Genomic DNA, 116,346 nt, shown 5'->3' with positions numbered 1-116,346 from the left:
ATGAATTGAAATAGTCCTGAATGGTGTAACGACTTCACCTTAGATACTACAATAACACATCTGCTTGTGTTGGGATGTTTGTCTCATGCTTGCAATGAAGTGCATAAACAGATCTGACTTTCTTGCTGATGGCATGACAAACATTGTGGTATGTATAGTAAAAGCAAGTCTGGTGACCCTTAAGTAGGGAGTACATATCCTGTCCCTCATGTGGGTTGACCATTTGTTGTTGAGGGTTGTACTGTGAACTAGATGAAGGAGCCTTTTTTTCTAGGATTTAACATAAAACCTGATCCAGCTTTTTGGGGACTAGAAACCTGCTCTTTTGAAACTGGGTATTGTGTATGTTCCAGTGTAAAACAGCACAAGAAGCCGGGGGTCTGGCTGTGGCCTTTCTAAGAACTGAACTTGTCACATCATGAACTTTTTCAGTCCCTGTCTTTTTTTTTTTTTTTTTTTTTTACTTTATTTAGTATTTTAAGTTAACTACTTTGGCTTTCTTTGCGCAGGGACTTCTATGGATGTAGATTGTACATGCAATTTCCCTTTCTTCCTGTCATGTACTAAGCAAATGTGTTTTATTAAAAAAAAAAAAAAAAAATCCTGGGCTGCTTAGATTCCTCCAGCTCTGGCAATGCTGTAAAGCTGAAACACTGACTGGATGCATTGCTTGTGTTCATCAGCGCCCATCCACTGTAACAAAGTGAACCAGAGGACAGGCAATTCCAAGTTCAGTGAGCCGTACCGCATGATGTTCTAGGACCACTGCCTCTATCGAGCAGCTGGCATTATTTGACAGTACAGATACTTCCTTTGGGGTGTATTGCCTGTAACTTGAGGTTTCAGGGACTGTTTGTGTATGTGTGCTGTGTGAGAACGTGATCCAATATATTTCAGAAACTCTCGTAGCTCAGTGCTGAGTAGCGACTCATCAGTGTGCAGGAGCTGCCAGTTAGCTCAGATGTGGCTCAGAGTCCAACATCCATGGACTTAGGGACTGAGATGGAGCTGATTCTGGGCAGTACTGGAGACGTGACTGCTGTGCTTGAAATAGCTGGCTTGTCCTGCAGTAGTATGTGCTGCTGCATTTCTTCAATAGCTTTTTGGCAATGCAAGAGTAATTTGTTTGTTTTGGGTTTTTTTGCATTATTACCTTGCTATACCAATGCTTTCAAGGAATTGTCTACAGACTTTTCTGTTCAGTCTGCATACATCGCATGTTGTAGAAAAAACAGTGGGACTAAGTTGGATATGATCTTGTGTCCTTAGTGTGCTCAGTAAAGCAAACTGTAACCTGTCCCTTGCCACTGAAGGCCATGGCTTTCCTCACTTTTGGTAGGTGCAGCTGCTGACAGCAATGCCTGGCTGTGTTTTCTGACAGTCTTAAGTCATGTTCATCCTATTCACAGCAGCAAAACGGCTCTAGAGCTGTTCTTGTTCCCAGTTCTGATGTATGGTAGACGATCAGAAGCCTAAAGTAAGGACAATGGGAAGTGCTTTGCCCAGTTTGAGACAGACTTCCTTGTGCATTGAGCAGCTTTTGTTGGGGAGAGCATGGCAGAAGACCTGGGCCTGTGGGAGGTGCAGAAGAAAACTGTTCAAAGCAGTTAAAGCTTACTTGTATGTCACCTTGCTCTAAAGAACCAGGATAATGAATGTGCTCAGCACTTCCACTCCAGATGGAGGAGCCCTTGGGCTTAGGCTCCAGGCATGCCTGCTTGCCCAGGCAGAGCTTGGAAGCCAGCTCCTGCAGAAATAAAAGCCCCATGGTATATATTGGAGTAGAAAGAAGGCTGTCCTCTTTAAATAACCTTGGAGCTGTTTTGCTCTCATCCCTTCAGTGTTAGGGATGCCTACCTCTGTCTCCTACCGATAGCTAGAAAAGAGTTTCATCCCCCCCTCAGTTATTGTTTCCTTCCATTCCTTGGCTCCTTTACGTAGACTTAGAGCAAGTCCGTGATCAGAGTTGGAAATCGTAGTTGTTTTGGGGTTTGGCAGAAGCTGTTTCCTACAGGGAATGCACAGGGACAAGAAATGCATTGAGGGTACCTGATGGAAGGTTAAAAGCAGGAAAAAACCTGCTGTCCAGCTTTCTGGATGTGTGGAGATCAACCTCGGCGTGAGTAACAGCGATCAGAGGCGTTGGGAGGGATTCCTGCAGCCATTGCCTCACTGCCCCTGCTCTGCCCTCACCTGGAAGTGTGTATGACTAGATCTATGCTAACACTACCTGTACTGTTGTAATGTGTTGCAATTTGATCACCATTAAATAATTCCCTTAAACTCACTGTGGCTTGATTGCTTTTTTTTTTTTTTGGCTTTACCTGTGCCTTTTACCCCCCCTTTTTTTTTTTGGCTCATTTTTTCTTGTGGCTACTCTCTCCATTCTCCCTGATGATCCAGTTCTACACTGCCCTCTGCTCAGCTGCCTCCAGTCACCTTTTTTTTTTTTTTTTAACACCCTGCAAAGCCTGGTTTGCTCTCTGAACATGGGCAGTGCTTTGTGGGCCAGGTTGAGTAGCCTTGGTGGTCTTCTGCCTACTTCTTGATGTAGAAATGCATATGCTCTCACCAAGCCCAGCGCTGTCCTCTTCCTTGGTGGAAGCTGTGGTTTAGTAGCGAGCTTGTTGGTGCTTTGATTTCATAGCAAGCTCCTGCTAACACCCGTGTCCTTGATTCAGTGGGCTCGCTGTTGGTTCTGTAAAGCTGGGATCAGCTCTGGTGCGAGAGCACAAGGCATGTGTGGCATCCAAGGAAACCAGAGCTGCCTTGACTGTTCAGGGGTTCCCACAGCTTGTGACTTAGCCTTGTGGCTTGCTTTTCCTCCAATTTGGTATCCACAGGTTTTGTTTTATTGTTGTGTTTCTGCCTCTCAGCGTGTTCCTGTTCCCCCCTTTCCTTGCCTGTGTGAGGATACTTAGTTTTTATTATCATATAGTTAGGTCAAAGCATCTCAAGAGTGAGTGGGGATCGGATGGATGTATTTAAAAATCTTGCCCTTTCACGAACAAATGTATTTATAATGAATACTCTTTTTATGGATAAATCTTTCATCGAGTTACTTGGTGAGAGATTTGTTGGCAAGTTTATCTCGGCGAGTTGCTCAGCTGTATACACTTCTTCCTTGCCCCCATCTATGGGGAAGAGTTGTTCAGCTCCCATGGATGGACACTCTTGCTGGGCTGGAGCTTCTTGTAGATAGTAGCTGGGTCCACTGAGCCTGCAGAGCAGATTCAGGGTGGAATTGCAAAGGATTGCATTGAGAGACCAAGTCATAGGGTGTAGCCGCAGCTTGGTATTTTGAATAAGCTGGGAACTCAACATTGGTTTGGTTGCTGGAAATTAGTTAGTGTTAGTTCTCAGGCTCTGCACTGCCTTCCTACATAAGAGAAATGATGTTTATGGGCACTGGAAGTCCAGCTAGACCCTATTCTTTCTCCAACAGTGACCAAAATAAAAGGCCTATATGAGAAGACAGGAACAGGATGGGTAGCTGTGATGCTTGATCTGCACTTGGATGTGTGGTTTCTGCAACCTCTCTGGTTAGCTTGAATAGACTTCTGTGCCTGTGCCCTCTCTGTCCTTATGTTTGTGTAATCTCTTCTTGTTTATCTGTATTTGATCTTGTCAGTGTGAAGTAGTTTAGTAGTACTGGTGGTGATTGTAGGGTTTGGGGGAAGCAGGGCTTCTTGTAGATGGGCAGCCAGGAATGGTCAGATAGAGGGAATGTGGATGACTTGGAATGGCATCACCTGTTAGAGCTGCTATTAAAACAGAATTGCTGTTAAACTTCTACCCTAGAAAACTCTTTTGTGCATGATGCTCGTGACAGAAAAGTATTTTTTCTTAACTGAAGGTAAACACAGAGGGAGCAGCTTCCAAAGCCTGATGGAGGGCAGTCTGTGCCATGGTGCCCCTGCCCTGATCTGAGAGCCTGCTTTGCTTCACTACCTTTTTGGTCTTTACAAGAGTGAATTTACAGTCTGCAAAGACTGAAAATTTTGTAGGGCTTTTTTCTTGCTGCTCTTTGACATCTTTTTTTCAGAAGGCAACCTAGTTTTGTTGTTTTTTTTTTTTTGTGTGTGTTTGGGGGGGGTTTGTTTGTTTGCTTTAAATATTGAGTTATGTGACATCCTTCATAAGTTGGTGCTGATAAGAGGGCCCAACAGACCAAGGCGATCTGTGGACTTGCGTACTCTCAGGCTGTTGTTACAAGGTCAGCATGTAAAGCATCATGCCAGAGTTGTTGGAGAATACCTACCCCTGAAAGCATAGTTTTGGAAGGGAGCATGAAGCAGAGTAACCAGGACTGCATTACAGAGACCAAAGTCTTAAACTTGGACCAGCTCATGGAATGAGGGAAGATGGGAGGGTGTGAAGCTGCGGTGCCAGCAGTCTGGCTACAGGCGTAGTCTTCTGTGTCGTGCTGCAGGGCTTTGCCCGTTGTCTCAATGCTGGCTGCTGAGGAGTGTAAACTCTTCTTCCAAGTGTGTTTTGCAAGTTCCTCTGATTCAAGATGGTGGGTGTCCTGAAGCCATGAACACCACATTTCTAATTTCCCTCTGATTTGTGTCCAGCTGAAACAGCGTGGTCCTGCTCTCACCCAGCCCCAGCTGCTGGAGGTGGCTCAGGAGATAACTCCAGCTACGGCAGGCAGCGTCTCGCTCCCTGCTCTCAGCGGTGGAGGAGGCATCTGGGCTGATGAGGCTGGGAGAAAGGAAGAAGCCAGCCTTGGGCCACCACAGCTGGTGGCACGGTGGGAAAAAGTGCCAATGATAGTATTCTAGGGTGGGGGGAGCATTAATTTCTTGGTCTGATGGAGCAAAGGGGAACTTGGAGGCATCGTTGCAGAGGTTTGTGACGCCCTTTCCCTTAAACAAAACTGGTGGTTTGTGTCTAAATCCTCTCCCTGCTCACCTACTGAGACTCCCCCAGTAATTGTGGTTCTTGGGAGACTTGATTTCCCTGCTTTGTGTCTGCTCTTGAGCGAGCTTTTAGCAAGTTTATTAAAACTCTCATACAGCTTGGGAGCATGGGGGGTTTTTTTTCCTCTTAATTGTGACTTAGAGCTTTGTGAGTCGCTGCAGCAACACTGTCAGTGGCTGTTTGTGGGGTCTGTATATTGCCAGTTCAACGTGGGATTCAGTAATTCTGCATTTCTGCAGGGCGTCATGCATGTCCCTCACTCCATGCTTGGGAGCAGCCCCAGGAAATTCAGCAGTCCTGTTGTGAGTCATGTTGAGCAAATGTGTAACTCAATGTTGCCAGAGCTTCAAGAAAAACATCATTGTACCTTACGGCTGTTGCTTGGCTTCCTTATGTTGGCCTGCCTCCTGCTCAGCTGGAGGAAAGGTGCTCTGAAATGTCCGATCCACTCTCCTCCTGTTAATTCTGTGCATGGGTTCCTTGATTTGCCACCACCCCCACCCCCCGCCCTTTTTTATCCCCCTTGGCTGACACCTTGCAGGATAACAGCTCAGATTTTTGGGAAAACAAATGGAATTGAGCAGAGCAGTTGGTGAAGATGCATGAGCGGGGTGATGCAGGACAGTGTTGTGACAGCCCGCTCCTGATGTACTTGGACTGTTTGCTGTAACTAAGCAGGCGCAAGTGGCAACTCGGCTGCAGAGATAAAGGTTGTGTGCATAGCCCAGATGTGGCACCTCGGCCCCTGGTGAGCTGTCAGCAGCATGTGCTGCATGTTGATCTTGCTGAGTTAGTGACTGGGATTGACCCTGGTGGATTTATCGCTTGTATAAAGTTCCACATAAGTTTTTTTTCTTGTGGTAACCCTAAATACCAGCATAAAGTACTCAAGTGTTTCAACTTGCAATCCCTTCTTGCAAAATGCTGATGAAAAAGCTGTAGGAACTTCTCCAAATCCACACTAGATGCCTCACGGGAGGATAGGCTTTTGCCAAGCGGATTTTGTTGGGTTCATTGTGGGGTAACTGTTCAAATGCTGCGGTCTGAGATGATGTACAACAGGTAAGCATAGATGCTCTGTATTTAAATGCTAAAATCTTTCCTCAAGTCAAATCTTGCCTCAGTCAAGTAACTTGACTTGCAAATGACGTGTTGGGCTCTGTAAGGCACCCGCCAGGAAAACCATACTCCTTGTCCAGAGGCTTATTTGTAAGACTTCCCCCCGGTCCATGCCTCCTCCAGAGAAGAGATGGTCTTGGCTGGGTGTCTGGGAGTTGACGCGACCCCAGATCAGCCCCGTCGAGGAGCAGATGGGGCAGACCTGGGAGCACCTCCCGCCGGCAGCACCTCGAGCCCCCTGCTAAGGGCACGTGCCTCGGGGAGGTGTCGGCAAGGGCCCTGGGTGCAAAGCTAAAGGGGCTTCGCTGCAGGACTTGAACCTCTCCTGCTTTGACCGGTTCCTTTCACGCAGTAGCGATGTGCTCCTGCCCCACCAAGGTGACGTGCACTGCCTTACCACGAACTGCCTGAAATTTGTAATCCTTCAGGCTGCTCGGCCCCATTTCTGCTTTTTATTGCTGTCTCTTTTCTCTTTTTGTCCTAGCAAACTTGACTTTCTGCTGGGCTGTTTGTCCCAGCCCTTCCCCAAGCCCTTGGCTGCGTTAGCAGCGTCTGAGCATAGACGTCCTCTTGGCCAAGCCCTTGGCTGGGAAACAGCAACACTCTGGGCTGGCTGAGTGGCAAATAGAAACCCGAGGCCGTCGCTCTGGTTGTAGCTGACGGAGCCCCTCTGGGTGCAAGGTGTGCGGGGGGAAGGTGTGGGAGCGGTAGCGGCAGGCATGGGAAGGTTCCGCTTTGCTTTTGCCGTGCGTTTGAAGACCAGCTCTGAGCTGGGCACTGAGCGTGAAGTTCCCACCTCTGCCTGGACACTGCTCCTGAGTCCTTGCTAGGAAAGCAAGCGTGCCAAATACCTGCTTCGACTGCGCTGCGGGGATGCTCGTGGGAGTCTGGAAAAGCGGCGCAGCCCCCAGGCAATCCAGCCTGCCAATGGGGGAGCCTGACCCTTGCCTCCCCACCACGGCTCGGTAAGGCTTGAGCTGATGCTGCGGAGGGTCCCTTGGCTTTGCTTGTGGAAAGACAGCCACCAAGAGCCATGGGACCATTTTCCCTGGATAGGTTGGTATAGGATCAGGGTGGTGGGGAGCTGGAAGCCTCTCGGGTCTGTCCAGCCGCTGAGGGAGAATCTGCTTGTACAACTGCTGTAATAACTGCTCCGTGTTTCTAGGTTTGGGTTGTTTTTTTTTTTTCCTAGCTCTGCCTTTCAGCCTATGCCTATGACTCTTGTTGCAATTTTGTTTGCTGGGAGAGGGGCTAGAGCTGGCGATGAGACCAGGAGTCCTCGAACCTCTTGGTGTAAATAGGGGATCTGCTGAATTCATGCCCCTGTCTTGGAGCCCAAGCCCCATCTGCCCCTGAAGCAAAATGGCCCAGACTGAGCCTTCACGCAAGGGAAGAAATCCAACCCAGAAACTCCTTCCAAAGAAAAACCATCCTTCCTGCCCCTAGGCTGCTTGTCTATGGGTACCGCTGGAAGCTCAAGGACTTTTCCAGGAAGGACTGAGAACGGGCCCATCTCCCCCCACAGCATGCAAGGGCTGGGGGGCTGAGATGGAGCTGGTGCTGCCTTTGCTGAGCTGCTTGACGGGCTGGTGTTGGGCTTGCACAAGCCCCTGCCCCATGCTGGCCCCGGAGCTCACAGCCCCCTCAGCCCCTGGCCAGGCAGCAGTGTCACATCCTTGCTGCCTGTGGCTTTGCCCAAGAGAAGGGGGGGGTGCGGGGGCACCTATTCCCAAGCAGCTGCCTGCAGCGGGGAGGCCGGCAATGCTGCTCTGAGCAGGGACACGCACGCCGGGCAGCTGTCACACCTTGGCCAAGGGCCCCAGGGAGGGGTGAGTGCCAGGGGGTCCCGAGACAAAAGGTCCCCCCGCAGCTGCACTGGTGGGGAAGCAAGGATGGGGGAAGGGGCAGGCTGGGGTGATGTGGGGGGAAGCTTGACCCCCGCAGGGAAGGGGCATTTATCACTTGGGTGTCATTTGTTGGGCCAGATTTAGGCTTTCCAGCTGTGACTGAAGCTGGATGCAAGGGCAGTCCCAAGCGTGCGGGTGCTGGGAGCAGGGGGGAGGTGAGGGCAGGGGGCTGGGGGACCGGCCACCCCACTGGTGAGCCCACTGCATCACTCGGTGTGGGTGAAAAAAATATGGCTGAAAATCGGAAATATCCCCCCCCCCCCAGCAGCGCCAAAAAAAAGAAAATGCCACCCCCCCCCCCCCCCCCAAACTTGGCGGGGGGGGGGGTGTCCCTCTCCCCCTCCTCCGGCCGGCCGCGGGGCAGGGCTGGGGCCCCCCGCGTCCCTCCCGGCCGGCGGGGAGCGGGCTGTCCCGGGCGGGGAGCGGAGCACCGATCCGCCGCGCTGCCAGGGGATGGCAGCAAAGGCCCAGGGAAGGCAGCGCTGCCGGCTGCCCGCTGCCCCGCCGCGGGGTGCCCCGTCCCCTCCCCGCCCCGTTCCCCCCTGCAGCCCCGGGCTGGCAGCGGGGCAGGGCACAGAAATCCCTTTTATTTGGGAAACGGGTATTATTAGGAGTTTTATTATTATTATTTATTATTATAAAAAGCATGCTTCCCGGCCCCCCGATGAGCAGATGCGCTCTGCGATGCTCCAGTGCCCCAAATCCTCCCTCAAGTCTCTTCTGGAGATGCAGAGGGCTCGTCCTGCTGCTGTGACTGCTCAGCAGCTCCGGGGAAACCCCGAGTGATACAGGGGAGGCCGTGGGGTGCCCCTCGCGCAGGGGACATGGGACATCACCATCACCATCCTTTCTTGCAAAGCCAAGAGCAGGATGGGGGATGCTGGACCTGCCCAGCACCCCCTGTCTGGCAGGAGCAGCCCCAGCCCCGCCACCCACCTCCTTCCAGCAGCCATCCCGACAGCCCGCTGCCGAGGAGTGGCATGGACGGACCCATGCCAGCCACCGGCTATGGCCGCTGCTGGCAGGAGGCACCTTGGGGCTCCGCAGCGCCAGGCTGGGGTGCAGCCGGGGGTGGTGCGTCCTCCCGGGACCCTCGCACCTCTGCCAAGGACCTGCCGGCTCCCGACACGTGGGGTGGCCTGGTCCAGGCTGCCCCGATGCCCCACGGCCGGGCTCCAGCTCAGGGTGCCCCCCGTGGCGCCAGCTCCCCCCTCCCCGGCCTGGCTTGCTCCATGTCCTGCCATCTTGCGCCTGTGAATAATTCACTGCCTCTGTCCCCGTTGTTTCCTTGCAGGTATTTATAGCCTGTGATCACGTCTCCTTGGAGGCAGCTTGCTTCACGGCGGTGTAAATTTAGCTCCCGCCGTCTCTCACATGTCATGCCCTCCAGTCCTTGCGGGAGCCCTTCTGTGCAGCTCCTCGCTGGCGGGTGCCGGAGCCCCCACGTCCCCCCTCTGCTGCTGTGGCCCCATCGCTACCCCCCCATGGCTGACTCCTGCCCACCCTGGACCGTGGGCAGCGGTCCTGGGCTGCAGCGGGGAGATGCTGTGCCGTGCCGTGCCGTGCCGTGCCGTGTGTCCTCCTCTTGGCTGCCTGGCCCCGGACGCCAGGGCAGCTCAGCTCGCCTCCGGCAGCTGCACGGGGCCGCCGAGCCGTTCAGCTGCTGCAGCACGGGGGATGCTTTGAAATTCCTGGGCTGCCATCTGTGCTATGCAAATCCCCCAGTCTGACTGCTGCGTGTGGACCCGCTTCCGGACCCAGCGACGGGAGCTGTTATTATCTCGCTCCTCCTCCCTTCCAGCACCCAGCGGCAGATTCGGAGCAGCAGAAACGTCACCCTTCCCTCCGGGAAGAAGCCCAACATCCTTTGACAAAAGGCCTTTGCTTTGCCCGAGCTGGCCCACAGAGTCAGGAGGGAATGGGTCGGCTGCGGCGGCTCGGGGGGATGGTTGTGCCACTCGGTCACCGGCCACCTCGAGGCCCCAGGGTGCTGGGTCTGGCTGCTCTATCACGGTACCCGGGGAGCATCTGTCTTCCCCAAGCAGGAGATACGAAGCCAGGGCTGGGGTGGGGGGCAGCAGGCTCAGCGCCTGGGGATGGAGGCGGGCGCGTGGCTGCGTGGCTCGGCTGTGCTGCCCGCAGGTGGGCTCTGAGGATGGGGACCGGTGGGGACCGAGGCGTGCTCAGCCACTGGAGCAGCCAACGCAGCCGGTGGGGCAGGGTCCCCGGGCTGAGCGGTGCAGCGGGGTCCCTGACACCGGGAACCGGGCAGGAGGCAAGTGCAGCCCCAGGAGCAGAGCGGGTGTCCCGGGTGCGGGGTGAGCACCGACTGGGGGGGTGACACTCAGGGCTGAGTCGTTCCCATAGGACTCCCCGCTCCCCCACCCCAGGGACCCTGTCCTCAGCCTGGGGTCTGCATGAACCACACGCAGACACAAAAAAAGCAGAACCGAGCGCGATCCCCCGCACTCCTTTCGCCACTGTGGAGCTGGTGTGCAAACACCTCGGTGAGCTGCCCCGGCTTTTCCCCAAGCTCACCCTGAGGAGTGTCGGGAGGACATAGGCCATACCCAAGGGTGCCGAAATGGCAGCGGGGGGCCACCTTCCCCAGCATGGCCCCCTGCTGCGTGCTCTTTAAATGCTGAGCCAGTGGGAAGGCGGCAGTTCCCTCACCCGGGGTCGGAGCGGCAGCAGCTCCCTGGGGTGGCGAGGGAAGCGGGGGGCAGGTTTGCCAGCGCTGAGCGTGGAAGGTAATTAATGAGCATCCTGCGCTGCTCCCCGCTGCGCCTCCATCCCCCCGGGTATCCCTCGGCCGGCAGCGCGGGTACCGCCTGCTCCTGCTGGCGTTGAGGGCTGGGGGACCTGGCGGCACGGGGCCTTGTTAATATTTTAGGAGTTCTTTTGTCCGCAGGGGATGGGGAGGCTCGCTCGCAATCGCCTTTCATCTCCGTGAGGCCTCAGCGCGGGCTCCAGCCTCTTATCTGCCGCCTCCTCGCCGCTTCACTACAGCCAGCTTGTTATGGGGCTTGGTTTGCTCCTTTTTTTTTTTTTTTTGGGGGCAGGGCTGGAAAAAAAGCCTGGCTGCTCCTGGCCAAAGGGCATCCGCCAGCCGAGCCGGCGGCAGCTGCCGGAGCATCCCTGCATGCCTCCTGCCTGCCTGCTGCTGCCCCTCAGCCGCCTGCTTCTGGGCTGGAGGCACCACCCAGGCAGGGCTCTGCCAAGGGGCTGGGGCTGGATGCGGCCCCCATGGCCCCAGGGAGGGCTCGGAGGCAGCTGCTGAGCCTGGGCACGCGTGGGTCCCCGTGATGGCAGGGAGAGGGGGTTTGGGGGGTGTGTGTGCACTGCCTGTCAGGTCCCTGGCCACGGGTGAAGCTGGGGTGGGATGCGTGGGGGGCCGGCTGTGCCCCAGGGCTGTGCTGATGGGTGCATTGAAACCCTGTCCCCCGTGGGGATGCCCAGTGCGGCCGTGAAACACCAGCCCTGGCACTTCCCGGCCGGCTGGGATGGGGCAGAGACAAGGGGTAGAGCCGGGTTGGTGCAAGGAGGAAGAGGGTGATGAAGGAGCAAGTGGCTGGAGGAGGAAAGGGGGGCTGAGCTGCATTTCTGCTCCCCCTGAGCTGGAGAGTGCAAGCAAAGCTGGGAGAGCGGTGGGCGCCCTGGGAACAGGTCCGGCTCAGCCCCGGGGCTTTTTCCAGCCATGCCCCACAGACGGTCCTCTCTTGGTCCTCTCTTGGTCCTCTCCTTGGTCCTCTCCTTGGTCCTCTTGCCAGCTTGGCTGATGCCTGGCTGTCCCCAACTCCCACACTCGTGGCATTGGCCCCTCTTGGCTTCCCCAGCCAGCGTTGCTCATGGTGCCTGCCCTTTCCTCGGTGCTGGTCCCAGATCACTGAGCAGTGTGGGCTGCTTGAGGTCCCTGGTTGGGGTCCCTGGGCACTGTCCAAGTGACACCCCCACCCCAATCCCCACCATGGGCTCTGCCGAGGACAGTGTTGCATTTCTCTTGCTGAGTCAGCCCATTGTCCATCCCTTGTGTCACAGAGGAACAATGCAGAAGGACTCACCTTGCCCTGGAAGAAACCCAACCCACGTGCCTGGCCATTTCCAAGTGTGGGGAACAGCCCTGGCAAGGACAAGATGTGGCTGCCCACATGTCTGTCCCAACCAGAGCCGGACACGTCTGTCCGTCCCTTTGCCCAAGCAAGAGCTTGGGTCCCAGGAGGAGATCTGGCTGAAGGCCTTCAGGGGACTTTGCTGGCTGTGTCCTGCCAGGGCTGACAGCTTCTTCCAGGGGAAGGTCCTTCACCATCACCCAGTGATGTACGCCGGGGTTCAAAGCTCCTCCATCCCACACCCACACCAGCTGCAGGCACGCTGCGGGGGACCGCTGCCGTCCCCCGGGTAGGAAGGCATCCCTCCCGGTGCTGGCACCGCTGCCTGGTCACCCCAGCTGGCAGGCCAGACTCGGGGACCACAGGGACGGCTGGCGCCTGCGCTCAGGAAGGCAGTGAGCTCACAGGTTTAATTTTCTCAAGGCTTCGTTCGGCTCTGACATGTGATCCTCGTTACAGGAAGGACGCGGCAAACACGTCGTCCCCTGAGGCTTCCTGGCTCGACCTTGTGGGAAGAGGTAAGAGCACATGATGGCTTTTCCTCCCCGCTGGTGTTGCTTCCCACAGCAATTTAATACCTCCCTGATAACGCAGGCCAAGATTCAGGCACCATTAAAAAAAAATAAAGAAGCGTCTGCTGACAAAAGTACACGTCCTCCGTTGAAGTCCCCCCGTGTGGGTGTGCACGGCTGGCCCCACGCCGCGGCTGGCCGGTGCTGCCCATCGCTAGCGCCAGGCCTGTCCTTGTCCCCTGGCAGGGAGCGTGTTCCCCCAGCCAGGGATGTGACGCCCTCCCGGAGAGGCGAGCGGGAACGTGGGGGCTCCCAGCGCAGGGGCTGTCACCCTTGGGCTCTGTGCCCAGCGGAGGCGGAATGGCCACCGGGCCCATCTAGGACAAGGTGGGAGCTGTGGCAGCTCTAGCCCACCCCATGGCGAAGCTGCCATCGCTCCCCCCAGCATCCCAGCCATCCCCGTGCGATCCCACCCAGCCGTCCCCCCAGGGCACATGCATGGGGTCTTTCCCCAACCCTGCGGCAGCTGCAGGGGAAGGGCTGGGATGCTCCTGTTGGCTTTGCACAGCACCGAGCGCAGCCGCTGACCTTGTCGGTGGACCAGCACAGGCAGCAGGGATGGGGCTCACCTTTGGATGAAGCAGGACTGGGGATGGGCTCGTCTGCCCAGGCATGGCCCTCCAGGCTCGGGTCTCCGGGCTGGTCTGGCCGTGCATGTCTCTCCAGGTCCAGGTCTTTGTGACTCCGTGGGCTCAGTCCCCCAGGCTCTGCTTGCTGAGCTCGGTTCTCCAGACTGGATTTCCCAGGCTCCTTTCCTTGGGCTCAGTTCCCCGTGCTGACCTCTGTGAGCTCTCCAGGCTCGGTTCCTTGGGCCTGGCATGCTGGACATGGCTCTCCAAACTTGGGTCCAAGGGTATGGCTCTCCAGGCTCGGCGAGGTCTCCAGTCACGGCTTGCTGGCGGTGGTTCTCCAGGCTTGGTTCTCCAGGTATCACCTGCTGGAGGTGTCTCCCCAGGCTTGGTGTCTCTGTGGTGGTTCCCCAGCAGGCTCTCAGGGCTGGGCTCCCTGGCCAGCCCGGTGCCAGCAGAGGGCCTCCCTTACCCAACAGAGCACTGCGCTGCCACGAAATTATAAAACACATTATCTATTTGGCAAAAGTTTATGCAAGGACCAGGAAATGGGCTGGAGTTCATTCTCCTCCAGAAGACCGGAGACAACGTGTCGTGTCCCCCCCCCGCTTCTTTTTTTAATGCCAGCACTCGAGATGCATTAAAGCCACGGGAGTGTTCATCATTAAAATGGCAATTGCGAAGCGAGGCAATAAATTTAACATCATAAAAGGCACTGGGAGGGTCCCGCTCATCTGTTGCTCTTCAAAGAAAAGTGTTAGTTGCTTCTGAAAAAAAAAATTGGGAAGAAACAGGTGAGACGGAAAGGGGTGGCAGCCCTCCCCGGCTGCTGGGAAGCTGCAGGGGAGCCGGCGGTGGGGCTTTGGCCGGGGAGACGTGACCTTTTGGGCTGCCCACCTTGGGCTGGGGGCTGCTGGGGAAGGGAGAATTCGGGCTGTGACTTTTTGCAGGTGACGGAGAAGCGCGGCTGTACTGCCCGGCAGCTCTCCCCACCGGGGTTTTCCTCTGCGGGTCTGTGTGTTGCGGGGGGGGGGATGAGCAGAGGAGAGAGGCTGTGTTGTGAACATCTCCCCTTCTGCTGGGTGGGGTGGCTCTGTCCTCTGCCCCAGCCAGCCGGCAGCAAGAGGGGATGTGAAAAACCGAGCAGGCAGGGTGAAAATCAGGCAGGGACCCTTGCTCTTCCCTTAACTGCTGCGGCGCCTGTGGGTCCCCCCGGCTGGCGGGAGCTGCCCTGGGCTGGGACCACCCGGCTCCCACCGCCAGCACCCGCCGCGCCGGCCCTTGCCGATAGTCATCTCCAAACGCCAGGCTCCGGCAGCCGGCGTCTGCCAGCAGAATTAGCCATCGTATTGGAACCGTTTGCTAAATAATTCAGGAGATTTCTTTTTTTTTTTTTTTGCAAGAAAGCTGTTTTCTTTTCTTTTTTTTCCTTAAGGTCGTAGTATTTTCCAAGCTGGGTTTCAAGCAGGGGGGGAATGGACACGCTCAGGCAATACCGCCATGTGTTTACAGCTCAGCTCCCGGCGTTATTTAGGGATTGTAAAACCACAGCAGCTCGCTCGCTCCCCCTCTCTCGCCGCAGCCAATTTTTTTCCTCCATGCGGCTCTCATTGCAGCGGCAAAGGTCAACCCTGCTCCTTTGAAAGCAGCACACCCCCCCCCCCCTCCGTTATCAGATTTAGGAATCCTAGGGGGAGGCTGAAGCTGAAATGCAGGCAAAGCCAGCTGGCCGTGGCCCGGCGAGCAGGGGGTGCCGGGCGCTGGCCAGGGGGGGACAGTCTGGCTGGAGGGTGGGAAGGAAGGATGGAGGTGGCTGCTGTGGGAGGCGGAGGGTGGTGGGATGAGCCCCCGCGCCCGGGCAGCACGGGGGGCAGCAGGGCTGGGAGGGCCGACAGCAGCGAGCGCGTGAATAATGGGGGCGAAGATAATATAGCTGATTAGAGGAGGCTATTGCGAGGAGAAGCTGAGCCGGTCTCGAGGGGGGGGGTGGTTGGACTGCGAGGATAAAAATCTCCGCCAAGGCGAAGTGAGCGTGGCTCTGGGTTGGGGCGCGGGGTGGATGGGTGAGCCCCACAGCAGAGGGCTGGGGGTTGTGGCAGAGGGGGGAGCCCTACAGAAGAGGGTTGGGGGTCACAGTGATGGGATGAGCCTCGTGGAAGAGGTTTGGGGTGGGGGGTCACAGTGATGGGATGAGCACCATGGCAGAGGGATGGGGGTCACAGTGGGGGGATAGGGCCCATGGCAGGGAGCTGGGAGCGGGCGGACCCCTGGGGTGCCCTGGGGTCTGGTGCGGGGGTGGGAGCTCTGCCTGCGGCTGGGCAGCGGAGGGGCACAGCCAGCCCTCTGCCCCCCCGAGCTGGGCAGCCCAGGGGCACCTCAGCGAGGCTGGGCACGGGGATGGCTCCCCATGGGGGCACGGCCATCGATGGGGTGACCGGGGGACGGCGGAGCAGTGGCTCTGGCGGGTCCCTGGGGAGAGGGAGCGAAGCAGGAGGGAGCAGAGGAAGGGATGAGGGCAGAGCCCAGGCGTGGGGCAGGACCCAGGCGTGGGGCAGAGCGTGGGCATGGGGCAGGAGGTCCTGGTAGTGCTTCAGGCAGCCGGCAGCCCTGGTGCCGGTCGCTCCCCGGAGCCGTTCCCCGCTGGCCTTGCCCTAGCCCAGGCACCGCTCACGCCTTCAAACTTTGCCAGCGGATGGTTTTTAATTAAAACCAGAAGACGTTGCTCTGCGCCCCGGCCCTTTAGGGATGACCACTGCTCACATCCTCCGCCTTTGGTCTTCCTGGCTGCACAGCTTGACGTGGGGAGATGAAAGTCCCCCCCCTGCCAAAAAAGCACCAGAAAAAAGGCGGTCGTAAAATCACGCCGCCAAGACGTCCGCAGCCCAGGGTCCGGTGAGGTGCTGGCTACCGTGAGCCGTGGCCAGAGCTGAGCGACAGCCTGGGGAGTGGGGCCGTTGCCTTCAGCCCTTCTAAAAATAACAGCTCAGAGCGCGGCGAGCGCCGGGCGCCTAACTGGAACCAGCTTTCCAAACTCCCAGCTGGAAGCGGCTTTCGAAGCCTACACCAGCCTTTCTGGGAAAGAGCAATTAAAAATAGCGAAGGACTGAAAACGCCGTCCCTGCTGCCCATCCTGCCCCTGCCTGGGGAGGACACGGGGAGCCGGGTTTGGAGGGCAGGTGTTTCCCCTTGCTCGGCTTGGAAAGACCAGTGGGGCCTGGAGCACTGGAGACTGGGCTGGAGGAATGTCATGGCGGGGATTCAGCCTCCCTGATCCCAGGAGACTAGGGGCAGCGGGGCCAGGGTACCCCCAGGGAGAGCTGCTGGGGCTATTTCAGCATTTTCCCCAGCCAGTTGTCAGCATGCTTGAGCTGGAGCTGGCATGCAGCTGGGGCCGCATCCAGGCTGGAGCCCAGAAGGGCAAAGGCCAGGCTGTCCCTGGGGGGGGGGGTCGGATAGAGCAATATCCTGCAGCCCCCCTTCAGCCGGCTGGGGTGGGAGGATGGCTCTGGGGCCGGGCGAGGGGCTCTGAGCAACCCACACGGGCTCCAGCCCACCCTCTTTGGGGCTCAGCCCCACCACTCCTGCTGGTGCCCACGGCTGGGATGGGTGCTGGAGATGGCCCCATGCAGGTCTAGCCGGTGGCACCTGCCCGATGCCCTGTGCCAAGCTCGTCACCTCTTTAGTGGATCCTCCATTGCACCGGCGTGGACCCTGCAAGCCCAAGCGCTGCTGCCCGTTGTCCCCCCTCCCGCTGCACGCCCAGCTCCACGCTCGCTCGCCTTTTCCGCCACCAGCCTCGCAGCTCAGTCCCTCCCCGGCTGGGGCTGGCTTGGCCCCTTGGCTGGGCACCCTCCCGGGGGTGCAGGGCTGCTCCGCGCACCCGCGCTGTCACGCTTTCCCCAAGCTGTGGGTCGCCTGCCACGGTCTGCCTGTGTTTCCTTCCACCTCCCTAATGAGAGCAAACGGGGCCAGGGCAGAGCCCCCGAAACTCCTCCAGCAGCGGCTCCCCTGGCGTTCGTTTCCTCTCCGCTGCGTTCGTCTCGTTACGTCCTAATTCCCTAACGAAGGGCCATGAGAGAGGAAGTCTTGCGGAAGCCCGTCCTGGCAGCAGTCTTCCTGCCACCAACCCGCGCATCGGCTCCAGCAGAACATGATTTCCTCGGGATCGGACAAGACCTAGTTTGTGTATTTGGACTGGCATAAACCACACAGCTCTCCTTCCCCTCTTGATTGAACAGGGCCCCACTCATTCTTCTTCCCATTTTGCATTTATCAAAGTCGCAAACGAGGATGTCCCACGGCCTCCTTTAAAATACTGGCAAAATGCTAATTTTTTCCCACGCCATCAGCATGCAGTGGATTTCGAGGTGCCTCTGGGCATCCCACGCGCTCCCTGTGTGCCGGCAGCCACCACCCGAGTGGCTGCTGCTGGTACCTGTGTCCAGAGGAAGTCTTCCTGGTGCCTGTGGGGATGGTGGTGTTTTGGCATCATCCTGGGATAGCAACTGTCCTGTCCCAGCGGGGTTTCTGAGCACAAATGTGAATATCCACCATCACCAGTTCCCCTTAGCAATGCGTTAATGCCCCCATCACCTCTTCTTTATCGCTGCTAGGGAGTAAACCCTCACTCTTTTCCTTTTTTCCATGGTCCAGGTTGCTCCTGCATCCCGTGGCTTCCCTCACCACCTTCTTCTAGCTCCTGCAGACTCCTTTTCCTCCCTCATCGCCTGATAACGGCCTTCAGATCCATGAGAATATGGGGCGATGATCCATGCGTGGAGCCGTGCGAGCCCCTCGGGGCTGGGGCAGGGGGACGGAGGAGGGACAGATGAACGGACACCACCGAGGTTGTGCAGTTGGCGAGGAGCAGATCTGCCACTGCTTGGCGTGGTGCTCAGCCTGGCTGCCTGCTAGCCATCCCTGCCAGCTTGATCAATGGATGTGCTGCCACTTCTCAGTAATAAAATCCTTCCTCCACATACATATATGCACAATCAGGGGCTTTTATTGGGTTTTTTGTTTTCTTTTAGAGCCAGCCGTGTCCACTCAGCGACACCGGAGACACCGAGCAGACAGAGCAGCGTAGGCAGGTCTTCTCTGCTGCTGCCGCAGGACTGTGGTGTCCCGGTGGAGATGGATGCACACGTGAGCGGGTGCAATTGGGTTGCGTGTGAGTAACGAGTTTAACAGTCTAGAAGCCTCCTTCGGGGATGTGGAGGAAAAAGCAAGGCCTTGCAAAGTGGCAAGCACCGGGGTGTCTACGGGCTGGGAGGCAACCCCATGATGCTCCTGGCTTGCTGCTTGGCTGGCTGGGGTAGCCCAGCAAAGCTCAGGAGAACACGGGGATCTGCCCCTGCACCCTTCCCTGAGGAATTTTTGCTCCTGCAAAGAGCCAAGGGAAAGCCCAGGGCAGGGGGGCTCAGCTCAGCATCAGCTGAGCTGGATGCTCCAGAGAGGATGCCCCGGGGGGATGCGCGATGCCCCGGGTGGGGGGGATGCCCACAGTAGTGATGGTCCTGCAGGTTCACAGGTGGCTCACTGGGAAGAGAGGCAGCTCACGGGGGGCTCCACCAAAAAGGGAGATGAGGCTTCTCCCACCTCTCCGGTGCTCGCTGCCTTCCCGAGCATGGCTCGGCCCCGCCAGGTGAAGCCAGGAAGGCGTCAGGCAGCCACACAGGCTGTGCAGGCAGGAGCACAGCAGGGGCGGTGGGAGTAGCATGGTGGGGGGCCCAGCTGGTGCGTGGGCCCACAGAGTCTGCACAGAGGAAGGAGAAACAGGAAAACGGCTTCTTTAAATCCCTGGGCTCTGGGCGCCGTGGGAAGGCAGGAGTGGGGCAAGGCAGGGAGGGCAGAGCCCGAGGGGAGCTTCTGGCCCAGGAGGGGATGGAAAGGCAGCGTCCAGGCAGGGAGCTGGGCAGGAGGAAGGCAGAGCCCTCGGGGCTGGACCAAGCTCCGGTGACCGAGCTCCACCGGTGACCACGGGCATTGCCAATGCAGCCACCGGGCTAGGAGCAGGACTCTCCCAGTAGCCCACAAACCCCACTGGAGCTTGGTCCCCAGGAGCCACCAACACATAGACTAAGCCCCTGCATCCCTCCACAGCCCAGGGTGGGGTCCTGGGGGCGAGGTGCAGGCAGGAGCCCTTTCTTCTGGAGCCACCGTCCTGCCCTGCCCAGGGAGGTGCTGGAACCTGCCCAAGGGAACAGGATCCCACTCCAGCATTTTCAGACCTTCTGGGCTTGGATCCTGGCTCCCGACGGACCTTCTGGCTTGGGGGGGCAGAGCTCCACCTCTGCAGGGCTGCAGCGGGAGATCTCTTCCAGACCATTGGGTACGTGCTGGGATGATATGTGTATGTCCCATGGAGGGGGGCACATTGCTGATCTCGATCTGCTCTTCTATACATCCACATACATCCACCTGTCCATCCCTCCCTCCTGTTCAGCACCAGCTGTTTCCCTGATTGAAAGCGATGGCCAATGACAGACTCCTCCATTGGCCCATGAGTGCTGATACCCATTCCCGAGGGGACGGGAGCACCTCTGAGGAAGCACAGCCTGCTTGCTGGTAACCAAAAGAATCTCAGCTCTGCCTAAGGAGCGTCTCTCTGGCTGCTTTGGAAGCAAAGCCAGAAGCCCAGGGAAGCTTGGGTGCTCCTCACCATGGGATGGTGGTCAACAGCTGGAGCTGGCCCTGCAGCGGTCCAGGGGCTTGCATTTTGCGTTAAGACATCCAGCACTGAGAAGACATCCAGCATGCCTGGGACATGGAGAGAGTCCCTGTACAAGATGACCGCTTGGTAATACCTTTGTCTTCAGAGTTGCCAGCTCGGCTCCTTGAGTGTGTCACCACATCTGCCTTGCGTCAAGGGGTTCTCTTTCCTTCCACCACAAGGAGCAGGACCCTGCCACCTCCCACCTGTGTGGCTTTCTGCCCACGGAGGAGCCGGTCCCCCAGGGCAGCTACCCCCAAGAGCCGCTGAAATGCCATGAGCGGGGTCACGACATGGGCAACCATTTCTCAGGACGGCAACTCCTGGGGGCAGCAGCCAATGGTGGGTGGACTGAGACCGAACCGTGAGCTGGGCTTGACCAAAAGGGATCGTTTCAATGAGGTGCAGGGAAAAATGAGCCGGGGCGGGAATCCTCCAACCACAGGAGACAGCGGGAGAGGGCTGCGGAGGAACGGCAAGGGAGGAGGTGGCACCCTGAGAGAAGGAGCCCATGTTGGTGGGAGGTTAGAGGGGGGAAGCTGCCACAAGGTGTGTTTAATTCCCTGGATGGCTTCAGCAAAGGACATCCTAGCAGCACGGCGCAGTTTCTCCCAGCTGTGCTTGTCTGCAATACAGCCATCCCTGCTTCCCCAAAATACTTGGGAGGGCTGGAGTAGGCCAACTCCACCACCCTCATCGATGCTGCAGGGAGCCTATTTTAAGCCTTGCTAACGTAGGAGGATTAAATTTGGCTGGCTGAGACACGTCCTGCTCCCAGCTGTCCCCCAGCCTCCCCTGAGGTTGGCAGCTCTGCTGCAGGCACAGCTCATGATGCAGGAGGCTGCCCTGGACCTCCAGGGTCGGCTGCCCTGCACAAGGGGAACCCAAAACTGGGGCATCTTCTCAGCCGCAGAGGCCCCCGGCTCGGGTTGACGGCAAAAATTCTTCCAGGCGTTGGCGTCAACGACTTGACCTGCGGGAACCTGGTGGGAAGCACTGTGGGATGAACCCCAGCGATACCGATGGGTTTGAAGTGAGCTGAGGTCTCCAGCCCCATGGTCCCCTCTACAGTGCCCTTACTGGGGGGAGCTGAGTAATGGGGGAGTCCATGCCTTACCCCTCCATCCCGGCGAGGGCAGAAAGCCAGCCCTGGGGCTGCCTGCCCCTGCCCTGCCTGCCAAGGGTGCAGGTGCCCGGGGACCCCTGCCAACTCAGTGATCCACCTCCGCAGGCATCGGGCTCCCCGCGGGCTGTGCGGTCCTCTCGCTTGCCCTCACTCCTCTGGACCCCCGCATATGCTACATGTTCCTGGTCAAGTGTGTTGTTTTATTAATTTATAGAGCGCTTGTTGCTGGAGGCCTTGCAGAAGAGCCTCATGGAAAATTGCATTTTGCCTGCGCAGATTTATCTGCCCGAAGCCTGCAGTGTGTATATTTAAGCGAGCATCACACCCAGCTATCGCTGGCTGCATTACCAAACGCCGTCTGGAGGTTGGGCAGCGAGGGACAAATGTTCGGCCGGAGGAAATGAGGCAAGCGGTGGAGGGGAGAGCGCTGATTTACACCCGGCGGGGCAGACCACCATCTCCTCCCGAGCACTGCACCGGCCTCCGTCGCTGATTCCTGCTGCCACAGGGAACATCACTCGATGGCTCTTCCTCCGTTTGCTCATTTGGAAGACAGGGGGTAATAATACCCATCACCTATTTGCGAGGCTGTTGTGAATTTTCATGAGCTACCATCTGAACGGGGCTTTGAGCAGGAAAACTGCTGTATCAGCTCTAGGCAATGATAAACAATACTCAGCATTTACATATTCAAAGCACTTTGATTAACTCTTGGGGTTTAAGGACTTGAGTCGATTCCCACCCGACCGTAATGGCAGCTGGACGGGGTTAGTGGCGGCACTGGGTGCGAGCTGGGGGGAGAGCTGGGGCTTCACCATGCCGGGCAGGGCCAGGGGAACCCCCCTGCCAAAGTCCTGCAAAGCCCCTCCTGCCTTAAATCCCTGCCTGATAAAGGAGAAATAAATAAGGCTCATCCCTGCCTGTGGGAAGGGGCAAGATCCCGTGATGTGAAGCGGGGGAACATGGAGTATCATCGGTTCTGCTGCAACAGCTGTAACCAGGTGTTAAATAGCTGTGAAATTCTAACCTGATTCATACAGGAGTTGCCAAATAAAGGGATTTTTCTCTTCCTTTTTTAAAAAAAAAAATTAGGGGAAGATGGGCCTATGCCCCCCCTAATGCAAAGCGCTGTAGATACGGTGTGACTTCCTCCCCAGCTTGCCTGTTAATGCCACGGGGGCAAAAAGTGAAGGAGACCCAACCCAGGAATGTGATTTATCATTTTATTCAGCAGATTTTTTTCTTTCTTCCCAAGTGTGTTCAGTCCCTTGATTTCAAATGCCGCCTCCCCCGGCCCCCCGCCCCACCCCATCCAGCGGATGATCAGTCTCCCCCAGGGTGCCTGCTGCAAGAGGATCCTTCAGCATTATTATTAAAATCACTGTAAAACAAGAGCAAAACCTGGTGAAACTTTGGTCCTGCCATCACCCAGTGACTTCAGATCAGGCAGTGGCCAGGGGCTGCCTGCGCAGGGGAGGAGGTGTCCGTGGGGAACTGCCATCTCCCTGGCTAAAAGCCTTCCTAAGCACTGCCGAGCCACCCCGTCAGCTCCTTCTGCCATTAATTAAAGGCACTCTCGGAAAAAGTAGCTCTCCCTGCTCCAGCGCTGGGGGACAACCGTCATCCTGCACCGCACGATTTCAGTGCATCCCCCCACCCCGAGGCAGACAGGGAGATGCTGCTACGATGTCCGACGCTGTCGTTTTACACCGCCGCCGTGTTCGTGGCCTTGCAAATCCGGCACTGGCTGGGAAAGATAAAGGGCAGAGACACAGCCATCCCTCCCGGGCGGTTGCAAGCGGTGAGCTGGGCTGCGCTGGCCGTGGCGCATGTGCACTGTGAGCCAGCCTCTTTGGTTTCCTATATTAAAAAAGGTTTCCCTGCTGCCAGGAAGGAAACTTTGGGCAACGTCCCCTGTGCAGCAGCCTGAAAGCAGCAGCCGGAGCGAAGCCCTCGCCAGCTCTGGGGACGGCAGATGCTCAGAGCTGGCAGGGTTGGGGCGAGCGTGGGGGTCTGCATGGGCACAACTGCTCCGGTCCTTGTCCCAGCGCTGGTGGCCGGTCGTGGAGCTATTTGTACCTGGCGGTGGAGACACCTGCGAGGAGCTGCGAGGCCCAGGGTTATGGAAGGAGACCAGCGGGAGGGCCAGATCCTGCTGCCGCATCTGAAACGGCTCTGTGAATTGGGGGAGGGAGAGACCCCCAAGCCAAATATCCCAACCGGTGCCTTCTGCCGGAGGGAGGACCTGGGAGGACATGGGGGTGGCCCAGGCTGGGTTTGGGGTACGGGGCTGATCCCATCTGTCCGCGTCCCACTGGGACACAAGGACACAGTGACGGGGCAGCATCGCCCCAGCAAAACCCGCTGCCGGCTCCCGTAGTCCCGGGGGCCCGTGTGCCCCCTCCCTCCCCTCCCAGCCCCCCCCCGCCGCCCAGGCGGGTCCTCCCGGGCCTGGCAGGACATCCCCGGGGCTGGGCTCTTGCCGTTCCTCCCCCGCCCGGTCCCGGGGGCCGCGCATCCCCGCGGGCGGCGGGGCGGCTTCCCGCTGACCGCCCCCCCCCCCGCGCCCTTCGGGCGGTCCCTTCCGCGGGGGCGCCGGGGGAAGGATGCGGGCGGGCGCGCCCCGGGGAGCCCCCGGCGGGCTGCGGGGCGATGCCGAGCGGGGACACCGGGGGGGACGGGAGGGGGGACGGAGGGGGGACGGGACGACGACACCGGGGGGGGGGGGGGGGGGGGGGGAACCGGGGTGCCGCGCCGCGGTGCCGCCCGCGCCGCGATCGATCCGCATCGACCGTCCCCGCCGCGCTGCTCCACTTTCCAGCCAATGTCAGGCGGCGGCGGCGGCGGCGGCCCGGGGAGCCCCGCCGGTGGCACCGCACACCCCGCCTGGCGCGCCGCCCGCGCCGCGCTGCCCCGAAGAACCGGCCTGGACCGCGCCGCGCCGCGGAGCCGCACCGCCGGGCCGGCAGCGGAGGAGCGGGCGGCCGACGGCCGGGCACCCAAGCGGGCACCGGGCTGGGCACGGCGCCGGGCGCTCAGGCGGGCACCCAAGAGGGCACCGGGCTGGGCCTGGCACCGGGTAGCCGACTGGGTACCAGACTGGGCAAACAACCGGGCACCGGAGCAGGCGCGGAACCAGGCACAGAACCGGGTGTCGGACCAGGCACTGCTGCAGTGGGCACTGAAGCGGGTACGGAACCAGGCAAAGAAGTGGGCACCGGGCTGGGCAGCGCTGTACCGGGCGCTGCTGCACCGCATACTGCACCGGGCACCAAATCGGGCATCAAACCAGGCAAAGAACCAGGCGCTGCAGCAGGCGGCGCTGGGCCGCGCACCGAACCGGGCGCCGAACCTGGCACTGCTGAAGCAGGCACTGAACAGGGCATCGGGCTGGGCAGCATCCTGCCAGGCACCCAGCCAGGCACCCCATCAGGCAGAACCATGCTGGCACTGAACCAGGCAGCACCGGACCAGACACTTAACCAGGCACAAAACCTAACCGGGCACCGTGCTGGGCAGCACCGTGGCAGCACCAAACCGGGTACTGCCCCACCAGGCACCAAACCGGGCACTGAACCCAGGCACAGTGCCAGGCGGCAGCACACCAGCACCAAACTGGGCAGTGCCGTGCTGAGCACCACACTGGGTATTGCCACACCGGGCACTGCACCGGGCACCATGGCACCGGGTACCATGGCACCGGGTACCACACTGGGCATTACTGCGGTAGGCACTGCACCAGGCTGCGCTGCACCAAGTGTAACCACACCGGGCATAACCACCGCGTCGCACTGGGTGCTGCACCGCAGCGGGCATCACAGTGGGCACTGCTGCACCAGGCACCACACTGCTGCCGTACACTGCACCACCATCCCGCAGCATCACCCTACACCAACACCCTACACCACTACTCCCACGCTGCACTCCCCTCCTCCAGTCCCACCCCAGCACCCCACCCCGTCACCCACTGTGACACTGTGCCAGGTGCCTACCCTGCTGCCCTTCACACTTGCTCCCTGTGCCAGCAGACCCCTGGGAAGGTGCACGTGTGCCCCCAAGGACACCAACACCGCAGCTCTGTCCCCTTAGCACCCGTGAGGGACTGCTCCTGCACCTGCCCAGCGCTGCCACCCCAAGAGCCTGTCCTAAGGGTGCAAGTGCCACCCACTGCCCATGGTTAACTGGGTGCAGCAGCAACAGGTCTGCCGTCCCTGGGCTGCCAGGACGGGCTCAGCAGTACCCCACCACCCTTAATTCCTTTGGGATTTTGGGAAGGGGACCGACCCGCGGAGCCGGAGGCTTTGCCTGGCTTTATCCCAGCGGTCCCCCCCAAGTGCCCGTGGCGCCGGTAGGGTGCCGTGGCTGTCGTGCAGCTGCAGGAGGATTGCCGGCTTGCGTTATTTCCGCGATAGCGCCGAAATATGTCCAAACACTGCCTCCATTATCTCCTCCTCGGTTCTCGGCGCAAGCGGGAGAGCGACCCGAGCATGTTTTGAAACGCAGCCTTTGCGCTAGGTACACAAACCGGCGACTTTAGCTTACCACGGAAACGCTCGCCGCTGACTTAATAGAGCAGCTTTTGATTGTGTGGGTAACGCTTTCGAAACCCTCCTGCTGCTCGCCTCAACCGCTTTACAACCGGCAACGCAAACAGTTGAAAAACAAGGCTGGCCAGAGCCTGATTTGAAATAAGCTCCTAATAAAAGTCCCACTGGAGGAGCTGTGCTTCAACTGTATGTTAAGATGAGAGCACCGGTGATGCGTTTTTCGAGGCATCCTTTGTGACAAAGCCGGGGAAGGAGGACTTTTGAGTATCTAATGCTGCCGCACTGAGAACTTCAGAGGATGGTTTTAAGGAGCAGTGAGTAGCTGGAGGGACAGGGAGAAGTGTTGGGAGCAGCAGGAAAGGTGGGAATCTGGGGGCTCCCAGGATGGGTTCAGAGCCGTGGAGCACCTGCCCCCACCGATGGACCTCAACCCTGGGCTGGCATCACCCATCTCCTGCTGGGATGCCCCATGCCGCTCCCCGAGGCCAGCAGTGCCCCTCCAGTCCTGGGGGCAGGCTGGAGAGGCTGGCTTAGGTTGATGGCCCGTGAGGGACCATGCCAACACTGTGGCAGCGCAGGGGGAACCCTATAGATCATATAGTCTATTGGGTAAGTGCTGTGCGCACCCAGTCTTCTCAGCGAGAAGGCAATGGGTGACAGCCAAAGCAGACAGCGAGGAGGGCTGGCGGGTCCCAAGGGTGGGTCGGAGCACCCCAGATGTGCCATCATCACACGTGGCTGCGGCCAGGGGAGGTGAAGCCGGGACCTTGGGGTAGCTTTGGCAGGTGACTCAGTTTCCCTACACCGAGGCCGGCGGGGGGGCCCGGCAGCCCCCGCCCGCTCACCGGGAGGCCGGTGGCAGTGGTGGCAGTGGTGGTGGCCGTTGGGCTGGCAGGCGGGCGGTTGCAGAGGCTTCCTGTTTCTGCAGGATCCGGCTGGCATTGTGCCGCACAGCGAGGGGGGCAGAGCCTCTTCTTGCACCTGCCCAGAGCATCTGCTAGGGAGAAAATCTCCATGGCAACTCTGCCGGTTCCTCCATCCCTGTTCCACAGGGGACAGGGGACTCTGCCTCTGCCTCTCCCCACGCAGCCGGGATGTCCCTACAGTGGGGACAGGCCACTGGTGCCCTTGGAGATCGGCTTCTGGGAAAGGAAGGCTTTGCTGCGGGGAAGACCCTTGCCATGGAAACCTGCTGATCCCTCCCTGTGGGGGCTCCAGGTCTCAGACCACCAGCGATGGGAGGTGAGCTCTGGGATTCACCAAATTTAGGGGGTGGTTCCCCACTTTGCTCCCAGTTTCAGGGAGGGCAGACGATTTCCCATCTTCCCTGACACATCCCATCAGGACATGCCAAACCTCCCTGTGTCTCAGCTGGAGTTGAGACCTTTGCCCTTTCCAAAGTGTGTGTGTATGGAATTTTGGGGAAGCAACATGAGGTCCAACGGGGCCAGGGCTCCTGAGCCTGGAGCTAGCAGTGAGCCCGGCTACAGGGTGCAAAGTCCACACCGCTTGTTTGGGCATCCTGCCCTGGGACTCCTGATGGGGGGGGTGCTGCCCGTCATGCAGAGCCCTGGCATCTCCCCCTCACCTCATACAGGTGCAGGGGAAGAAATGGGAGATGCTCTCTTGGGCGTGGAGGTCCTTTCGTGCCTGGTGTCCCTTTGGAAGCTGAGCAGTATGAGCAACCTCAGGCAGCTCCCATGAACCCTGAGCACCCATCGTCTCGCTCTGCCCTTGCTACAGGGGCTCTCTGAGAAACCGTGTGTCCAGGCTCCATGAGCTGTGGGCGCTGGAAGGGGCCACGGAGGAGGTGGGAGGAGATGGTTTTCAGCCGAGGCTGGAGAGGAAAGGGAAGGAAATGAAACTGGAAGCAGCATTCATGAGGGCTACAGAGGCTGTCCTCACATCATCTGGCCCTGCCATTTATAAAGGCACAGATCCACCAGGGGAAATACTGGGTTTTTTTGAAGGCCTGGAGCGACTCAGTGCCTTGCAAACCCTCTCCTGGATTCCTGGGTGACTGAGATGCTGGGGAATAACCCCAACGAACCAAAGGCCACCAGTCCCACCAGACCCCCTGGGCACCTGCCACCCCTGCAGTCCCAGCCTGGCTGGTGGTGGTGCCTTTTCTCCTAATTCCTGGGACAGCCGAGCCCCAGGGGATACCCTCTCCATTCCTTGCCTCCTTGCTGAGCCCGTTTCCCAAATCAGCTGCTGGAAACCCCCAGTCTGTGCATTTTTAAAAGGGGAAAGCAAATTGCAGTGCCAAGCAATTGAATGAGGGAAGCCCAACCCTCACTCTGGATGAGGGTAGGACCATTTCTCAAATGCGGACAGATTGCCCCACTACAGCGGGATGTCCGAAGGTTTCATTTCTGCAGCAAGGATGCTGCCAGTCCTCATGAAGACAGGCAGCTTCTGCCCCAGAGGGTTTGCAAAGGGAGGATAAGGAGTGGGACAACTAAAGGAAGTTAGTTTTATAAAGGTGGGAAACTGAGGCACGGGATGATTTAGGGACTCAGTCAAGCCATGTGTGACATGGTGGTAACTGGTGTCGAATGCAGATGGCCCGAATCCCAGGCTCTTTTCTGAATTGCTGCTGAATTTTCCCAGAGGCAAAAAATAGCAATTTTTGATTGCCTCTGAAGCACCCGTTGAGGATGCTGAGCCCTCAGGAAGGGGGAGCAATTAGTGGAAAGGCTCCCAGGACATCAACGTGAGCATGAGGAGATGGTCTAGCTGGGGGGGGGGGAGCAGGGGACAGAGATGATGTCCTCCTCAGGACCATATCAGAGAGGGGTATTTGGGATCATCTGTGAACTGGAGCGAGTGTCAGCAGCCAGATCTCCGTGGAGCATCTGCTAGGGCACACAGTGGTCCCCTTCCAGGAGGTCATTCATGCCTGGAGAGCTCAGGGCAGCTTGTACAACCTGCTGGTGCCACCTGTAGATAGGGTCCTCACTGGGACAGTCTCTGTGCCCATCCCCAGACTGGCCCAGGAGCGTGCTGTGGCCAAAGCAGCACCGAAGCACCACTCCTGGGATGAGGACCCAGATGTTCTTGGACCCATAAATCTGACCCCACAGCCAGGGCATTGCTTGAAGGAACCTGGTTTCCACCTCCAGGCAGCATTTGTCCCTTCCTGGGGGCCGTGCTGGTGGGCTCGAGCCAGGTGCTAAGGACCGGGTGCCCCTTATCCTGGCTGCTTGTGGGACACGTGCGTTCTCAGCCCAGCGTTGCCCCCGTCCCAGCTTACGTGCCAGGTGGTGGAAGAGTTTGGCCTTTGCTGCGGGCAGAGTGAAGCACTTGTTGAGAACCGCCCATGTGTGAAGATAAAATGAAGGGAATGTCACGTCCGGGCGCTGCCGTCTCCAGGAGCGGCTGAGGGGGCCGGGACGCGTTGGAGGTCAGCGCCGCTGGTGCCCGAGCAGCACGAGGAGCTGTGATGGGCCGAGCCTACCGGCTTCACCCCTCTCAGACATCACCTGTGCGGTTCGTGCAGAGCAGGAGGACACCAGGAGCTCCCCAGGGGCGTCTGAGCCCCAAACCCTCCCGTTTGCCCCACTGTGGGCTGTGTCCCTCCCGTCCCGCTGTGCCTGGACTCCAGGGGAGGTCCCCAGCTGACTGCGGAGGGTCTCATCCTGACCGGGCGCTGGGCTTTTCAAGCGGGTCTGAAGTGGAGAGGAAGTGCTCTTGAAAGCAAAAGGTGCCATGAGCTAGCCCACGGTCGGGTGGCACCGGCACCCGCCGGCTGGCTGGTGTACCCGCTCTGAGCTGTGCCGGTGCTCCTGGCCGGGAGGAGCTCGGATGCTTGGGACCTAGGCAAGGGCTGGACAAAATGTGCTCATCACCCCGATTCGGACCAGAATCTGCTATTTTAATCGCTGTGACCTAATGTTCTGTAGGTGCCTTTGAAAATAGCTGGAGGGCAGTTGCAGGGGCTGGGTTTCAGCAGGGCTCCCGAACCGGAGCCGTGACGGAGCAGCACCACAGTCCAGCAAACAGGGCAGTTTGACAGAGAAACCCCGAGGAACTGAAACTGCTGAATGTGGAGCGAGGGAAAACGTTTGATCCAGATAATGCCAGAGCACCGGGTCGCTGCAGAACGTGAGAACAGGAAAAGATGGCAGAGTCCAAGGGAACGATGCTGAAGTCATCTGCGTTAAAAATGGCACCAAAATCAGCCTTTTCCTGTGAAATAATTTGGCTGGAATGAAATTGTTTTTCCTGATGGCAGCCAGCTCCTTTAGGGGTTAACTGCAGCCCTGTCTAGAGAACTGTAAAAGGTGTTTCCGAAATATTTCCACTGCCCCGTTGTTTTTATGGCCAGGAAAGGCAGGGCAGGCCTGCCTGGGCAGGAGGGGGCTGCCGGCTGGCCATGCAGATGGAAACCAGGTTCAGGAGAGCAAGTGGGAATTTCAGGCTGGGCATCGGGAAAGTCACCCAGCAGTGGGGGTGGATACAGGAACAGACCTTGCCCCATCGATGCACCCCAGATGCCATAAGGGTGACAAATGGTCCTCCCTGGCTTGGGGAACAGTGTGAGGCTGCTCAGACGGAGGTGTTGGGGTCAGCTCTGGCCAGTCGCTTTCAAGTAGGGTTGTGGAGGGTCTGGAGAGCCTGTGGATGGGGTTGGGTTTTATTGGCGATTGTGGAGTCACATTCAGCCAGCCTAATTCTCCTGCCCTTGCCTGGTGTTGATGGCTGAGACCTTCATGAGTCTCACACAAGGGAGAGGATGGAGACATACCACACCCTGCTGACGGTGGATGTCAAGGTCGAAGTGGGTAGAGACACAGAGGTTTGCAGATCTGAAGGCCACAGGAGATGCTGTGATCCTGCCCGGATGCTCTCCTCCATGTGCCCTCGGCTATTTGACTTCATCAGTGTGCCCTTGGTCAGGCTTGGACACATGCGGGAGGCAAAGTCCTGAGGGATACAGAGGGTGCTGGCCATTGGCGTGCTGGACACCCCAGAACTCACCCCAAAAAGCACGTTGCAGAGAGCGTGGCAAGCAGGCGAGCTTTGCTCTGGCCCATGCCGAGCATCCAGGAGGTTCCCTCCTGCCTGATCCCTCCTTTCAGCCACCTCCAGCACTGATGCTTGTGCTGCGCTTGCTCCCTCCCGCTCTCCTGCGCAAGCCTTGGCTGCCCCTCTTCCCCGTGCTTTCAGGCCAGAGAGGTTTCCAAGTGCTTTATGCTTAAGCTCAGGCCCAGAAATTTGTGTCCAGGCTGCGGCAAAGCAGCAGCAGCCAAGTCTGATTTGGGCAAAAAGTATATTGAATTCCCTGACCTGTGCAGTACAGGACGTGAAATGGGAAGGCGGCCGAGGAGTCGCCTCTCCAAAGCACCTCTGTGTTTGCAAGGGTGTCCCCAGGGACCCCAGCTGGGACGGTGGCTGGGTGGGGGGGGCGTGCGTGGGCTCCGGGCTGCACTGAGGGGCATCCCGGGGTTAAGGATAAATGAAGGAAAGACGTGACGTTTTGTGATGGGAGTTCTGCAGATGTGTGGCTCGTGGCCGGGGGCCGGCTTGCAACCGTGTGCGCGGGTGGCTGGCAGGAGCAGGCACTCAGTGGCCAGGCTCACCCGGCCAAGTTGAGGGGAATTTTTATTTTCGCTCTGAGCCTTTTCTCGCTCTCAGAAGTAATGAAATGCAGGAGCCAGCATTAATGCACCATTAAGACTGCAAATTTCAGCACGCAGCCATCAGGAAATGCAAATACTCGGGTCTACCATCAGCTCTACCTCTGCTGTGACAGCGGAGGAGAGGGCTGGCACGTGGCTGACCTTTGCTACCGTGATGAAATCCCCGGTGATGCTCAGCTTCTGGCTCTTGCCTCCCTCCCCTAACTCTTTGTCTTCCCCCACCTACGTCTGGGATCCCCCCTCTGCCAGCCCTCGGGGGCACAGGGCAGAAGCGGGTGGCACAAGGCGGTGGTTGAGCTCATCTGTGCTCATCCGTGGAGGGTCTCCCTTGCTTCGGGACCCTGTACCCATACCTGTGGCTTGGGATACTCCCGGGGGCCTGGGGTTCCCAGGGGAGTGGGATGGGGGGAGGCAAGCTGTGCTATGGGTGCTTCAGCTGTGCAGGGATGTGTCCATCCTCAGGCCACCAAGGGTGACAGCCTGAGGAAGAAAAAGAGAAGGGCTGTCAGCGGAGGAGGCTGCAGGAGCCGTTTCTGCAGCCAGTGAGCACCGCCTGTTCTACCTCGCGATTGTACTGTGCTTCGCTGGCAGGGACCTGCTTTTCCATAAATTTGGGTGGAAGGGAGAGTTTGGCAGAGCCCTGGGCTGCAGGGAAGGATTTATGGCTGCTCTGTGTTCTCCTTGCAGGGCTGGGACTCCTGCATAAATGCCCCGCGGGAGGAGGAGGTGGAGGAGGGAGCCCATGCTGGCATCCATCTGGGGAACGGGGTCCCAGCCAGCACCAGATCAGGGGAGTAAGGGGGCTGGAGGAGCCAGGATGAGGAGGGACATCCTTGGTCCACCTGCGGGTCTGCAGCAACCGTGGGGCTGGGAGCTCCAGGGCAGTGTTGGGACCCCCATGCTGGGCTGGAGGTGGGTAATGCTGCCCAGCATGGGCACAGCTTGACACCAAGTCTCCCAGCGACGGGGAATTGGTGGGAAGACATCTCGTCCACCTCTGGGAAGCCGTTGAAATCTCCCACGTGGCCTGGCCATGTGCCGTGGGCCCCCGAAATACCTGGAGCACCTCATCCCCTGGAGCACCTCGGGCAAGGCCACTGGCCGCTGCAGGTCCCAGTGGCGAGCACTGTCCTCCTCGAGCAGGCAGCAGCAGGCTTCTAGGTGCATGTTTGCTGACAACCGATGGGTTTCCACCACCGGTCCATTGCCTCCTGCCCGGCTGGCAGCCCAGCGGGTCGTCCCAGGAGCTCCCCCCGGCTCGGGTGGTGCATGCCAGCGCATCCCTCCTGGAACACGTTGAGCCCAGGAAGCATCTGGGGCCGGGTCACGTGGGCGAAAACAATCTCCGACAGCTCCAGCTCGCTCTGGGCTATTAGAGGGGACGAGTTGTGCCGCCCCAGACTGCTGGGAAAGGATGTTTTCCCTCTTTCCATCCAGAGTTTAAGTTTTCCAGGCAGCCTTGGGATGCCAGGAACAGTGCTGGAGCTTTCCCGGTGGAGCCTCGTGGCTCTTTATTCTTCCCGTCTCTCTTGCCCACTCTCTTTAACTTGAAACAAGAGTCGCCCGAGGAGGGAGACGCATCTCAAATGTCCCTCCTCTCTCCTTTGCGGCAAGCGCAAAATAGGTATCGGCCATGTTATATTTCCAGATGGAAACGTGAGGCCTGAGGATGGATAAAGAGTTTTCCAAGGCTTTGGAGCAAGGTGTGGACAGCGCTGAGAATAGCATCGCGAAATCTTAACTGCCAAGCCCTTAGCCTAACCAGAAGGTTATTCTTCTTCCCTTATGCTCATACATATCCATTAGGATGAGACCATATGTGTGAGATGTAGATGAATTTCTTTCCTCTTGACAAGTCCAGTTGGTCTTCCTAGGTAAGGAGATGGTGGTCTGTTCCCATCCAACTCTAGGCTGGCTCTTTGCCGTGATTTCTTGGGTTGTGTTTGCCCCGGAAGAAATGGAGCTACAAGTTGGAGCTTCAGGCCTAGCTCTTCTCTGCCTACTGGGGCTTTCAATACCAGACATTCCTGGGGGGCTGCAGAAGTCCCCCCTGAGCATGGGGTGTGGGTGAGTGCAGGGAAGCCTTCAGCGGAGGAGAGCAGCAAGGTGGGATGGGGTGGTGGGGAGGAGCAGCTGGCTGGGAGCACTGGGAGCCCATCTGGCCCGTTCCCAGTAAGGACCAGTGTTCCCAGCCGGGTCACAGAGGGCTTCCTGGTGAAGAGGCGGCTTCTCTGACAGCAGGAGAGTGGGTGAGAGCTGGTTCCTGCTTTTCAGGTGGCTACACAGGGTGTCTCCCAGAAGACCTTGATGGGACCCTTGCACATCTCAGCTCGGCCAGGAATTTGGTGCTGTCCTTGTAGTTGAACTCTGATGTTGAAGGGTCCCTTGAAGATGAAGCGAGGAGAGATATCTTGGAGGTTTCTTAGGTGGTTAAGGGTGTGATGTGAGACATGCAGTTATTGCTAAGCCCCTAAGCTTCCTTTCTGGAGGAAGAGTCATCTGGACATAATGGGTCCTTTTGACATCTTCCAATCCATTACAGGCTGCAGATCAGTGCAGAGGTGGCATCAGCCTGGATGATGGATGGTGTTTAGGTGATCAAGGGGGGACAGTTTCCTATACCCATAGAGTCAGATCTGTCAGCTTCTTTCAATAGCATTGATCACACATTGCTGCTGATGTCTTTTACGGGCAGTAAATGGGAGCAGAGAGGAGTGTGGTGGGTTTGGGCATTGCTCCAGCATGTAAGAGTCAGCGGGTGTTTGCTCCTCAGGTCTAAGATGGTGGAGCTGGGCAAAGGAGCCCAGCCCAAGCAGAGAAGGTGGCGTTTGAGAGTCCTTTCTGCAAGAAAGGCAGTGCACGGCTCACGTCCACGGCCCTTCTGTCAACGGTGTCTCGGTCAAGGCTCAGCTGCAGCAGCATTGCTGGGAAGAGGGGATGTGAAACGGGGAGGAATGTGTCCAGGCAGGATCTCACAGCGGAGGGACCCACTGCATGCCTTTCCTCAGAGGCCTCATGACTGTGGGCAGTGACAGAGCATCCTTTGTCTGGCAGACCATCTCAGCCTTTCTTGCTTCCAGACAAGGTGCAGACTGGGCGTTCAGCGGGGTGACCCAACCTGCCTCTGCAGGGATGTGATGGACGATGGGGATTTTCACGGAAAGCCTCATAACCCTTAGGGTTAAACTGTGCTCTGAGGTTACCATGCTTCTGGGGCTCCCGAGAGATTAACTTCTTCAGAGCACCCCCCCCCAGGTTGGTGTCCTCGCTGGCAAGTGGCTCTGCTCCCAGGGCTCCTGGTGGGCCAGCTCCTCCAAACTGGGCCCTGCCGTGGTGCAAAGGGTTCCCTGTAAAATGGGTTTGGTCCCCTGCATAGGCAATCCAGAGATCATCTCCTTCTCCTGTGCCCACGGACATAGCTGGCTGCTGGCCCATGTACACCAACGTGTCTGGAGGGATGCTGCCGTGAACCGGGTCTTACGCTACAAGCTCCAGGCCATTGCTTCTCTGTGGTCTTCAATAAAGCACTAACGTGCTCAGATGAGACTCGCCATCATCCTCAGGAACCCAGATTCCTGCTGCCTGCTGAGGCTGCCTGCTGGGAAGGTGTATGGGTAATACCAGGGGTGCAGGCAGCATGGAGGCTGGTGTGCTGGGCAGGTGATGTCCTGGCTGCCATGCCAGTGAGGAGGAGGCCAGCACAGTTTCGATGGTTGCTTCTCCACGGCTCCTGAGTCAAGCATGCCCAAATTAGCTCTTGCCATAAGTAACTTCTGATATTTCCCAGGGAAATCATTTAACTTGCACGTCTTTTTTTAAAATAGCGGTTGCCCTGACCCATCTATGTTTGGTTGTTTGGGTGGACAGCTGCTGCAGACAGAAGCGGTTTGGAAAGCCCCATCTGGCCCCGCAGTCCTGGCAGTGGGGGCTTGTGAGGAGGGACCACGTCAAGCAGGTGTCCTCTCATCCCAGGGACCGGGTCTGAAGGATCCTGTCCCACTACGGGACTGATGCTGGATCCGAGATGGTGACACAGGGCTGGGCAGGAGATGAAACATGGGAGGACACAAGCGGAGCGGGAATAATTTCCCCCGAGTCTGGCTTGCTCTGCATTTCAGCTCCCACCTGAAGGGCAATCACCCCGGTCTGAGAACGGGAGTTTTCATGCTGCTAGTGTCTTTCCCAGACCTGGCTGCTGAGCAGCAGTTTGGGGTGAGCCAAAAATCTGCAGGCGCTAGGAAAGGTCCCTTGTTAATGTGACCCAGGACCAGTGTCCCCTGCCTGGCCGTGCATCATGGCACTTGCCTGTCCCTCTCTCGTTGGCAGGACTCGAGCACCGCTTCCGTAACCCCCCAGCAGCAGACGTAGGCAGCAGGAGCCACCAGGAAGGGATCCGAGCTGCACCGACGTGCCCCAGCCCCGCGGCTGCCTGCCCTGCCTGCGCAGGCAGATGGCTTTTGCAGGGCGCTCCGGATGTTGGAGCGAGGCTATTTTGGACCACGTGGGCGTCTGAATTCCAGGCGAATCCCCGGCTCAAAAAAAAAAAAAAAACCAAAAAAAACCCAATGCCTGCCAGGGTCCCCGGAGGTGGAAATGCTGCAGCTCGAGTGTCCTCGTGGCTCTCCTGCCGCCTGGCACGTAGGCGTGCCTGCAGCTACGCCTGCTCGCCCGGCAGCCCACACGGTCCTCGGCCCCGTGGCAGAGACCCGCCGCGCCTGCTCGCCCTTTTCCCGGCAAAGCCTGCGTGTGCGGGGCGCCCGGATGGCCGTGGTGTCCCTTGGCACCATGTGAGCAGCTCCTCGGCCCCCAGAAAAGGCCGATTTGGGTGGGCATCTTGCCTCGCCTCCTTGCCGCGGGCTGGGGGATGCTCGCCAGCCCCCACGGCTCTCCGTGCCTTGCTCCCCCCCTCGCTCTGCCGCGCCGGGGTGGGAGAGGGCAGAGGGAAAACGGCTTCCTGCCCTTCTCCCAACCGCCGGCGCGGCGTCTGTTTGCTTTGAGGCCCGGGTCCCTCCTGCCAGGACATTCCCGGGCAGCGGCTGCTGCCGTTTGCAGAGGAGCTCGGGGGACAGCCCGGACCGCGGCCCCCCCAGCTGCGAAGGCCAGCGCCACATGCCTGCCCTGCACCCGCGTCCCCCTCCCTGAGCGCCCCGGGGACCCAGGCTGGGCTCCCACGAGGGACGCGAACCAGCCAGCGACCCCGTGGGCAGCGGGGGCTCGTGTGTCCCCCCCGCCCAGCCCTTTCCAGGAAAGGGTGGCCGGACTCTGCGCCGCTGAGCGGCTGCGGCACGTCCCCGGGAAGCGGGGCCAGTGTGAGCCGCTGCGGCCAGCGCCCGCCATGTGGGAGACAGCTGGGGTTAAAAATTAACGCAGACAGAGCCTCAATTAATGGGCGGCAGGGGCTGGTGGAGGGTTATGTGCGGCTCGGGGCACCCCCTTCTTGGGACTCAAAGCTTTTGCAGCTGTGAAGGTGGGAACTCCCGTGGTCCCCCCAGCCAGGGGACGAGGAGGTGTTGTGTCCCCTGGGCTTGGCTGGGCACAGGCAGAGCCCTACGCCCCCGGGGCAGCCGGCTGAGCATGATGGTGGGTCGCTGTGACTCCAAGTGCCCTGGGCATGCTCTCAGAGGTTGGCGCCCAAAAAAATGCCAGCTGCTCAAGCTCCAATTTCTGACACCATCAGGGCCCAGGGAGCAAACTGGTTTTTAAAAAAAATAAGGGGTTTGTGCCAGCCTGACCCTAGCTTGCTGAGGCGGGGGGTCTCCCAGCACAGTATCTGGAGGAGGTTGTCCAGCTTCCCAGTGCTAGGTCCCACCAGGTTTCCCCACCCAAGTAGCTGGAGAAATCCAGCCCCCTCCCTGAAATCAGGGAAGTCACCAAGGTCTGGGGCTCCCGGCACAGTGTCTGGCCGGATTTGGGTCCCCTGCACCAGAAGACGCCCTGTACCCGGTGCGGAGGAGGTGGCAAGCAACTGCCAGCTCTGTAACCCACTTGGATGGCAGCGGACAGGCTGGGGGGAGTGTTCAGGTTGGGGTTGGGTATTTTGGAGCGTGTTTGTGCTCCGGAGGCTGTTGGGACGCGTCTCCCGCTCACGCAGCCTTGGCAGCCCTCCAGCTGCTATCCCATAGTGCCCTGCTGCCACCCGGGGGGGCCATGAACCTGCGTGACCCCCCCCACCGCTGCAGGGTCAGGCTGCCCAGCATCACCTCCACGTCCTGTGTCCCCTGCCCAAGTTATTCCCGGCCCTGTGCTTCTGCCTGGAGCTGGGCAGGGGTCCGGGTTCGCTCCCTGGCTGCGGAGGAGGCAGCACAGACTCCGCTGCAGGATCCTTGTGCCCGACATGGCGGGGAAGATTTTGGCACCAGTTCTGGCAGGCAGAGACCTGAGGCAGCGCTGCTGTCTGCAGGTGGGCCTTCCACCCTGTCCCCTTGCTATCCGTCCCTGTCCCCTGTGCCTTCCATCCCTGTCCCCTGTGGCCTCCATCCCCCATCTACCTTGCGCTGTATCCTGCCCCCCTTGCCTTCCACCCCTGACCCAGCCACACTCCATCCCCCTATTCCCCTCACCCTCCATTCCTGTCCCCCTTGCCTTCCATCCCCATCCCTGTCATCCTCCATTCCTGTCCCCCTCGCCCTTCATCCCCGGCCCTGTCATCCTCCAACCCTGTCCCCCTCACCCTCCATCCTTGTCCCCCTCACCCTCCATCCCCGTCCCCCTCATCTTGCATCCCCTGCCCTGTCATCCTCCATCCCTGTCCCATTTGCCCTCCATCCTCATCCTTGTCATCCTCCATCCCCAGCCCCCTCACTCTCCATCCCTCTCATCCTCCATCCCTGTCCCCTTTGCTCTCCCTCCCCATCCCCTTGTCCCCCACAGCCCCCAGCATGCCAAGGGATAAGGGTCCAGTAGCAGGACAGAGGATCACAGGCTGCATCCCCAGGAGGACGCCCTTGTCCCCGTGCCATGGGGATGTGCCAGTTTGGGGGCACTGGGGGACCACGTCCTCCCCAGGGCTGGAGCACTGGGTGTCGGGCAGTGGGAACCAACTCGCGGACGCTGGGGAGCCTGGAGATTTGCTGGGCAGCGCTGGGCTGGAGCCCCAGCTTTGCTGCTGCCACTGTGAGCGAGTCCCTGCTTGGCTCCGTGCCTCAGTTTCCCCTCTCTTAGAGAGACTTCAGCCCTCAGTAAAGGCAATTTTCATTCACATGAGTTTTCCACGTATGCTGAGCACTGAAATCCTGCTGCGGCCAGGAGAGGACATTTGGTGGGTGGCAAACTCCAGGTGCAGTCGCTGGAGGCCCTGCCTTCGCAAGGGGGACGGCAGTGCCCTGCAGCTCATGGTGGCATCAGGAGCGTTGGGGCACATTTGGGTCCTTAAAAATAGCAAAAAAAAGGGCAAATGAAACTCCCTGGGTGAAGCCCACCCAGGTGAGGAGATGTCGTAAGCTGGGCGGCGTTGCCGGCATCACTGCGGCCGGGCTGTGGCGGCTGGGTTGCGGTGCTGGTGGGATGCTGTCCCCTCTCCCGCGTCACTGGTGCCACCCGCATCCCACGCACCTGGCACAAGGCTCTTCCGCCGCCTCTTTTTTTGGGGGCGAGAGGCTGAATGGCACAGGCAGGCAGGCGAGGAGCGTGCCGGAGAGGGCGAGGAGAGGAGCTGAGGGTGACGAGCCAGGGCCGGTGGTGATGCCAGCCTGGGACCGGGCACAAGGGGTGCCCAGGAGGATGGGGCAGTGCCCCCCCCCCCCTCACTGCCAGCCGGGAGGGAGATTTTTGGGAAGCCAGAGCATCGTTACAGCGCCCGCGTTTGAAAATCCCAGTCGCTAAATATGCGAAAGGCGCATAATTAACGAGACGTGGATCAAATACAAACAGCGCATCCGCGCTGCTCGCCCCCCCCCCCGCCCCATCTTACATTTTTTGTTTCATTTCGAGGCAGGAGCGGGGTGGGAAGCGATTTCGCATTCCTGCGAAAAAAAAAAAAATCAACGGCAACACAAACCCAGTTTCATTTTTGTCAGGGTTTCTGCTTTTGGGAGGTTTTGGGTATTTTGCTGGCAACCAAAAAGGCTGCAGGATTTGGGGGTGGTGGGGTTTTTTTTTGGGCTGTTTGTCCCTGGAAAGCTGCTTTCAGCTGAGGAGTGGGGATTTAATGAATTTTTTAACCTTCCAATTTTTCAGTGCCCACCCCTCAAAGGGGAAAAAAGAAATCTCAAAATCTCCCCCCCAAGGAGCCAAAAAAAATCCTGCCAAAAAGTTGAGCAGAAAACTTCTGTGCCAGGTGTTCCCCCTGCCCCCCCGCTGGGGCCAAACCTCGGGGGGGTGGGGGGGATTTGTCCCCTCCCTCCGGGTGACTTATCGGTACCATCGATTATTTGCTGTTTATTCAGGGGGATTTCAACCGATGTTGCACCTTGGGGACCGGCGAGGTCCCTCCCGGTGGCGGCGGCAGGCTCGGGGCTCAGGGGCTCCCTCGCTGGGGTTCCCCACCCCCGGACCAATGTGATGATCCCTGTGGATCCAGGTGTGGTGGTGGAATGGGGGGGGGGTCTGCCCCCCAGGGGTTCCCCCCTCTGTACCTCGGGCACCCGGGGGTGACCCTGGGTCCTGTGCCCCGCTGCCAGCTGCACCCCACGGCGGGGATAGAGGGATGGGGCACCCCACAGGGGACACAGAGGGATGGGTTGCATGTGGGGGGACACCCCACAGGGGACACAGAGGGATGGGTTGCATGTGGGGGGACACCCCACAGGGGACACAGAGGGATGGGGCACATGCTGGGGGGCACTCCCTGGGGGGGGAGGGACGGGGCACCCCGCGGAAGGGACAGAGGGATAGGGAACACTCTGGGGTCACCCCACCGAGGGACCCCCAAAGGGATGGGAGCCACCGGCCAAGATGAAGCCTCATGGGGCGGGTGGGGGCTGGAGGAGCATCATGGGGTGACACCCACGGGAGCACATGGATGGTGGGGCGCAGGGTGACACCCCTGGGGCTGGACAGGTGACTGGCCACGTGGCGAGTGGGGCGGGGGGGGCATGGGGTTGCACACGGGGGTGTCACGCTGTGGGGCAGAGGGGGGCGGGGGGAGGCACAGCAGGCTGACACCCCACAGGGGGGATGGGGAGGGACAGTGGGGTGACACCCCGTCGGGGATGGGTGTGGACTGGGGGGACACAGCAGGGTGACACGCGTGGCGTTGGGTGGGACATGGCGGAGTGGGCACAGCAGGGTGAAACCCATGGGGACGGGTGGGACACGGGGTGCACAGTGGGGTGAAACCCGTGGGGGACAGGTGGGGCACGGGGTGTACAAAGGGGGGTGACACCCGTGGGGGCGGATGGGACGCGGCGAGCACACTGCAGTGACACCCCTGGGGGTGGACGGGATATGGGGTGGCACAGTGGGACGGCATCCTATGAGGGTGGGTGGGACATAGGGTGCACAGCGGGGTGACACCCGTGGGGGCGGATGGGACACGGGGCGGGGGGGGAGGCACACTGCGATGATACTCGTGGGGGTGGCTGGGACACGGAAGGGGACACCACACCACAGCGACACCCGTGGGGGGTGGACGGCCCATGGGGGGCACGGCAGGGTGACACCCGTGGGGGGCGGATGGGACTCGGGGGGCACAGCCCGGTAACCCCCGTGGGGGCGGACGGCCCATGGCGGGGCACGGCAGGGTGACACCCGTGGGGGCGACGGAGACACGGGGCGGGGGCCGGGGGGGGGGGTAGCGGTGTACACCGCCATGGGGGTCGGGCGAGCCGGGGGGGTGGTGGGGGGGTGGTGGGGGGGCGTGCGGCGGGCGGCGCGCGCGTGGGGCGGCGGGGGGCGCGCGCGGCGCGGCGCGGCTCGGCGCGGCACGGCGCGGCACGGCGCGGCTGGGCGCGCGGGGCGGTCCGGTCCGGTCCGGGTTTTGCCGGCAGCCGCGGGCAGCGGCGGCGGCGGCAGCGCCGTGCAGCGCGATTCGGGGGCTGTGCACTCCCAGAGCGAGCGGCGATGTGGAGGTGGGTGTGCGGCGGCGGCGAGGCACCGTGCCCGCCTCGGCTCCCCTCTCGCCGGGCCCCCCCCCCCCCCCGTTCCCCGGCGCCGGGCAGGTGCTGAACCCCCCCCCCCCCAACCCCCGCCCCGCTCCCTTTCTTTCCCTCCCCCCCCCCCCCAGCTCCCCGGGCAGCCCCCGCCGCTCCCGGCAGCGCTGCCCGCAGCGGCGGCGGCTCCCGGACCGCCGGTAGGTGCCGGCCCCCCCCCCGGGGCCGCTCCGGCGGGCGGCGGCGGAGTTGGGGTGGGGGGGTTGGTGGGGGGTGGTGGAGAAAGGGGAGGGGGGGAGAGAAGAAAAAGTTTGGCGGGGGGCGACTGCGGCTCGCCCCGCTCCGCCCGGCGCCGTTACCGGGCTGCCCGCGGCGGCGGCGGCGGGGCGCGGAGCTGGCCGCCTGCCCGCCTGCCCGCGCCGGGGCCCGGCCGGTGCTGCCTGCGCGGCGCCCGAGCGGCCCCGCCGCTTCCCGGGGGGGTGCGGCGGGGTAACGAGCAAAGTTTTTCTCGGTGCGGCTGAACCCCCCCCCCCCGTCCCCCCCCTCGTCCCCTTTCCCCGGTACCCCGCACCCCGGCGGGGGATGCGCTGGGAGCCGGGAGGGGGGGGGGGATGGGGGCGAGCCTCCCCCGCCCCGGGCCGCCGCGGCATCGCCCGGTGGTTTCCCGGGTGACAATGGTGGCGGCGGGGCCGGGGGGCGGCGGGGGCGGCCGCTCCGGCAGCGCCGCGGCGCCGGGGGGAGGCGGCGCGCCCCGGGCAGCGGGCAGCGCGCGGGGCCGGCCACTGCCACCCGCGGCGGATCTCGCGTGGGGGGGTGAGGGGGTGGGGGTGGGGGGCAGCTTCCCCCCCCCGCCCCCTGCCCCCCGCCGCCTGTGCTTTGCAGCGGCCCCTCCGCGCCGGGGTTCCCCGCCTGGGTTGCTGTCGCCTCCCCCGGGGGTGCGCCGGGCTTCAGCGGCAGTTTGGCTCCTCCACCGGTGACCGGCAGCGGGGTGGCCGTGGGAGCGGCGCCGCTCGCCATCGCCCAGCCATGTGCAACAACTAACCCAACTTTATTATCCTTCCCCCTCTCCCCTCCAAGTAATTCTCCCCCCCTCCGCCCCCGCTTCGCCGTCAGATGGGATTCCCAAACCTCCCGCTCCCCCCTACCTCTGGCGGGGAGGGCACCCAATGCACCCCGACACCCAAAGAGCCAGCGTCCACCGTGTAATATCCCCTGTATGCGCCCGGCGTGGGTGCTGCCAGCCCCAAAGCCGTCGTGGGGTTTTGTGAATTGTGCCTGAACCCTGGGATTATGGCACCAAACTCTGCTGAATCGCAGCCCCACGGGCCCCGTGGTGTTGGTTTTTTTCCCCCTCTTATTTTATTTTTATTATTACTATTTTTTTTTTTTTTTCACTGCATCCCGCAACCGGCAACGTCCTATTTGCGGGCCCGTGTTTGCTTTGGGTCGGTTTATTCTTTGCTGGGATGATTGATTGGGGAGAGAAGGAGGAGGGGGGGGTGGGTGGGATAGGGATGGGGGGGGGGGCAAAGCGCCGCCGCCCGCCCCGCTCCACGTCCCACGCATAAACAAAGCTGCGCACACATCCTGCGATAACGGATCACATGTGTGCGCCGTGCCGTCGCCCCTGACCCCGGCCTGGCAACCTTTACCCCCCGCCACCCACTGCCTGCAAACGACCCCGGGAAGGGGGGGGGGGGTATGATGGGGGGGGAAGCTGACGTGCTGTGGGGATGGGGGGTTAGAGGTAGGATTTGGGGAAGCGGGGGGATGCACAAGCCCGGCTACCTGGGGCGCGGGGCCGGAGCCGGCGGAAGTTTTGTTTCTCTGGAAACGGGCCCTTGCTGTGTCAGCAGCCCCTTTGTGCCGCTTTGTCCGTCCCCCCCCGCCCCCCCCCCCCGAGTCCTCTTGCCTGGCGGCGGGGCCGCACCTGGGGCTGCAGAGGGATGGACCCCCCCCACCGCTCCCTGGTCCCTCGCTGCTCCCAGGGGAGTTGCATTGCATCCCCCTCCCCGGGAGGGCAGCGAGGTTGAGACGAGGGGTTGGATGGGAAGTTGGGGGGGTCAGGTGGTGACCCCCCCCCAAAGGTACCGCTCAGCGGGAGCGCTTGTAGGCATGGAAACCCTTCTCCGTCCGTCCGTCTGTCTCTTCTTAAAATTTCTATCCGGAAAAGCTTTGCAGAACCATCTTCTCTAGCAGCACCTCCCCGTTCCCAGCATCCGAACCCAGCAGGGACGCCAGCTCTCGCCTTCCCGGCGATGCCGGCGGCTCTTGCCACCGCAACGAATTCAAATCGGTCGCGGCGTCACGTGGGCCGAGCCTCGAACCCGAAAAGTGTCACCGCGCGTGGTGGCTCCGGCTCCCGGCGGATACCCGCCGGAGGCCCGGCAAACCCAGGATGCCGGTGCCGGTGTCGCCCTGACGATGCCACCCGGCAAGCTGGCAGATGTCACGCCCTGACCTCAGGGCCGGCGTCGGGGGGTGTGCGTGCGTGTGGGGGACACGATGACGGGACGATGGGGACGGGGACGCGCTGGCGTGTGACAACAAAAGCAGAGTAACAAAGGACCCGCCGGTGGTGCTCAGAAGTTCGTCCCGGCCCCCCGCTGCGGCCGTCCGGCGCCGTCCGGGGATTTGGTGGCCTCGTGGGCAGGGAGGGCGTTTGGCCTGTTTGCTGGCCGGGGGGGGGTGCAGGCAGGGGTTTGGGGGGGTGTTTGTGCTGGGTGCCACACGTACCTCTGCCCCCGCCCCTCCTCGGTGGGAAGAAGGCAGGAGGCGGCCGACTCGTCCTTGACATGGATTTTGTGGTGGAGATGCGGGCAGCCGGCGCCACGCTGCCAGGCGCCTGCCTGCACCTCCTGCCCGCGGCGTGAGGTGGGCGGGCAGGGGAGAGGAGCTCTGGGTGCCGTGGCCTGGAATTCAGCCTCTTCCTCCTCTTCCTCCTCCTCGGCAAAGGCGGGCGGTGGGGGAGATGCCGTGGGGGCACCGAGGGGCGCGTTTTGGGGATCCCCCACCCGGGGGGTCCCTCACCCACCGGCAGCCCCCCGGTGTCACCGGGGCCATTCCAGGCTGGGGATGGGCAGGTGTCGGCGGTGCAGGTGCTGCTTGCCTGGGACCTGGGGATGCTGTGGGATTTGGGGGTGGCATCCTCTCCCCAAAATTGTCCCCTCTGCCAAATGTCCTGCATGGGGGGCCGGGAGGAGGGCTGGCTCCTGGGCGCTTGGCCCTTGTAACCAGCATCCCGCCGGCACCTCCCGCTGTGGCCGTTCAAGGCTCCGCCAAGGCTGGATCCGGCCCCGGCTGGTCCCGGACCCTCCACCTCCATTCCCCCCCCAGCACGGACATTCCCCGGGGTGGCGGGAGCGGGTGCTGCTGCTGCTCCCTGCCTTTCCTCGCCCTGCTGGCACGTTTGTTTTCCCAAACCCCGACCGTAGGAACAACCTCTTGATTAAGTGTATTAATAGTTAAACTTTCAGCTCATAGCTTAAACTCACCAGACCACGAAAAGCTCCCTCCTTTACTCATGCTCTGTTGCTCAACTAAAATATTGCACTCAAAAGGGTTGGGGTTTTTTTCTTTTCCCCTCCTTTTCCCCTGACTCGACTTTGACTCCTGGGAGCGTGGGGGGTCTTGGAGGGCCCCCCTGCCCCAGGGGGGACACCCAGTTGTCCCCACTGCCCAGGGCAGGGAGGTTGGGGGGGCTTGTCTGGCCGGGTGTCCCCCCCAGTGAATAGGGGCTCTTGAAGCTCAGCCAGTCTGGGGAGGAGGATGGGAACCACCATTCTGGGAAGAGGGTGGCCCCCCACCCTGTTGGGGACGTGGGGATGGGCTGCAGTGGGTGGAGAAGGGATGGAGACGCTGGCAGTAGCTGGTGTGTGGGATTGGCTCTTTTCCTGCCAGGCAGGCGATGGGGCAGGAGGAAGGATGGGAGATTCAACCGTGCCAAATGCAAGGTCCTGCACCTGGGTGGGGGCAACCCCCAGTCCAAGCACAGCCTGGGGGTGGATGGGATGGGAGCAGCCCTGCGGAGGACTGGGGGATACTGGTGGGTGACAGATGGGAGGGGAGCCGGCAATGTGCACTCACAGCCCAGAAAGGCAACGGTATCCTGGGCTGCATCACAGGCAGCGTGGCCAGCAGGGCAAGGGAGGGGATTGTCCCCCTCTGCTCCGCTCTCCTGAGACTCCCCTGGGGCACTGCCTCCAGCTCTGGGGTCCCCAGCACAAGACAGACACGGATCTGTGAGAGCGGGGCCAGAGGAGGCCACCGAAATGGTCCGAGGGCTGGAACAGCTCTGCGACGGGGAGAGGCTGAGAGAGTTGGGGTTGTTCAGCCTGGAGAAGAGAAGGTTCTGGGGAGACCTTCTTACAGCCTTTCAATACCTAAAGGGGGCTTCTAAGAAAGATGGAGAGAGACTTTTTACCAGGGCCTGCCGTGACAGGACAAGGGGCAACAGTTCTGAACTGCAAGAGGGCAGGGTTAGACTGGACAAAAGGACGAAATGTTTTACGATGAGGGTGGTGAGACACTGGGACAGGTTGCCCAGAGGAGTTGTGGATGCCCCATCCCTGGCAGTGTTCAAGGCCAGGTTGGACGGGGCTTTGAGCAACCTGGTCTGGTGGAAAGTGTCCCTGCTCATGGCAGGGGGGTTGGAACTAGATGGTCTTTGGAGGTCCCTTCTGGCCCAGACCCTTCTGTGATTCAGTGAAGGGGGGCAGTGGCATGGGAGGGGCAGAAGGGAAAAGGTGCTGGAGCAAAAGGGTGGCTGGAGGAGGAACCACCTCCAGGAGGAACTGGCTGGGAAGTCCCAGGCCCAGGCCAGCGGGGAGGAAACATATGGGTTTCCTCCTGCTCAGCAGTGGCTCTGCCATGGGGAGCAGTGCAGGATCAGGCCTGCAGCAGACTTTGCCTTCACCAGAGGGACATGTCCTGGTGGGGAGGCTGTGACTCCCCATCCTGGGGAACCCACTGGGTGAGCATCAGGGCATGAGGGCGAGGAGCAGCCTGCGTCCCTATCCTTGCCCTGTGTCCCTTGGGACGCCCGCGGTGCTAGAGCCCTAGGAGAGCTCCAGGGAGAGCCAGGCAGCTGGATGGTGTGACCCCAGTGAGTGGCTGAGGGTGACCGGTGGGTCCCATCGCCTTTGGGAGAGTCCAAGGGGCACGTTTTACCCTGGCCGCTGGCCCTCGGGCGCCTGAAGACCAGAGTCAAAAGAAGCTTTTGGAGCCATCAACAGCTCAGTGCTGATGGTGCAAACATGCCAAGGAGCAGGGCCTTGCCCTGCCCAATAGTCTCTCCTTTCGGGGTGCTATGGGGCTGGGGGGGTGCATCGATAACATCTTTGGAGTGGTTTCATCCTGGCTCGTCTTTTCCCATGGCTTGCAAGCAGGTGGAGGGTATTGACGGTCTGAGATGACAGCCCTTGCCGCACATGGGTGGCAGCCTGTTAATATGTGAATAAAAGGAGTTTTAAGGTCAGAAGGTTTTCTAGAGGCTGCCTTGGTGTCTCGGGTTTCCACCCATCCATCGTTATGGCATGGAAAAGGGACTTGAATAACGGCCCTGCGGTGTCCACCTTGTGAAGGCTTGGCTCCCAGGCTGTGGTCTTGCCTTGCGATTTGTGGGTCTGGCTTTGTGTCCTCATCCTTGAACAGTGTTGCTTGTACCAAAGTGTCTTCCATCGCCTGAACTTGGACATCCTTTGTGCTGGGAGGATGAGGACCCGTCACCTCCAGAGAATGCTGCTTATGGTGTGGTGGCCCAGGCGTGGGAAGGTATGTGTTGCTCTCAACCCTGGAACTGGTGGGAAAGAAAGAAATGCCATTTTCTGATTTTCCCAGCAGGATGTGCTTTTCCATTTCCACTCTCCCAGCTCAGAGAGGTGGGAGCTGGAAAAGGGCTTATGTCACTGGCTCTGCCCCATGTCAACACTGCAATACACTTCTTCAGCGGTGGCACGGTGTGGGTGATGGATGGGATCTGCGCCATGGTGTGAGATGTAGCCTGTCATTTCTGGGTCGCTTCTGAGATGGGCTTCATCCCAAGGGTCGCATTGCCACCTTTGTGGCACCAGGCACTTGGTGGTGGCAGGGCTGGGGAACAGTGCTGTGGGCTGCCTTGTGGGCTGCCAGGTGCTTCTAGGTGAGTCCAGTGGGTTCTGGGTGGCTGCTGCCACCCATGAGACCCCAGTTGACTCTGGCACACATGTGCTTAGCACTTGCTGAGTTTCTTGGGGATGGCCCAGGCTTGAGCAAGGGTTGGGTTTGTGCTCTGGTATGATGAGATTGGGCATGTTCACCTCTGGCATCCTCTGGTGCTGCTGTCTCTGATCATCTCTTGGTTTGCTGGTGGTCGCCCGCTGTTGGAGGCAGCCCTGGTTTCGCCTGTGGCTGTGCCTTGATGGATGTTTCATTTTTGCCTTTGCAAACCTGCCTTGAGTTCATGCCTGTGCTTCAGCTCTTCATAGGGATGTCTGGACAATATCCATCTCCCATGGTCTTCCTTATGAGAGTCTTTGGCTGTGCCCAAATGAGCAATGCAGCTCTGTCTGCTTGGACACCAGGTGGCCTCTTGGCGTCCCCAGGGGTCCTGGGGTCATCAGTTCTCACTTCTTTTTGCTGGGACCTGCCCTTGTGTCTTTTGTGCCTCTCTCTCTCCCTCAGAGACTGGCTGAGAAAAGCAGTTTGGGGTCCAGATCCGAGTCCTGAGTCTCCCACTTGAACATCCTGAAGGCTGAGGGGTTCTTATTTGAACATCCCGACCCTGAAGGGTCCCAAGTGTTTGCAGATCCAGGTGCTCTCAGCTCTGCTGCCTCCATGCCCCGTAGGCTCTTCTCCTCTGTGCCTGCTTGCTGCTCAGAGTCAGGTTCCTGCTCTCCAGCCTCTCCTGCACCTGGAGCGTGGCCAGGGAGGACCATTTGTGCCCAAGGAGCATTCATGTCTTGGGGGTGGCTCAAGACCCTTTGACGCTGGTGCAAAGCCTGATGGAGGGAGGTCTACACCCGTGGGAGGTGCAGACCAGTGCTCTGCCCTCCGCTTTGGAGGAGTCTGTCTTTGGGTTTGGGTCCAGGTCAAGGGAGGGCAAACGAACTGTGCCCGCTGAGGTTACTTGGAGGCTGTGTGGGGTCTTGCCTCCTTTTACAGACTCATAGAATGGTTTGCGTTGGAAGGGACCTTCAAAGATCATTTAGTCCAACGTCCCCCAGAAGATCTAGGGGCATCTTTCACTAGATCAGGTTGCTCAAAGCCGCATCCAGCCTGACCTTAAACACTTTCAGGGATGGGACATCCACAACTTCTCTGGGCAACCTGTTCCAGTGTCTCACCACCCTCATCGTAAAGCATTTCTTCCTTATGTCCAACCTAACCCTGCCCTCCTTCAGTTTAAAACCCTTGCCTCTTGTCCTGTCACGACAGGTCCTGGTAAAAAGTCTCTCTCTGACTTCCTGTAAGCCCCTTTACATGTTGAAAGGTCTTTCAGCAGATCCAGGTCTCGACTGGGCCATGGGGAGGTGAGGGGTGGGAGTGGCCGGTGGCCGGGACATGGCAGCAGGCTTGTGGACAGCCCGGGCGGCTGAACCCGGGGCTGCGAGTGCCGGGCTGGGTTGTCCTTCTCCACCTTCCCCTCCTGCATCCGTGCTGTGTCTGGCTGGGATCACAGCAGGGAGGTAGATCCCAGGCACCCGCTGCTCCCGGGGTCCCTGTGGCCGCTCTCAGTCCCTGCGCCCCTCTGCCAGCCGGGGACTTTTCCCCCAGTTCCCGCAGCCTGTGGGAGCAAGCGGCCGAGGATCACTGGCTCGGGGAGCGCTCCTCTTGCCCTCTGCTTTACCTTCTGCATCTTGCTAATCTGATGACCGGAGGTATGCGAAGCATTTCAAATATGGCCTCGTTAGCTGGCTCCGGACAGAGCACGCAAGAGGCGTTTCTTCACACTCCTATTCCAGCCGGCTGTTGCCGTTCCCTCCTCCCACGGGCATCCTGCTGCAGTTTGCCCCACGCCGGCTGGGATTGGCATGGCCAGTTGAGCCCATCCTGCCTGGCCACGGGATGGGTATGTCCCTCTGCAGGTTGGCTCTTGGCTGCGCCGGCGGTTGTGGGCAGGCGTCAGGGCCCGCGGTGATTTGGGAGCATCATTGCGGGCTTGGGCGAGGGGCGAGTGCGTGCTGATGCTGGGGAGTGGGACGTCCCGTCTGCCTGCAGCCCTGGTGGGTGCCTAAGCCTCCTGCAGCGTGCCCAGCCCGCTGGAAAGACCCGGAGGAGCAGCCCAGGGCACGCGTGGCAGGTGGCCTCTGGGAGGTCCCAGGGAGTCCCCTGGGAGCAGGGGGCTCTCTGAAGGGCACTGGGGTGGGGGATGTGGGATGGTGGGTGCTGGCCCTGGTGGGAAGCTCCCAGCGTGGGGAGCAGAGCTGGGGGGGGCATGGTGCGGCTCTGGGCACAGGGGAGGGAGGACCTTGCGATCCCCTGGGAATTGGTGCTCCCCAAGGGGACTGCAGCCCATCTCTGGCCAGCTCTCCAGGGTGGTCCTCGCAGTGCTGTGCCTGTGAGGATGCTGTGACACTCACTGCGGGGTCCTGTGCCTCTGCCTGACCCACCCCCCTGGGATGGCGAGCGGAGTGTCCTGTCTGTCTGTCCATCCGTGCCTCTCCATCGCCTCTGTGCCCCGGTGCACATCACCGAATCGGCACACTGGGCTGCCCGCTGGAAGGGGCCCCACGCTGCCGTGCTTCCGCCTGGCCCGGGCCACCTGCCCGCAGTGCCAGCACTGGTGGGGACCCTCTGCTTTGGATGTCCCCCGCGTCCCCTGCCTTGCTGCGGTGGCAGCGGGAGCCTGGCAGCGTCTCCCTGCTCCGCTGAAGGAGCTATTTAAAGCTGGTGTTGGGGGGAGAAAAAAATAAATGTAGAAGATGAAGATGATGAGGGCGGCTCTGGCCACCCTTGGGGACAGCTGGCCCAGCGTTGGCGTCCCTGGGGAGGGGATGCCATGGCCCGGCACGGCCCCGGCAGGGCTGGGAGCCGGACGCCAGGCGTTTGCGCTTTAATGCATCAGGACAGCTTGCAAATTCCAGCCTGGCGCGGCAAGGTGCCGGCCGCGGTCGAGCGTGCGCTGTCTCGCGGCCGAGAGGGCCGCGCTGCCATAACCGGTTAGCTCGCCGGCTGCCGGCGGGGCACGAGGGCCCGCGGGGGGCTGGGGGCCGAGGCAGGGCTGCAGGCAGCCCCTGCCATGTCGGGGGGGGGCTCTGTGCAGCCCCCCGCTGCAGCAGAGGTGGGGGGCAGCCCCAGTACAGTGGTGGCCCAGCAGGAGGTTGGCCTGAGAAGGGCAGATCTGTAGGGACCCTTGTCCCCCCCGTCTGCGGGGACCCCTGTCCCACCACCTGCAGAGACCCCTGTCCCCTCTGTCCCCTCCTGTCTGCAAGGACCCCTGTCCCACCCTTCTGCAGGGACCTCTGTCCCACCATCTTCAAGGACCCCTGTCCCCTCCTTCTGCAGGGAACCCTCTCCCCCTTGTCCCCTCCTCGTCTGCAAAGCCCCCGTCCCCCTTCTACAGAGCCTCCTGCTCCCTCATCTATCGGGAACCCTGTCCCCCCTTCTGGAGTGACCCCTGTCCCCTTGGTCTGCAGAGACTCCTGTCCGCCCATCTACAGGGGCCCCGTCCCCCCTGTTTGCAGAGCCTCCCACGTGCAAAGCCCCCTGTCCCCCTGCCCCCCCTTCTGCAGAGCCCTGTGTCCCCCCCATCCACAGGAACCCTTGTCCCCCTGTCTGCAGACCCCCTGTACCCCCCATCAGCAGAACCCCGGTGTGATTCCCAAGCATGCCCCCCCTCCCCAGCACCAATGGTGACCTGAAGGTGGTTCAAGAGCAGCCTGTGCCATCTGAATCCCCCCGAAGAGGGGGTGACCCGTCATCTCTACACATGGGGAAACTGAGGCAGGGAACGGCAGCGCTGCTGCCCGCGCCCCCAGCACCGCCGTGGTTCGGGGCCCCACGTGTCCGGCAGGCTGGGGGCCAGCGGTGGGGGATGCTCCCGGGGGTCCCTGTGCACCTTGGCTGTGGGGGGCATGCAAACCAGCGGCGGATGGTTTTCCACCGAATCCTTTCAAAGGGGCAGTTTCTCATCCTTTCCCTAAATACTTCCTAAACGTTTGAGCCCGTGAGTCGAGCAAAAACCTGCAGGCTTTGCCTCCTTCGCCCGGAGCGCCCGCATCTCCCTGCCGCCACGTTGCCTCCCTTCTCCCCATCCTCACATTTGGGCTCCTTAAATAAAAAAGCCTTTAAAAACACACGTTGGGAAAAAACGGTGTCACCTTGAGCGCTAAACCCGCGGTGCCCGGGGGCCTCGGCGCACGCTCGCCGGGCTCTGGGTGCTCCCCAGCCCCGCTCCTGCTGGGAGCAGCCGGTGGTCGCTGCATCTCGGGCCGGCGGAGGATGGGGCTTTTTCCTTTGTGAAGGCGTTGGGGGATTAGCAAGAGGATTAGTAAATATGACCCCAGGTAAAGATTAAGACCCAAAAAAAAAAAGGAAAAAAGGTGTTGTTTTTTTTCCCCCATGCTGATGCACCGTGAAGATTAAACCGGAATGAATTCATGCTGCGGCCGGCAGTTTGTTTAGGGGTGGGGGGGGTGGCAGGGAGGGATGGGGGGACGGGGCAGCGATGGGGGCTGTGTCTGCGGGTCTGGAGATGCCAGAGCTGGGGGATGGGAATGGGGGACCTGGGGGGCCAGCGGCAGGTCCCCAGGGGTCCCCGGGAGCCAGGCTGCCTGTGGCTGGTGCTGGCTGCAGGCAGCCACAACTGGCAGCGGGTGATGGGGAGGGGATTTTTGGTGGGGGGGACATACTGATAACTGGTGCCAGCCTAATCCTGGAAAGAACTGGCACTGGGCTGCGGGGTGCCGGCTTCAGCAGCTCATCCCAAAGGCCGATAGCTCGGCAGGTGGGGCTGGGAAACACCCCTGGCAGTGGGGAATAAGTCCCTGCCCTGCCCGCGGCTGCCCCCGTTAGAGGTGGGGCGTGCTCTCGTCCCACCCAAGCTCCCTGGACCGCATCCCGAAACCATCCCGCCGCGCGGCCTCCTCTGGGGATAACTGGGGACCTGGTACCATGTATTCAGGCAACAGAGCTCCTCGCCTTTGGCTGGGCCCCCCTCCCTTGGTGGCTCTGCAATCTCAGCCTCGCAGCGCTCCCCTGGGAAGCACCGGGAAGGGGGGATGAGGGGGTCCCCTCCAGGCTGGGGGGGTCCCCGCTGTGCTGGGGGCACGTCCCCTCCAGAGGCGGTGCTCCCGCGTCCCTTTGGCGATGAAGCAGGGGAGATGCTGAGACCGGGGGCAAAGGAAACTGGGGAGTGCGGCCTTTCTGAAGGACCACATGACCAGTCTGTGTACTGGGAGGAAACTGGGGTGGCCTTCTCTGGGGAGGATGGGCAGCAGTGACCCCAGGGCAGCCGTGTCCTAGTCCCTTCTCTTCCCTGTCCGCCCAGGGCTGGGCTGGCCCGGGGGTAATTCCTCTCCTGGGAGCCCGGACCTCTTCCCTGGGTCCGTGGGTGCTCCGGGGGGGTAAAGCGGAGCCGGCTCTGCTTTGGGCACCTCCCAGTGGGGTTGACCCCTCTGTTGGGGCTGAGTCTTTTTGGGGGGTCTGAGCACTGGCTTGGTGGTCAAACACTGTTTTGGGGGGCTGAGCATCGGCTTGGGGGTCAACCGTCGTTTTAGGGGGCTAAGGACCAGCTTGGGCGTTGAGCACCGTTTTGGGGTGCTGAGAACTGGCTTGGTGGTCAAGCATCATTCTGGAGGGCTAAGCACTGGCTGGGGGGTCAAGTACTGGTTTGGGGGGTTAAGCGCTGGTTTGGGTGGCTGAGCACCATTTCAAGGGGCTGAGCACTGGCTCGAGGGTCATGCACCGTTTTGGGGGGCTGAGCACCAGCACGGGGATTGAGCACTGTTGTGGGAGACTGAGCACTTGCTCAGGGGTCAAGCACTGTTTTGGTGGCCTGAGCACCACTTTGGAGTCTAAGCGCTGGCTTGGGGATCGAGCACCATTTTGGGGAGCTGAGCAGCAGCTCAGTCGTTGAGCACTGGTTCAGGGGGCTGAGCACCAGCTTGGGGGAGTCAAGCACTGTTTTGGGGGGCTGAGCACCATCTTGGGGGTCAAGCACCAGTCCAGGGGGCTGAGCACCCACTCAGGGGTTCAGCACTGGCTTGGGGATTGAGCACCATTTTGGGAAGTTAAGCACCAGTTTGGGCATCGAGCACCCATTTGGGGGGCTAAGCACCATTTCAGGGGGCTGAGCATTTGCTCGGGGGTTCAGCGATGGTTTCAGGGGGCTAAGCACTGGTTCTGGGGTTGAGCCCTGGTTTGAGGGGCTGAGCACCAGCTCGGGGGTCAAGCGTCGGCTTGAGGGGCTAAGCACCGGCCTGGCAGCTGTGTAGGCAGATACCGTGCTAGGGTGGTGTGGGCAGGTCCAGCCACCGCTCGCTCGGGTGTTTCATAGCCTGTGGGGTTGGATCCAGCAGCGCTGAAGACCAACAGGCAGCTGGGGGCTGGATCCTTCCTGAGAGTGCTGGGGGGGTGGCATCCCGCTGAGGATGTGCTCCTGCCTCGCACCCCGTGCTGCATGTCTGGGGGCTGGTGGTGCTGGGGGGGGGGGAGGTTCTTCCTGCTCCCTCTTTGACCCTGTCCTCCTCTGTGTGCACTCATACTGGAGTGGCCACGGGATGAGGAGTAGCAGGAAAAGCTGGCTCTGAGTCCCTTTGCTGGCACCAAGTGCGTGGGCGCATCCCAGCCCTTCCCTGCCTCAGTTTCCCTCCTCCAGCTGAGCTCTTCCAGGTGTCTCCCCCGCTGCCTCCTGCCCACGGCGGTCTGGCTGCTCTCCCAGTGGGCTGCCATAGGGCATCCCTGCCCAGACAGGCAGGGCAGGCAGGCATGGGAAGGAACGCCTCATCCCCACACCCTGTGGCAGGGCAGCTGGTACCCTGGCCGTCATTGGGGTACCAACAGTATCCCTCTGAGTATTCTTCTGGGAGCTCCGGTGCGGTGGGGTGTGTTGGCAAGCTGTCGCCCAGCCAACTCCATGCCAGAGCCCGAGCTTGCTCTCCCAGCAGTTCCAGCAGCCATCGCCAGCCAGGAACCGGATCCACCAGAACCTTCTCCTGGAGCAGAGGTGGCCCTCGAGCTGGTACCCATGCCCGTGCCATGGTGCTGGTGTGTGGGGGTGTGTGTGCGTGGGTGCAGGGACCACCGTCCCCCTCCAGCTGAGCTGCTGCCATCGGAGAGGGGAGAACCATGCGGTCCCCTGCCCTGGGGGTCTGCAGGTCTGGGACAGCATGAGGAGGTGATGAAGAGGAGCCTGAGGTGTCTCTCAGGCCCTGGGCAAGGAAGGGCGCAAACCTACTTTTTGTGCCTCGCAGGTCGCTTTGGACCCTGCCGGTCCTGGGCATCCTGGGGACCCATTTGTCACCCTGCCTGCACCTGGGATGGCACCAGTTGCATCTTCTCATCCACCCCAGGGGAGGCCAGGGGACAAGGGCAGGGCTTCCTCCTGGTGCCAGGGCCGTGCCATGTCCCAGGGCTTGTCCCTTGTGCCGACCCTGCCGCAGCATCTGCTCTGGTAGTGCCGTCGGGCTCCTCGCGGCATTTCCTTTCTTTCCGTGGGATGCAGCCCTCCTCCTGCTCCGGAATGTCCCCTCTCCTCCCCAGGGGTGGGGGACAGATGCAGACCAGGAGGAGGATGCCTGCGGCTCCATGCCCAGCATCTGCATCCCCAGCACTCCCCGCTGTGCAGCTGGGCTCTCTCTGCGTCCCCCAACAGAGCCATGCATGTCCCCGCGGGCTTCCCAGGATGTGATGGCACTGGGAGCTGGGTGGGATGTGATGACCGTAGAAGGTCCCCTTGTAGGAGAGGGAGGAGTGAGGCTACTGGGGACACCAGTCTTGCCGAGTCCCGTCCTGGAGGTCAAAATCCTGCTCTTCCCCCACCCCGGCTGGCTTTGCGCTGGGACGCTGCTGCCAGCTGCATCCCCAGCTGCCCCCCAAAGCTCTCCTGGGGGGTGACCATGGGGCGAGGGGCCAGGGGTCTCCCTGCGCCCATCCCAAACTTGCCGAGGGACCCCATCCCAGAGCTGGAGTCGGTGCCCTGGAGCAGGGAGCAGCTCCTGGGTCCCTTGGGAGCGGGCGTGCGCCACCCAGCCCCACTGCCCCTGAGCACCCGGCATCGTTTATTTAACAGGTGGAAATAAAAGCAAATAAGGAGAAGCTTGGAAGTACGGGGTTAGAGAAGAGCTCAGGGCTGCCCGTGGAGTTTGAAGGTGCAGGTGGGTGCTGGGGGAGCAGAGGCTGTCGCCAGAGCACAGGGAGGCACTGTGCAATGCGGCCAGCTTTTTTGCTGGATGCAGCAAAACCTCTTTTCTCCCTGTCCCCCTCTGTGCATGCTCATACTGGGGTGGCCATGGGATGGGGACTAGCATGAAAAACCGAATCTGGGTCCCTTAGCATGGGCGCATCCCAGCCCATCCCTGCCTCAGTTTCCCTCCAGCAGTGCAGCTCTTCCAGGTTCTCCCTGCTGCCTCCAGCCCGCGGGGGTTTGCTTGTCCGGCTGCTCTCCCGCCGGGCTGCTGTGGGGCATCCCTGCCCAGACAGGCAGGGCAGGCAGGGACGGGAGGGGATGCGGTGCCCCACGGCAGGACGGCTGGTACCCTGCGCCATGCCGGGATCCCGAGAGCATCCCTCTGAGTATTCCCTTATGAGTCTGGCCGTAGGTGTGCCTGGGGGGCCAGGTGCTCCAAAAGACACAACCCCCCTGTGCCCTCAGGGCTGAGACTGCCCCAAACTCATCTCATGGGTGAAAATAGCTGCAGGGCAAGGAGGATGCTTGGCCACATCCCTGCCCAGCTCTCCTTCAGCTGCATCCCGGCTACTGGAGCTGTCTTGCTCTGGAGGGACCCTCCGGCGGGGGCCCCTGGACGGGCTTTGTGCCGGGGTTGGGCGGGGGGGGGGCTGCGACGTGTAGGAAATCACGTGGTTTGGGGACCTGGGGCTTTACGGGAAGCGAGGGTCAAGGCGAGAGGCGGAGGGACCCACGCTGGGCAGCTCCCATCCTGCCTGGGGGCAGCTTGGCTGGTGTTAAGCTCAGGATTGGGCCCCCAAACCAGCTGCCCCGCAGCGGCTTCCCGGCAGGCATGGGGCGAAGGGCAGCGGGGGGGGGATGATGAGCCGCCATCCCTCCCCAGAGCAGATGGTCCCTCGGCAGCAAGCTGCCCCTTCCGCATCGATTACCCGGGCTGGCCGTTTAACGATTGCTTTCTGGGGTTAATTAAACTCTCCTCGCCAAGGGCTGCTGTGTGGCAGGGCCCTACCTGCCTGCAGCCCTGACAGACCCCCCCAAAACGGGGGGGGACAAGCCTGTAGCTGGAGCTGGGGTTTGCTTCCAAGCCAAACCTCGCCCTTAATATCCATCCCGGAGCGCAGCGGGCGTGCCGGGAGGATCGCTGCTGCCGGCTGCTCTTCTCTCTAGGGCATCTGGAGCAAGGTCAGCTGCCGAGCCTGGCCGTATCCCACTCCCCGGGCAGCCTGGGGTGCTGGAGGAGAGGCTGCTCGGCATCTTCCCCCCTGAACACTAGTTTTTTGGAAGCGGTTCCTGCTACCTTGCTCCCGTAGGGTTTGGGCTGCGACCGACCGCATCTCTATTTGCAATGATTTTGGAGAAAGGCGTCAAATATTTGGCAGCCAGACGGTCACTGTGGAGCAGCGTGGTTTGCAGAGCGGGTCGCCAGCCCTGCAATTGTTGGGAGTTGCTGCTTCTTGCATATCTAAATGTGCCCTTTCAGCGGGCGCTCTCGGTCGAAACTGCCATCTTTTGCCTCATTGTCAACCTCGGCGAGGTTACGCATCGTTTGCTGACTCACAGCCTCCTGCTCTAATTACTCGGCTCGACTCCCTCCCTGGAGCCGCCCGGCAGATCGCTTCCCGTGGCCGGCTGTGCTGCTTGCCGGGGGGGGGGGGCTGGAGCCGGGGCACCCCATGCAAACCCGCTCCCTGCACCCATCCCTGCCCACGGGCGTCGCTCCGAGTCTCCGAGGGCAGCTGAAAGCTGCTCGCCTGGTCGCCTGCTCCAGCATCCCACCGCTCGCACCCCCCCGGGATGGTTTTGGGATGCGGCTGGGGGGCTGTACGGCGGGCGCTGGTAGGGTGAGCGCATGGCGTTGCCCGACCCATCGTCCAGGCGCCATCCCGGGGTCTTCGGGGCTGGCTGCCTCACCGGGCGTCCCCCCGGCATCCCCCCGCCGAGGGACGCTGGCTGCCGCGTGCACCCTCCGGCCTTCCCACGAGCATCCCGGGCGCGCGGCCCCCCCCCGGGGCGAGCGGGAGCCTGGCCTCCCCCCTCGGCGGCAGCGCCGGCTGGGACGAGCTGCGCACTAAACCCGTTAGCTGAGCCTCTTTGATCCCCGTCTGATATGATCAGCCGGCCGGTAAGCTCTCAGCCGGGCCCAGCGTGATTTCCAGCGTCGCAGCGATTCGAACAGACGCCGCAATTACCGCCGGGGTCGGGCTGGTCCCGCTCCTGGTCCTGCTCCTCCGCGCTGGCTGGGGCTCCTGTCCGCCCAGGAACAAAGCTTCAAAAGAAAGCACCAGCTCTGCCCTTAAGTATTATTATTACTTTTTGTTTTTTTAAATATCGCCCCCGTCCTGGGCTTGCTTTGCCATCACAGTGTCGTGCCGGTAGGAAGAGCCTGCTCTCTGCTCCGGCATCTCGCTTCTTGGAGGCTTGCACCCTCCAAGGAGAGGGCACCCAAACCCACCCATCCCAGCAAGCCAGATGGGTGCAGGGACTCAAGTTGGCTTCCATTAATTTAATTTTTATCTCCCTCTGTGTTCGGGTGGTAATATTGGGGCGGAAACAACATCCCTGCAAATCCATCTTGCTAACGGAGGTGAAACCAAGCCGGGTAATCTGGTGGTAACAACAGCGCTCCAAGCCGGGTAATGCAGTCGCGCTCGCCTTGGAAGAGGAGATATTTTATTTATTTATATATCAAGAAAAAAACCCATATATGTGTTTGCACAGGCTTCTGTCTGTCACAGAATGGTACAACCACGCATCTTATCTCGTAAAGCCATATTTTGGCCCTTTTTTTTCCCCCAAGAAAGTGAATTTTAAGCACCGGGAGACAGTGATGGTTTCTTTGGAGCTGTTACGATCTGCCATGTACAATAAATCCGTCTTAGTTTGTGGATTATTGGCCCAATAGACCGTAACAGCTCTGTCAGCCCCTCCTGGCATGCTGTGTCCGGTGAGCTCAGCCTCCTGTGGGTTTTCCTTTATTTTTTTTTATTTTTTAGCAGAAATTTCCTAAGGATTTTTCCATGCCGTGTGCGTGTACAGTAGCTGATATGGAAATCACGGGAGCTCAGTTACGTGCCCAGGTTTTTTGTTTGATTTTTTTTTTTCTTTTTGTTTATATATTTCCCCTCTTAAGATACGCAAAGGCACAAACCTAGATGCTGGAGTCCAAGCACCCAAAATATGTTGAAGCAGGAAGGCAGAACTGTCGCTTCTGGAGCGCGGCAGGCTGGCGAGGGGCTGCCTCGGCAGCGCAGGTCGGGCTTGTCGGGGATGGGGTTTTGCTGCTTTCCAGCAGGATTTTCCCCGGATGGCCCCGCTCCTGCCAGCCGTCGCTCTGGTCCCCTGTGCTTGATCCAAACCTGGAAAAACAGGATTTCCTGGGGATGGCGTGGGATGGTGTGCTGGCCCCTCCGTCCTCACTGGGCAGGGTGCTGGGTGGCACGTGCTCCTGTCACACCCCAGCCTGAATTTGAGGGGGGTCTGAGCCCCTCGGAGAGAGGGGAACCTGTAGCTGGTCCTGCCCCAATGCCAGCCACCCCCTGGTCCCGCCGCGTGGGCTCAGCACGGCCCCGGGTAACGCAGTGGGGTGAGATGTGGGGTGAAATGTGAGCTGCAAGGCATGGGGTGAGGTGCGGGGTGAGCTGTGGGGTGCCGGCGCGGCGTGGAGGTGCAGGCACGGGGTGCGGGCACACGGGGTGCTGGTGCAGGGTGCTGGGTGCAGGCGTAGGTACCGGCACGGGGCTGTGGGTGCCCGCGCAGGCAGGAGCAGGCGTGCTGGCCTGCCCTCTGCCACCGGCTTGCTGCACCCCAGTCTTTACTGGGGACGTTCCTCTCTTCCCTGGCACCTGTTGTCTCTGCTCTCCCCTGGGGATGCCAGGCACGGGCTGGGGGGGGATTAGAGCTGCTGTAGTGCCAGAGCAGCTCGGGGAGGGGGGGGGGGACACGACACACGCAGCCGCCTTTGTCCTCAAGGCCAAGCAGGGAACGCCTGCCTGGAGGAGGGTGCGTGGGATTTGGGACAGGGCAGGAGCGGGCTGAGCGCTTGGTGCCGTCAGCGATAGCCCGTCCGGGATGGGGCTGGTGGGTGGCCCCCGGCGTGCCAGGGACGGCCGGTGTCGGTGGTGCTGCGGGGGGCTGCTGGCCGGCGATGCCTTTAAGTGCCCCCAGCCCCTGCGCTGGAGGAGCCGCTCTCGTCCCAGCAGCTCCGTAAGCCCATTAAGAGCTCAGGGAGCCTTACGCCTTGGGGGTCTGCAGGAGGGACTTGCACTAGTTCAGCTTAAACCCCTTGAGCCGAAGCGGGGCCGCCTGCTGCGGGGACATGAGGACGTCCACGGCCACCCTCCGGAGATGCCCATCCTGGATGTTCCGCGGGTGCTGGCTGCTTCCCTCGGCCGCGAGGGACGGTGAAGGCTGCAGCCCTGGGAGCACCCTGCTGTAGGGTTTTGGCTTTGATGCATCATTACAATGCATCGTTGGGGTAAAGAATTACCTCTTTCTCTGCAAAATCCTTAAGGAGGATGTTCCTCCTCCCAGTACTGAGGTTCAGCCTCACATCATGTAGCAGGAAGGTGCGAGGAGACCACGTGGATCCATCCGGGCTATGCAAGGATGGAGTAGCCACAGTGGTCGAGGTGAACCTGGTCAGGAAGTGCTGGGGAATTTCTTCTGCTTTTAACCTGGACGTGCCCCATGTCAAAAGCTACCAAAGGAGGAAAAAAAGACCCTAAGAATGGGTCTTTGTGAAGGCCTTGAGATGGTAATGCCCCTTCCTCTGTTTTGTGAGCACAGCGTTCCCTCACCCTGCCTTCTGTCACGCCTTGGATTTGCCCACCACCCGCCAGAAGACCAAGGAAGGCATCGTGGACAGTCCTTAAAATGCCAGTGGCTCATCCTAGCTGCAGGGACGAGTTTCTTTCTGCCCGATCCTCCGCCTGCAAGACTGATCCTGTTTGCTGGGGGATGGAGGCTGCTGGGGCTCCCTTCCCAGCTTGCCCCCACAGCCCCTGCTTGTCCCCCAGGCTCCCGTGGGCTCTGCCACCATGGAGCAAGTCACCAGGGGCAAGGTGTGTGAGTCTGTGGCATGGTGGTGCCAATGTGGGGAGGAGGGGGAGATGGAACAGACTGGAGAAAGCAGCAGATGGAGGAGGATGTTCATTGTGGAAGCTGAGCGCAGGTGGTGGGGATGTCAACCCTTTGGGTTGGTGCTCCGTGGTGCTGGAGGCCCCGTTCCTCCCATCTGGGGGCTTGCCGGTGCGGCGGCAGGAGGACCCGTCCGGAGATGGGGACGTGGCTGTTGGATTTTGGGAGGGAGTGGGATCAAACACTTCTGCACAGATGAAGGAAGATGGTTCTCTTGCAGAGGGGTCACCAATTGAGCACCAGGTCCCTGGGAAGAGGCTGGGGGCTCTGAACCCACCCTGTGCTGGCTGGGGAACAGGTGGACCACCACAGGGCAGGTGTTGGCTGTGACAACTACATCCAGCTTGTTCCCTGCCATTCCAGCTTGCCACCGTGTTCCTCAGTTTTTGGGGAAGTGAGAAGAGGCAGAAGCATTGATATCTAAATCTAGTTTTAGTTGTAGACCCTCAGAGCTTGGGACCAAGAAGGACCAGTAAGTCCAGAAGGATGTTTACACCCTGTCATCAAGTCTCTTCAAAGCACATCTCCAGTGCGGTAAGCTCACCACATCGAGACCTTTCCAGCTCCCACCATGTGGCGTTTCCTTCATGCTCAAGACTCGGTCTTGCGGCTCTTCCCCATCTTCTTCCATGTTGTGACATTTTGTGAGACAAATTATTCCATGGCGGCTCTCCTTGAGGCCACACGCAGAGTGAACCCCTCTGTTTCTTACTGTGTGTCCTGCGGCTCTTTCATCTGAGGGTCCCCTCATCCTGACTCGTGTCATGGCTGGTAGTGGTGGTGGCCCCTTACTCCGCCCCAGGGCCTCAGCTCTGCTTTCCAACTGTCTTGTGGCTGGTTCTTTGGGATCTCCAGCTTCACACGTCTCACTTGTGCTTTTTTGATAAGTCATGGTGCTGGTTGTTAAATTACCATAGAATCAGTGAATGGTTTGGGTTGGAAGGGACCTTCAAAGATCATCATCCAGTCCAACCCCCCCTGCCATGCGCAGGAACACCTTCCACTAGACCAGGTTGCTCAAAGCCCCGTCCAACCTGGCCTTGAACACTGCCAGGGATGGGGCATCCACAGCTTCTCTGGGCAACCTGTGCCAGTGCCTCAGCACCCTCATTGTAAAACATTTCTTTCTTATGTCCAACCTAACCCTGCCCACTTGCAGTTTAAAACCATTGCCCCTTGTCCTGTCATGACAGGCCCTGGTAAAACGTCTGTCCCCATCTTTCTTAAAGCCCCCTTCATATGTGGTAAGGTCTTGTGGCTGTGTGCGAGACATCCAGTGAAAATCTTAAGTGTTTTGTAGCGGTCCAGTTGCTTTCTGCAGCCAAACTGGTATCCAATCAGAGACAGAACCTGGGCCTGGTTGGTACAACCCCTCCCCACCGTGCCACCGCATCCCTGAGGTGGGACTTCTTGTCCCAACAGTTTGTTGGGAACTGTTTTCCTAATCACTCTTCCCATCAGCTTGCCCAGGACTGCTGTTCTTCCGTCCTTCCACAGGGAAAGCAGACACCCTTTGTCTCGGGCTGATTCTTGAAGAAGCATCAAGAACCAAGAGAGCTGTTAGACATCTCCTCCGAAGGAGGGCTTGGTGTGGGGTAGGTGCATCGCCTGTGCTCCTCTGGCCTCAGACACATTTCCCATCCGAGAGCATGGCATGTGTTTGGTGCAGGTCTCCCTCCTGGCTGTGGTCCTGCTTGAAGGTAGAACTTCTCACCTATGACATCACAGTTGGTTGCCGTCGAAGCCCCGGCGGCCAGGACAGGGCTGTTCTCACTCGCCTTGGGGTGCCCCAGTGCCAGGGCTCGCTGATCACCAGGATGTGGTGCAAACCCTCCCTGCGGCTCCGCTCTCCCAGAGGACAAGGAGCTGGTTGCTCCCTGGGCTCCGTCAGGTACAAAAGGGAGGAGCATCATCTCCTTCTTTCGTTATCCTGAGATGCTCCAGCAGGCCCATTGCGTCGGGCGCTGCACCAGCATGGTTTTCTTGACTGCCCTTGCCCTTGAGCGCGCGGATGGCTTGGGACATCTGGGTCTAGTGCTACAACTACGTGTCGTGGAGAAGCCAAAGGGGAGGAGGGTGGTGAGGGTCGCAGGAGACCTGAGGACTGGTGGAACCAGTGTCTGTGGTGTTCCCCAGGGTGAACCAAAATGACAGAGCACCTGCAGAGCATCTCAGGTCCTGGAGGTGTCGGCAGCAAGTGTCCCTGTCCGCTGGTACCCACTGGCCTTGTGGTTGCAGCCTTCCCTCTGCCCAGGTCTCCAGCACCGTCGTCTTGCTCAACGTCTTCCAGCCTGGCATGCAGGGCCCGGCAGGTCATGCTGAGCTCACCTGTGCTGCCTTGAGCTGTCCTGGGCTCTTTGGTTTCCATCCTCACCACCTCCAGCAGGATTTGGCTTGGCACTGGGGTCACCCGTGACCTCCCAGTTGTGCCGGCTAGCGGGAGGCTCCCAGGGTGCATGGCAGCGAGCTTGGGTGAGTGCTTGTGTCCGAGCTAGAGCACGCCAGGGTTTGCTCTGTATTATTCTGGATTGAAAAGGAAAAAAAGTGATTGCTCTTTCCCAGTTCCTGCATTTCCTGAGAGCAGCCTAGCTCCTAGCTTATCTTCAGACAGCCTCGGGGGTATTCCCTTGGAGTTTGGGAGTTTAATCAGGCATTGCTGGGGCATGTGAACTCTGTGTCGAGTCGCCTTTCCCATGGAGTGGAGCGCCTCTTGCAGATATTTGGGTTGGCGTGCCTGGGCTGGGGGCTGGGCTGACTGGGAACGCGCTGCTCCTTTTCCTGGGGATGCGACTGGGAATGGCCAGGGGGTGACGACCTGCCTGGCCGGGGGCGGTTTGCGGGCAGGATGCTAGCAGCAGCTGCGGGCAGGGTGGCTTCCCGAGGGCACCCCCCGCAGCGGGGCTGGCTGTGCTTGGATGTGCTGGTTTGGCAGCGGTGGGACGGAGCTTTTGTCCCCTCCAGCCCTGCCTCTGCCACCTGCCTCTTTTTTTCCCCAACCCGTGGATTTTCCTTGTAGCATCCCGGGCGGGGTCCGCTGGTCCCCACGGGCCGTCCTGACCCAGTGCCCTCCTCCTGGCTCTGGGGTGGCTCTGGCCCCTCTGGCCCTGACCCAACTCCGCTGCTTGTTTTATTTTGGGTGATTTTGAATTCGGCAGAGAATCGGGACCTGGGTGGAAATGCCCGATGCCGGGCTCTGCTTCGCCAGTGAAATTGAGGGCTTTTGTTGCTGGCTCTTTAGCAGGCAGTATTTCTTTTTTTGGGGGCTGGATATATTCCTGGCAAGTAAAATGACGGATGCTCTGTTTCGTTTCCAGTGGCAGCGTTTCAGATTCCTTGCTCCAGGGCAGGAGCCGAGCAAACTCCGATTCCGGAGCAGCTCTGGTACCTTGGCAGCTTAAAGGCCACGGGGTTTGCTTGAATGACAAGTGGCGCCGAGCGTGGGGAAAGCTCGGGAGAGGCGGTTTCGTGCGGTGTGCCCTCGATCTCTTGCAGGAGCGAAAGCCCGCTGAGCAGGGAGGCAGCTTTTTATTGTCTTTGCGCTTCACAGGCAGACTGGGCGGTGGTGGAAAGGCGACACACAGAAGGATGGCAAGTCCTGCCTTGCCGGTGAGCGGGGATGCTCCCCAAGTCTCTGCTGGATAGATGGGGAGAACTGCAAAGACTTGGGGCATGGTGTCTTCACCCTAAAAGCTCTTGGGTGCCTCTTACCCCGGCTGTGCCCGCACCTCCAGTTGTACCCAGCCTGGAGGGACGGGTGCAGATCCCAGCGGCTGGCTGAACTGCATCCCGCAGCGTTGGCAAGCCCGAGCCATCGGGCGGAATGGGACCGGCTGGCAGGGCTTGCCTGCTGCCTGGGATGCTGCAGTGCTGGGGATGAAGTGTGAGGGATGGGAGTCCTCAGCCCAGGGTGGATCAGGGCAGGTCGGAGACCTGCCTTCATGAGCCTCCCCAGCCTTTTTTGGTCCATCTGGATGGACCTGAGGCACATGCGGATCTGCAGGCAGGGCTTGGGGTGGTGCTGGCAGTGGGCAGGGTTTGCCCATCCCTGCCAGAGGTCACCTGCACTTTCTTTTGCCGCTGGAGATGACCCTGACTGCTGCCTGCGCAGGAGGGTGCTGGTAGCTGGGAAGCAAGACCTGCCCCCCAAAACCTCTCAAGCCTCTCTGGTCCACTGGGCTTACTGGGAGCAATTCCCCTGGGGTACCAGGGGAGGCTGTGATGCCTGGGCTGGCCAGCCCCATTGCTGTGGTGAGTTCTGGCTGTGCTCAGCAAGGCTGTGGGGCTGGGAGGAGACTGACCCAGACTCCACAAGGGCTGTGGGGTGCCCCACTGCCCCCTCCCAAAGCTGAGCTGGTCTTCCTCCCCACCAAACCCTGGCCAAGCAGCTCTCCTCCCCTTTCTCTTCTTCCTCCTATTTCCCTCCTGCCAGCGAGGCCAAGCAAAACGTGGTGCTGACCAAAAATAACAACCGCCAGCAGATCCAGACAATGGATAAACCCCCGGCGAGGGCGAGGGCGACCCGAATCCTCCCAGAGGAAGACGGGATTATTCGCCGTCCTCTTAGACATCTGTCAATAGCTGCCGTTTGCGGACCCCGGTGGCTTTCCAACGGTGCCGCCGCCTTCCTGGTGGTAAAAGCGGTTCCTCCAAAGCGGTCGCCTTCACGAGCGGGCTCTTGCGGAGGAGTTGGGGGGCTCGCACGCCTTAATCCCACCGGTGCAGAAGCAGAGGGGACCGAGCCCTCCGGGGTGTTTTTGGTGTGAGCGACGGAGATGCTTTTCAGATGCCAATGTCTTCTTCAGCCCTCAGAGGGGTGACTGGCCAGGCTGGGTGCTCGCTGCGCCCTTGCTTGCACGGCTTCTGCCTTGCTTCCCTGCGCTTGCTTGGTCCATGGGGCGCAGGCACCATGACGTTAGCCTTACCCTGCCACCTTTGAGGTGGGGGTCTCATCACTAAGGACCATGAGGTCCCCACCACCCATTAATGACCAAACTTAAATGCACAGAGCTGGCCCTGGGGCTCTTGAGCGTGTGCTCCCACTGCTGGCGTGCTTCTTGTTTGCCGATGGTGACAGTGACACAGGTGCTGGCACGGGTACACCGGCCCTTCCGACCGCCAGCTCTCCTGGGATCTGGAGCAGCCCCTTGGTTTGTGCTCTGCTACCGTGGAGCTGCCTGTAGGATGCAGAGGGATGGGGCTTTGAAAGAGCCGGGAGGACAAGGGGACATCTCCGGGCTGGGGCTGCTCTTGGAGGTGGCACTGATGGATTTGGGGCTCTTTGCCATCAAATATTCCCATGTGGCTGTGCCTACAACTTTTTTCTTATTTTTAATTAACTTCTCGGAGCTCTGTGCCTGCTGATCAGTCTCTTCATGACCTGGTTATCGGTTAGACCCCAAGTAATTTACGCTGTAATCGCCCCATCTGTTAGCAGGAGTGATTCACACGTCTTAGCTTGTCCTCGGTGGGCTGTGTGCGGGTCTCCCCAGGGCGAAGCCTTGCCTGGGCCCCCGCAGCCTTTTGCGGTGGCTCTCGGGGCTCTTGCCGGGATGCCTGTCAATGCTGGCGTCTGCCGCCGGGCAGCGCCTGCCCCGTGTCCGCCTGGTCCCTATGCCCTTGGGTCAATCAACCTGGTCTCCTGAACGTCGCAGCCCTGAAATCACCTTGGGGACCTCCCTTGGTGGAGGGGACATCAAGGACTAGCTGGCCCAAATTGCTGGGATCCCTCCAGGAGTGTCAGGGGGGGCTTTGCAGGGAGGTTCTGCTGGGCTGGGAGTGATGCCGCATCTCCAGGGGGGCAGCGTTAGGCAAGGCGATGCCAAGCCGGGGGGAGTGGGCGAGCGGCAGAGAGCCGTGCCACGGCGCGTGAATGTCAGATGCTGCTTGGCTGCGAGCTGGGCTCGTGCGAGCGCAGATCTGTTCAATCCCATTTGGAGGGGGGGGGAAGAGCGGGGGGGGCCCTTCCCGAGGCTCAATCTGGTAGGTTTTAGTTACAGTCGTTTTAGGATTTGGGCAGTGAATTGGCGCAGCTTTGGCACAGAACGGGGGGGATGGATGAGCACCGGGGAGGTGAGGCTGCCAAGCCTCCATCGTCCTCCCCGAAAGAGGGAAGGGGGGGGCCACGCAGGTGGGTGCAGCCCCCCAGGGCTGAGCAGCACGGCCGTCACCCGGCTCTCTGGGCAGCAGCTGGGTGAGGGGAGGAGGGGAGGAGGTGCCTGCCGTTGTCCGCAGGGCACCCGCAGCCCTGCAATGCTCGGGTGGACGTTTCAAATCACGTTATCTCCATAACCGCCCGGCTCCGGCCGCTCCGAGTGGCAGCGGAGATAAGTGGATTTCCAGGGAGCGCCTGGTCGTCTGACATTTAAGACTCCTTAATCCGTAACCACCACCCCGCAGAGGCAGGACGCAGCCACGTTTCCCAGCCGGGCAGCGTGGGGCGGCCCTGGGTGCAGGTCGGTCCCCGTGGCGGTGGCTCCGGCTGTGCCGGCACCGCAGCTCACCGGGGCAGCAGAGTGTGCATGGGGCCGGCTGCGGGGTGAGGTTCAAGGATGTGCATGGAGGTGGTGGTGTCTGGGGACATCCTTGTCCTCTGCACGGTGGTGACCTCCTTGGAAGCCCAGGGCACATTGGTGATAGGCTCTGCCTTGCTTGGGTGCATTTGCCCAAGCCGGCCGTCCCTGCGTGGCTGTGCTGTACCGGCACAGTGTGCCAGCAGGTTGGGAAGCCCGCAGCAGCCATGTGGTTACATGGGGAAACCCACCACCAGTGGGGAAAAAAATACGCCTTTGCGGGAGCCCTGGCGTAGGGAGCCCACCTGGGGAGGTGGCATCACCTCTTGCGTGCTCAGCCGGGCATCTGCAGGATGGCGGCATGGGCTCACTGCACCATCCCTGGAGGATGTGCCTGGCAGTGAACATCTCTGGCCCTTGCTGGCCACGCTGTGTGTGCATCCAGAGCTGCTCCTGGGAGGCACCACCAGAGCAGAGTGGCTGCCTGCGAGGAGGAGACGGGTGAAAGCCACTCTGTGTGCCATGATGATTCGCCATCTGCTTCCAGGGCTAACTCCAGATGCTGGATTTAATCTTCCATAGCCTTTTTAATTCAGGAGTTGGCTTCTTAACGTCCCTCACTGCCACCTCGGCAGCAGAGATGAGCAGAGCGGCTGCCACAACTGGCCCTTCAAAGGATGTTCTGGAGCACGGGAGATGAACTATCTCCATGTGAGTTGCCCATCTGGCGACCTGTCATACCTCTGGCTTGTTAACCTGCAAACGCCCAGGGTGAGGCTTAGCATTTACAACACTGCCCAAACCTCCCCCAGGCCTAGGCGTCCTCTCTTGATGTCTGGAGAAAATGTAGTGGGTGATGGTAACTTCCATGGTGCATGCAGGAGTCGATCTTCTGGCTGGACCAGTTCTTGGGGGGGATGAATGCGAAGAGCAGAGCTTGGGGGTGTTGGGTTGACAGAGGTGATGGCTTGCAAACAACACAGGTGAAGGACATCCTTGTCTTTGCCTCAGGGTGTCCGTGCCTGGTTATCAGGCATCATGTTGTCCCTGAATGGGTGTCCTGCAGGGATATTCAGCCTTGGGAGATTGCGGCTTGATTTCTCTCTTGGTTCACCTTGTTTCCCCACATGGCTTTGGCAGAAGCAGCAGCCCAGAGGTGATGGTGCCATGGGTCTCTGCCCTGCCAGCAGTCCCCGTGGCCGGCTCTCGCCTGGCTGAGTCCCTGGCAGCTCAAGACTTGATGGTGCCTCCTTATGTGGTCGGAGGGGTCCAGTAGCTCTTTGGTCTGGTGCTTGCTGCCTGACTTCTGGTCGGTGAGGCTGTGATGAGACATCACCGGCAGCTTTCAGTTGACCTGTGTCACCCGGTGGAGGGAGCAGCAGGTTTGACTGTGCTGTGGAAATCCAGTACCTGGGAGCTGAGTCAGGTGTTGTGGTGCTGGGCTTGGAGCTGCTTTGAACCTTGTTCTGGTGGTACTTGTTCTCCTGAGCCTTTGACCTGGGTTGCAGCTGGACCCTCTGACCCATGATGGTGCTACAGGATGGTGGTCCTGTTCTACCTGCTGACTTTTCTCATCTGAGGGTATGAGGCACCAGGATGCCTCAAGGGTATCTTGGCACTCCCCATGCATCGCTCCCACCACCATGGCCCCGCAATCCTGGCCATCCTGAGGTCCTGTCCATGGCTGTTGGCCAGGATGGTTGAGAAGCACGGAGCCCACCTCTGGCCCCTCTCTGGAGCTGCGAGGGGTACCTCAAGCTGGGAAGTTACCTCCAGCTGCAGCATCCCTTGACCTACACCCTTCCTGGGATGCCTTGGAGAGGGGCAAGTGCTGGTGGTGGGTGCCCCCCTTAGGCGTGCTGGTGGCGGGGCTGAGTCTGTCCATCCGTCTGTCCATTTGTCCATCCATCACCAGGGCTTTACTAGGGAGGTGGGGGCCGTGCTGGGCGGGCAGCCGCATGGCAAGGGGGAGGAAGCAGGGACAAAAACCTGGCGGAGGGGACAATTACCGCCTTTCTCGAGACTGAAAAGACGCCGGGGTCCCTTCCGTCCTCGTCCTCCGTCTGCTCCAGGCGGACAAAGCCGCCGCCCCTGGTGCCCACCCAGCGCCCAGGGATTAGAAAAAAGCCGAATTTTTATTTTCTCCCTTTGTCTCCAGAGCCCGGGAGCAGCTCGGCTTCGGCTTTGCTGCTTTCTTCTCCCTTTACGGCCCTGTCTGTGCACGGCTGACCAACCGGCAGCTTTTCCGGGAGGAGGTTGATTTATTTAAAATTAAAGGAAAGCAGAAGTTCTTTCTTGAAGATGAGACTTTTTACGTCGGCAGGAGCTGATGGCTTTCCAGCGATGCAGTGAAATAACACAGGGGAGCGGGCTGGAAATCGCAGCTTGTCATTTTTTTTACGAGAAGCGAAGCTCCTCTCCTGCTCCCCTCTGACAGTAAATGGTGCCCGCAATCAGGGACACTCTTAGCCCATCAGCTGGCGAGGGTTCCTCCGGGTGCTGGACCAGCAGAGATCCTTTTACAACCTTTATTTTTTTTGGAGCTGTTAGGACTGTTGCAGCGTGATCCCTGAGGTTGGCCTGCGTGCCGGGAGGGAGGTGCTCTGCAGGGAGCCGCGGGGCAGAGTGAAGAGGGGATGTGGGGTGGTGCTGGGCTGAGCTCCGGGGGGAAGCCCTGGGGAGAGGAGAACTCATTTTCTCCTCCCCTGGACCATGGGAAAGCGCTGCTGCCTCACCCCAGCCAAGTGTCCCAGGCTGGCGGGGTTTTTTGGGGTGACCCATGGAAACGGGTCTTGGTGGGAGCAGGAAGGGCAAAGCAGGTGACATCCGAGTGATAGCCTCACCTGGGTGCTGTAGCTCACCGGTCGCTTGAGTCCCTGGGGCACCCGGCTTTCAGCCCCTGTGGGCTCAGCCTGTACCTGGCAGGGAGATTGTGGGGGGGGGGGAGCCCACAGGGTCCTGCAAAGGGCTGGGAAGCCCCTGGGTGTGGGTTGGGGCCTCCCGACCTTGGTGGTGTCCCCTTGAACCCTGGCATCCCTCCAGGCTGCTAAGCTGCCTGGTGCAAAAACCCGGGCGAGGGAGCCCATCACGTGCCCCTTAATGCCGTGGCTGGGACTAAGCACCTTCTGACAGGGACCCAGATGACGCTGCCCGGTGCTTTCCCCAGGGGATGGGGGCCAGAAAAGGGGCAGAAATGGGACGGGGGGGGGGGGGCCTTGTGGTCTTTACTTGGATCAATCATAAAGAAGGGATTAAGATCATTAATTCCTCCCCCCGCTGCAATTAGCAACCCAGCGGGCAGAGGCTGGCGAGGAGCAGCTGAGATGTCTGCTGCGCTGGGTGGTCCCCCAGTGCCGGGTTGGGGGGGGGGACACCCCCTTCGTGCGAATTAGCCAGGCACCCCACAGCGAGGAGGTCCTGGGGTCCCTGGAGGGGAGACGGTGTGGGGACGGACCCATCCCAGCTGGCACGGCAGCGGTGCCCGGTGCCTGCCGCTGCGCAGGAGCACGGGCCCCGGGGGGCTGGAGGGCAGCGCCGAGCGGTTGCAGATGGCAGGAGCCGGCGGAGGCAGAGTGGCGGCTGGGACAATGGCGGGATTGTGCGATGGCGTCGCTCGGCACGGCTCGGCGCAACTCGGCACGGCTCGGCGCAGCACCCCGCGCCAGCAGCTGGGCACCGCTGGGGCTGAGAGGGGACACGGTGGCGTACCCCTTGTCCCCACGGGTGACAGGGGAGCCGCGTTGGGTGGGCCGGGCTGGCATCATCCTGCATTGCCACCCACCGCAGCGGTGGGTGTTTGGGGTGGGGGGGGGGGGGCGTGCTCCAGGCTCTGCAGCCATCAGCCCCCGTCAGAGGAGGCTGTGACTGGCGGGGGCTCGGTGCTGCTGGCACCCAGCTGACGGGGCAGGGTGGGACCAGTGGGCAGCTGCCTGCTAGAGCCAGCTGGGGAAGGCTGGCCAGTACGGCTGGCTGCGGAGGAAGATGTGAACCAATGAAGACGGCAACCACGGCACGCCTCCAGCCGGCGTCCTCCCCGCTTTGGCACGCGGACCCCGCTGTCCTGTGCCGTGGCGCTGCGGGGCGGACCCCTCGATGCGGCGGCGAGCCGCACGTGGGCACAGCCCGGGTTCTTTGCCGGAGTGATGTGAGGCGTGCTGCCGGTCGTGGCTGGAGACCCCCCCCGGTTAATGCCGCAGCAGCATCGCGGCTCGGCGGTTACGACGCCGCAAGGCGAGCGGGCAGGCTGGTAAATCCCGGGCTGATCCGGCCCGGTGCTTGGCTCCCTGCTCGGCTGCTGAGCGGGGCTGCCGCGCCGTGGGGCGGAAGAGGCGCAGGGCCGCAGGAAAGGCAGCCGCGGGCGGGCGCAAGATAACGCCGCCGGGCGGCTTTATCTCACATCCTCCCGTCCGGTGCTTTTCCTGCTGCGCTCCCCGCTCCGGCCCCAGCACCCGTTGCTTTTGGTGTTAAGGTGTGACCCCTCCCAATGCCTCCAGGGATGGGTCCCCCACCTCCCTGGCAGCCGGGGACGGGTGCCCCAGCTGCCTGGCAGCGGCTCACCTACCCTCCCAGCATCCCGGCGCCCATTTCGGGTCCACCCCAGCCTCGCCGCCGCCCAGCATCCCCTTGCCCGCCATGGTGCGCGATGCTCGGGGAAGGGCAGTCTGTCCTGCCGCCGCAGCCCTCCCTCCCCACGTGGCCTGGCGAGCTCCAGGCTGGAACCCAAGCCCTGCATCGATCCGCGCTGCATCTTAAATCCCGCAGCAGCTGAAGCAAGCGGTTTTTAGCGTGTGGGCGGGGGGGGGGGGGGGTTCTCCGCAGGCGAGCCGGCTCTGGCACCAGGGTGAGACGGGCTGTCTTCCTCTGCCAGTGCCGTGGTGGTTGGGGCGGGGACCTCGCCCCCCGTCAGCGTTTTAATGGCGACGCTCGCAGCTCGGCTGCCGAGCCGTGCCCGTGGGGAAGGGTCCTGGGCCGTAGCGGGGCTCTTGGGGTTGCGTCGCGGCCAGGCTGTGACAAAGGGGACATGAAGGGTGACGGATGAGCGAAGGTGCGGGGGGGTGCAGGGATGCCCCTCGCTCTGCTGCATCACCCCGGGCAGGAGCAAGGGTCCCAGCAGAGCTCTCTGCACGTGGCCGCGTCCCTGCCCGGACTCCGGAGAGGAGCCTGCCAGGATAGCCAGGATGGAGGGACGGGGTAGGCGAGGGGCCTCCTCCCAGCGCTGCCCTCCCCCAACTGCTGCCGGGGTGGGGACGTGGGTTCCTGCTCCGCTAAGCCCTGCAGCTTTTCTCCTCTAAAGCCTGATTACTCCGGCGGTGCCTGTGCGTGCGTGCGTGCGTGCTCGGGAGGGGAGGAGGAGGAATTTCACAACAAGTGTTTGCAGCCACGCTGGGCCCAGCTGCCCCAGAGCCGCCCCAGGGACAGCGGCATCACCCTCGCTCCAGGGAACAGCACCGAGTCGGGGCTCCGGCCGTCGCCGCCGAGCCCCTGCCTGCGCTGGAGCAGCCGGGTGCCTGCAGTGGGCGTGCGGGCAGGGCATGGCGGGGCATGGCAGGAGGTCAGCAGTGGGGCTCAGAGGTGGACGCTGTGGCTCCTCACGGGGCTTGGAGGTGGACGCTGCGGCTTCCTATGGGGCTTGAGAGGTGGACGCTGTGGCTGCCCGTGGGGTTTGGAGGTGGATGCCGTGGCTCCCCGTGGGGTTTGGAGGTGGATGCCGTGGCTGCCTGTGGGGTTTGGAGGTGGATGCCGTGGCTGCCCGTGGGGTTTGGAGGTGGATGCCGTGGCTGCCCGTGGGGTTTGGAGGTGGATGCCGTGGCTGCCCGTGAGGTTTGGAGGTGGATGCCGTGGCTGCCCGTGGGGTTTGGAGGTGGATGCCGTGGCTGCCCGTGGGGTTTGGAGGTGGATGCCGTGGCTGCCCGTGGGGTTTGGAGGTGGATGCCGTGGCTACCCGTGGGGTTTGGAGGTGGATGCCGTGGCTGCCCGTGGGGTTTGGAGGTGGATGCCGTGGCTGCCCGTGAGGTTTGGAGGTGGATGCCGTGGCTCCCCGTGGGGTTTGGAGGTGGATGCCGTGGCTGCCCGTGGGGTTTGGAGGTGGATGCCGTGGCTGCCCGTGAGGTTTGGAGGTGGATGCCGTGGCTGCCCGTGAGGTTTGGAGGTGGATGCCGTGGCTCCCCGTGGGGTTTGGAAGTGGATGCCGTGGCTCCCCACGGGGTTTGGAGATGGATGCCGTGGCTGCCCGTGGGGTTTGGAGGTAAACACTGCAGGGGCTCGGAGGTGGACACTGCAGCTCTTGGTGGGCTTTGGTGGTGGACAGCACGGCTCCCCGCGGGGCTTGGAGGTGGATGCTGTAGCTCTCCAGCACTGGTGTGTGATGCTGGCCTGGGGACGAGGGTCCGGGAGGAGAAGGAGCGCAGGGGGAGCAGCCTAGCCTGAGCTGGGCGAGCAGCGGCATCTGGAAGGGCACAGGAGCCGGGGCGCAGCCCTGCACCCTGCTGCCTCCATGGCACCCAGCCGGGGAAACCCGGGGCGCTGCAGGGTGGGGACTGGGTGCCCCTCACACGAGCTCTGGCTGCTGGCTCGGGGGCGTCCCCTGGGTGCCCGCGGTCCCATCCGGCGCGGGGGCTGCACGCCGCTGGAGCGGAGCAGGAGATGAGCCCCGTGACTTCCCTGGGCCTGCAGTCGCTGGGGGAGGAAAGCCGGGCACAGAGAGCCTTTAAGCATCGGAGTGCCATTGCTACCAGGCCAGGACTTCCCTGTGACCCCCCATTTCTGTCTGGATGGCGACCCTTTTAAAGAGCAGCGGAACGGATCTCCACCGAGGTCCGTTCCCTGGAGTTTCTTTGTTTGTGGCGCGGAGACTTTCATGGCAGGGGGAGGAAGAGCTGCTTTGAAAAGCCCGTTGGCTCTTGCCAGCGCTAACTCTCTTTTCTTTTCTACTTCCAGAGCCGCATGTTGTGTACCAGAGCCGCAGAGTATGTCTTTGCACTGAGACTGGACTGAAGTCCTCTGCAGCCGGCGCTGGAGGAGACACCCCGTTGATGAGCGTTCCCATCTGAGCTTTCCCCGGTGGCTGGCGGGCTGGTGCTACCAGAAGGGCTTTGGGGGTCTTTCGCTTTGGCGTTGGGGGTGGGTTTTGGGGTTTTTTTGTTTTGTTTTTTTTTTTTTTTTTTATTTTGGGTTTGGTTTTGTTGTTGTGCTCTGGGCACCATGTCAAATTCGGGCTCCCATCAAGACACTGGGAACAAGCCAGAGACGGAAAAAAATAACCAAGATGACTCTCAACCCCCCATCAGCTCCGAGAGGAGGAACAAAAGTGGAATAATAAGTGAACCTTTGAACAAAAGTCTTAAGAAGTCCCGTCCACTCTCCCACTATTCCACCTTTGGTAGCAGCAGCTCGGTAAGCGAACATTCAGAGAAAGGCAACCCCTTAGCTAATGGCAACGAAGCGACTGTGGATAAAAGTCATTCTACCTCAAAGCACAAAAACATCTCTAGTATGCTGAGCAAATTAGACCGGGTGTCGGAGATCTCCTCAGAAGGACAGACCGCCCTACAACAGTTTGCTCAGTCGACAGAAATGCTCAAAAGAGTGGTACAGGAGCATCTTCCTCTAGCAAGCGACCACGGGACTGGTATCTCTGACATGGAGGCAGTCTCAGCTGCAGAGACAATGAACGGCCCCTCTGATTTTCCTTACCTGGGGGCTTTTCCCATCAACCCAGGCCTTTTCATTATGACCCCTGCCGGCGTGTTTCTGGCAGAGAGCGCGCTCCATATGGCTGGCTTGGCAGAGTATCCCATGCAGAATGAGTTGGCATCTGCCATCAATTCGGGGAAAAAGAAACGGAAAAGATGCGGCATGTGCCCGCCCTGCCGAAGACGGATAAACTGCGAGCAGTGCAGCAGTTGTAGGAATCGCAAAACTGGCCACCAGATTTGCAAATTCCGAAAATGTGAAGAACTCAAAAAGAAGCCTTCTGCAGCACTGGAGGTAACCGGCCCCTCTCAGGCACCCTAACCCCTCCTCGGGCTGCGCTCCTGGGTTCGGATCTTGCCCTAGATAATAAAACACCTGGTACTTCTTACTTTTTTATTTTTCCCTTTTCCATTAACAGTTCTCACTGTGAGATGTGTGCTCTGCCCAGTGCCCCCAGTCCCCGCCCTCCCTTATGTACTGGGGTTGATTGGCTTGGGGAGGAGGGCTGGGGTCTCTCCCTGGGGTCCCCGGGTGCGCTGGGTTTCGCTCTCCCTTTTGCAGGCATGGGCAGCAGTGGGTCTCTGCTTGAGTTTCAGTACCAGCATCCCTTGTCCTGGGTGGGCTGCAGCTCCCCGAGCCAGGGAGCGGCTTCTAACCGGGCAATTGGGTCAGAGGATGGGGAGACAGGAGGCGGCTTTTTGGGGCAGAGCTTGGGGGTAATGGGTGATGGTGAAACCCATGGCTGTGGTGCAGCTGGAGCCCAGCCCCTTACCTCACTCTTTGCTCTGAGCAGGAGCAAGGCGGTCCTTGGTTTTGGGTGGTAAACAGCTGCAGCGTGCGCTGGGCGGCATCTCTTCTGCTGTGGCCGTGCTGGGTCTCTCTGGCCCAGCATCTGTCTGCGGCGGTCAGGATGAGACCGTAAGGCACCAGCCAAATTTCCCGGTGACAGCTGAGCTGCAGTTCCCACAGGCGGTGCGCCTGCTTCGGCACCCGACTGAGCCGGGAGCACCCCTGCTCCTGCCACACCGGCCGAGCGCTGGGATGCCTGGATCCCCCTGGTGTGAGGTTTTCAGGTGGCACTCAGGGTGTCGCTGCCCACCCCGGTCCACCCATGGATGTTGCCCTTGGCCTTGGAGAAGAGCCGCTGCAAGCTGCCGTTGGGTTGGGGTGCTACCTTGCCAAATCCACCGGGGCGGTGCGATATTCGCCTGGGGAGCGCAGGAAAAGTCCGGTGACTCGGGTCATCGTGTGGGTCTGAAATTCGGACGGGGCTGTGGGCAGCTGCTGGTGGCATGGTGTGGCGTGGCGTGGCGTGGCGTGGCGTGGCATGGGTGAGGACTGGGTGCTGGCAGCGCTGGGATGCGGTGCAGGTGTGGTGCGTGGGCACGGCGCTCTGGCAGAGCCTGCCTCTTGCTGCACACCCGTGGGTGCTCTGGACCAAGACCTGTATGCTGGGTCTCCCATATGTTGTGCTTAAGCTGGGTTTGATTTTTCTGGGAGCTGATCCCACCATCAGCTGTGACAGCGTGCTTCCTGCCGGAGAGTGCATCCCCAGAGCTAGCAAAGGCTAAAAAGTCACCCGGACATCAGCTGGATCGTGCATCCTGGCATGAGGGCGTTGCCCATCCTCTGGTCATCCCAAAGAGATGACCCGCTGTTTTCTTAGCCATGTTCTACATTTTTCAATTAGCATCAGCTCTGAATGAATAGTGAAGGGGAAAAAAAAAAATCTATTTGGGCGGTGGGGATGAGGAGAGGGGGACTGTGTCTTTCAAAAACCGCTGTATTGCTAAATTATATTCTTGTTCTAATTTGCTGAGTCAGTGATCTGGAAAAAGGGAGAAAGGGAAAAAAAAAAAGTTCATCTCTTCCAAAGAGTCCTAAAGCGGGTCAATAGACTTGGAGCTCACAGCAGCCGGAGGAGTCACTCCCTTCTCCCGGCGCTGTGCCGGGTCCGAGGATGATAAATAGCACCAGGAGCCCATGAAACGGTCACCCCCCCTTGATTGGTTTCCCCATCCTGCGGCTGGCTGAGAAATTGGAGCCACTGAAATAGGGCTCTTCATGTGATAGAGTTGGGCCCCACCGAAGATGGGTCCCCATCCCTCCTGGGCACGACCAGAGGTGTGTTGAGGCTAAAAGGAGATGTTGTGCTGGTGGGGATGGATGCCTGGGCAGATGTGGGTCACTCCAGGGCATCACCATCCCTTTTTCAGAGATCCTCTCCTCTCTCAGGATATCCACTTGTGCCATGTGTTGACCTTGGTAGGGTTGAATGAGATTGTGGCCATATGTGGCTGGGACAGGGATGCTGGGACCCCAGCTGATGTCCCAGGGTCACCTGGGTCAATGACTGGGTTGTTAAACCTCGTCCTATGTCAACCAGCATCGGTAATGCATTGTGTTGGGCCAACTGTAGGGCAACCACTGGCACCTGCCTTGTGGTGGAGACCCGCCTGGAGGTGGCGGTGGCCAGGATGCAGATCTGCTGCCAGCTCGGCAGCACCATGGACCACTGGTCCTGATGGGGTGCCATCACACCGTAGTGCTTGATACCAGGACAGGAGGGGCCATTCAGTGGCCCTTTATATGGGGCTGAAAAATTCATAGGGCTTTGTGAAGCATTGTCCCCCTCTGCAGGGAGCTGTGCCATTGCCTGGGAGAAGAGCAGCCGGCAGTGACTCTGGTCTGCCAGCCCGGTGAGCCCAGAGCAGCGTCCTTGGAGAGCCTGGACAGGGGCCGCAGCTGTGATTAAATGTTGATCTAAAATCAAGCAGTAAAAAAAAATAGAATTAAACATTTATGGTGGCATAAAAAAATGGGCTAAATCCCTCTGCTGCCATTAAGGTCTATCTGCACATCTACAGAGCCCAAATAACCGGTCGCTGCTGGTGTCCCAGTGCAATGGTGGCTGGCTGAGGCTCTAAGACCAACAAGGCAGGTCGGATACTTGGAGCAGGCAGCAGCATGTCCCTGCACCTACCAGGCTCCTCTGGGCTCTGCCAGCCCCAGCAACCCTGGGTAATGCCATGGGGGCTGGTGGTCAGCCCTGGACAGGTCACCCTGGGCTTGTCTCCAGAGCTGTAGGTCACATGAAGGCCATGAATAGTTGGGATTTGACTCAGTAGAGCTGTCCTCCATCTGGAGAAGCACCTTGGTGCCCCAGCTAGCGCTGGTGTGAGGGTCACTCCCACGCTCAGGTGAATTTCAGAGAGAAACTTTTCACCAAGGCCTGTTGTGACAGGACAAGGGGCAACAGTTTTATACTGGAAGAGGGGTAGGGTTAGGTTGGACGTAAGGAAGAAATGTTTTATGATGAGGGTGGTGAGACACTGAACAGATCACTCAGAGGAGTTGTGGATGCCCCATCATTGGAAGGGTTCAAGGTCAGGTTGGATGGGGCTTTGAGGAACCTGATCTAGTGAAAGATGTCCCTGCACATGGCAGTGGGGTTGGACTGGGTCGTCTGTGAAGGTCCCTTCCAACCCAAACAATTCTGTGATTCTATGATTGTGGGGACGAGGGGACATCTATCCTGGGCATCCACATTAGATCTGGTTGCCCATCTTCCTTTAATAATGAAGGGGCAGAGGTGTTTAAGGTGACTTGTATCAGACATCTCCTTCCAGACTCATTAGGAGCCCTCCTCCCCCCTCGTTCCTCTCTCCTGGGATGATATATCTGAGTAGGTGGCCCTTGCTAGTGAGTCCGCCATGCTCTGCCTCACCAGTTCTGCACCCGGCGCCTTGGGCGGGATCAAGCATGGGCGGCATGCCATGCCACAGCCCTGTGCATCGTTGGCCAGAGGCACTTGTGTCTTCCTCAGATGCCTGATGACTTATTGCAGAGACTTTTGGGGAAGTGGTGATGCCTGCAGCTCTCTGCTTGTTGACTGCCCCAGCTCAGTGTGCCCCGAAGGACCAGACATGGTCTGGGAGCAGGAGAAGGTGCGATCTGTCAGCAGCCTAGCTGGGCACCACCATCTCTTGCCCATTCTCATCCTTTGCCCCCCCTCCCCTTGCCCAAGCCCCACGTTTGGGTCATGGTGCCTGTGGAAGGGAGCATGTTGGGGTCCCTCCCACAGGGGTGGGGGGGAGACGCTGCCCTGCTTACTCATTGAGGTGGGTGCCTTGATCCAAGAGAAGGACTCGATGAGAGCCAGCTGGCTCTTGTGTGGGGTTAGGGACCTGAATGTGGCATGGTTTTTGACTCTTGGGGCAACACATGAGCTGCCCTAGCCCTGCACATGGGCTCAATGCCGGGAGCTGGTGCTGGGGCTGGCTGTCCCCACCACTGCCCCTGGCAGCCCAGCCTGCTGCCCCACACCCGTCGCCACAGCCTGCGGCTTGTTTCCCGTTGGCGTGCCTTGCTTGTTTGGAGAAGGGCCCTCTAAGGCACGTCCTTTTGGTGATCGTGTGGCCCTGTCTGCTGGCTAGCATGGCTTAGACTTGCCTGGGGGCTGTTGGTATTGAGAGACGTTGCAGTCCTTGCATACTTCACCCATGGTCTCATGAATGTTGCGCAGGCTTCCCACCCCATCCAGCTGGGAAATGTCCCAGGTTCTTCTTCCAGAGGACTGCAAGAGCCATCGGGGCCATCGCCCCACACCACCTTTCCTGGAGGTGGCTTCAGAGAGGTCTCGTCTGTTGTTGGGCGCTTTGTTGCGTGTGGGATTGAGCCTGGTGGGACTCATCCCTCTTCCCCTGTGAGACGCCAAGTGGTCCCCAGCTGTGCCCGGGGCTGCTCTGTTGGGGACAAGGTTGTTCATCGTGGCCGGGCAGCAGCGGGGTGATGTCTCCTGTGTCCTGAGCAGCTCCAGGGTCTGGTGGTCCCTGCCTCAGTTTCCCCCCACATGCCCTCCTAAACCCATCCGTTAGCTGGGCTCCTGTCCGCCGGGTGTCCGTCCGTCCGTGGCAGGGCAGGTGGGGGCTGGCAGCAAGGGGGCCGCCGTGCCGGGCCGTGCCGGCTCACCGCAGCTCGGCCATTGTGCTTGCTGTCGGCCGGAGGGGAAGTCGGGGGCCGCGCCATTGTCCCGGCCGCGGCGCGGGGACGCGGGAACAATGGCCGAGCTGCTTTGCCGGGTGCCCTGCCAGGGAGGTGGGGGCCGGCGGTGGGGGGACCCCCGTCTCCCTCCGGCCGGCATCCCGGCGCTTGCCGGTGGGCTGGAAACCTTGGGATGCGCGGCTGTGTCCGGGGGATGCCGAGCCTGGGCTGGATCCGTCCCGAGGCCGGTGACCGGGATGCCGGGATGGGGATGGGGCGGAGGGGGGGGGGGGGGGTGCACAACCCTGGTGCCGCACGGCTGTGCCGGACCCGACCTAACGCCTTGTCCCTTCTTCTTCTGTCCCCCCTCCCTGTCTCTCTTCCTTTCCAGAAGGTGATGCTTCCTACAGGAGCCGCGTTCAGATGGTTCCAGTAGGAACGGGAATCCCAAAGCTCTGTCATCCAAGTGCAATGTCACTGCTTGCTTGTGTTGTCTCAGGCAAGGGATTTTTGGCTGAAATGAATGGATGCACCTGTGTCTCTTTAGAACCAAAAATATTTTCTCGCAAATCTCATTCCTGTTTTTATAATTTTTTTTTTGCGTTCGTTTTAACATCTTCGAGTCCTAGTCAGACATTTAACTGCTTTTCAAATAAAAATAATTAAAAGAAAAAAACAATGGATCTGTAAAGTACCAAGACTTAATAGACAGAGTATGGACAATCAGTTTCTTTCTGTGTTTTGGTGTTGATGTTGTTTATGTGTGAAAGATGCAGTACTTGTGTAGGGAATGTAAATTTACAGTAACCTTTTAAAATCTAGTTACTAATAAGCACTACTGTAATTTAGCACAGTTGTTTAATTGCACCCTCATTTATACTTTTTATTTGATTCTTTCCCATCATACAATAGAGTGGATAGTTTCTAGAATGCCTCAACTTCATGTTTATAAATGAGAATATGTTTAAAGCGATGTAGTCTCCCTTTTCCTAGCCATTCACCTATGTAAGTTTAACCCGCAAGAGGTTTGGTATAAAAGGTGGAAGAAAACATTTGCTACACAACTGGCGGTCTTCGAAAAAGGAAAAAAATAATATAAAAAAAAAAAGAAAAAAAAAGTCATTGTTAGTTTATTAATATAGAACAAGAAACACTGCATACAGAAAAACCTCCTAATTGCAACGGTTTACTCCTAGAAGTAATTTTTGTAAACTTACTGAAGTTAAAATCAAAATAAAAATAATATTGCAGGACCTGTGCTGAAGCAGTTACGAAAAGTGATATTTCTCTTCTGTTCAAATCCCCGTCTCTCCAGCTCTCTCTACATCATTAAATTGAAATGCTGTTTGTAATGTTTTAGCGATCCAGGCTGTTTTTGTGAATAAAATGAATGCATGTTTTGTGTCATGATTTACAGCTTTGTTATTTCTCTCCCACCCCTCTTTCCAGCCATCCGGCCCCCCCAATGCCGATGGTGGCCAGTCCCCCCCCTGCCTTCACCTGCCTGCGCGCCCCATCCCCGCCACTGCCGTCGGCTGCCAGGCACGGTCCTGCCGGCTGCCGGGGGGACCTCCCCGGTGACCATGCCGGAGCGGCGGGATGGTGTGATGAGCTGAGCTGGAGTCGCCCCGGCTGCTAAATCTGCGTGGTTAATCCCGGCAGTGGCTGGGCTAAGCCAGCCCCGGCTCCTCCCGGGGTTATTTCCCAGCTTGACCTGCCTGGAGTTTTACTGGCTAGCGCTACACCATTTGTTTTGGTAAAACACTACCGTTAATGTGCCATGGAGAGCTGCAGTGAGGCTTGTTTTGCTGGGACAAGTCCAAAATGAGCTCCCAAAGGTGAGTGAGCTCAGGAGGCTGAGCGTCTGGTGCAGCCGATGGATGCCTTTCCAGGCTGGCCTCGTGCCGGCACCGGGTCAGCAAGAGCCGTCCGGGACGGAGGGGACGCTGGATGGGCTCGGCCGCGGACAAGCTGGCAGGGTCGCTGCCAGCACTTGGGGTGCTGCGCTCGGCATCCAGTCAGGGAGAATCTCCTGGCCACGCAGGCAGGGTCGTCCCAGCCCGGGAGAAGAAGCAGACCTGCCCAGACCCGGCAGCGCCGGCTCTGCCTCACTGGGAGGAGGTAGCCGGAGCCTTTGTCCCTGGCTCCAGCCAGCATTTGGGCCAGCATCTGTTGACCAGATGTGCGCCCAGAGGAGGCGGGAGCGGGGGGCGATGGCGGTGCATGGGCTCCATCCGTGCCGGGCAGCTACCTGCCGGGACAGAGCAGAAAGCGCTCTGAGGATCCCCGGGGAAAACCGCCCTGAACATCTCCAGGAGCCTTCCACCCGGCCGCCCCAGCAGCTCCGGGGGGTTTGGAGCCCAGCCCCGGGGCACCCAGGTCACGCTGGTGGCTGAGCCGGCGGTGCCTGCAGGGATGACTGGAGCTCACGGTGATGGCGATGGAGCTGGGCCAGCGTGGCGAGGGACAAAGCTCAAGGCCTGCGGGGACAGATGGACCCTGCTTGCGCCCCAGGAGTGCTCTGGTGCGTGGCATGCCCAGCTTGCGCACCCACCGGGGTGGCACTGGCAAGGGGCTGCGGGGAGCTAGTTCTCCGTTCATGCTGCTTGGGCAACAGCCGAAATCACTTAGCAGGAATGTGGCGGGGGGGGGGGGGGGGGGGGGGGGGGGGGGGGGGGGGGAGGGTGTTAAGGGAAAAAGGAGTCTGGCTGGTTTTTTACGACTGTGGCTAACGGTTGGGGCTGTGCAAACGCACAGTCCTGGCACCTGGGGGGGAGCCAGCCCCTACCCCATGCTGGGAAAGCGTCCTGGGGAGCAGCATGCAGACCCCCTCCCTGGGGCTTTCCAGCCCCGACCCGCTGGGGGAGCTGAATGGGGGGGTGCTGCTTCATCCCACCGGCAGCCAGGGCTGGGGACTGCTGGGGCCGCCCCATGGGGCTGTTTCCCCCGGTCTGGCCATGTCACCCACAACAGGGTTGTGCTTGGTGCTGTGTGTGCAGCACGGCAGGGCTGCCGTTGGCACAGATTGGTGCTTGGTGAAGTGCCATCAGGGCAGCTGCAGACATGACAAACCCCGCTGTGCCACGCTGCTTCTCTGCTGCCTGCTCCCCCCAGGGACGGCATTGTCCCCAACTCTGCTTTTCCCCCAGGAAGCCATAAGGCACAGGGCACGTGTCCCCCATCACCCCCGTGGGCATCACACCGGCACGCCGCATCGTGGCAGCCCAAATGCTCCAAGGAGCCCCGCGGGAGGCGTGGGGCAGCACCCAGCCCCTGGGGACAGGGAGCATGGAAGAGGACGATGCAGCCACTCTGCACGGTGCTGCTGCCGGTACAGGCAGGTGGTTTGGGAGCGATGCCCTGCCAGAGCCCCTGCCTTCGCTGCCACACTGAGCCCAGTGCCGCCAGCACCGGCGTGCTCCTCTGGCCAGGGCATCGGCAGGGACTGGGCTTTTGCAGGGACTGTGGGCATTAGCAGGAGAGGTGGGCACTGGCGGCGGGGGGAGTGATAGCAGGCCCGTGGTGCTTGCAGGGAGGACGTGGGCATTAGCAGGGGCCAAGGAGAGCAGGGGCTTTCCCACAAAGGACGAGGGAAAACGGGTTTGGGAGAAAGGAAGGAGCCAGAGAGAGGGTGGGATTCAAACCCTGCCTGTGAGCGGGATGGTGGGGAGGTGGGAGGTGGGGTGCTGGGGCTGTGGAGTGGCCCCTCCTCCCCTCTTCTAGCTCACCCTACGCTGGGCTGCATCCGCGCCTCCCGGGCGCGCGTGTAGGTGGACGGCTTTGCGCTCACCAAAGAGCCTTGTCTAACGAGCTCCTGCCCAGGCAGGCAGGACCTCGGGCATCCCCTGAGGGGGAAGCCCATCCCTTCCACCACGCTCAGCCGCAGTTTCACCCTCGGGCACGTCCCCTGTGCCCGGCTGTCCCCACTGCCTGCCCAGCTGCCGGTGGGGAAGTGGCACCCGGGGCTGCTGTCCTCAAGGCGGCCATTGGCAGCCAGGTGGCACAGGGAGCATGGGATGACGATAATGAGCTCCGCACGGCACTGAGGGAGAACCTTGGGTGCTACCACAAGAGCTGGCCCGGGGTCGCTCTTAATTAACATCCTCATTAGAGTTAGCAGAAGGGGAAGGAAACCTGCGGCTGCCAGAGGGCACGGCCATGTCTGAGCCCCTCCTCAGTCGGCCTCGGTGGCTCCACGTGGGGAGACACCAGCGAGCGATGCCAGGAGAGGACAGACCCTGGCGTGGGGCTGGTGCAGCAGCACAGCGGCGATGCCAGCAGTTCTTTGCACGGTGGAGTTGGTCTGGCTTGAGAGGATTGTGTCCGCAGCCCTGAGTCTGGGGTGAGCTGCGGCAGAGCCAGCAGCAGGAGCTGCAAACCTCTGCACCGGTGCCAGAGCCACGTCCCGTCCTGCCGCAGGGGCACCTTGGGGGGGTGCGGGGCTCAGCTGCGGGGCGTCACCCATCCCTCTCCGGAGCGGGACCCACCGCTTCCCCCGCGTTGGGTTGCAGCCTGGCGCGGTGGGCCGGCGGCCACCTCGTCCCGCTGCAATTAGCAGCCTGACCCCGGGCTGACCCGCCCCCCCCCCCGGCGTGGGGATGGGGCAGGATGCAGGAAGCGCCGAACAAAATGTGCTTCAGCTGAGCCGGATGGCGGGCTCGCCGCGAGCGCCGCCGGCCAGGCGTGACCTCCCGGCCGGCAGCCTGCTCCCGCTGCCAGGGCCGGCCACGCTCCCCGCGGGGGCTTGGAGCTGCGGGAGGGGGCTGGTGGGACAACGAGGGGCCAGGGTCTTGGCAAGGGGGGCTGTGGGATCCTTGGTGGTGGGACAGGAAGGTCCATGAGCATTGGGTCCTGGTTGGTGCTAGGTGACCCAGCGGTTCACCCCAAGGGCGAGAGGGTGGTAGCGGGTTGGGGTGGTGGGATCCGCTCAGGCTTGGTTGGTAGGGACACTGCATAGTCCAGGGGGCTGTGGGGCCAAGGCAGGGTCCAGCCAGCCCCCACGCCAGGCGTTAGAGACATCTAGCATCTCCTGCGAGGCTGGGCCATCCGTGGATGCTCCCCAGCGAGTCCTGGTGCTGAGCTGACACTAGCTTGGCTGGGGGTTTGGCAGCCCCGCCACAGCTGGACACAACTGATGCAGGTCTGCCGGGGTTAACTGTCCCTCACCAGGCATGGGCAGCCGTGGGGGATGTTCACCACCCCAGGGCTGGCTTTGCTCAGGCTGTCTGACCATCTTCAAGGCTGGAGCCTGGGGCTGCTGGGCCAGCTCGGTTGGGAGCACCAATCTAAATAAAATTCCCTGAGTTCAGCTCCCTGCACCTGGCCGGGTGACCTTCCCTGTGTCACACACCTCCTGTGAGCTTTCCAGCCCAATTTTCAACCCTGGCTGAAGTTCTTCCGAGTAGTTGTGCAGTTTTCAAATTCAGGCTAAGGATTCCTCATCTCTTTGTATCTTCTCCACTGGGAAGGAGCACTGCATTGGCTTCTTTCCCCAGAAACTGCCCATGCCGAGGTGTGGAACTGGGGGGCAGGAGGGTCCCACCAGGACTCTGGGATGCTCTGCCCATCACTGTCTCTGTACCAGAGCAAGCCTGAAAAGGGCTTTTCTCAAGAAAGAGGAACCATGGGAGATCCTTTATCACCTGAAGGCTTGACGTCCACATCACGTCACCTCTGGGACTTCCAGACTTCCTGACCTACCACCACGCACTGAGATCTTCCTGTGCCTGAGCTGGGGGCGGGAGGATGTTTACCTGGCAGCATCCTTGGAAAGGATCCTGTAGGTAGGAGCTGACACCCATTCCCGCATCCCGCCAGCCCACCCTGGCATGAGCTGGGTCTCCAGCTGGCCAAGCGCCCTGGCTGGCCGCCCTGCTGCGGCTCTGCAGGAGACTGGGGACTTTGCTGCAGCCATCACTAGGTGGTTTCTGTAGCTGAGGCTGCACAGAAACTGCCCGAGGTCCTCCCACCCTGGGGACTGGTGTGCCACCGGACCTGGCACCCAGCCTGCAGCTCAGTGGTGCTGCCTCCACAGAGGAAGCCATCTTGGTCTAGGGTCTCAGCTCCTATCCCTGCAGCCCATAGAGTGAATGACTGCTTGGGGTGTGCTCGTTTTGCCTGCACAATGGAGAACACCTCTTGCATGCCCAGCTCCTTCAGCCCCAGCAGAGTACCCCAACCTCCAGCATCCCACGGCTGTGGGCAACAAGGGCGGTCTAGCCTGGTTGAGCTGTGGTGTCCCTCTTTTTAGTCAAGAACAATGCCTGATTATTCCTGAGGAGCATGTAGGTGCTCCCCTATTCCAGCCATGCCACGGCCGGTCTGCTCTTCCAGCCAGCAACTGCTGGCTGCAAAGCCCACGCCAAGTCGCGGCGGCTCTCACTTAATCAGGGACTCGCTGCTGTGCCAATGCCGGTTTCAGCACTGCGTCAAGATGTTTTAAGGCCAGAGCAGTCAGGATTTGTGAGAAATAGGTCGGCCTGTGACAGCAGAAGGAGGCTACTCAGTGCAAGATGCTGTGTTATCAGGCAGGGGAGGGAGTGGCTAGTGTGGGCATTAGCCTTCAGCCTTTGGGTGACGATGGGTGAACGACAGCAGCTGAGTGGGGGCTTAGCAGAGGCGACAGGTACCAGTGCAAGCTGGGGGGGCTTGCAGCCTGGAACCTGCCTCCCCCTTGGCCAGACACAGACACTGACAGCCCTGGTAAAGCATTGGTCTGGGGTGTTATGTCTCCTGCAACCAAAATGCTGCAAGTGGACGTAGTGCTTGTGAAGGTGTCCAGCTGGTACCATGGGTAGCGGGAACGCAAGACCGGGCTGCCCTGTCCTTGCCCTCCCAGATAGTCCTGCAGCCCCCCTTGCGCCTCTGATCCAGGGCTGGAGGATGGGATGCCCGTGGGGCAGGAAGGATGTCCTGCCCTCTCCTGCCTTGACTTTGGGACACTTGGGCTGGCTTCTCCTGCAGCTGGGCTGGCTGGACACTGTGTCCCAAACCTGTGCCATTGCACAGCCCGCTCTCCCTGAGCCCAAGCAAGCCTGGGGCAGGCCTACAGCGGGTGGAGGAGCTATTGGCCTGTGTATTTTGGGTAAACCCACGAGCCAACGAGTGCATAGAGCAGGTTATACTAAACCCAGGAAGGGTACAAGAACAGGGCAAGCATGGATGCGACCTCCCAAACCATTAAGTTCCTTTTTCTCGATGTGCCAGCTGGTGCCACCTACTTTCTGGTCTTGCCTGTTCTCCTGGGTGAAGAACGGTGGCCAGGGTGTTTCACAAGGCCATCTTCTGCCATGAGGGTTCCCCATGGACAAGAACAAGACAAAAGGACAATCTCCCCCTCTCTTACCTGCACATGCCATCACACAGCATCAATTTGCCCTGGCAGAGCCCTGGGTTTCTGCATCTCCTCACCTGCCCTTGGCATTGCAAGGACACCCTCTTGTCTTGGAGGACGTAGGTGCAGGCAGGTGGGTAATGCCAGTGCCTGCATGCCTTCTGGCTGTGCAGGCTGGGACTGCAGCAGTGCAAGTCAGCCAAACCCACCCCCTGGAGCCGAGGACTGGGGCCTTGATGAGTACATCCCGCTTGACCTTTACAGTCACTAATTTCTGCATTTTATCTCACTTGCTGGCCCTGTTCTTTTTAAAGCTCCATCTGTTGTGGGTAATGATACCTCCAGCAGTGGCACAGCCATGAGCCTCCCCACCTCTGGCAGGCTTAGTTTTCCAGCTTCAGGAGCGGACCAGCCAGGAGATCAATGCCCAGGAAGGCTTCGCAGGTCCTTAACCCCTCTCCTGCAGAGCTGGATCGTGCTGGACCCCATCAGCGAGCAGGAGCACTCGGCACAGCTCAGCACCTCTCAGCCGTGCCCTGCGACCCTCCGAATGCTCCCGCTCATGCAGTGGTGGCACCACCGACATCCTTCCACCTTGCCATTGTAGACACAGTTCTCCCACTGCCAGGTGACCTGGGCACCATCCCGGTGGGAGATGCTCCCTCAGCAAGGCTCTGTGCCCTGCCTGACTGCCTAAGCAAGAGACGCGCTCCACCCTGCTGCAAGGGCAAGGCCAGCAAAGCCAGAGGCTTTGCTCCAGGTTTTTCCTGCTGCTTTTAACCTGGAGCAGCTGGGGTGAAACCAGCCTGGGGCAGAGCCCACTTGTGTGCTCCCCACTCCCTGCAGCGAGGCATGGGGTGCAGGTGCTGGGCTTGCACTGAGCTCCAGCTCCTGCCTGCTCTGCCTGGCCTGGAGGGCTCCCACCAGCAGCGCGGTTCGCTGCCTTGCAGTGAGTCCTGACATTTCTCCACCGAGACAGCCGCAGGGGGACGTATAAATTGGCTTTGCTGCAAGTACGTGCGTGTGTAATGGGGGCTCCCTGCCCCCCCCCCCTCCCCCAGCTCCAGTCCATGAAGTGCCTGAGCTGACTGGTGGCCCTCGCCATCTCTCCTGGAGCCTGGTTTGGCTGCGGTCCCTTGCAGCAGAAGCAGGAGTGTGGCGGGGGGGGGGGGCTGAGCCACAGGGCAGCCGAGGAGGCAGTGCCGCTCCTGGGGGCTTGGGGGATACTGAGCTGGGGGAAGGGGCCAGAGCAGGGCAAGACATGAGGGGATGGGGACTGCACAGGGAAAGAGAAAACACTTGTCATTCTGGCAGAAGGACGACAGAAAAGGGCAGGTGAAGAGGCAGGAGATGGGGGTGGGAAAAGGACACAGTGGGGATGGGAGTCCTTGGGGAAAACACAATCTGTTGGGTGTGGGACACGTGGAGGTCTTGGTGCCCCCACATCCTACCCCGTCCCACTATCAGATGGGTCATTAGGGACCCAGGATACCACAATTAAGCCCCAGCCTGCAAGATGGGCAGCAAGACGGAGCTGAGCCCTCCAGGTGAGTAATGCGGAGCCTGCCAAGGGCTGAGGGATGCTCGTGGGCATCTCAGCTGGCGGGTGCTGACCTGCTCCCACCCTGGGGAGGGTCTGCAACCTGAGTCAGCTCTCCAGCACAGTGCAGAGCTGCTGACTCCGTCCTCCCACCTCCATTTTCTTATGTCTCCAGACAAAGTGACCGTTTATCCGCTTGGATTTCAAGCTGTGTGCACAGCCCCATGCTCACCCCTTCGGCTGGACACGGGGAGGAAGAGGAATGCAACCAGGCAGGTTTGTGCAAACACAGGCGCTGCGTGGTCCCCCTCGGTCTTTAGTCTGGTAAGCAAAATCAGCATCTAATCCAGATCAAACAGGACTTTAGCTCCTGTCAAAGGACTGATCCCCTATTCTGCCCAGGCTGTGGTATTTAAAGGGACATGGCCAGGTTAAGTAAAGCTGGAAACAAAGGGTTTGTGAAAATAATCATAATAAAAATAACAACAAGAAAAGCTGGGAAAGATTAGCGGGAAGAGACACTGTAATGAAATATAACTGCCAAAGAAAACTGTGGTTAATGGAGACATCTCCCTGGAGCATTTGAAACCTCAGGTAGTGGAGGAGGAAAGAGATAAGTGAAACCAGCAGCAAAACAGACCAGGCTGTTTCTGGATCAGGGCAAGATCTCCCTCTCCTCTCCTCTCCTCTCCTCTCCTCTCCTCTCCTCTCCTCTCCTCTCCTCTCCTCTCCTCTCCTCTCCTCTCCTCTCCTCTCCTCTCCTCTCCTCTCCTCTATTTTACAGAGTAGCCCCATGAAGGAGCTGGATGCAATGCATAATTTATTTATTTGATTTCCAGCCTGCAATGGGAGCAGCTCCCAGGCTGCTCTGGGTGCTGGGGAGCGGTGCCGGGGGGCATGTCCCCCAGGAGTGCCGGGATGCCTCCATGGGCTGGCACAGCCCCGCCATGCCACAGCCCCCAGATAGGATTTAGCTACCCGACTTCTCCTGACCTTAATAACTGGCGCTGACTTAACTGGGAGTCTGGTGGCTAAATCCCGCGTGAGTCTGGAAGTGTAGGAGTCAGTGTCACAAGTAATTTATTCCACACATCTCTCAGCCTCCTAAACTTGGGGAAGCCAGTTCTTAACACGGATGCTGGTGCTGCCACAGCCCTGGTTGGGCAGATCCACAGCAGCCTCTCTTTATACCTAGTTTTCTCCTTTTCCCCCTTTCCCTTGCAGCTGCTGGCCTGCCCAGGCTGGAGAGCAAAGCCCTGCTCAGTCCTCTCTCCCAGCCCAAGAACAGGCACCATCTAGACCCAGGCAAAGCACCTGCTGCCCACAGTACCGTGGAGCATCCTTCTAGCTGTGGACAAGTCCCAGGCCAGTCACCTCCAAATAGGGGTATGATGCCCCCAAAAATGTGACTAGAATAGGTACAGCCCATACAAGCAAGGTCTGGCTCACACACGGATGCTGCATCCTGGGGACTTTGGTCTTGCTCTGTGGATGCCACAGGCCCGATGTGGCTCTTCTGCCTCATCCCAAATCACTGCTCTGGTGTGTTGAGGTTGGAAGACCAGAGGAAACTCTTCAGCTGGGCTCTCCAGTGCTTGGGCTGGGTAAGTGCAGGGTGGTAATGCCCATGCAAAGGGAGCCAAGGGTGAGGAGGGCAAGGCGGTCCTTCTCTGCTGGACATGGCACGTGGCAGCCTTGCCTGAGCCGTTCCTGGGACTTTGGCCCTGTTCAGAGCCAAAGTGCTGGAGGCAGGTGGGGACCCCCCGGACACAGCCCCCTGGGCAGGGCTGTCCAGCCCTGGCACCCCCGTGCTGCCCCGCTGGGGCAGTGGCCAGTGCCTGGGGTGCAGCCCCCTGTCCTCGGAGCCGACGGATTTCTCACGTCCGCATCCCTGACTCCGCTCTCAGTTGTAATGCGTGTGGCTGCTTCGCCCTGTGCGTCTCATTATGGATGCGAGACCAAACCAAACCCAACGGTCTGGACCGCTCCCAGGCACGACCACGCACGGGCTACTCCCTCTCCTTCGGCATCTGCTCGGACGGACTCTGCCAGCAACCTCTGCTGTGCAACGGGCACGCCAAGGGCCTCGGCCGCTGCGGGAGCGTGGGCGCAGGCAGGTAGGAGAGCTCTGCAGGCAGGGGAGCGGGTGCAGGCAGCAACCAGCAGGACCTCACCAACGGGCTGGTGGTGGAGGGCTGGGTCTGGAGGGAGGGTTTGTCAGCCAGGGCTGGCCGTCATCCCTGCTGCCTGCAGCACGGGATGGACCTTTTGTGGCTGGAGAGTTCAAGCTGGGTTACAGCCGCTGCCGCAGTCTGAACATCATATTCATATTCCAGTCGCATTTTTTTGGCATCTTTTCTCTTCTTTGGAGGTGGCAGAGCTCCAGGAGGGCAGGGTAAAGAGGGAAACGGACCTAACTTGCCATCTCCCTGCTGCTCTGGCTGTCTCGGAGTTTGCCACTTGTCCTAAGTCGTGTCTGAGCCGAGCAGAGCTGAGCTGACACCCAGCACAACCTGGGATGCTGCATTTGCTGCCTGGGAGACTTTCTGTTCCTCCCACTAAAGAGGAATCGGGTCACAGCCTGTCCTGCCTTGGCTAGGCGAGTGCTGCCGGCTCAGGCAAGGGTGGACATGCCTTTGCTGCCCAGCACGAGACGGTTGCAAGCCCAAGCAGCAGCCGCAGGGAGCTGGAGACCTGCCCTGAGGCTTGCCCTCTGAAGCTCTCCTGAAGGGCAGGCGCAGGGCTGGCACGCCTCCCGGCACAGCCTGCAAGCCCTGCCTGCGCCCGGGTGATCCTGGGCAGGCGCCGGCCCAAGGCATATGGGACAATTTGAGGATATAGCTCAGAAAATGCTGCGGCCATCTCTCCTGTTGCAAACATGGCCGTGTAAGGTCATGAACATTCTTGAGTTTGTCAGCCTTGTCCTGTTCCTCCTGCAGGGTCCTGCAGATTCGTTTGGTCCCAGTGAGCCATTGCTTGCCTTCACCGGGTAGCAGCTGCCTCCTTCTCCACCTGCTTGTTGAGCTCTGCTGGGAAATGAAATCCTCCTAATGGACCAGCAGGTCCTGGAGGAAGCCGTCCTCTCTGCAGCATCTGTGTACGCAGGGCCGTCCTCACCTCCATTTGCCCCAAGGAGGGAGCCAGGAGGGTGTACCACTGCGAGTGTTTCAGTGTCTAGGTGTGAAGCAGGTGAGTTAGCACTAGACATTGAACTGTCCTGCATGTACAGCTTTCAAACCTGGCATAGAGAGATTAAGGCAAAAAAAGCAAGAAAGAAAACACAAACATTCCAACTCCATCTTGCAAAGTCCTTGAGCCATGCATCACCAGGGCTGGGAGCCTCTCATACCTACTCGCCCTGCCTGTGTGCCTTCCCTAGGCATCGGCTGCTGGGCACGATGGTGCTCGGATCTTCAGCAGCCCCGGCATGGCTGGCCCCTCGGCTGCCCTCTGCTTCCTGCAGCCTGCTCCGCTGGAGGAGCCCGGTTTTCCAGAGGTTAGGCATATTCTGTGGCACTGGCAGTCTGCATACTAATCTGCAAACAGCCATATCCAGGGGCTGGTAACACACAAATGCGTGTGCAGCTCCTCGGGAAATGGAGCAGCCCCATCTGGGCCCAGCACAGCAGTCTCATTCCTGATTTCAGGTGAGGCAGTGGGAAAGCTTTGTGGTCCTGCTTGATGGCAAACTGTATTCTCAGAAACGAGTTTTTGCTTGAAATTTGGAGAGAAAAATGTAGTCTGACTCAGCTACAAAGCATGGAAAATTTCAAGCAGGCAGCTGATGTGTGGCAAAAAGTATACCTGGGCTGTAAGAGTAAGTGGGGTTGTATTGTTTTGGCTGTTAAATCAAAAACCCAGGGGAAAGAAATCACTTTGGGTCAACCCAAAAGGAACTGTTCTGGATATTCTTTCTGAAAGAAAAAAGTGTTCCTTGTGCAGGAGAAGGCACTTGGTTTTATCCACTACTGGTATTAACTATGTTTCTAGATGAATTACTTGTCAAAAGTTGCAAAGTTCCTCTAAAAACACATAGGTCAGAAAGAAACACTGTTTATTGCAAGATAACAGATGCTCCTTGTCCTTTCAAATGGAGCCCAAATTCACAATTAATTATTGTCTCTCTGAAATTAGAGACTTTGGTGGATAAACTATTAGTGTGAACAATTCCAGTCTGGCCATCTAGTTGGGAAGCTGTGGACGGCTCCATGACAGGACCTGCTCTTCCTACATCATCAACCAGAGGATGCAGAGTGCTGAGCAACCTTTATTTTGTGTGCGGCTACCGCCCTGCTAGGCAAAGCTCGGTGGGATGGCTGGCAGTGCAGCCACGGTCCCTGGCCAGGATGGGGACTCAACTTGCTTGTGTCAGGTAGTTCACCCTGCTGGCTTTGCCCGCAGATCCAGTTCTGGAGCTGAGAAATAGAGGCAAGGTCAGTTATTGACTTGCAGCACTGGCTGTGACTCTGGATGAGGCAGGGAAGGGCGCAGGACCCTCAGTGGGAACGTGTTAGGATATGCAGTTCGTGATACCCCTGCTTGTCCCACCCGGAACAGGTGGCACAGGTCCCAGCAAAGACACCCCATGCCTTTGCACTCCCAGTTCTCCTGCTCCCTGCTGAGGCAGCCTGTGAGCAGGCAGGACCCTGAGCAAACCACCACCTCAGGAGACCACAAACATCCCATGTCCTTCTGGAGTAGGCTTTTCAGCCTAGTTTCTGTGCCTGTTTTGGCAGGGTGTTGTTCTGAGCTCCCTAGGGGCTCTCACCCAGGCAGGATCTGGCCCACTGTGGGGAAGCGCCTGCCCTCCCTCTCCCTGTCCTCCTGGCTCAGCTTTGCAGGCTGCAGGACTGCCGCCTCTCCCCGAGGTGGGGTTTGGCCTGAGAGAGCCATTAGTCCTTTCAGATGGCTCCTCTTGCTCTTCCTTAGGCAGGACCAGAGCACCAGAGATGCTCGGGGCGTCCTCCGGGCTGGGACAGCCTCTTGCCCCATCCCCTGCCCCAGGGAGCTCTCGTAGCCACCCTGCCTTGTGCTCTGCTTCCTCGGCACCGGTTATGCAAGTGGCTTTGGAAGCAAGACAAAATTATAGCGGGAAAAAATCATCACATGGCTCTGGTGGGAAAAATTATTATCCTGCGTTGCTAGCAAGACCGGCCGTCGGCAGGTAGGGCCCGGAGGAGAGCTGCGTTGCAGGATGATCGCTGATAAGACGCCAGGTCCTGCTCCGATGGCCTCGGGAGAGGGAAGCGCTGCGCTGTGAAGCTATGGAAACGGCCAGGCTGGGTGCGGAGCTGTAATTGGGCCACTCGCATCACCGCCGCGCAGGCAGGTATGCCTGGCTCTTTTGTGTGCATGCACGCCGGGAAGAGCGGGGCTGCGGGAGCGGCGATGCAAAAGTTGCTCCGCTGGAAGCAGTGGCTCTGCTAGCAGCTGCCCCTGGCCGTCCCCCCCTCTCCGGCCCCCCGCTTTGCCTTTGAGTCACCTCAGCGGCGTGACGGCTGCATCCGCCCCGCGCGAAGGTCACGCTTAAAAGCATTGGACATGGCTGGGCGCGGAGGTGGGAGAGGCGCTGCAGAAGTCGCATCGCGTTTGAAGGAGTTGCGGCCAGGGCAAACCTCCCCAACGTGCCCTTCGAGGAAGGGGGCTCCAACAGCCTTTCATTATTTGCCAAGAAACGTAAGCCCAGAGGTCCGTGAAATTGTCAGGACGTGTGAAATCAGGCACTGCCGGGCAGCTCTCCTGCACGACCATTTTAAATATTTAACACGTTGATTATACAACATTTGTATTGAAACGCTGGTGTGGGCCCAGACCTGGGGCTTGGGGGGCGGGGGATTTGGGATTTGGCCACCCTGCCCTGGGCTCCTGGCAGCCGCCGCGGTGCCGGCGGGAGGGGGAGCGGCGTGGGGGCAGCGGGGAGGCTGTGCGGGAGGCACTCAGGCAGAGAGTTGCTCCTGCTCGGGAGCCTCCGAGTGACAAACGCGCTCAGGAGCAGGAATTCATTCCTGTAAATATGTTTGCATTATTTATTTTAAGCATTTTTATAAATCATAATAGGAGAGACATCTGCTGTTAAAACTGCAAACTGCATTCATGCCTAGGGCAAGGCGGGAAGAGGTTTTTCCCCGGAAAAGCTTGGCAAACTTGGGGAGCACCGCAGGTTTGCAGGAAGCACAGGGGTAAATGCGCAGGGGCATTTTCCTGGCTTGAGTTAAACACCCAGCCTGCCCACTCCTTCCCGGGGTCTTTATTTAAACGCCTACAGTCCTCCCCACCTCCTCCAACCCTCTCGCTTTTGACACCTCTTTATATGAAGCTTTATCATGAGGATGGCATCTTGCTCTCACTTTCCCGATGGCCAAAGAAGCCAGGACTAAACCACCCTGCTCCTCTGCTAAGATACGCCGGTGCACGTAGATATCGGTGGGTCTCGTTTCCCTTAGGTGCAGCAGAGGGATCTGGAGGGGAACCGGCACCTCTCCGCGGGCAGGGCTCTCAATTGGTGGCACAGCACGAAAAAACCCTCTCCCCGAGCCTGGTGACATTTGCAGGTCCCTCAAGCCGAGAGCTTCTGGAGACGGCGGTGGCTCGTTCTGGGTGAGGGGAGGAAGCTCCGGGTGACTCTGACTCACCGCTTCGCAAGATTAATTGCCGGGCGTTGCAGGAGGTTTATCACTGCCACCCGTGGCTGGCTGCATCTCACCTCTTACCGCGGCTGCCGGCTTGCTCTGCCTGCCATCGTGCTGCCCGGGGAGCCAGGGCGAAGAGGAGCCCACCGGCACCCTTCTCCACCCGGCGTGCATCGGGTGCTGCAGTGGAGCCAGCGCGTCGCTGCAGGGGGGAGGTGATGGTGAATTATCTCCTTGCTGCACACCCTGGAGGCAGCCCCATCCATCAGCCTGGGCACCCCGGGATGCAGGGGGTCCTGGATCTGTTGCTTGGACGGGTCACGTCGTCCTCTGCCTCAGTTCCCTGTCCCATCAAGGCAAGTGTTGTTTCAGTTGGGTTCTCGCTGCCACACTTGGCTCCTTTTTTTGAGCTGTGCTACCTTGCAGCGAGGCCCACCATGGGAAATGGGTGGCAAATCCACTCTCCAGGGCTCATCCAGACTTCCCCTCCATCCTGATGTCCTCAGCCATCCAGACCCCCAGCACTGACAAGCTCAGAAACTGTGATGAACAAAATCTTTTGCATAATCAATAATTAATGTCTGGGGTTTCCAAGCAGCTAATTAATCTCCTGGTGAATCGTGAAAAAAATATTTAGAATAAATGTAGATGTTTTCAAGCCAGGTGAGCAGAGGTTCATGCTCAACCTAGGCTGTTCTGTCAACCCGCATTCTTTCTAACCATCCCTGGAGAGCTCCTTGCTCCAAGTGATGCTATTCATTGCCAGGGAGTGGACAATATTGATCATAAATATTTCCCTAATGAGATCATATCTGCTTTCCAGCATATGCAGTGAGTGACCTCAAAAGGCCGGGTGTCCTTTGGGTGAGCTTGCAAAGAGCTTAATTGTCTAGCTGAGTCTTGCAGCTCTGGAGGTGAGCTGCACCGGTCTTGAGTGGTGGGGTCAGGTCCGTCCCAGCCATGCTGTCCAGGGTCAGAATGGGAGTACTGGAGGCAGGGAACAGGCTTTTGCTGAGGCACATCAGAGCATCCAGTCCTAGTGCTCCCACCCAAAAGCTGGGAAATGCAGCACATAAAGCATTCAGGCTCCAGGTTTAGGCAAAGATTTGAGACGAATTCTCTGGTCACTGGTTTCAGATTCAGGGACTATCACAGGCTTCATCCAGTGAAACACCCCATCCCGAATAAACTCCTACTTGGGAAACCTCCATCAGGTTTACTACAAGCTTCAGCAACAGTTGAGCTCAGGTACACCAGCCCTAGGCTAAGGCGTTGATCCAGTTTCAGGTAACTTGGGGGTGGGGGGGTTGAAAAGTCCCTGAAGCACTTATTTCTCTCTGTGACTTTTGGGGAGCCTATGTGGCTCTTCCCTGTGGTAGACCTGTGAGGTCTGGTAGATAAATCCCATGCCAGATCTGCAGCCCTGTCTCCTCGCTGGTGACCAGGGACAGGGCTTTGTAGGTCTCCAATCAGCTCTCCAACAAATGTGTATCTGCTCTGCCTCCGTGCTGGGCGTTGCTCAAATTCAGGCTTGCTGCAGTCCATTTATGTGCTAGCAGGCTATGAATTTGCTCTCCCCAGCACTGGCTCCTCAGCTCGTCCCAGAATAGCCAAGTCACTGACTCGTGGCTCATTTTGAACAATGGCCAAGCAGCTGCAGCTGTCCTTGACTTTATCTCTGCTCCAGTGTGGCTTTGCCCAGCTCCACAAGTTCACACTAGGAGACTCCACTCCCCCTTCCCAGAATAGAAGACATCCAGGGCCCAGCGTCAGCAAGTTTAGCAGCTGTGGGAAGTGTTATCCTTTGAGCAATCAGTAATTAGTCTGGTTGAAAGGCCAGAGTCCTTGTGGCTAATGAGTAGCTTGAGATGAGACCTACGATCTCCTGACCCTCTTTAAGTCTTGGTGGTGACTTCCAAAGACTTCCTGGCTTGCTCTCACCTTTATGCTGGCTCACAAATGGCCTTCTGTCATGGAAGTTGGTCCTCTCCAGCAGATCCAAAGCTCATGGTCAGCTCTTGCCCAGTCAGCTCCGGTTATCTCCTGTTCCTCCTCACAGGCGGTGGCCTGTTCTCCACACTGCTCTCAACCACCTGTTTCCATCACACCTACGTCCTTGCTCACTTACAGTCCCCTACCTACCTGTCCATAGCTGTCACGTCTAGTACTGCTTTTTCTGTGAACCAGGGTTGGCCTTGGTCAATGCTTGTTGGGAAGATGTTGTAGGGATACTGTTGTAGGCAGAGGGACTGATGGTTGATGATGGTGATGACACACTTCTGATCGATGTAGCTAACTCCCAGTGTCTCCAACCCTTCTTAATTCTGTCTTCAACCTGGAAAAAAATATAGCTCACCTTCTGAAGAGGCTTAACTATGTCAGGACTGAATTTTGGATTTGGCTTATGCTGAGGGACTGTGAAAACAGAGCACGGGACAGATAGTGCACCCAGGGGAAGAGGTAGCACATGCATTTCTGTGCAGATGCTTAGTGCATTCAGCCACAGGTTCCTGCAGGAGCAGCATGGAAAATGAAGGCACGGTAGGATTAAGGGACTTGTCTAGCCTCCTTTTCCATTGTTTTACCTACTAAATATCTCTGCTTCCATAGAGAAAGTTGAGCTCTTACAGAAAGTGGCTTTTTTCCTTCAGAGGTGTTTGAGGCTAGGAGTATTCATAGCCCTGTGTTATCATGTGTCGGCAGAGGGATGGGAACATCTTGGACTGAGCTAATTCAGTTGATTTATTGTTCCCGATTCTTAGAGCAGTCCAGAGTATGATGGGATGTGCTCTCCTCATCTGCCTTCATGTTTAGTGGGATTGGGGTGAAGAGGGTCACAAGAACTCAGGGCAGCTGGAGAAGACTATTGCCTCCTCTCAGGTGGAAAGGATGGCGAGAACAACAGCAGTAGTGGGAGATTTATACTTGAGAAGGGAAGGACTCAGGGGGACCTAATAGCAGCCTTCCAGTACCTATGAGGAGGTTTTCAAGCAGACAGAGCCAGACTCTTCAGAGCAGTGTATGGTGAGAGGAAGAGAGACAGTGGGTATAAGCTGAATTAAGAGAAGTTCAGACTGGTGATAGACACACTTTTTCTCCGTGAAGGCAGTCGAGCATCAGCAGGTTGCCCAGAGAAGCTGTACAATCTCCATCCTCTGAGGTTTTCAAGTCCCCACTGGACAATGTGATCTTACAGCTGACCTTGCTTTGAGCAGAAGGTTGGACTAGAGACCTCCTGAGGTCCCCTCCAACCTGAAGTAGTCTGCGACACTATGATGAGGTCAACACAGATGAGCTCATAGGAAGGGCAACACTCCAGGACTGCTCCACCTCCTCACATGATTAACTCCAACAAGCAGCTATTCGAGTTCCTGAAGGCTGCAATTAGGTGGCTGTGCCATGTCTAAGGCCATGGATCACCACGCACTGGCTTCTTCTGTATTTGTGCTTTTTGGAGTTGCTTTTTAGTCTATATGATTTTACCGAGCTGTTCACAGCATGGCTGTAGGAAGCAGTTGGTGCAATCACGGGCACAGTAAATACACAGCGGTGTGAAGAAGAGGTCAGGTAGAGGGTAGACTCAACCAATGGCTTCTGCAGAAGCTGGTACACCAGGACACTATGGCCTGAAGAGCAATGGGCCATGATTGTGTGTTGCTTTGGGATTCCTTGTGGCGCTGGGTCACCTAAGTCTGGTCTAGGGTAGCAGGGGTTAAACTAAGTGCTTACAGATAAAGCAGTGCCTGGAGAGAAAGTGCTCATAACTCCTCTGGGAAAAAGGAGATTCATAGGATCTCTTCTACCTTCCCACAAATGTCTGAGAGTAGCCCTCTTCTGAGCTAGTACATTGGATAGAGCCTATACACCCCATCCATGGCATCTCCTGGGCATGTGTCCCATCCCAGGATCTTCCCAGGTGTCAGAGTGAAGCAGAAGGAGACTCACAAGGTCTGGCAGCCGACCGGCTGTGCCTGAGCCAAAGGGACCCAGTGGGATGCACAGAGATGCAATCATGCCATCCCCTGCTGTGCTGCAGGCCAGTCTGGAGCATTCAGGGCCTCCAGGGGAAGAAAGGGATGTTGCAGTGGTTGAGTCAGTGCCTCTGAGCTCAGACTCTCATAAAAAACCTGCAGACCACAGTGGCTCGAAAGGCCGGGGATGTGATGATGCGCAATACAGCAGCGGTTTCTCCCTCTCTGTTTTGTGACCTCTTTGCAAGGCAGCTTTTGGCACTGAGGTTCACATCCTCTCCAGATCTTCAGGCTACATCAAAACGAAATTGGCTCTACAAAAACTCCCCAGCTCCGCATGCGCTTCACCACCGAGGAGACAGAGAGGTCTAAAATCCCAGTGTGCTGGTCTTTTACAGGGCAGATACCTGTCGGTGAGGCAAACCTCACCTTGGGGATGCTCAGGATTCCTCCAGCTCACCCACCTCCCCCATTCCAGCTCAGCTCCCCTTTGGGATGTGTGCTGCTTTGGCTGGGGAACGCTAGTTCTTTAGCAACTCGATGTCCAGAAAAACCTGCAGTCACACAACTATATATAGCCCAAGAGAAGCCGTGAATATGGTGACGCAGTCTGGAAGTGGTTCCTGGCTGTTCTCCAGCAGCTGGGAGCAAGGCACGTGGCTCTTGCTTTTTAGGGGCAGTGGTGTGCAGGGGAGGTGGGGACCGGGGGGTTGGCAGCATGATGGGCTCAAGAGGGGACTTCATCCTCATGTGGCTCCAAGTGCAGGCTGGTGGGGTGACCCAGCAGATGTGATGCCACTCATGGTGTTTGGGGCTTGGAAGGGGTTTCAGTGGTATAGCAACCTGGTGCAGGACTTTACTCAGCTGAAGCTTCCTGGTAGATGGGACTTGGAGAAGTCCTGACATGGAGACTTGTGACATTTCATACTGTGTGGTTGGGGACCCCCTTTAGCCCCTAAACAGGGGTGAAGGCTCTCAGTGCTGGGAGTCCTGGGAGGGTCACAGAAATGGCTCTGATCCACCCACTGGTTTCCTCTGGCCTGAGGACTGTAGGGTCTCCTGGGCTGTGAGAGCTCATCAGAAGGGATGCACAAGCCATCACCACCAATCGTGGCTCCAGCAGGGCCAAACCAGCAGGACCAGAGCACAGCAGTGAGCCAGCTACCCCCAGCCCCTCCTGTCCCCCATCCTACACGTTGTTCTGAGGGCAGCTAACAAAGAGGTGGAGACCTCTGGGTGTCTCCCTCCTGCACAGGGAGGCAAAGCTGGCTGTGACCGGGTGGTGGGATGGAGTCAGTGGGACTGAGACCTCGCTTGTGCTGAAATGCAGAGGTGTTCAGGCTCGGTCACCTCTGCCTCGCTGCCTCGCTGGCAGCTGCTGGGAGCATCCCCAGGCAGGAGCCACGGCACTGTATGCCCTTCTTCTTACCCCTGCAGCAATAAGAGCTCTCCGAAGAGGAGATGGGCACAGAAAGGGACATCTCCAGTCTGGCCCCCAAACTGGCCCTCGCCACCTCCCTGCTCTGGGGATGGCACCCCATGCTGGAGAGGATCTCTGTGCCAGCAGCTCCAGCATCCCTGCCTTCCTCGCTCAGCAACCTGCTGCTGCCACGAGTCCTCCGCTGCCCCCAGAGCCCGGGGAGCCCCCAGGGCTGGGCACGGCATACAGGTCGGACACGGTGGTCTGCTGGCTGGTGAGAGCAGCAGGGCTTCAGCCAGGACACGCTTTGGCCCTGCGCACGACCCAGAACCATGCTCGGTTCCTGGCTGCCGAGTGGGAACATCTGGGGCCCTTTCCAGTCCAAATCGTAGGTTGGCTTGGCAGTATTTGGCCTGCCAAATCTCTGTCTGCTACTTAAAGCCTTTTGGGATGTATCTGGGGGTGTTCATCCCCTGCATCAGCCCAGGTGGTTCACCCTGGTCAGGCCCCCAGTGTGCACCCCAAAGGGGGAAATCTGGCCTTGTCCCCTGCTGCAACCCATCAGCATGGAGGGGCTCCTGCAGAGAGCCAGCTCGTCAGCCTGCCTGTGCTGAGGAAAAGGCAGGAGATTGCCAGAGCAGCACCCTGCCTCTGGGGTGTGCTGGGAGCTGCAGTCAGCACGCCTCCACGGCTGGATGTGCAGACCTTGTCCGCAGGTTGCTTTTCCTGGGACAGATCCCCTTTGCCACAGTAACAACTTGATTGTTAACACTGGAACCTACTGATGGGAATCAGAATCAGCTTCTGGTCTGTTCCACTATTGCTGTGAATGATTCTTGTGCCCACAGATCCTGAACAAGGCTGGCGAGGGCAGCAGTAAACCTGACACACTGTCCTGGGCAGTTCATCATGTGAACAGTTCTGGTAGGCAAAGAATGCCTTGGAAAGCAAGGCACGGGGCTGGGTTTAATGCACCTCGTAGTGCTTGCCACATCCCATTTGCTGACTGCAGGTGCTCCTTAGTGATGTTTGGATGTGTATGGTCAATGTGACGGGAAAAAGCATGGGAGAGGTGGGTGACTAGCACCCAGCTAGAGCAATGGGACTATGCACCCCGTCCTGCACTCTGCCCCCATGTGTCCTCCCCTCTCTGCTCCAGCAGTGGTAACTCTGGATTCAGGCTTACTTCTTCCCTGCCCATACGGAGATGCAGAGCAGTCTCCTGTACATCAAAATATTAATCCGTAGGTTTTATAGTGCAGAAGGAGCAGAGAGTGCCACAGCGTGAGTGCTCGGAAGCAGACGGCGCTGCTGCACGGAAATCTATGCCCAAATGCTCCATATCATATCGTACAGCATATGCCTAGAGACAGGCCAACGAATTTAGACCTGAAAATGTGTATAATTGCCAGGCAGGACTTTGAGGTTGGAAGAGCTTCAAAGAAAACAGAACTCATATGCCTTGACAGCAGTGTGGTGGTACTCGGTGCATTAAGTTTAGTGGGACAAACCCTACCTTTGCGTGTTACTTAGTCCTAGCAGTGCCTGAAGGTCAAATCTGGCTCACTCAAGAGCCTGCTTCAGCTGAGAAACTTGCACCACTTAAGTATTTGTTGGTATGGCTCAAAAATAGAGCTTGCTGGGTTTAGCATGATACACAACATTCCCATATAGCTCTTTTTCTCTCTTCCTACTACCTCTGCAGCTCACTTTTTTCAGTGCATCGCCTAGAAACTGCCCCTCAAAAGTGGAAGACGCTGCCACCGGCAGAGGATCTTGCTTTGGTCAATGACATGCGGCTGGGAGCAGCATGCAGGACTGATTGTGGAGACGGGTTCCCCTGGAGAGCCAGCCACTCTGCCTCCTCTGGTCCCCAGCACGGGTCCTCAGGCAGCAAGGCCACCATCCTCTGCTTCAACACGCCCTTGTCCCCACAGTGTCAACCACCTGGAGGGCAACCAAGCTGGCAGGAGAGGCAGGGCATCTGCAGGCAGGGCCCCAGCAGTGCTGCCCTGCTGGGGCAAATAGCTTGGGGAGGGGGGGTGTTAAGTGGCCTGAATGGCTTGCAGCGGCTGCAGGGCGGCCTCAGAAGCGACCTGAATTGTGGTGTGACGTACCCCAGGGGGTATCTGGCTGTGTGCTGTCCCTCCAGGTGACATGGGTGCTGTCAGAGGGCTCCTGCCAGCTCCTGGGGTTGCACCAGTAGCAGAGCAACGCCTGGGCACGCCGCAGGTCTGGGAGTCACGTGAGTCTGCGGGAAGATCGGTCTTGTCAGCCCTCGCAGTGGGAGGGGGGAACCTCGTCCCAGCTCCCCTGCGCATCTCCCGTCACCTTTGCTGTGCAGGATCTCCTCCCACGTCCTCTGCGCTCCCTAAGCCCTCCCTGGCAGTATCACCAGCCGCATCCCTGAAGCCCAGTCCCTGCAGCATCACCTCCCCAGTCTCCTGGCCCTCTCTGCCAGCGCAGTGGTCAGTGTTTAGGTTCTCCCTAGCCCTTATTTTGTTTCAGAAGCCAGGTAAAACCCAGTAGTTTTTAGGATCTGTGTTGGCAGAGAAGAGTGAGCAGATGGTGCCCTAAAATCCCTGCACCCCGAAGAGTGAGCTAGTGATCATTTTTGAAGCTCTCGAGATTTTTTTTTTTTCCAGATCCTGCTGAGTCTGGCGAGGACTATAATTGCAGCTTGGACTGGCTGGAGAGGGCAATACCCGGATGGGCTCCCTGCCTTTCAGGCTGTAATTGGGCCCTGGCGATACAAAGCACAAAGCTCTTTCCTTCCTGTTTGCCGTGCTCCCTCTGTGAAACCTTCCCCTGCCTGTGCTGTGCATGCTGGAAAATATGTAAATACCAGGGCACAGGAGAATTACTCCCTCATGCCTGCGCCACGTCTGAAATACCCATTAAAAATATATGTTCCAAAAAGAGCACCTCTGCACTGAAGCACAAACTCTCCTGGCAATGGGGGGCTGTTTGAAGGGAGCGAGAGGGAGCGGATCAAAGGGTTTCACTGCACACTTCGTCGGGAGAAGGGACGACGCGGCCATCCCAGCTAAATTAGCAGCAGGAACGGGGGTTTTGGAGGCTACACAAAATCAATAGGACTATCTGGAAATGCCTGCCACTCACGCAGGAGATTGTAATTCAGCAGCAGGGCCTGCAGCGCTGTGCCGTGGCTTGGCCGCCTGTGCCAAGCCCAGGGAGGGATGGAGCCTCTGGAGCTGCATTGAGCCAGGGAAGGGGGACGAGGGGACAGAGCAGGCGGGGGAAAGGGGCTGCCAGGGCACAGGCTCGTGCAGCAATAAGCAGGTCTGCTGAGGAGCCTTGAGGACCTTCATCTCCCCCAGGCTGGCTGTGTCAGGCCAGTGCTGGCGGTATGGGGCTCTGGTGGCATCACCTCCCTGTCCCCCGTCCGTGAGGTCCTGTCCCAGCTCGGCATACGGTGTGACAGGTTGGTGGGGGGAGCGGGCAGTCCAGTGCCACACGCATCCTTCTGGCCCCTTCCCTGCTTTGGGTGCCTGGGGAGCTAATTATTCATAAATTTGCTGCAAAATCTGCCCTTCAGCTTGGCAGGGGACACTAAATTGTCCCAAAGACCCCAAGTGATATAGGAGCACAACCTGGGTTTTCTGGGAAACCCGGTAGGGGGCTTGGAGGGGCCAGGAGATGAGGGCTGGGGATACCTCCAGTCCTGGTCTCCTCCAGAAACACCCTCGGGGATGTGGCTGGGGCCGGGGGAGCCGCTGGGCAGCGGCTCTCCTCTCCAGGCTGGGCACTGGGATCTCCCGCAGCTCCAGTCGGTGAGGAAGGGCAACCCACAGAGACGTTTTCTTCTTCTTCAAAGGAATTCAGTGTTTGGCTGGAGCTTTCAAAGGAGATTTAAAAAGAGAAGATAAAAAAGAAAGTTAAAAGCTGCCCAGTGAGGGGTGGAAATGGGAATGTGGGGAGAGATCAGGGGCAGCTCCGGCAGCAAAGCAATGGCAGGACACCGATGAGCACCGGTGAGCAGTGGGGAGAAGATGAGGAGAGCCTTCAACATGCAACTGTCCAGCCAGGGCATCTATTCCCATCCTCCAGCATCCGTGTCTGTTGTGGCCATCTGCAAGCTGGGTCTCCGCATCTCCAGAGCCCTGGAGAGCCCCGACCCGGTGAGAGGAGTGGGGCTGGAGGCCAGCTGCAGTGGGCAACCGCGAGAGGAGCCAGGGACCCGTGCCTGCAGGAGTGGGACCAGCAGCGTGGGAAGGGTGGGATGCAACGGGGATGCAGAGCGAGACACCGGGAGGGAAAATGTTAATCAACTGCAGTGCCTCCCTGAAAGGAGCCAAATGTAAATGAGATAATTAAGCTATTATTTAAAGCCGGGAGACGGTGGGGACAGGCCCGGGGTGGCCGGACTGCATTTTAATCAGCTGCCTGGCTGGGGCTGGTGAGCCCATGCTCATGTCCCTGCCTCTGCATCCCTGCCTCTGCTGGCAGGCTCCCCGGGTTCCGCGCAGCCCCTCGGGGAGCCGTGGGGCCGTGGGTACGCTGTGGCCCCTCCACGCAACCGCTGCCATCCCACTTCCCCAAGTACCCAGCCAGGCCAGAGGGTGAAGGGTCCAGGTGTGGGTGTACCTACACCTGTGTTACCACCTTTCTGTGCGATTTTGGTTAGGCTGTAGGAGCCCCTCTGGTGCCTCAGTTTACCTGCTCTTGCTATTTTGGATGCTAAAATCTAGTAATGAGAATAAGCAGTAGTGGTGAGGATAAATCCACCCAAGGAAAAGTAGAACATAAATGCTCCAGCAATGTTGGCTGGACTGACCTCCAAAGGCAATGACCAGGCTTTGGGAGCCTTTTTTTACCTTCTCACGTGGAGTTACTAGGTGATCAGAAGAAATCTAAGTAATTGCCTTGTGGCTCAGTTTCCCCGCCTCTGGAAGCAGCGTTGAGCTTCAGAGACGCTCTCAGCACAGTGGGGAGCTCCAAGGTCACTTGTGAAATGCGGTGAGCCAGCGAATGTGGCAGGACAAGATTTTCTTCTGTATTTCTTTGTTTTGGTCATGAATGGAAAAGAAAACCACGTCCAAAGCCATCCATGACAAGGGGTGTGAACTCGTTTTGTTCCCTGTCATTGGGACCATCGTTCCCTGTGGTGGACGATGTGGTTCCTGGAAGCAGAGACCTCTGAACAGCAGGGAGAAAATGGATAGCTGTTCGCTGCCTCTTCTCATATACCAACTGAGATCTAGGTGAAATGAAGTTAGCAGGGGCCAAGTTCAAAGGAAACTCGAGGAGATGTTTGTTCTGTGGAGGATCCTTAAGGGGAGCTCCTCGCTGCATGGGGAGCGGGTGCTCCCACTTCGCATGGGAGGTGTGAGAGTTGAAAGACAGAAGAAAAAAGCCTGTGGAGAGCTCTTAAGCAGAAAGGCAGCACCTCTCTAGCTCAGAAAACCCCACTCCATGAATGTCCGGAGATCAGGAGAGCAAGGAAGCATTACACCACCAGCCACATTTGTAATCTCTTCCCCAGGCACCTGGCATCAGCCCTGATGGAAACAGGGGACCAGGTTAGAGGAACATCTACTGTGTGCCTATAAAACAGCCCTTATCTTTCAAGAGGCTTTCTTACTGTATGGTTAAAGACTAAATTAAAAGCCTGATCCAGAGTGGCTTTCAAGTGCCTTAGCCTTATTTAGGTACCTAATTCCTGCAATTTCCATTCCTTTGCAGAGCTGGGCCCTTAAATCCTGAAGACACTTCAGAAAAATGTTATCCAGCATCCCCCCTTAGCAAAAGATTACCCCAGCACCCTTCCCGCCAGTCCGTGGACCCCCGAGCATCCAGCCAGCGACAGCAGCTGACCCCTGGCCATGCAGGCGGCTGCCAGCGCCGGCGGGGTGGCTGTGGAGGGGGCTGGTATTTCCAAACCACGCTGCCGGAGAGCACCACGCTGACCCACCCAAGCGTGAATCCAGCCTCCCCCTGCTTTATTTGCCCAAAGCAGCATTTTTTTTCCCTTCTTTCCACCCAAGCAGCCAGGCTGCAGCTGCCTCCCCTCTCCCAGGCCTGGGGAGGGACTTCAGGTGCAATCAAACTATAAATATTTGGCACCAACAGCACCGCAGTTGTGCTGCATTTTTATTTGTACACTCATTGTGTGCACGGGCAGTATTGCCTTTACACTTTCCAGATTAGGAAAAGGGTTTGCATCGTTGTCCTCTCCCTCTCCCTCCCCTCAGCTCTCAGGGCGAGGTGAGTGCCATCAGCCGTACTGGTGAGGTCCTTTTGGGGTACAGTCACGGACTGTATCCAGGGCTCAGATCTCAGTGGCCCGGGGCAAGATCACACAGGTTTAGCTTGGCAGCTATGCTGGAAGCGCTTTATAGCTCGGAAACCATTCGAGGAATGAAGAAAGCAAATCCCATGTGATTTACATAGCCGATCACATAGCGATGAGGAGGTGATGCTAAGTCTGGAGTCGCACATGGTGCAGGGGTTGCAATGCCTCGGTCTGAACTGGCCATCAGATGATGTGAAACAGAGAATACAGGAGGTAAAACGGGTGGCTCTTGGTGGTTTATTTGCCATAGGAAACAATTTACATTTCTTTTTTTTCTGCCTGATATTCACAGGCAAGACAAAATTAGCCAAACAACCTTTCTCTGAGCTCTGAGATTTACCACCGTGTGACTCGGTTTCCCTAACTGTGATCTAGGGATAACAACCCTTTCTTCCCAGCTAGCAGTATGGGAAGGTTTGTGCACATCTTTCCTGAGGCAAAGCTCTGTCCAGAGCATCCAGATGGGAAGAAACTCTGCACCTGTGTGTCTTTAGTCCCGATTTCAGGGCTAAGTGTTTTCCAAACTGCTGGCGAGCATGTTGTAGGACCACACGGTTGCATGTCCTGGAGACAAAAGGAGATGCTCAATGAGCTGCTGCTGTGGAGAGCACAAACACAGCCTGGTGCCTTCATCCCTTGGGTACAGCAAGGGCCCAAGCAGTGGACCCCAGGGTACAATCCATTTTGTGCTGAAAGAGATGAGAAAGCCTTGCAGTGCCTTGGTCTCTCTGTCTGTGAAGGAGCCATCCAGGGAGGGCTACCTTCATCTGTAGAGGTCTACATGCAGGTATCTTGAGGTGGCAGAGGTGATTCCTAGCCTTGTGTCTGTACTGAGCAGAGGAGGGAGGTCACCTGCCTTGAAGCTTGACACCATCCCAAAGAGCTTTTTCACACCATCCCCTTCGGGGTGGAAGCGTGGCTGTGAGGTGGCCAGGGCTGGGGCAGGGCTGTGGACCACGCTGAGCTGGACTTGGTGACACTGCAAGGCTGGACCTGTTCCTGGAGGGGGAAAAACTTGGTGCCACAGCCTGCAGCGCTGGCACAGCTTAGCAGGCTCCCAGCAATGCTACTGGCACAAGCGGTCCCTGGTCTGCTGATACTAGGTGGTGGGCTGGCAAGTTGGGTGGGAGCTTTTACAGCCTGCACAGTGATTCTAGGCAAATCTGTCTCAGGATCAGACGAAACTAAATAAAAAACCGACTCAGTGCCCCAAGCACGTGTAAAGTTGTTTTCTCAAGGGTTTGTCCAAACGCCGAAGTTCCCATTCTCCCAGCAGGAAGAGGAGAGAAAAAAAATCCAGGCACAAAAGCCACAGGAGCAGGCGCTGGCTGGTGAGGGTGGGAAAGGGGCCAGGGCTGGGCGCCGTGCGGTGGCAGTAATTTTCCACACGCGGTGGATTAGGTGAGGCTCTCGGTCAGGAGTGAATTCTGTTTTTTTCCCCTTCTTCCCCACCTCCAGAGACCGGTGTTGGATGGGAGCCCAGGAGAGGCAAGATAAAGGTCTTCTCTATCAGACAGCTGTTGAAAGATCTCAAATAAAGAGGCAGGCATCGCTCAGAAACCGTTAGAGGCAGCAAAAGTGAAGGGTAAACTGCAGAACAGGTACTGTTTGTCGCCTTGAGAGGCTTTTGAAGATCCCTCCTCTCCTGGCCGTGCATGTCGTCTGACCTCCGGCTGCCTGGGGCTCTCCGGGGCTCCGTGAGCTGCTGCCCCAGTAGGATGGGCAAGCTGTGCTTGCCCACAGCACGGCAGCTGCCTTGCCAGCCAGAGGTGGGACAGCATCATTTCGCATCCAGCGGGAGGCAGGGATGGGGTAACCAACCAGCAGGGTGGGGTAACCTCAGACCCCCCCTCCATCCCTCCCACAGTCCCCAGGGCTGGTGGCTGCCCCAGGGGAGCGTGCAGCCAGCTGAGCTGAACTCATCACCCAGCCACACTGGCAGCCAGCCCTGACCCTGTCCTTGCCATCTCCCATCTCTCAGCCTGGACACATCCCGGAGCGTGCCAGACTGCCCCCTCCCCAAGCTGTTCCTGACCCTCCTGCCGTGCATCAGCCCCCGAAGCCCCAGGAGGACATGGGTCGGGTGCGGGGCACACACTGCGGGCCTGGCTATCACGTTGTTGCCACGCTGCGGTGTGTCACGAATCTAATCAGATCTCACGCTCCAGGGAGCAATTCTCTTCCCCATGGGAAAGTGCGAGACGCTTGTGCTGGGCCTCGCACGTGGCTCCCCACCTGCGGTGCAGTGCCCAGCAGGGCACGGAGGGCAGGCCAGCGGGGCTGGCAGGGGTTGCTGGGGCTGCTGGGCAAGTGCACTGTGCTGGGCTCTGCCCCAAGCCAGGAGGTGTTGGCTGGGCCACCCCAGTGTGGCCCCAGGGAGCTGGTTCCCAGGAGGACTTCTTGTCCCTTCCATCCCATCCATCCAGTCATCGCTTCATCATGTCCTGTCCACTCCATCCCATCCATGCCATGCCATGCCATGCCATGCCATGCCATGCCATCCCATCCCATCCCATCCCATTTCATGTTATCCCATCACCTGTTTTATCCTGTCTCACCGCATCCCATCCCATCCCCTCTGTTTTATTCCTTGCAATGCCATGCCATGCCATGCCATGCCATGCCATGCCATCCCATCCCATCCCTTCTGTTTTATTCTGTCCCATCCCATCCCCTGTTTTATCCCATCCCATCCCCTGCTTTATTCTGTCTCATCTCATCCCATCCTCTCTGTTTTATCTCTTCCCATGCCATGCCATGCCATCCCCTCTGTTTTATCCTGTCCCATCCTGTCTTGTCCCAACGGTCCTCTCCCGTGACATCCCATTCCATCATCTCCTGGCTGTCTCATCCCACTCTGCCTGTCCTATCCTCCTCCCAGCAACAGCTGTGTCACTGTCTACATCTCCCGGTGACCAATTCTCATGCAAGCCTCTGGTCCCGACCAGTCCCCCATGGCCACCTGTTTCTCTTCCATCCCGGCCCTGTTCCCGCTGGGTGCACATCCTGCAGTGCTGGCCATGCCGAAGGCAGGAGCTGGGGTGGCGGAGCAGAGCCAGGACACTCTCCCTTGGTTGTCACAACACACACTTGCTTTCACACTGGGACCAGAGGCTGCCAGGAGGACAGGCAGCAATGAGCTCAGGGCAAGCCACTCCCAGGGCATCCCTCTGGCATGAATTTCCCCCCAAGACCCTTTCTCTACAGCTCCTGTCCAATGCGTCTGCCTCCTCCTTGGGTAATTTTGCACATATCTAGCACTGAGTCATGGACAAATGTCAAGCAGGGGCTGATTTACTCCAGATTAAGTGGCTAGGGTCTGATTCTGTGGCATGCAGAAAGGACTGGTTAGAGTGGGGTCCTAGCACTGGGGAAGGCAGGGACCAGGCTTTCACCAGGTGTCGGCGTATGGCTGCCTTTGTGATTTTTGCAGTTACCGAGGGAAATGATATAGACCTGCCCTTGACTCAGCCATTTTATAGCATCTCTTGAGCTCAGTGAAGCTGGCGCTAAACCTCGGTCGCTTTGATCATGACAAATAGGAGCTGGGAAGCCAAATTCAGTGCAAAGTCACCGGCTGGCTGTGAAGCTGCTGCCTTTTCAGGTTTAGTTGTCTGTCTGGTGCACGGCTGGTGACTCTGCCACCCGCACTGCTGGGGCCGGGATGGCACCATCCGAGCTTCTGCTCTGTGAATCCAGAGGAGCCTTGGGATGCTGGTGGGAATGGTCCTGGCCATGTCTGCTCTCACCTCTGCGGGAGGAGCAGGCCTGGGGGATGGTATCCTGGACCTCAGCTGCGTTGGAGCCTTTGGCTGATGGCAGAGCTTGTGCTTTTGACTCATCGATTGTGTCTCCCTGGGCAGGAAGATACCCTGGGGTGCGTAGCTGGGGGGTTATAGGGTTGCCATCCAGGTTTGCTGGGTGGAGGTGAATGCCCACCTATGAGGACACTGGTGGCCCAGGTCACCCAGCCTCTGGCCTCCTCAGTTATTCCTGATCCTCCAGAAGCTCAGCTGGCTTTGTGGCAGGGTGTAAGGCAGGGGATACCGCGTGGGGCTGTGAGCCCCACTGAGGAATGCCCCAGGTATGTGTTTTTCAGCCCCTGGGCTGAGGGAGCGGTCCCCAAGCGCGTGGACCTCTCCAGGCACCAGCGTGATGTCCGTGGGTCTCCTGGAGAGGCAAACAAGCCGGGATGTCTGACTGGGGTGTGCTCACAGCACCGGGGCCGTACGCGCCCCGTCCCCGCTTGCGCCAGCACAGCTGCATCCCCAAGCAGATGCCCTCAGAGGGACGGCCGGTCCCGCGGGGCTGCGGCGTGGGGCGTGCATCCGTCCCCCGTGCACACAGGGAGGGGGGTGTCATGAGCAGGCGGTGGGATGTCGGGGCGGGGGAAGGCAGCCATCCACTCCCTGCTCCCACTGTGCCTTGCTCTACTTGCTGTGGTCCCCAAGCTCCCTTCCCTTCCCCTCCGCTGCCTTTTATGCAGCTCGCCCAAGGCTCCAGGGCCTGGGGATCTTTCCAGGCTTCCCCAGCTGGGGTTTGGCAGCTCTAATTTTAGGCACTTCTCAGTTTTGCTTTCTCGCCACTCGGTTGAGGAAAAGCGCTTGTGCAGGGAGGCAAGCCTGGCCCTTCCCCACCGCTGCTGGCTTTCTCTTTGTCTCTCTCCCCTGCACACTCCCGCCTGGTGCCTGCTGCACCGAGACGCCGGTGGACATTAATAAACCCCTTTTTAAAGCCGTTTCTCTTGCAGAGGTGCAAAGTGGGGATGCATGTGGAGCCAGGGCCCCTCCAGACCTTCTGCTGCCCCACGGGGATGCTCTCCAGATTGTGGTGTGACAACCCACGCCCCACTGAAAACACTCAGAAGGGCTCCAGGCTGAGAGGCTGCAGACTCAGAGGAAAGCCCATCCAAGGACATCAGACTGGCCACGTTTTAACCACAGTGACCCAACCCCTTTCAGTCCGGCTGAGTGTCTGGGAAGAAGCTGGGGAACGCCTTGCTGCAGGAAACCCAAAAGCTAAACATGGATCAAACCAAATGATCAGGTCAATCCATGCACAGAAAACCTAGCAAGAGCTGATTCAGCCCTTAGGTCCTCCCTTGTACCCTGTTAGAGCTGCTGCAAGATGTGACCCTGGACCTGGTCAGCCTTGGGGCAGAGTCAGTACAGCTGGTGAGTTTTAATTCAAAAGTCCAAGCTAAGGACAGCCCTGGGTGTGCAACAGGATATTTTGCCCAAAGTCCTTGCTATGCAATTTGGACACAAAAGTGGAGTGTAACAGCATCCCCCTCCCCACACCCTAAGGGAAAGTATCTTCTGGGGAAGAGAAGGAGAATTTTTTTCCCCAAGGAAGAAAAAAATCAGGTGAGGAGGACAGAGGAGGTGGCGGCAGCTGGGAGAGCAGGCTGTGCTAGCCGGGCTGGATCCTGCCTGCAGGGCACTTCTGCTCACACACGAGAGGCACGTTGGCTTTTGTCCGGTGTATCCGACCGGCTTTCATCTTCCAGCGGGGAACGGCTGGGGCTGGAGCTGTCTAACTGGATTGCGAGCTGCCTGCTCCTGAAAGGGCTCTGCATCCCATTATCCATAAACCTGTTCATGGCACACGGCTAATTCAGGCAATTTGCGACACGTTTATGCTGTCGATATAATAACCAACCCGTCGGCCTTAGCTGGGCTGGAGCACCGTGTCATGAACAGCAATCTGCAAATCAGGCTTTTCACGCGGGCCCTGCTGTCCCTGCAGCCGGGGTGCGTGGCCGAGGCTGCGGGACCGGCGTCGGGACCCGTGCTGTGCTTCGGCAGAGGGCACGCCAGCGCGGGCTCGGGATGCGTGTGCACCCTCCCCGCTTTTGGAGCCTCTCCGCTGCCCTCAGGGAGGTGGGCTGGCAGGGTCTCCAAGGAAGCACTGCCCTGCAGGTGATAGGAAGCTTAACTGCTCCCCCCACGCTGGCACCCCCCTTGTCGCAGGTTTGCAGGACCCAAATCCAGCGTTATCAGAGGGCCGCAGCGTCAGCGAGGGGCCCAGCTGGCGCCTCTCGCCCTCTCCGCTCCCCATCGCTCACGTGGAGCGGTGGGTGGACGCGGCTCTGGCTCTGCTTTGCTGCCAGATTATTTCTGGGCATCGCCACAGACGGACGCTGCAGGGAGCGTGCAGGCTGCGGAGCAGGGGCGTGCTGGGAGCCGTGCTGGGGGGCGCAGCGGGGGGGTGCTGGGCAGCTGGGGGCCGGGACCCTTCCCGCCGTGCCGGCAGCCTCTCCCCGTCGCTGGCCCCGCTGCTGCCCGGTGGCCGTGGCACGGGTGGGCTGCCCGCTGCCACCACCGTCCTCCCCCTCCTCCCCGCCGGCTGCGAGCGCGGTGCGTCATCCGGCGCTCGGCTAATTCGGGGGCAACGATTTCGCGCCTGCGACGGATCGCGCCGCGTGCTGCGCCAGGGCCCCCGCGCTCCCTGGCCCAGATGCCCCCCTCCCACCTGGACCGCTTCCCCCTGCCTCCCGTAACCACGGAGAGAAATCGGCGGCGGGGGGAAGCGGTGCTTTCTGGTGCGGGGCTCGCAGCGCTCATCTCCCAGTGCCGGGAGCTGCTGCGGGCCCCCCTCGTCTCCACTGTCACAGCCGCCCTGACCCCACGAGCGGGGAGGGTCGGGGACGCGGGGCTGATTTGGGTCCGAGCGCGGCCGTCGCGCTCCCTCCGCAGACACGCTGCAGCTGCTGCTCGCCGGGCGCTGCGGGGGGTTGCTTCGGGGTGGCCGCGTTCGCCCGAGGGTGAAGCTGCTCCTCAGACACCCCCGCGCAGGTGGGCTCCTTGGGGCGATGGCTGCAAAGCGCAACATGGGGGGTTTGTCCCAGGGTGAGGGGGACGAAGGGCCGTGCCTGCTCCAGGGTCTCCTCTCCGGGTCCTGCGCAGGGGCTGGGGAGCATCTGCGGAGAGGAACCGCGCGCCCGGCAGGATGGAGAGGGATGGCTGTGCTCAGCTGAGCTGCACGCACGGGTGGGGGGGGGCGAGGTGGGCACCCACGAAGCGCTGGCTCCACAGCAGATCTGTGGGATGCCCAGGCTGGATGCGTGGACAGGGTCACGTGCCCTTTTGAGAAGATGCCTGTGTGGGAGTTTGCCTCAGGGAGAGCTGTTCAAGCAGAGCTTTTCCTCCTCGCAGCCCCCACGCTCTGCACTCCTGACACGGCTCGTGAGCTGTTGGTGCTGGCAGAGCCGTCGCGAGGGCAGCGGCAGCGGGAGCATCCTCCCCAGGTGGGCACAGAGCAGCCGGGCTGCGTGTCCCTGGGCTTTGCGTGCAAGGCTGTGCCGGACGCTGGAGCTCGCGCGCACGCACATGCACACGCACGGAGTGCTGCGTTTGAATCCCACCAGCTCACCTTGAAACTCGGGTTGCTTTTCATAAACCTTCCCAGACTCAGCTTCAGTGGGATCTGGTGTCATCCTGCGTGGACGGACAAGGGAAAGCCAGGTGGCGTGGACGGGCGTGCTTTGTGGGGTCACATATCCCCATCCTCACCTCCAGGTGAGGGCAGGATTGCAGGGGAGAGAATGGAAGGAGATGGCTTGGAGACATTCGTAGCCCTGGTGAGATCTCAAGAAACATCCCTAAAGTGCGCACAGTCCCCGAGGATGCACGTGGGGGGATGCACAGCCCCCTGCTCCAACACAACGGGGATGCAGCACGTTCTCCACTGCGTAAAATGGAGCAGGATGCGGAGGGAAGAATGGCTTTGAACAGTCAATTTCCATCGCTGAAAGCTGACAAGTTTAAAACAGCTAATGTGCCCCGCAAGATGAGGCCTTCAGAGATTTACAGCTCTCCTCGGCTGACTGCTCCCATACGGTGTGCATGTCAGCCAGGGAGCCTTTTAAAGAACCAAGATAAAGCTGCAGCGAGGCCGCATTGCCCACCAAATGGATGGCAGAGAGAGAAGAAAGGAAGGAGAGAGGTTGCTCTGTGTGTTTTTTTCCCATCAGACAGGCTGCTGAGCTCATGTCCCCTCCTGCAGCCACCACCACAGAGTTACTCCAGGTCAAGGTCAAAGCAGCTCTCCTGGAACAAAGTTTTCCTCAGCTGCTGCAGGAGGAGGTTTGCAAAATGCTGCAGGAGCCATCAGGTGCCCACTCGGGTGGGCTTGGGCTGCTGTCAGCGGGAGGTGTGGGTGGCACCAGCCGGCAGGGTTCATCATATGGGGCAGGACAGCCTCATGGGGCGAGGAAGCCCTGGGCATGGGCAAGAACCAGCCTGAGCCCTCCGCTGCAGGAGGTGGGATGAAGTGGGTGGGATGGTGGGGAGCAGGCACCTAGGTGGGGCTGAGTGAAAGCGTCAGGTCTCAGCAGGACCCCAGCTCGGGTCAGCATCCCCCGGAACGCTCACACAAAATTTAGGACCAGCTGCTAAGCTCCTCAGTGCTGCTGCCTACCTGCTTTCTGTGCCATGTCAAAGCCAGGCTGGGGTGTCACAGGTGCTTCCCAGGGCAGCTGGATTCACAGTTCAACCTCTCTTGTTCCTCCAAGTCCTCTGCTGCAGCCAGGAGCGTCGTGCGCTTGAGCAGACCCGTGACCAGCACAGAGCTTTAGCTTTGTGGCATGCACTGGGGTGTCAGCTGGCTGGGACGGCGGTTGGGGGACATTGTGCACATGGGGTGTCACAGGACTTGCCTGCCCGGCCTCAGCATACTTGTGGTGTCTGTAGCGTGGGAGCTGTGTCTGCCGTCACCCTCCACTCTTGCTCTGCCTGGCGGAGACATCGTCAGTGGATGCCAGGAGGCAATTCACCTTTTCCGAGGTCATCAGAAGAAATAGGCTGAATGCACCCTGTCCTGAGAGCACCTCTGCCTCCCTGCCAGAGCCAAGATACTTGCTGGGATGGAGGCGTTTGCAGAGGATTGCAATGGTCCCCGTTTCCAGGACTGTGCAGGTGGCTGGTCTGGGACATCCACATCTGCTGGACTAACAGTGCTCATATCGGTCCCTCTCCTCTCCCCAGCCCAGCTCAGGCTCTCCTGCGCAGAGCAAAGCTGCAGCCATGTCAGCAGGCTGCTACCGTATCTGAGGAAGGTGAAGTTGGAAACGGGCAGGGCGATGGATCCTCATTCCTAGGCAGGCCACTAAACCCAGACCAAACCATCCAGGAAGATCTTTTGTGCCCCCATTTGCTATTCTGTCAGCCAGAAGGTTGGTCCTGCTGAGCTCCACTGTGCCAGCAGCCCAGGGGCGAGCTGCCCTGGAGG

At 59.4% G+C, this 116,346-nt stretch overlaps 1 protein-coding gene and 2 long non-coding RNA genes across 6 annotated transcripts; all 3 read left to right on the top strand.

The window, feature by feature from the left end:
- Positions 1 to 12,212: 12,212 nt before the first annotated feature.
- LOC115334471 lies at positions 12,213 to 18,185 on the top strand. Its single transcript, XR_003921129.2, has 3 exons — positions 12,213 to 12,579; positions 13,300 to 13,996; positions 17,856 to 18,185. It is a non-coding gene; the product is annotated as an uncharacterized LOC115334471 (long non-coding RNA).
- Positions 18,186 to 37,423: 19,238 nt separating this feature from the next.
- On the top strand, positions 37,424 to 38,430 carry LOC115334276. Its single transcript, XR_003921079.2, has 2 exons — positions 37,424 to 37,632; positions 38,103 to 38,430. It is a non-coding gene; the product is annotated as an uncharacterized LOC115334276 (long non-coding RNA).
- Positions 38,431 to 41,114: 2,684 nt separating this feature from the next.
- CXXC5 (CXXC finger protein 5) lies at positions 41,115 to 81,316 on the top strand. 4 transcript variants are annotated; one of them, XM_029998229.2, is made up of 3 exons: positions 41,115 to 41,239; positions 74,168 to 75,217; positions 80,301 to 81,316. In XM_029998229.2, the coding sequence occupies exons 2-3, from the start codon at positions 74,432 to 74,434 to the stop codon at positions 80,340 to 80,342; spliced, it is 828 nt and encodes a 275-aa protein (XP_029854089.1). In that variant the 5' UTR covers positions 41,115 to 41,239; positions 74,168 to 74,431; the 3' UTR covers positions 80,343 to 81,316. The 4 variants fall into 4 exon arrangements, with proteins under 4 accessions (XP_029854089.1, XP_029854086.1, XP_029854088.1 ...); XM_029998226.2 differs by having other exon boundaries at positions 80,298 to 81,316; XM_029998228.2 differs by lacking the exon at positions 41,115 to 41,239 and adding an exon at positions 62,190 to 62,317 and having other exon boundaries at positions 80,298 to 81,316.
- The last annotated feature ends 35,030 nt before the right edge of the window (positions 81,317 to 116,346 follow it).

Source organism: Aquila chrysaetos, chromosome 22 (assembly GCF_900496995.4).
Source record: "Aquila chrysaetos chrysaetos chromosome 22, bAquChr1.4, whole genome shotgun sequence".
Taxonomy (NCBI): domain Eukaryota; kingdom Metazoa; phylum Chordata; class Aves; order Accipitriformes; family Accipitridae; genus Aquila; species Aquila chrysaetos.
This window is presented reverse-complemented; position numbering and strand designations above follow the sequence as displayed.

Coding starts and splice junctions, on each gene's coding strand:
- CXXC5 (XM_029998226.2), top strand. CDS start 74,432: ATGTCAAATTCGGGCTCCCATCAAGACACTGGGAACAAGCCAGAGACG. Junction 75,218..80,297: donor AGCCTTCTGCAGCACTGGAG/GTAACCGGCCCC, acceptor CTTCCTTTCCAG/AAGGTGATGCTTCCTACAGG.